At 37.0% G+C, this 144,179-nt stretch overlaps 1 protein-coding gene across 1 annotated transcript; it reads left to right on the top strand.

Annotated features, from left to right (window-relative positions):
• The first annotated feature begins 39,133 nt into the window (after positions 1 to 39,133).
• PCDH17 (protocadherin 17) lies at positions 39,134 to 127,845 on the top strand. The gene is made up of 4 exons (XM_074564587.1): positions 39,134 to 41,893; positions 66,506 to 66,564; positions 66,736 to 66,908; positions 126,318 to 127,845. The coding sequence occupies exons 1-4, from the start codon at positions 39,266 to 39,268 to the stop codon at positions 126,998 to 127,000; spliced, it is 3,543 nt and encodes a 1,180-aa protein (XP_074420688.1). The 5' UTR covers positions 39,134 to 39,265; the 3' UTR covers positions 127,001 to 127,845.
• Positions 127,846 to 144,179: the final 16,334 nt, after the last annotated feature.

The following is a 144,179-nucleotide window of genomic DNA, read 5'->3' as shown; positions in this document are numbered from 1 at the left end:
AAATATTTTATTCTTATAGCTTGTGTTTTGTTAAACAAAATAATGCAAACTATGAAAAGTTTAAACTAATATATTTTCACAACTAACATGATAGAGCTATAAAAATAACCATTTTAAAGGAAAGACCAAATAGTTCTGCCATGTAGCCTTTGAACTGCACAGTACAATAGATATACTTTTTGCACAGAATAAAAGTATTGCAATAGCTTAAAATAATTAGCAATAAAAAATTCAGGAACATAATATATTTATACCACAACATTTACCTAAGTGGTCAGGAGATGTCTCACGTAACTTCAGAGGTCTACAAAACACCTGCATATTTACTAGTCACTTTCAAATTCTTTTATATCCAATGGAGATCAATAGGCAGTAGAGGATGGAATTTATGTGACCAATTGTAGACATCTACTTTAGGTTTATATGAATCACAGACTGACTGCCTGTTCCCACTAATACTAAAAGAAGCCTATGCAAATAGCTCAGTTATAGGTGTCTACTTAATACAGATGTAAAGGTAAATTAAAAGAATCATCCCTATTTACTATTTTCTTTACCTTATATAGCTCAGATGACTGGTTTTCCACTGCGTTAAATTCAGATAGTGGATTATTCACAAGGATTATAATTGAAAGTACATATTCTCTGTTTGTGTGGCAATAGAAATTAAATCGTCCTATACAAACTTTGCCTACAGAGAAAACCTATGCCACACAACACTTAATTACTAAGAAATATAAAGTTCGCAGTAATTGATGTCTTAATATACAGTCATTCTCAACACCAATTTGAACCTATGTTTCATGGGAAAATTCACATGAGCACATTTAGATTATGTTATGACTTGTCAGTAATGCCAAGTGCTTTTGAAAAGTTACTTGTTCTACATTTGCCATAAAAGCTTGATCGTGTTAGGTAATATACAGGACCTCATACATAACATGATATGGTGGTTTAACCACTATTCATGAAAAATTACACTCCTCAATGTATCAGAAAGTTTAGCGAGTTTAGAATGGGAAGTTTAATGAAGATTATCTTCCAGCTGCAGACACAATAAATAGTAACACTTACACACAGACATAAATGCTGACATTACTAAAACTGTAGTCTTGTCTTTTCTGATGAGAGGTGGGAGGAATAAGGCAAATCAGGTGAAAGAGTAAAAGCAAAAAATTAATCAGGAAATATGAAGAGCTGATACAAAATAGAATGGAAAAGGAATAGAAGAAATTAATTCAAACAATGTAATGGTAGATGTGGGAAAGACTTCATTATATAAAAAAAATAGTTCAACACTTAAGAGCAATACATGACAAAAAGCCATATGGAATCATCTATAGAGTCATGCAGTTTCCCTTAGAAAATGGGTTGGTGAAAAGTTCCTATGCAGTGAGATGATGTGTATGGCCAAAGGAAAGGAAAAGCTTCTGCTCATATTTTTCAACTACAGATGATCATCAATAAATTTTGGGGCTTGTAAAGGAAAAAATACTAAAAGGTACAAGAAAAAAGTCCGATGTTTAACACTGATGTGACAAAACTTAACAAAGAAGACTTCAAATCCCAGACAGATTTTTTTAGTAGACTTGTGTTACTTCAAAACTAGTTAGAATTAAAAGATGTTTTAAATTAAGAATTCCTTACAAAAACAGGACAAATGTTTTTATCATCTAGAATTCCTTTTCATAACAGTTCTAATAATAAGTAAGAAAGACTTTTAAGCAAGCTGAAATATTAATAATTTAATGGTAATTTTTTATACTTTGTATCACAGAAGAAAATAATTGAAACACTACTCTTTAACGAGTACTTTGTCATTTGTGTAGTTTCTGTTTAGTGATAGTATTTGTCAGTGCACAGTGTTTATGTGTAGACTTCAAACATATCTCATAAATTCTCATGTTCAACTACCATCTTGCCATTACCTCTAGTTGTAGAAATCCCAATAATTTAAACTCAAGTGTTTGTTGCTAGTTAGTCTAGTAAATTTAGTCTGCCTCTGAAAAGATCAAGCTATTATAATTTTATCTCACTAAAAAGCGCTACTTATTTCCTGTGAAAAGATTAAGGAACCTGACTGAGTGAACCATTAGAATGGCTTATAGCAGCTCCAGAGTTTCAATTTCTCTTTGGTTTATATACTGTCTCAACATGTTCTAGAAAAAGACAGAGCTCCTCTATCTCAGGGTCTGAGTTGGGAAAATGCATAAATAAATGTTTTCTACAGCACTCTTCATCTCAGGAATTTTCTGTAACTCGGAATTAATTAAAAAAAGAAGTGACACAAAACCTGAATATTAGACTAAATACAAGCTCAGAAGCTAGAACAGAGGAAAACAGAACAAAATTTTCTAATACTAAATCTTTAATACACTTTCTGAAAAGACATATTCTTCATTTTTCCCTATATTGTAAAGGACAAAATATTTTTGGACCAGACTATGGCCCTGTATCCAAGTGTCTAGGATGTTCGCCTGTGGATTGAGAGTCCCAGACAGTTCCAGACACAGTGTCTGTATCTCATATTTAGCACTAATTGGAGAATAACTAGAGAATACCAGAATATAAGTGTCAATTTACCCAGGCTGGTACTAGGGTATACTGTCATTTTCTCTCCTCTTCACTGAGACTCTAAAAGGATTTTGCATGAAAAAATTCTTGCTTTTGGATCAAAACCACAGTCAGAAGCAAGTTCAGTCCCAACCTCAGCATCAATATGTTCAGCGCTAGACAGCCAGAGTATACACATCTCCAGCTACTCAAAGAACCCGAGAAGCAGTTTTGCCAGGATTTAAAGTATTGTCAATATGGACCAAGGCACCTACATATCGCTGAATATATCTAAATCTCCTCTTCCTTTTTGCTATCTAGTAGACCATTGTTTGCAACTGGTAATCTGTGAAAGAAAAGATCTAGGCCAGAACTCAATGAGGAAGACTAATAGAAAAATGCATGGCAAAATCAACAGACCATCAGCCCACTTTAATTAGTTATCTTCTTATTGTAATTTAGTCTGATGTGCAAAAAATAACTGTAAAAGCATTACTTCTTTATATAAAAACATAACATAAAAATATCATTAAAAAATCTTTTAGTGGCTTTCTATTATGTCTCATAATTGAAGTAATGGTTGCTCTACAATGCATCTACTGTGCTAGTACACATTAAGCAAACATTAGCAAAACCAGAGGAATTTCAATGGAATGGAACAGTGTTATATGCTGATTATTTTTATTTTTTTTTTTCTGCAGTGTATCTTTCAGCCCAATAACAGCATTGAATATATTTCAAATTCTCACTGTCTCTGAAAGATGTCACAAGAATTTTCCAGCCTGGTGAAAACCTCACACCACCTTATCCCCCAGCACCATACCTCAGCAGCCTTGCCCTCAATTTTGGTGTCCCGTTACTGCACAAGAACTCCAAACACCTTTTCAAAAAAATCTCGCTGCTGACCCTAACTACATGTCTTCAGTACATGCTCATGCATTTCTCCTACCACAGGCAACTTTTCCCTGATGGAGCTTCTTTCCCAGCATGCTGTTGTCTCCACTTGACTCTCATAAGAACTTCTCTCAGTACTGTAATCTTCCCACTGCCTGGGTATACATCAGTGTTGCCAAAATGTTTTGGATGCACTGGCCGCTTCCATGTGTGACATTAGCTCCATCTCACTCCTGCTGGTACTCCTTCTGTCTTCTCTGTTGATTATCCTGTAATGATCATTTGCTAGAATCATAGAATCATAGAATAGTTTGGGTTGGAAGGGACATTTAAAGGTCATTTAGTATAAACCCCCCTGCAATGATCAGGGACATCTCTCACCAGATCAGGTTGCTCAGAGCCCCGTCTAACCTGACCTTAAATGTTTCCAGGGATGAGGTATCTACCACCTCTCTGAGCAACCTGTTCCAGTGTTTCACCACTCTCATCGTAAAAAAATTCTCCCTTGTATCTAGTCTAAATCTTCCCTCTTTTAGTTTAAAACCATTACCCCTTGTCGTATTGCTACAAGCCCTACTAAAAAGTCTGTCCCCATCTTTCCTGTAGGCCCCCTTTAGGTACTGAAACGCCATAATAAGGTCTCCCTGCAGCCTTCTCTTCTCCAGTCTAAACAACCCCAGCTATCTCAGCCTGTCCTCATAGGAGAGGTGCTCCAGCCCTCCAATCATTTTCATGGCCCTCCTCTGGGCCTGCTCCAACAGGTCCATGTCTTTCCTGTGCTGAGAGCTCCAGAGTTGAATGCAGTATACTCCAGGTGAGGTCTCACCAGAGTGAAGGGCAAAATTACTTCCCTTGACCTGCTGGCCACATTTGCTCCCTTCCTCCTTCCCATTTTTCCTCGACCTGATAACAATAAGTGCCCATTAGTGGTGGTGAAATTACCTTTGGATAAAGAAGAGATGTCTTTGTTTATTAAATAAGCTTCAGTTGGAGCAGAGACCTAAGCATGTGTCTAGCTACATTCACACTTGTTAGTTTCATGGGGTTATTTATGTGTGCAAATTGTATTCATTATTACTTAAGAATGGCTTGTCAGGTTGTACCTGAAAAGCATCAAACATACCAATGTGAATTGCATTAGTAAAACAATATAACCAGTTTGGTAGGGTTCCTGTAGTTTCTCCTTCCACATCCCCTTTCTGACTTACAAATACTGCTCTACTAATCTTAGAATTTTACTTACAGAAATATGTCAGAAACTTAGCTTTAGCAGCTCTTATTGTTACTTTTTTCATCTCCCTTGAGAAAAACTACGCAGAGAAGAGCATTTGGTAACGAAGTAGTTTCCAATATATTTCCAGGATGTTTTACAGTAAGGAGAGTCAGACTGCCGAAATAATAGCTGCTGTTTTATCTCTGAAGACAGAGAGCAAAGGGAAAAGGTATTTTCTTTAATTTTCAGACTTTGAAGTGGCGTCTAGGAAGACCATTGGAATTAGAAGACTGGAGATGTGATTCTCTGCCCTCTACCTTGAAGGAAGTCTGAAACCAGAGTTAAGCCCCCCAAGTGCAGGTGCATGGGTAAGTGCATAACAAGCTGCTTAGAGAACACTGAAGAAAAAACATTCAGAAAAAAAGAGGCTGATTTAGCTTTTACCTTTTATGACAACATTTAAAGAAAAGATTTTCTCTACGTAGAGACCAAAACTCAGGTTTGATTAGCAGTCATGAAAATTTCTCCAGAAAACTTCACAGTAAAAAGTCCCCAAATATTTTTTTAGACAAAGCTTCGTTGTGGTGGGTTGACCTTGGCTGGCTGCCATGTGCCCACCCAGCCACTTGCTCAGTCCCTCTCCTCAGTGGGCTGGGCGAGAAAAGAAGATGAAAAAGCTCATGGGTCGAGATGAGAACAGGGAGATCACTCACCTGTTACTGCCACAAACAAAAGAGACTAAGCTTGGGGAAGATTAATTTAATGTATGGCCAATTAAAAATAGAGGAGGATAGTCAGAAACAAAAACTAAACGAAAAACCCCTTCCCTCGGACCCCCCTTTCTTCTGAGGCTCAACTTCTCTTCTTCGTTCCCGACTCCTCTACCTCCTCCCCATGCAGAGCAGTGCGGGAGGTTGGGAAATGGGGGGTTGGGGTCAGTCCATAATAGCTCCTCTCCGCTGCTCCTTCCTTCTCGTCCTTTTCCCCTGCTCTAGTGCAGGCTCTCCACCAGCTGCAGCTTCCTCACAGGGCACATCCATTTGCTCTGGAGTGGGGTCCTCCACAGGTTGTAGTGTGAATATCTGCTCCACTGTGGTCCTCCATGGGCTGCAGGGGAATAATCTGCTTCACCATGGTCTTCTCCACAGGCTCCAGGGTAACCTCTGCTCTAGTGCCTGGGGCATCTCCTCCCCCTCCTTCTTCACTGACATTGGAGTCTGCAGGGCTGTTTCTCTCACATTTTTCTCACTCCTCTCTCAGAAAGCTGCTGTGCAGCATTTTTTACCCTTTCTTAAATATATTTTCCCCAAGGCACCACCACCTTGGCTGCGGGGCTCAGCCGTGCCCTGCAGTGGGTCCAATGAAACCAGCTGGAACCGGCTGTGTCTGGCATGGGGCAGCCCTGGCCTCTCCACCCCTGCAGTCCTCTGCTACCAACACCTTGCCATGGACACCCAATAAATAAATTCATGTCAAAACCAATTTTGTTTTAATTTGGTTTAGTTATAAAACAAAGCAAATAAAGCTGGAGACTAGCTTTCTCCTGCTGTATGCTGTGATCATGGGTTCCAATCAATTTAATTAAAATAGGCATTTTCTCACAAATTCTATTGATTTGGATGAACTCCCATTTCTCCATGAAATACTTTTCTCGTTAAAAAATATCAACCAGGCAATTATTGTGAATGTTTTAAGCCAACATCAGCAGGCTAACTACACTTCTTTAATAACAGAAAAAGTTTAGAAAACATTCTGCCATGGAAATTTTAAAATTCAAATCAACCCCAAAAATTTCACATGAATTTTAATGTTTAAATGCAATTGAGAAAGACACTTAGCAGCTTTATACTGTAGTCTCTCCCATAGCATATTCAGTCATTATACCCTACCTAACACATACAATTACACATGAAAATGGATAAGACCAATTTCTCCAAAGTCCAGAGAGACACAAGTCCTAGGATGTCCATTTTGATGATATTGCTAGAGGAAGGCAAAAATGAGAAAAGCCATGGATTTGCGGTTCTGAAGGTAACAATAACTGGGCTTTTGGTGCAACAGTATTTCCCAATGTGTCCCCTGTCTCAGCAAATGACATCCTTACGAGCACCTCTTGAAGAGGCAGATGAAGAACTGGCTCCTGTGCCTCTGCGTAAGTGGACTCCTTTAAGGAAGAGGACAATCAGTTCTTTGCCTTTTGAAAAATAGTGATGAAATAACAATAGTACATATTATAATTAAGAATGATCACTTTCAGAATACCTTACAGCTTCAAAGCACCATGAAACCATCAAGTAATTAATGTTTATTTAATGAAATTAACATAATTCAATATGCAACGATGATGAAAGAACAGAAGGGTTTTAAAACACACAAGCCAAATCCTGGAGCCCACCTGAGAAGCTGCTCAACTTTGTAGTCAGGTTCTATGCAATCCTTGATGTGCCATGTATGCACAGTGTCCAACAACAGCAGAACAGATCAGCAGAATAAATCACTTGGAAAACAATAATTCTCAAAGGAGATTCAGGCTTTTAGATGGCTCTCCAGAGGGTCAAAATCACATACCTCAATGTTCAAACTATTCATGCTACTAATAGACAGGAAAGAATTGACCAAATAAAGGTGGTTTGGGTTTTGGGTTTTTTTTTTTGTTAGTTTTCAAAGAGTATAAGAATTTATTGCCAATTGATTCTTACAGCTTACGGTATGATTCTGCGTTTTTATGTACTTAGAAGTCCCATTGACTTAAATAAGGGTAGTGAGTGCATAAGGAATGGAGAATAAGGCCTTTGAAGTTCAGTATCATTATTTAGATTTCAGGCATGCCTGGAGACAGCACTCTAGATTAATAAAATGCTTTGCTTCAATTAGCTCTGTGTCTCCTGCATCCCTCCCCAATTCCCTCTACCCTTGTTTAACATACTCCCTTATCCCTTCGCATTATCCAGACAGGTGCTCTCTGCTACCACAGACTGCTGGAAGTTTCACGGAGATTCAGCGTGGGGAGGAGGAGGGTGTATATTGTTTTCTTGGCTCTGATGCAGGAAAGGAGAATGTGCGAGTCTGTATATGAGTCTGATTTGTTCTCCCTGAGTATTGTTTCAAAGATCTTTTAAAAATAGCTCTGAAAAAAAATATATCTTAAGAGATCTCTTAAACAGATACGCTCATGTCTATGCAAGCACATTTTCACAATCTAGCACAGAAAATGTAAATCAAAGGAGTATTACTTCTAGCTGATTAATTTTGAGGGAGACAGAAGCCAATATAATATATATATATATATATATATGTTCTTTTGTATATATGAAAGAAATCTTTATTGTAGTGGAACTCAGATTTCTGCCATGATGTTCTCTGGTTTTCCACTGTAATAAGCCCCCTCCTTTCAGATTTCCTTGAAAGAAGCTTAGGAGCAACGACCACTGAAAATTGACGCATCCTGCAAAGTGGGGGCAGGAAATTATAAGTTTCACATTGAGTTCAATGGGAAAGCCATAAGGCCCTGCTCCTTCTCCCTTGGGGTATTTTCCTATTTTATTGTCAGTACTATAATGGGCAATCAGTTCCTGAAATGGTGCCCTGCTGTCTAGATGAAGCATTTATAGGTTTTTTAAGCAGTCCATTTGAACACTGCAGAATAAAAGAGTCAGCCCTTGTAAGTTCAGATTTTAGGGCCCTGATCCTGCACTGAACTATGTGTCGGCAAACCTCCTGCCCACTTGGAATTCAGTGCAGGATCAGGGTCTCGATTTCTACATTTTCCGCTGCAATTCAGACCTTTATTTATCACAGCTGGAAACAACATTACAAATAAAAATGCTTCTAAAAACCAAAGTGTCTGTCCCTTTTAAAAGTTAACTTTCCTAGATTTATGCACATATATTTACATAGTAATCTTCTGAATGGAAATACTGCTTCTAATGAATTAGGGGATTACTACAAAAATATATAAATATCACAGATGTTTTCCATGCAGAAAGACTTTCTTTGGAGAAAAAAGAAATCTGTTCAAAACTCAAAGGAAAAAAGTCTTTCTGAGGGCCTAACATCACAAACCAGATCCAAGAAAGACCTTATGGACCAGATCCAATATAAGATTTCAGCCTAAAATGAAACTAGGAGAATTTAGGGATCACTTAAGGTTAGTCTAAATTGGGATTTAGAAGCCCAAACTTGACTAGAGCTCAGACCATTATCTAGGTCATCTCTTTTCAGCACTGCCTAATCCTTACAATACCAAAATCTATAAAATGCCCTCCTGTGTGGCTTAAAGTTTGCTGCTGCTAAAAGTGGACATACTTGTCCAGACCTGGCCACTGAAGATATATGCCCATTGCCCAGATAAATTCCATGTTTAACCAGAGGATAGTAAGTCAGCAAGCTATCTGCTTCTCTGGAAAAGTCTGAAAATATTGCTATGTATTTTTTTCACATCTACTTAATGCTCAGAACTCTTCACTGAAGCTGGAGTTCCATTACCAGCACTGAGCCAGTATTGGCCATAACCTTAACAACAGCCACAGGAAAGGACATGTTCCACGTGACTACTGGGGTGGGACCTCAGTGAAACACGAGTCACGATATTTGAAGAGATAGCAAGTTTACGAGTGAGACTCTCTCCTAGTTGTTATGGCATTTAGTAGAAAAGAGGTAAATCTGATATTTTTTTCAGGTCTTTAGTCCCAGGACTATTGTCCTTGTAACCAAATGGCGTAGGAAGTACACATCTATTCTGACATAAAGCAAGAATATAATTTCTATCCCACTAAAAGGACAGTCAGAGAACCCTTTCTATGGTCACTTGACTTTTCTGGATACAGTGGCTTAATTGCAAGAGCAAAGGCAAACATTTATCAGCAGTTTTCCTCACCAAATTGCTGCTCCTGTCTCAGGAGATCACAGAGCTTGGTGATTAAGGCCACTGCTGTATGGAGGAGCAGGAGGCATCAATTGCTTCAAGATTTGAAAATCTGCTTACTGGATGAATGGTTTAACTGCCAGCCTACAGTTCAAAAGACAGGGAGTGCAATTTATCACCACTTTTCAAACTCATTCCCTTTGGTGCCTATTCCCCCAAGGTGTGTAGGCTCTCAAAATCAGCATCTCACTCTTTTCATCTGAATTCTTTCACATCAGAGAAAGAATTTATTCATGGAAACTAGCTACTTACTCTCAGCTGAGTGGCATATATCTGAGTTCACCATACCATTTTCATTCTTGGGCTCAATTAACCTTGTCTCATGTAAAATAAAAAAGAAGGATGATAGCATGAGTAGGACTGAATTTTCCGTGAAGACTTTTTTTATTTTTTTTAAACACATTGAAAGACTGAGGACATGGCTCCATAGACAGATGTAAAGATTCATATAGCAACATATCCCAGATTTCAGCTGGCCATCTTTAAGCTGACTCCAGTTCCAAAGCTGGGTGGTAGTGTTAACGTGGCACTAAGCCTGAGTTAACGAAGCATCAGGAGACTCCTGAGAAAATGAGAGCATTGGCAACTTTGCAATTTTGAAAGGCTTGAGACTGTGTTTTAGTCACTCCCTCAGCCTCAATGAATAGTTCTATTCAGTAGCAGGTGATTATCCTTAAGAGCAGGACCTATATGCACTATGATAGAGAGCTAGTAGAGACACCCTACTGTGACTGTTTTTTTGGCAAGCCTCACCAGAGACTTTGGCAGCTTCTCTTCCTCTAAAGTGCTACTGTGCTTTTGCATGGTTGCATTCTTCATGCAAACAATTATCAATGCCAACCCTAAGAACATGAAGAACTGATAATAATTATTGTTTTCACTGCTGGATAGCAGAGAACAACTGCAACATCGAGAAATATCATGCTTTCTGAGCATTTTTTTAGAAAATGTATCTATTTCCCTTAGCTTAAGTAATAAAATCCAGTTATCTGACAACATATTTGAATTGTGTTTTCATTATACACATGTACATTTTGCAATGGATTACAATTTTTAATTAAGGCCCCATGTGGTTAGTAGAATGGAGTAATTAGTAACTTCCAATAACAATTTTATGTTAATGTTTGTGAAATGATGTATTAGAGAATTTTAGAACAAAATAAAATAAATTAAAATGTGTAATGTCTTAAAGATCACACTGTTTGAGCCCAAACAAAATGTTTCTTTTATTCTCTTTTTTTTTTACTTCACTCCACGTTTGACAATGTATTGTTCATATCATTGCAAAGCTGGAAAATGTTTACTTATTGGACTGACAATATCTCTTTACAGTATTTCTAATGCTCACTTAACCTGGCCTCCTCTGGACTACTTTGTGAAGTTTTAATTCTGGGAAGAAGGGCAAAACAGGGTCCACAAAAAATTGTGATAAAGAAAGAAGAAGAAAGGGAAAGAAATGCAAACAGAAAGAGACATAAAAGGGCAAATCCTTTTAGAAATGGAATAGGAGCAATACATCAACTATTCATAATGTTAACAGTGAAAATTATTTCCAGCATTTGTAGCAATGGTCTATCATTTGCATGAAACATAATACTCAGTCTAAAAAATCACTTAGGGCAGGTGTCTGCCTAACTTCTGCTAGTGTTAACAGCTGGTGGGGTGGGAATAAGCAGAGTTTTTATTGCTTGTCCACTTGCCTACAGGCTGCAGGTCTTTGCAACACATTCCCTTCATGGACCTTGTTGGCCAAAAATCAGGGAACGATAAGACTTGTTCACAAGAGGGGAAGTCCCGTATCTCTAAAAAAGATAAAAATGTTCTTGGCAAGATGACTCCAAAGGTTTCTCTGAGACACTGAAAATTTGTGATGGCCTGAAGGCTTTGCTCTGCCAAGCAAGCACAATTTATTCTGTCTTGTGAGGAACACCACAGTGAGTATGCAGGGAGCAGTGAAGTTCCTGCTAGGCAAGATGAGAGCTCCCGTCTCCTAGCGCTCTGGGTTGTGATACAGGAACAATTTAGACTGCCAACAGTATTTGTGTTAATGACTAGTCTTGCTTCCAAGATCTCAGCGGCAAATGCCTCATCTCATGCATCACAGTACCTCCTGACCTTTTGATACTGGCTAGATGCTAGACAGACTAGAGACTTATTGTAGAAAAATGTTACTACACAGGTCTGAATTATGCCGCATTCTAAACGAACCAAGGCTGACAAGGCCATGTAGGTGGAAGATTTCCCTTCTACTATATGCACTTTCATTACTGAAATTCCCACATTAGTTCTTTTGGATTCCAAGTCTTTTGTTTACATATGAAAAATGAGATCTCTAATTTGATAATTAATTCTCACACCAAGTATTTTTGACCGTGTCTTTTGTTTACTTGTAGTTGACACGATTTCTGGTCTAAGGGCCAAGAGACAAGAGATAAGCAAAAAATGACATAAGATCTAACCAATATTTATTTAATTTCTGGTAGCTGTCTCCTATGTGTAACCAGCATATATATGTTTATTTTTTATTACAGTTCATTACAGGGCCAGCAGCTGGAAAGCAAAGGAAAATGCTGATAATTTCTCTTGTCATCCCTTTGACTCTAGCACAAGGTCTGTGTTTTTTATCTATCTTCAACAATCCACTGATCAAATATTTATCCTCCTAGTTCTCTTACCCTGATGGAGGAATGCTAGTAATATTTCCATGGCAAATTCTACTTCTTTAAAAGGAACAGAAAACAAAAGTTTTCATTACCCCAATGACAGGATGTATAATCTTAAAGCTTCCCATTTGTTAACACCTTCTCCCCCACAATCTCTCCAAATACCTTTTCTCTCAGATGGTGTAAATGAATAATGTCACCAAATTAAACTCAGTGCTGTTGTCTTCAAACTAATTTCAATTTGAATCTTGATATTTTGATTTCAGCACTGTAGAAGGTTTACATATGCCTTTAAGTTTACTGGTTATGAGGTAATCTATTGTAAGGCATCATCTCTTTCATATATAGTTTTACTTAGCAAAAATTCCTGTCTTTTTTGCAGAAGCTTTGGGGGAGACATCATCTAATACTGGCAAAAACTTAGAATTAAGAGGATAGAAATGAACCAGACCCAAAAAGTTTTGTCTGACAAGTCTCCTAAGACTCCGTGTCATCTGCTTCTCAGAAAAAGGAATCCTATAAAATGTGCACATCTTAGAATAGAGGAATATTTTCAGCAGTTTGGAAGATTTCAGTATAAATTAAAATTTCAAGCTCAGAATTCCTTGTATGGAGACATTATTATTTCTTTGTTTCTACTGTTTCTGCTGAATTAATTTTACCTGATACATACTAGGGTTGTAATTGCCTTTTAAGGGAGCTGCTTCACAAGGGAGTGTTGTTCCCTGACAGACTATTACAGCTAGTTCTTACTTCTTTTTTTCACTCCCATCTGATTTAGCTCCCAGTTTATTGCTCTCTAAGATAATGATACTGCACTCGACACAAGTATGTTTCATTCTCCTTCTGCACTACAGTCACCCATGTCATCATTTTTTTTCTCATATCATGATTTTCTGTTGAGCTAGTGATTCCTTCCAGTGCGGTGTAGTTCATGACATTTATGCCAAGGTCATCAATGGAATGGCACTAAATTCCCATCAATGATGTTTCTGGATCTTAATATTTTTCCTTTTAACACAAAACTTTTTATCTAAGGAATAAATCCTTGTTGTCTTTATTCAAATAAATATTTTTAGATGTTATCAGACAATGATCCAAATTGTAGTAGAGTTTGTCTTGAGGAAAAAAAAACACAAAACCCTTCAGATGTACAAACAAGTGGCAGGTCTGATATGTCTCTGCCTGGATGTCACTGAGATATCCTGTTTATTCAGTTGTACCTGGCACCAATTTAGCAGTTTAAGAAAGGAAGAAAATGTAACCCTTTTTTTTTTTTTTTAAAGAAAAGATACAAAACCAACAGCAGCCCACGAACAACACCTGAAAATCTAATGACTTTAGAACAGTTTGATGAAAGACTTAGAGATTAGAAAGTATGTTTACATTAGGAAGCAGTATAGTGTAATAGGGGTGAATCTGTGGAGTGAAACCATTCATTCAAGCAATCTATCCTCTGCAGTATAAGCATTTCAGATGGGGTACTTTAGAAAAACTGCAGTCTTTTCTTATGTTGAAGTGCGGGGGATGTGCTTCTATAGCACAATTCTTTGCCTATCTTTCATGTAGACCATACAAGGCATTAAAAGGCATTCTTCAGCCATCCCTTCAATAATTACAAAGACTGGCAAAAATATAGGGTGAAAATTCTCCCTAGAGATAAAGTGACTTAGTGTGTGCTGACTTCGACGTGTAACGAGAAACATCAAAGTAAATCTACATCTAAGAACTCTCCATTTTTACCAAAGATATACCAGTTACACCCACAACTCTTATGACATCCTGAAAAAGAATTGTCTTTGGATTTGTGTTAGCTACTTATATAAGTTAGGAGACCTAACATATCTCCTTCTTTTCACAGAGTCTTATACAAATTTGAATTTTGAATGTTTTTTATTTGACATCTTTCATATAATTACTATCTTGTTTAAATATCACTGTGCTATTGCCTGAGGTAAATGCAGTAGAAAATCACTATGTTCAATGTTACTGTCTTATAGTTTCATCCCCTCTGTCAAACTAAGAACTTTTTTTAATTCTGCAGGGGAATTTTTATTTCATTTGCTTGTTCATTCCTAAAGTGGATGAATAAGTTGCTGGCTAACTACTCACTGATATAGAATATTTCCTGTGTCAGTTAGCCAAGCTTAAAATGGATCTGTGCACTTTTGTCATTGTCACAGATAGTTTTTTTTCCCACTGCACAATAATGAAATGTAGAAAAAATACACATTAACTTTTTTAAAAGTTGATTTAAATGATTGATAGTCAAATCAACCGCTGTTCGTTCTAAGTCAGATTCTCAAACTTAATACAGATTAACTTTAGGAAAGAACTGTGCACATACTTACATCAAACTTTTGCTTCAGAAGAGCTTGGAGTGAATTCAAAAGGTGGGTGCCAAGCAGAAATTCTACCTTCACACACAACAGTTGTGGAACAATACAGCACAGCGCTTGAAGTACTCAATAGCAGGGGGGACTGGGCACTGGGTTCCCTACCCAGCTCACATTAAACAGCCATTGGATAAAAAAAAGTGTGGTGACAGCAAGAGTATGGACCAGAATGCAAATCTGGCTCTTCTCTACTCAGTGCAGTACCTTATGAGATCGGAGAAGCAGATTTTATTCCAAATCTCCAGATTCTATGGCAATTGTTCTAACCACTAGGCTACTGTGTGAAAGGTGGACTCCTAAATGAGGCCCAGCCTCATCCAGACAGCTAATTGCGTTCCAGAGTTAGGTTCTCATATTGGAAGGGAAAGGGTGTTTAGGCACCTATTTTTATAATTTCTAGTGGAAACCACCTTGCTCAGTACTCCAGCATTTGTATATTCTGTTCTTAGGTGCCTAATTCAGCAAAATTCAGTTCCTGACATACAGCAAAGAACCTACACTAACACACAAGCTTTCCTTTGGAGATGGTCCTTAGGCTACAAATACCGCTTTAGGTAACAACATCTGAAGGTTTTGTACCAGTGACATTTGCAAATCTCTGATATCACTTAGGAGGTGACTAACATTTCCACTGGTAATATCCCCACTATAACTAACCTATTGCTAGAGGCCATGCATATTAACACCGAACTTCTGACAGCATTAAATTGCTAGGTGTCTAGATCATTAGATTCAAAATTCATAAAATAGACATTACTCAGTGTACTCCATAGCAAAGCCTGAAACACATTCCAAGTATTTCAGCTATGCTGGAGTATCCACAAGAGCTTTGTCAGGACCCCAAATCAGCCAAATCTTTGAGGTGGACCAGTCTAGACCTTTTCCCTAGGGTGACCTCCCTAAAGAAGACTGAAAACACAGAAAATCAAGGCTTTAACAGGCTTTCAACTAGGATAGCTAATTTTTTTTAGACAGAAAAACTGAAAGTGACTAGGACAGAGAAACAAACAAATAAATAAATAAATAGTTTATAAACCATTTCCCCCCATCCCAGTGCCTCCATGATCTTAAAGGTAGGTCCTTGCTTCTACACTTTATTTTAGTCAACCTGGTCGCTTCCCAGCTGGAACAAATAGCACAGTACTCTGCAGTTAGTAGGGACCTTGGTTCTGTCATCCCTGAAGGAGGCTTTCATTTTGCCCAAGACCTGTAGGATCCCAATTCACTGCTGTACCTTTCACTGCCTCCTGCTCTTCTTCTCTCACTCTTGGCAATCCCCAGACCTTCCTATCTCTATGCTTGCTCAGATGTTCTCCAGAAAAGGTCCAAATTTCCCAACAGAGGGAATCCACATGGCCCACTCATTTTGAAGGAATGAATTAAAAGAAATTGAGAAAAAAAAAAAAGAAATTAAAAGAAAATTCTCTGAAGTGTTTACAGTTGTGAACCTTACCCTTAAAAAGTGATCTTTACAGCAGGCAAGTAAACACTTGTTTCTTTGTGGCACTCTTATTCACCATCTCCTTGTTCAGTGTCATGGCAATTTTGTACCCCAGGCCTATCAGCCCAACACACCCTTACACTGCAAAGCAAGGATAGCATCTAACTGCAGCACTGCAGCAGCAGTCAAGGGCTGTAATATTAATGTGTAACACTGCTGCTCTCTTAAGAATGATGCTCAGAAGCCTAGAGTACCTAAAGAAAAATTGACTTCGTGGCTACAGAAATTGTTTAAGATACAAATAAGGCAAAGCTCAAATCTCAACATATATTCAGACTGGTTTGGGTGGTTTTTTTGTTTGTTTGTTTTTCCAAATTTAGTACTGCCAACAACATTTACAGGATTGGTTTCATAAAGGGAGTTTGAAGTCATTGATTTCATATGGGCATTATTGGATCTCATAGGAGCAATGAAAAAAAAAAAGATTCTACGCAGAAATATTTATCCATTGGTATTCATCTCTTAAAGCTTTCTGTACTCGGTGATAACGTGACCTTTGTATTTTCTATTGACCACCAGACTTCTATTCAATATAATCCTGTGTTTAAATATTAATGTATTAAAGCATATAACTGTATCATAAGTTACCTTTTTGTTTCATTTCTATCTTAACTTATACTAAAGGGCTTAGATTTGAAAAAAAAAGTGAAATAAGTCCTTGAAAACTTGTAACTAGATCTTTATAAATATTACAAAAACAATAATTTTGCATCAGTATGGTGAACAAGTAGCAAAGTGCCTGAAGAATATAAATTGAATGTTCTCTAGAAGAATCAGTAAAGGTTAAAATTCATCATTGTAACTGATAGGCTTTCTTTGGGAAATAACTGATGCAGTGAATACTAAATGCTATGATAATTTTGTGTTTCTCCTGTGTTGTTTTGTTTTGTTTTTTTTTTTTCCTTGAAAAACAGTATCTCTTCAATAATAAAGCATACCTTTTCCCATTCATTCTAGAACTAAAGTTTCCTACAATGCTTGGCTTTATACACAATTGACAGGTTTTTTTCACTTTAAATGGAAACTTTTTATCTGAATGGAGTGAATGTTTCTGTCCATTTCAGGAGACGCTTCAATCCTACAGGAAATACACTGTGACTTAGATTTTTTAGGAAAAGATTTAACCTAGACATGGTGTGAAGACTGGTTGCTAAATACCACATTTACTACTACAGTTTCCATAGTGATTTCCAGACTGTAGCAGCCTGAAGGTTAAACTAGAAAAATAGGTATAAATACAATTTATGCTAGAAATAACAGCAGTATTTAGAAGCACCTGTTTGTCCCAGGCACTGCACCAATACCGGCAAGAGATATCTTTCCTTTTCAAAGTCTTACCGTCTAGTAAGTAAAGTAGAAAGGTACTGCCATCTTTCTCGTTAGAAAATTGAATTACAGAGAAATTGAATGACATTTTTTTCCCAGTCATATAGGAAGACTGTCACAGAAATGAACCCAGGTCTGCTGAGTTTCAGTCCAGGTTATAAACTGGACTTCAGTTTTCCTTCAAGTAACTTTATTGTCTTTAACTGTTATTCGAACTGCAAATTAACCTCCTGTGCTGACGGCCTAAAGCAGCTGACTTGCATGTAAATCAGGTATCAAATCGTGGGGATTAGCTAATTCCAAGTAATATTATTTCATTCTACCATGTCAGTACTTCTGCCGAAAAAAGACTCTCAGTACAATGCATTTTGTTAATTTGGGGTGCAAAACAGTTTTTTTCATTGCCAATTTAAAACTTACTAGTATGATTAGACTGTGGTAACACAAGGGCATACAGGGTCCAGATTTGTACTTAGCATTCCAGGCAGTCTGGTTATCACTAGTTCAATCATTTCCAAACTTTCTCCACCGTTGCCCACGCTGAGTGTTGGACATCCCATGATCCCCAAGAGCAAGCTCTGTGGCAGAGAAATCCAGTCGCTTGGCATGGAGCATCATTTCAGTAGGCTAAGAAAGGAGCTGTAGGTACATGAACCCAAGACCCATGTGCAGAAACTGCACTATAGCGCTGCAGGTTAGGGACAGATTTTCTTTCTTAATTCACCTTCAGACAGACATATGCCCCCTGCTCAAATCTCTCTAAAAGTTCACCACAGAAGGCACAATGACTCCAAGTGTGTGTTTGTGTAAAGTTCACCCCTAATCTTTACATGAGCTAAGAATTATTCCTGCTTCCTCTATATCTTTCTGAGTTTTTTTTTTCCTTTTCTTTCTGCAGGCTATTCAGATAAGGATCGTCATTGTCACTGTTCCCACTTTAGTCTGAATAAGTGGAGTGTATGAAAAAGCGAAACTCACAAAAGAATGACTCGCAAACACTGATGCCACCGTTGGACTTGAATTTAAAGCTATCACACAAGGACACTGTTAACATTTATCCTTCTCTCTGTAGGCTGACAAATTAAAATATTACTTGAAGTCTCGGATCAGTTTCTGCTACAACGTTTCATTTTGATTGATGTCCTCTATTAATATCGGTGATGCTAGTTAGCTTTAAGACACCCCAAAGGGTAGTCAACTAGTTAAAACTCCAAATGAACCTCATGCCAGCTGTTTAGCCTCTTGAAAGTTTTGCTGAGCATTGACAGAAGACCTTATCAATCATTACAATTAAGTGCTTTCAGACTGTCCCTTCTAAGGAGAGTCAGTTGAAGTACCATCTGCTATTTTGCTTTTAAAACTCACTGGTTTCCTTCTCGGAGGCAGCCGTTTCACTTTTGAAATTATGTTTCTTTTGCAGGAGAGTGATGGGCTGATGAAGAAAACTTTTTGTTTTAATAATCAGCAGTTTCTATAATGTGACATAATTTTTGCAGTGCTCAGGGCCTTTTACAAATCAAAAGGAATCCAACTAAAACAGTAATTAATGTCAAATGACTAGTCACATACAGCCCTATTTAATTAAAAAGTTCTAATCTTTGATTAAACCTTCTCACACGTTCTTGTGACTGCAAACTGTTGTCTGAAAAGAGAAAGTAATTGGATACATAATCTATTGTGTCTTCTAACTGACACCTGCTAATTGTCTCAGGAGCAAATGGCAACAATCTAATTTATAAACTTAAAAAGTGTATCTTAAATATTCAACAGATTTTTTTTCTGTATTATGTATTCCTTCACTACGCTAGGACGTTCTTTTCCTGAATTTATCCCTGTAAGAATTTTCTGCTCTCTAAGAAAATTACTCCATTGTTTTTTTAACAACATGCTTTCCTATAGTAAACACAAAACATATGATTTACTGATCTATTCTTTGAATGCACAGTTAACATTTTAAATGCTATTATTCATTTCTAATTTTCTTTTTTTTTTTTTTTTCCTAAATATTGACTAATCTTCAGGGCAGCCATTGCAAACAGGTTCCTGTACCCATAGCTTACAGGAAGAAAACCAGGAGGAATGAGCCACAGAAATCACCTCCTCAGGAATTCTGACTAATTCAGAATTTCATATGGGGAAAAACTGGCAACTATAAGCAGCACTATGGTGAAGGACCTCCCCCATCCTTCACATCCTCTTGGGATCTTAGCTTCAGCACTAGCAGTACAAAGATGACTGTTAAGAAAAGAATATTCTTTACCAGCTTCCACCCTTTTTTTTTTTTCTTAATTTATGAGTGCAGAGTCCAACTCTGTGATTTAGCAAATAGTCACTATTATGTCTGTGTTTACTGCTGAGGTGCTCTTGATTCCTGGGAATATACTGGCTAGATTATTTTTTTCTGTCTTCTATGGCGTGATCATTTGGTTTCTTGCAGTTTTTCTGAACTAGAATCATGACAGTCCAAATATATTGGTAATCCCAGATGATATTCTCAACAAGTATTTTGGCTGCTTTATGTCTTCTTTTACCAGTATTTTGGTAAAGTCCTTTGGCATGTTAAACGAAGTGTTCCCAAGGAAGAATACCACCGCTGTCTTCTGATAGCACATGTTTCAAAGCCATGCACAATCCCCCAAGCCAACTGGTAGGTGAAGTGTGTCTGCAAATATTTTTTGGTTGTGGTGGCTTCAGACACAGCTGAGCTCTCACATCTCCAGTCAAAACTACCTACTTGGGCACAGTCATTTTTAACTTTCTTGCAACCCTAAACACATCTGGACCCACCCCAGTATCTGGAACAGATATGCTGCAACTATAAAGGGACCATCACATCCCAGTGGTGGTTGGGAAGGTGTCCATGTGGGATGGCCCGGGGGCATCTGCTAACCGAGTTCTACAGAGAATTCAGTCTACTGAACAGTATCTATCTTTTTTCATCTATAAATGTACAAAGAAAGGAAAAAACCTGCTTTTGCTGTTTTACAGATGGAGAAACTGTAGCCCAGCAAACAGAAATAACCTGTCCAAGATCACAGGGCCAATCAGTGATAGAGTCAGCAAAATAAACCTGTGTCACCTGATTTCCATATTGCACTCTACAGTCAAAATAGAAAAATAGCTATCAATAGATGTGAATGTGTAGAGACAGATAAAGATATAGATGTTCTAGATACCTTTGTGACTTTTACTACAGCAAGTTGGCTGCAGCATGCCAACAGAATAGTAAATAAACACAGCAGAAGCCTTGAATACATTTTTTTTTACATAATCATTGACTTTCAAATGTTAAAATGTGGGCTTCTTGGCCAAATCATATCTTTTCTGCATCTACAGTATCTTCTGTATTCATCTTTTTTCCTCCCTGCTTCATGCCTTCATTATCTCTCACCTGCTGTGACCTCTTAGACACCGTAACCTTCTTCCCTCTAATCTCCCTCCTCCAGTCCACTCCAAGTACTGCGGCCAAGGTTATCTTTCTTGTTCACCACTCTGATCATGTCAAGTCATGTCTCAGTCCCTCAGGTGGTTTTCTGTCTCATTATATTACAAGGTCAAATTTCTCCTCTGCAATTTCAAGGCTTTGGAAGAGTCTGCCTTAGCCTACCACTAGACTGAGTCCTTACTCTTTCCTGGCTCAGATGCAGTCCTGCCTACTGTGTGTATCCATATCTCATGCATGACTTCTTATTTCTATTCCCAAAACTGTTTTCAGTGCCTAAAATATCCTCTCTGCTCTATTGTGCCAATCAACCTCACTTTCCTCTTTCAGGGCTCTTTACACATTCTGTGTAAATTTGGTTATGAGTGCTTTGGGGCAAGAGTCTTGTTTTTGAAAATATGAGGCATTTGTGAAGTTGCAGGTGTAACAATGGTGATGAAGAAATAATAATTATGAAATTTACTTTGTTATCTTGCGCCACACTGTAAATAAACATACAAAGAAGCATTTAAATATATTCAGACTAAGTAAACAATAGAAATGATGTCTCCAATTCTCTTTTCCTCCAGCTTTATACTCAAGCAAAGGAAAAGGCACAGTGGTTACTATGTGTGAGTCACATACATACACTTTACAAATTTGATTTTCTCACCAGATTGACTTTCCTTTGAAGGTTGACCACAACCAGATGACACATATTTAAACCATAGCTTGGGTTTTATCATGGACTAAAGCATATTTTTGGTTCTCATTAAAGCAAGACCCCTGACAGCATGCTATGAGCACTGTGACTTTCTCAAAAGAGGCTTGTGATATAGTTAATTCTGAAATAAATATGCTGCCTTTCAATGAAACAGCTCCTACTGCAAAAAGGCAGATACACCTACATCTGTAAAACAAAAAAGGGGAAAGTGGACCATTGAAAGAAATCATAGGCAAGACTTATATCAATTTAAAATGTTGGGAAAAAAATTATGCCAGGAGTTTAATCTCTTTTGTCTCAAAAGAAAAAGAAAAGCTGAGGGGTAAAAACAAAGCCACAGACACAGCAGAACCTTTTATTCCCAGGAGTTCCCTCAAGCAAGGGGCATTTCAGCTTGTTTATCATACAAATCTTTCCCATAATTCAGCTATTAGGCAGCAAGATTCTATAATCTATTGTCAGATAAATTAATGTCTGTAAATCTTTAACTCTGATGGTATTACACTATCAGAAGCATCTAAGGGCAACTGTTTTCAGCTTTATTGACAGAAGCAGTGGGAAATAGAAGCAAAAAATTGCAGCAGCAAATCAGTGACTCTTTCTAACGCAAATATGGTGTATGTGATCCATTTTTTTAAATTAGCTGTGAAAAGAACTAACAGAAGAAATTAAAAAAAAAAAAAAAAGGCCTGGCCACACAAGGTTTGCATATTGATATGTAATTAACTTGATTAATTACCAGTATGCTTCTTAAACTGTAACATGTAGATGAGTTGAGTGAGAAAAAAAAAAAATCACTATGAATTTCTCTATCTGATGCTACTGTGGGAAAACAATCCCCCTCCCCAATTTATCAAAGTAATTGAAATAGCAAAAGAGATAAAAATGTGTCATCATAAAGTGATATAGAAATTAATCTGCTTGAGAGCTCAACACGTTACACTGATCACTAGCTGCCCAAATTCAAACATGCATTCACATTATTTGTGGCATATACTCCACACATCTGGAGACATAGACCATAATGCATGCGAACTCTTCAGCTGTCTGCTCTAACAGTGTTGATAGAAGATTGCGTATTACTCATTCTTTGAAATACAGCAACAATGCTAGAAACATTGACATCTACAATTAAAACACATCTTGTTAAATTCAATCACATCGGTTAATGTCAGGTGTGATTGCACTGGTCCGAGCAAAAATTTACCAGAGACTCTCCTCTCCACTTTGTGGTGCTAGTGAGTCAGTGTTGATAATGAGTAAGCCGAAATATTTTTATTGAAAGTATCTTATTTGGAAAAAAAAATAAATCAAAATCCACTGGAACAGACTACTTTTTCTTTTTCAACATACCTCTGAACCAAATTAGAGCAGTATTTCAGTGTGACAGCCTAGTATATTTACATATTTAATTTTAAATAATTTACATTACCTTTTACTGGGATAGTTCTACTCTGGCTGCTATGGTAGAAATCTAATAAATTATTGATTGCAAACTAAATCATTGTTGTACTCACCTATATTAAGATTAAAAAAACTATTTTCAGTATTACAGTGTGTACTTTTGCTGCCATGGTAATCAATGGCAAAATTCTATCTGATTTCAGAAGGACGAAGATAATTCTCCATGTTTAAATCTGGCTATCTGTCTCCTAGACTTTCCTTTCTAATGAATTGAATGAATTAATTATTCAATGCAAATTACTCAAATCTGTGTATTTGATTGCAAATAAACAACATAATTGGAAGTGAATTCTCATTTGTGTTTTTTGCAAAAAGTGTTGTGTGGACAGAAACAATGACACAGAGATTCTGATATTTTTACTTAAAAAAAAGAATGAAAGAAAAAAGGTATATGCCTTTGTTTAGGAGCTGCCAATAGTCATCACTGGCTTTTAGCTCATAGATCTCAGTTTCCTTGTTGTTGTGGAACACAGCATCTTTCCATTTAACATTCCAATTTTGTCCCTGTGTGATTTTCAGTGCTGTGGCATTTAGAAAGCATGACAAAACCTCAATACTTTCTTTACTCTGCAGGTCAATGTTCCAAATAATTGTCCTGGTACATTTGAAATATTAGCTGCATTACTGTTAATCTTGACATGAGCTATTTATCCCACAAAAAGGGAAAAAGCACATGTTTTTATCATTTTTACTTCCTAATTAATTACAGAAATATACTGAATACCAGAAAGGCCTGTTAAACCCAACGAGAATTTGTTCTTCTATTCAGTAGGGTAAGAGTTAGGTGTAGGTTATACTATAGCTGACTATTAAATGATTTAATCATTTTAAATTCATGCCACTCATACACAACAGGAAGTCTCCCAAAGTATTAGTATTTGCCTAACTCTGTTTATTAACCATCTTTGTTCTCTTTATGTGATCAGGTGTGAACACTAACTATTGTAATTTTTCTTTTTGGTCCACTGACTGGAAAGAGAACGTGTGTATTAGAATCTGCCAGAGAGCGTCCACAAATTCAACTATAAATGAGCATACTGACAAAGAATACTTTCACCAAATAGAATAAAGAGATTAAATATTAATCTGCAAATGAACTTTACTTTCTTAGTAGAGGCTATACACTGTGTGCATGTGCACATTTAGTGGTGTATTTCTTAGGTCTGCCAGCTGTAACTTTGTATTAGTTCTTATTTTAAACTCTTTGAGCTAGACAGCATAGACAACAATTTGGTCTCTTTGAGGTTTTTCAAAATCCTCCTGTGAATCTACTCTGTATTTTTTACAATTTTTCTTTTATGCACTTACTGTATGATAAGTGGCTTTTCAGAGGTTTGGGCCCAATTCCCAGGGTACTGTGTCCAGTTGTTTGAGACAGTTGCAGTTTAACACAATACAATAAACAATGTCCCCAGTACAAAAAAGCTTACTGTATGAAATGCTTAAGAACAGTCACCAAAAAACAAACAAAAAAAGCTGAAATACGTTGTGATTTAAGGTTCATTAATTAATTAAATGTGTTTCTCTATAAATTCAGTTGTTTGGGGACTTTGATTTTTGCATCACATGGGCCAAATGATAACAAGATGATCGTGTAGATGAAGGATTAAAATCTGGCTGTGCTTTGATAAGCCTTTAGTAGGAAAACTCAACAAGTAGCTATTTGGTAAAGTTCTGCAAGAGAGCAGAATCAGGATTACAGCCATAATACTGTAGAGGTAATTTACGTCTGCTGAAGAAGTGAATACTATACTAACATGACCACAGCCTTTAAAGATCAGAGACAATGATCAGGAACGTTTCTTTCTCTTAGAGAAGAAAATAGCGAAGTAGTTTAAAATGCACTTCTTCAGCAGTTTTCTATATGATTATGTCTTGTAATAAGAGCTCAGTAATGTCTGAATTCAGACAATTTGGTGACCTAATATATTTTATACAGCTTACGTCCCTGACATCATGTTGTGGTTTAACCCCAGCCAGCAACTAAGCACCACGCCACCACTCACTCACACCCCTGGTGGGATGGGGGAAAGAATCGGAAGGGTAAAAGTGAGAAAACTCATAGGTTGAGATAAAGACAGTTTAATCGGTAAATCAAAAGCCACGCATGCACAAACAAAGCAAAGCAAGGAATTCATTCACTACTTCCCATCGGCAGGCAGGTGTTCAGCCATCTCCAGGAAACCATCATATGCAATGGTTACTTGGGAAGACAAACAGCATCGCTCCAAACGTCCCCCCCTTCCTTCTTCTTCCCCCAGCTTTATATGCTGAGCATGACATCACAGAGTATGGAATAACCCTGTGGTCAGCTGGGGTCAGCTGTACCAACTGTGTGCCCTCCCACCTTCTTGTGCACCCCCAGCCTACCTGCTGGTGGGGCGATGTGAGGAGCAGAAAAGGCCTTGACTCTGTGTAAGGACTGCTCAGCAGTAACTAAAACATCCCTGTGTTATCAACACTGTTTCCAGCACAAAACCAAAACATAGCCACACACTAGCTACTATGAAGAAAAGTAACTGTATCCCAGACAAAACCAGCACACAGCACATATTAGCACTGATTTTATCTTTCTTTTGGTCTTATGCGGTTTTCTTTTCTCCGATATACAGGGTTTTGATAGACACTCATCACTGTTCTTATGCTACAGTGATGAGTGTCTCTCAAAACCCAGTATTCCACTGTATCGGGTTTGTCCACAAAGGTGTCAGGTCCTTCTCCAGATAAACTATATTTATGGCTGACTGCTCTATTGGGACAAAAAAGCAAAACTGCCAACCGCAGTCTTCACAAAGGACTCGGTCTTTTCGATACCTTGAATCATTAAGCACCTTCAGATAAGGGTGAGACATTGAACTTGACGGATACTCCCTGAGACAGGCTTCGTGCTCTCACACATCAGGTGGCGGCCAGCACTGCAGAGGAGCTGCACTGCAGCACCCTGTCAGCAGGAGTTTCCCATACAACGAGGGTATACGGCCTCGCCATTACAGAAATGAGGATATAACTGATGCCGGGTCATCATTCACCATAACAAAATGGCATGTTCTTGCGCCCCAGAGATGTTTACATACCCTTAATTTGCCATGCAAATTAAGTAGTTAATTAAAAAGTAATTTTTACTTCTTCAGTAAAACTTTAAATAGCAATCCTCCAAAAAGCATTTAATTTAGGTTTAATAGGAATCATTAGACGTTAAACAGGAACTAGCTATTAAGAGACACAGAAGTGAAAAACGGATAAAAATCAATTATATATTCCCTACATCTGAATAAATATATTTAAAATAACTATCCTATTTTAGTAATGTAACTGACTCATTAGATCCAAATTAAACACTTGTAGTGTAAACCAAATCTTAATTTAAAATATTACCCACCTTAATATAGTACACTCCCCTTTACACACTACAGTGGACACATTTAGTGGAACAGGCAAGTTAGCCCTTTAAATACTTAATGACTGTGCACATTAAATAAAAACTGTCTGCAACATATATTTTGTAGTGATTTATTTGCAATACAGATTTTATCTCTAGATGTATGTAAAGCTGTTAAGTGTGATAACAATTTAAGATATTATAATAAAACAGAAAATTGTAGCAATTTATTTATGTTAATTTATTGACTCTATAAATTCCAGCAGCCATGAATACACTTGCCTGTATAAAACTAAAAATTATTTTGGTACCTAACAGATAAAATTTAACTAGAAATACTAACTAGGATTTATATTTGTAAGTTGTTTTTTTTTGTTTCTATTTATCTTTCTTTCTCTATTTTTCCCCTACAGAGTAACAAGTGACGTTATGTGCTCATCAATAAGATGCCTTAAAGGTCCTAATTTTCAGGACATGGACACTTTGCAATTTTAAAAAATCAAGCCTCTTTCATAAAGACAGATATATTCACTAAGCATTGTTAGAGGTCTCAAGGATACAGTATTTCATCTTTTAATTTTAGGATCTGTTTTTCTAGCAGGTTACAGGATTTTTTTTAACGTTAATTTTGCACCTTGGTTATTACATTTGGTTCTGGGTTTTTTATAGCACTGGATTCTGACTAATCACTTATGACAAGACTGTAAGACAACAGTTTGCCTGCAGAAAGGGGGATGCATAGCAGCACCATCCCAGGAGCAAACGGAGAAGGGAATTATGACTTTTAGAAACATAATTTCCTCTCTTGCTTGCCCCTGGCTCTAAGGGGGGCGCAAACTCCTACTGCTCTGAGCTGGCAGCCAACTGTCAGGTCAGCTCATCTCATCTCAGATGGCCAATGTGTTGAGGAGATGAAGCCAAAGCCCTGCATGTCCCTGAGCGCCGGCTGCCAATGCCCCATCAGGAGCGGGAGTGGTGGCCTCGCACAGGCTGCTGTCATCACTCTCCAGCTTTCGCTGTGACCTGCAGTGCCACTAGCCCATGCCAAGAAGCAAGCCCTCAAGTCTTCCTTATTTTCCCGCACGGTGGGGATAAGAGCATTTGACAACCCTATTTGGCAATTACGCCACTGAAACCAGTATTGAGGCCTCAAATTGGTAGGCAAACAAGGCGAAACAATCGTCTGCTACCCCGTTATCCAGTTGTAGCTATGCTGGACACATCAGACAAAGAACCTCATCTTGTAATTCCTGTGAGCACTTTCAAATTCATCAGAGGTGGAGCCCTCCCTGGATCCTCACTCACCACCAGAAAATGAAAGGGAGCTTCACACAAATAAATGGGTTGTGTTGCATCTACAGACGTGTCAAACTTTGAAAACCTCATGCTCTAGACAGCCTTGCCTTGCTGCTAATTGGTATGTTTTTTCTTTAAAAAGTGAAGATTCTAACCTTTTACTTGACAGATATGTGGGTAAAATGCCACATAACATTTTGAAAGCTTATCTATAGTCTGCCGTTTACGAGTCTTGTTTATGTTGGAGCTCACACAGGAGTATACAAATGAAAAGAGTTAGCAGGAACAAAACTGAATGTTTGGTTTCAAATAGATGTGTAAACTAGAGAAGAAAGGTTTTCACCTACAAAAAGTCTAAAGATACTTCTCCTTTTTAAAAGGCAACCATACAAATGTGACACTTGACTCAACAGATTTTTTTATTATCATTATTTATTCCTAGTTGTGTCCCTTGACTTTTTGGGTGGAGACTAGAGGAAGTTTCATTTCCTGTTTTTTTGGGGGGTCTTTGTTGTTTGGTTTTTTTTTTTTTTCCCCTTTCTTTCTAATCTTATGAAATTGTAGCTAGGAGAGAATAAATGGGATTCCATTTCTCTGTGAGATTTAGCAACAGAATTGTTTACAGTGTTGCAATCAGTCATGTTTAAAGTAGAGCTACTAACTGCATAACTGAATAAGGGAATACTTTGGAAACAAAAGCGTTGCATAACAGGCAAATTTAGCTTGTAGAATCTTTACTATGCAATGTGTAAGAAATTTCATAAACCCTAGGGAGACACTGCAATTTTGTCAGAGGGTGCAAAATGCTAACTTAGAAAAACTAAAATGATAAAAGTATGGAAATCACTGACAATCAAAAACCTGGCTTCATTTCTTTTGGTTTTGCTGTTATTTTTGGTTTTGTTTCCAGTAGGAACTTTGTCTCCTGAAGATTTATACACACAGATTGCTTTGCACTTATAGTTCAGGCTTATTCTCTTCAGGAAACTAAGCACTGCCCTTGGAAACCAAAAGTTTCAAAGACCATGATATCTTCATCCCACCTGAGGAGTAACTGTAAGAATACCAGCAGAGGTGAATTGCTGTTGCTCAGAAACATGTGGTATTTCACATCTAAATTATTTTGGAGCCTTCCTCAATCCTCTGCTTCCTGCCACTTCTTGGAGGTGGCAGCACCGGCTCTGAATTTCCACAAAGACATTGGCCTTACCTTCACAAGCAAATTGCTGACCTTCTGACTGATGTTAGAGCTCTCAACCTCTAAGTAGTGCTTTGAGAGGATAAAGTGATGCATTGAACTCTGCCACAATTCCTTGGCTACTGCCAGTAAACATTAGCTCTGAAGCAATTATTATACTGAAATACCAGAAGAGACTGAACAATAAAAAAACTACAGTTCCATAAGAAGCAATACCCTGATGCTTAAATTTGTGAAAATGTGAGTAAGTGACTCAAACCTTCTGCAGCTTGAAGGTGTGAAATGTGGGAAACCTGCAAAGTTCCAGTTAAAAAACTTGCTGTCTCTGCTGTGCTAGCCAAAGATTCAGCTTGACTCAACAACAATATCAGCCTGATCTCGATAATATTGTAACTTAGGAAATGCAGTTATTTTCCTCTTAAAAGAGGTCTAGTGACACACTATATTGAGATTTCAGTGTGTGTCTAATTATTAATTATTAGTATTAATAATATTATTAATATAATGGCTTAATATCATTAAGGAAATTCTTGTATAAGGAACATAAGAAATATCCAGCAGCTTCCTCAGACTCTGTTGGGTTAGTATTTGTTTAGTCTTTTTGTTTGGTTGCTTTTTTAATGAGGAGAAGGGAAAAGATTCATTCCATACCTAACCTCACTGGGCATAACCTTAAAGTCTACTTGGTAGACCATCTTTCTTGCAGTTCCACAAAGCCCATGCCTTTGTCCTTAGACTGCTCTCATGAAACACATTTGTCAAGACTTTCGTCAGGGCTCCCATTTTCTTGGACTTTCCTGACCTTCAATATCACCAGCTATGTTCTTCTTGAAATGTTACTTTAATTTTGGCTTTGTCCTCTTTCAGTACTTTACCAGTACTTCTTTCTGCACAAAGTATGTCCCTTATCTAGATCTTTGAGATGGAGCTGTTTCTACCTTTTCCTTAAAGTGAGTAGCACCAGCGCTCCCAGTAAAAAATTAAACCCCAAAGATCAGATTTTACTCCAAAACAAAGCTTCATAAAACATCCAAAGTGAGACAGAATAGAAAAGGTGTAGATGAACATCCCCTGGCTCACGCTGCTGTGAGACAGCTGGTCCACTTACGTGTGTACGATCTCATTTTAGTAGGTATGCAGGAACGCAGAGGATTACACACAGTCCCCTCCCCAAGACCAAGAGAATATTTTCTTTCCTTCCTCTCTAAGACTTGAATAACAGTTGAGTTCCCTGCTTTCCTCAGCACTTTCTGCTCGCTTTTGTCTTTTTTTTTTTTTTTTCTCCCTCCTCCTCCTTCTTTTTTATCCTGCACTTCTGTAAGTTTCTTCACTTGTGCGCTCTCAGGGAAGGCATAATCTTCTCCCCCCTGCCACTTTCCAGAGTGCAGCCTAACCCAGAGGGGAACAAGAAGACAAACATCTGTCATGTCCTGCCCTGCCACATAATCTTTAAAGGACGTAGGAGATATCAACCTACAATAAGTGAAGACAAACTCAACAACATCTACTAAACCAAGTATTTAATAAATTTTAATTACATTTATAAATTTCTAAACAAATATTTAAATCATTATAACAATAAAGGGTGTATGTGCTCTAATCTCTAACAAACTTGTCACAAATAATTCAGATTTTCATCAGTAAAGTACTTCATTACTCAGTGGAACAAAGCATATTGCTGATCTCGATAGGGTTTAATGCAATTTAACATGAAAACAAAAATTGCCAGGTTTAAGAAAGATCCAGAAAATATTTGCTTCAGAAAAGTTTCTAAATGCTTCAGAGAATATCTTTTATTTGAAAACGCAAATATTTTCTATTCCATGTCAGAAAATCTAATGTCTGTGCTTACGCAGTATAATCCTATCTCACTGGTAACATCAGTGCATGCATTATGACAACATGCCAAGTCATATCGTATGATCGTATTGCTGTGCCATATCATACCCGCAGGATTAGCACCATGTTATAATAAAATGTCTAAAATGCTTTAATTTTTAATATTCTAGGTTTTTTTAGAGGAGGCTATGTAAGTAAACAAACAGCCCACTTGACCATTACCTGAGTGTCTCTCTGTCTCTCTGTCATTCTGCCTACTGGACAATTTCAATCAAAATTGCAAGGGGGACAGACATTTCAAAGAAAATCATAATTTAAATTTCACTCCAGTTGGTGGGTATGTAAGGGAGATAAATTGATACCTTACCTGAGAGAAGGGAAAATAGCCATTGTACCTTTCCAGGCAGCTGCTGCCTGGCCCAGCAGCACATCCCTCTCAGCCAGCCACTCACATCTGCAGAGTAACCATTACTGAAGACATAGGAGGAAGCTGGTAGTAGTGGCAGTGGGGAAATTAAGAGACACACCTGTAGGAATCCGGTTTTCATTAGTTCAGTTGCTCTCAAACAAATTGCTTATTTTTATTAAATCATTAAGAAAACTTCTGCTTCGTCTGTTTGAAACACACTGGGTTTGATCTCAAAGCGTGTCCTGTTTTCACTATAATAAAAAAAAATAAAAAAATGTTTCTGTATTCTGTGCTAAGCAGTCATTACATAACATGTCTGAAAAGAGGCATGGGAATCCAAGTCCTAAGCCACTTATCCGTGCCTAACAAGTCACCCTTTCTGTAAGCCTAATGAATCTTTGTGTGCGTTTCTTTGTTTGTTTCCAAAATGACACAGGTACAACTGTAAAAGTAATACTTCCCAGCTAGACAGAAGAAGCCAGTATTAATTGGTTCAGGGACAATCTCAAGCTTCTCTCTTACTTGCTAATTCCCTTTACCCAAACTCTTTTTCAAATAGCCCTATGCCCCACTACAGCATGCTTTTCCTATTTCTGTCTTTTCTTGGCTCCTTCCCCTCCACTAGTCCGCTAACATAACTTGCAGACACTTACCTTCTCTTGCCTTTACCTACTGTACTGTTATTTCTTGTTCCCTTTCTCAGCAGTTATCCCCTCTTCTACACGTCTTGCTGGTGTGGACTCACATTTAAATGGACATAAAACTACTTACATACAGAGCGACAAAAGTAATTTTATCTATTGTTCTGTCGCTACTTTGAAACACTACTAACAAATGGAAGAAATGTCCTTTTAATCTATGTAAATTGTGATACTTTGCTATTATGGGATGAAACAAATCAGTGGAAAGTTTTCTATTGATTTCATTGAGTTTCTGGACAGTACTTTGTTACATTTCTCTAGATGCCGTATAATTTCTATTTTTAATTGTCATTTTAACTAATTTTCCTAGTACTAAAAGTAAAGGTTGCCACACCATAATTCCTTGATCACCCTTTTAGTCCTTTAAAAAGACAAACAGATTTTGTACCTTTTAATCCTCACACATAGTAACTGATCTTAATGACTGCATATTTTTAACAGTTCATTTACTTCATTTTCAGATTCTGTAAGAACGCTTGATGACTAGCATTTAGTTAGATGCTTTTCACTCTTTAAGAATCTCTCTGTTGACACCTCAGTACACACCCACATCTCACCTTTGTTACTAAAAAAAAGTTGACCTGAGGAAATGTCTTCATTTGCTATGAATAAATACTTAATTTCTCTGCAATACTTCTATAGCTGGCCAACTGATAGGCCCACCAGTTCTGTCATGGCTTCCTCATATCAGTAAAACGTATATTTGGTTTTTAGCAGGTAATTCATTCTCTTATACATGGATTCTTTGTTCCTTAAATTCCCTCCCTGGCCTTTCTAATTTTACTTCTTTCTATTGTTTTCGAGATGATTGGATTTGGGCTTTCCCAATGATACATTTTAGGCTCAAATAACTTAAATATTGAACCTTGACATTTAACTATATTGATCTTTTCCTTGCCTTCCTATTTTCTTTTATTTGTTTAGGGATATTTGTTCTGAGACTTTTGTGCTATGCTTAAGTACCCTCCATGCTGAGACTAAAGATTTTCATTTCAACACTTCTGACTGAGGATATTGCTTATATATTTCCTTTTTTGAAAGTAGATAGAATAATAAACTACTACATTTCATTATGAATGTTTCCCAGAAAAAGTCTGGATACTTCTGTATTATGTTCATGATTAATCAGCATTTTTTAAAAAGTTGGTTTTGAGATGTGCCCTTTTACTATCAGTTATTTTGGTTGATGTCAGACCAAAACTTCCAACAAACAAACTTTTCAAGTATCAAAAAGTAGTTTTCCAGAGCGTAATTTAACCCCTCCACATATAGGTTATTGTTAGGGTTGTTACATTGGACTTTGCTCCTTTGTTGAGCTTTTCCTATACAGTCTATTTTATGTGTTCTTCTTGATTTGTCAGATAGTGTAAGCCTTCTATACGTGTATTTCTATTACTAAGGATTTGGATTTTGTCTTTGTATTGCTCTCCACAATACAGCTTTCTCACCAAGCTGTTCATAAGCATTTTTAAATTTTGTTTTTATTTTGATTCATTCTTTTTTCCCGATAAATATACACCATATATTCAATACACAGTGACGTGGCACAGCACATAGGTATTATTGGCACTCATTGGCATTACCTTCATACATTTTATTTCTGACTTTTCTATGTGAAAACCCCAGCAATTTCCTGATGAATGTATAGAAAATTATGATGCCAAGTCTAAGCTATCAAATATGTAGTATGTGCTACAAATTTGACAGAAAAAGCATTTTAGATATACTGTAAAATCATCGAACAAATAAAATATTCATTACTTGCACAGGTGGATTAAAATCAATAAATGCCATTTTGTTGTTATAAACTGTCTGATGTAACAAACATCATCCTGGCAGAGGCATATATTATTATGCAGGCATAATTTTTTATCTGGCTTTTTCCAGTTAGGCAGCTAAGTCTCTATTGGGTTTAAGAGCCACAATTTTTAAAGATGTCAAGATGATATGATTTCCAATAAATCGTTAGAAATTTCTAGTAATCAACCATATCTGAAAATGAGTATTAAAAAAGTAGCTCTGTTGAAGTTAACACTAAAACCCACAGTGACTTGTAGGGCAAGGGGTAATTGTTTCGTTTGTGATCATCACCTGGTCACCAGCAATAGGTTTGAGGATCTAGTGCTAGTGATTCAGATTTTATTTTTCCTCTAAGTATTCCGTGCATGTCGTTGGTATCAATGGGATGTTGTAAGCTGCAAGACGTTTGATAAAAAAAGGCAGATTTTACAAGCAAAGGCTACAGTTACTTGGATAAAGGGTTATATAGTTTTTCCCTTAATTCAGAGCCTCAAGTACTTGTTTTACAAACTGCAGAGTGCCCTAAAATCTATTGACTTCATTGTGGAGTCAGAGTATTTATTTTGTAATGCTGAGTCATATAAAAAAAAAAAAAGAAAGGCATTCACTAGGCTGGAGGAAAAAAAAAAAGTCATGGAGGCACCAACCTCCTGAAAAAAAAATGTCCAATTCATCTTGGGTTCCGTGGTGTTTTGTTTTTTTTTTAACATAAGTAAAACATGAGAAATATTGTCAGAAATATATTACTTAGTACGTGCCACTGTAATAGTGAAACTATTCTTTTATCCTGCTGGTGCTCTCCTGCTCCCTCAGAAAGGAAGTTAGAGTTACCGTATGTGTATACACTTGGGCACACACGCACCGAGTACATACCCCAAATGCAGCAGTATCTCTAGCACGCTAGAGGGAGCCATTACATAATTGCAATGACCCTTCCCCCCCCGCCCCCCCCCCCCCCAGTTAAGCAGAACTTGCATAGAAAAATCTCTGGATGTCTTAAGACATCCTGCAGGTTTGGCATAGACTAAGGAATAAGGAAAGGAAAGCACAGGACTCAAGTCACAGTGAAACGAGGTCTCTTGATAGCTCAGGGGCTTACTCTGGTGTTTGTTCCATTTTTAAAATTGTGCTGCTCCTACAGGGGACTTCTCCAAGTAAGTGATTTAGCCGAATACGCCGATTTTCCTCAGCCAATCTGAAGCCCTCCTTCAGAAAGCAAAGCCCATTTTGTAAACATAGCCTTTATTTCGTCTGTCTGTCGCTCTCACACAGAAAGTTGGCACGTCTGAGAGTAGTGATTTTACGCTGCCACTAATGTATGTACAGTTTATTTATATACTGCGTTTTAACACAGCATTGGTTTTATAATGGTTACTAGCAGAGTCGTTCTGCATGGCAAAGTATCCGTTTCAAAGCTACAAAGAGGTCTCCAGGACGGGTAGATGGGTCTAGAAAGAACACGTACTTGAACTTATAAATTTGTAAGACTTTCTCCAAGTCAAATGATATTTATGGACATAATAACTTAGAAAAAGCTGAGGGTTAGCCTATTGAGCAAGGCGAAAGAGCACCTTCCTTAACTGAATCTTTTTAAAGAGCCGCTCCTAAAATAATTGTCATGAGCGTCTTATAATCGCTCCAGAGTTGATTTTCCTTTTTTCTTTTTTTTTTTTATTTTTATTTTTTTTTTCTTTTCCCCCTGAACGATTCATGCTACTTACACGCTCTTCACTCACAGCTCACAAATGGCAGCTTCATTTCGGTACGGGCGGGTCGAGACAATCCGAGCACTCACCTTTCCAGCATCAGTCATTCCCCACCCCCGCCAGCCCCGCGCCCGCCGCCCGCGGCCGAGACCCTCCCGCCGCCGCGGGGGCGGAGGCGGCCGCCGCGCCGGGGAGGGGAAGGGAAGGGAAAGGAGGGGAAGGGACGGGAAGGGAAAGAGAAGGGAAAGGAGGGGAGGGCACTGCTGCGGCCCCGAGACCCGCACCGCGGGGCTGCCGCCGCGCCCGTCCCCCGCTCCCCGGCACCGCGGGCGGCGGGGGATGCTCGGGGAGGGCGAGCCCCGCTCGGTGCGGCTCCCGTAGGGCCGGGGCGGAGGTGGTGGGGGGGATTGTCCCCATCCACTCCACCCCCGCGCCATGCATCCCCGGGGCGGCGAGGCGAGGGGGAGTGCGCCGGGGCCCTCGTGGAGGAACGGGGTGCGGGAAAGACGCGACACGGGGCGGGGGAAGGAGGGGGGGAGGGTGGGGGGTGGGAGAGAAACACGACCGCGTCGCAGAGTCAAGTCCTTGCCCCTCCCGGCGCTTTGGACGAGTGCGGGGGTGTCCGCGCCTCCACCACCCCACCTCTCCCCTTTTTTTCCCCCCGTCATCACGGGAGATTTGTTAATATACCTTAATAAATAAATAAGGGGGGGGTGTATCAATAAATAAATAAATAAATAATGGGAGGTCTATCAATCAATCAGTCAATAAATAAATAAAGCGAAGCCGGGAGCAGTTGGGGGGGGGGGGGGGGGGGGGGGGGGGGGGGCGGCTGGGGGCGCGGCGCTGCGGCGCACGGCGACAAGCCCCCGCAACCCGCTCGCTCGCCCGCTGCCTTTCGCGCGTCGCCCGTCTCCCAGCGCACCCATCTAATCAATGACACCCGGCGCCCGCCGCGGCCACGCCCCGCCCCCCCTCACACACGCCCCGCCCCCCTGCGCCTCCTCCCATTGGCCGGCCGGCGGCGGGGGCCGGTCGGCGCCTCCGCCGCCGATTGGCTGGCGGGGAATCCGTATCAATGTTTAAGCCGCGGCGTGAGGTGAATAGCGGCAGTCGGCGAGCGGCGCTGGGAGAGCGCGGCGCGGCGGCTCCGCCAGTGCTGCAGTGAGGGAGGCGCGGAGGAGGAGGGGGGGAAGTGAGAGAGGCAGAGAGCGGCTCCAACTGTTGAATTTTTTTTCTCTGAATTTCGCTGCACTTTCCCTTGGCGGGGCGGCTGGTTGACATGGATCTGGTTTATCGGGCGTCGGCGTGGCTTTCGCGTGCTGCCTGGCTAAGACTTCTGGCGACCGGCTGTTTGAGAGGGGCCACCCATCAATGAGGCAGAGAAGAATATTTGTTATTTTTAATTTTTATTTTTTTCTTCTTTTCCTTTTGAAAGCCTCTCCACCACAGGTTGCAGAATTAACTGTGTACTTTGGGTCTGGACTCAAATAAAGGAGAAAAAAAAACAAACCCAAACAGTGCAGAACTGAGACTCGGAACTAGATCTGTGAGATATGTATTGGGAATCTATGTTTTGTTTGGCTTTTTTTTTCCTCTTAATATGAAAGATCTCTGACTTATTTCACACATAACACTGAGGAAAGGTGGTTAAAAACACTCAGCAAAGCAGGAGACAGACGCGCCTCTGTGCCAGTGAGTGGATAACAGCCTTGTTTTCCTGATCCTCAGTCTCCCGGAGAAAGAGGTATAGTAAAAGTGTAGCTGGATCCGACACCCCACCCCACCCCCATTCTTTTTTTTTTTTTTCCCCTTTCTTCCTTACCCCTCCCACCCCCCAAAAAATATAAATCTGATTAATTTTTTTTTTTTCCTGTCTATAGAGTGAGTCAGAGAAGCGTTAGGAAGAAGCTGCAACTAATGTCTGTGAAGGGAGGAACATGAGGCGATAGTGAATGTGATTTGTTCCGCTGGATCTGACTCATCCAGCAGATTGAAACACCTGCATTTCTGGTTGTGCCATTCATTTATTTCTGGTTGTTAAAAGAACCTGAAATAAAATTTAGTCACCCTTCCCCAATATTTACCTATACACCGTATCGCTGGGAACGGTATATCAGAGAGGGGGGAATGCATCTGGCGTTGCCCCCGCTCTTCTGCCCTATACCAAGATGCCCAGAGAGACTGTTAAATCTTGAAAGGACTGCAAAAAATGCATCACACCAATCGCGGAACTGCATAGGGTTTAATATAAGCGAATTAGTCGATTAAAAGATCTACCACTTTATTTATCGCCAGGATTGTTTTTCCTCTTCTTCTCCCCTCCCCTAAATGAAGAGGACTAGGCGGCAGTGTCATTGGAAGGAGATGCTGAATAGAAAGAAAAGAGAGGCACTTGACAGCGCAGCCCTGTGAATACAGAGACTGTTTCCCTTTTAGCGAGAGACTGAGAGAGAGAGAGAGAGAGTGTGTGTGTGTGGTGGCTTTTCTTTCTTTCTTTCTCCCCCCTCTCGCCCCCCTTCCTTTCTCTCTCTCTCTTGCTCTCTTTTTAAAATCTATGCGTCCAGCCACGGGTTGCCTGTTGATTTCCTCTCGGCTGGAGAGAAAAGCAAACTGGAATTAAACTGCAGCGAGAAAAGTGCAGCTCCTCAGACACGCATACGCACACACGCATAGAGATACACGGAGAGAAAGGATGTGGTGGTGGCGGCGGCTACTGGCCTGTCTTAAAGAAACCCAAGTGTGCATCTGATTGAACACAGCCTGTAATTTCTCTCAAAATATATATTTACTGCTAATGATGACGGTCAGCTGGTGGGTTTCTTAATTTTTTTTCCCTACAAAAGGACGAGTGTGAGGCTGGTAGTAGAGGGAGAGAAAGGAAACTACAAATCCGGACACTAGTTTTTGCTGGGGTTTTTTTTGGTGTGTTTTGTTTTCCCCTCTTGCCCTGCAATCCTCATTCCCTCCCCTTCTGATTCGGGAAGGAAAGAGTGAGGGTGTACGAGACAGAGAGGGGGGAAATACCGATGGCAGCGAGATGCAGCTCTCCGCCGCAAGCAATGCAAGATTAGATCTCTAAATGCAGCAAAACACTCCCTGAAAACCAACAACCCCGCGGTGCAATCAGACATTTCACTGCCTCTCACTGCACACGAAGAGGGCTTCAACAACAAGCTGAGACTTTTTTTTCCCCTTCTGTCTCTCTCCCACCCCTCCACTCCATCAATCGCATCACAAGCGATGAGTAGCAAATAAGCTTTTCTAGCCCTGCTTACAGACCTGTGGCCGCCCCCCTTTCCTATGTAGATATAAATACACATATTTAAAACAGAAATCTTTTTGATCGTTTTTAGAAAGAACAGCCACTGCCACCGATTTTTTATTATTGTTATTATTTTTATTATCCTTTGTACATCTGCGGGGAATCAAGGACCGGGAACTCTTCGCCTGCGCGGAGGAGAAGATCTTTTGCAAATTTTCTGATTTTTGAAATCCTCCCACTGCCGAAGTTGGACACCCGAAGTAACTGCGAGGGGACTGCAAGCACGACCAGCGCTTGCTGAAAGGCTGCCGAAGCTGCTCCCCCCCCACGCCCCCCACGCCTCCGGCCCCCCCGATTGCTCCCTCCCTCTGAGCTACATGGTCCATTTGCTGCCTCTCATCCTGTGTCTCTGCAGATGTTTTAGAGCAACAGGTTCAGGAACTTAAAATATAGGGGTGGGGAGAAAGAAAGCAAAGAAAAAAAGAGACAGCCGACGGACGAAGAGGAAGAACAAACCCAGCGCAGGAGGCAGAGAAGACGGGGACAACCCTGGTCGCCGCTGCAGCTGCTGCCCCCCCCACCCCTGCTCGGGGATGTACCTTTCCATTTGTTGCTTCTTCCTCTGCTGGGCTCCCGCCCTGTCGCTGAAGAACCTGAATTACTCGGTGCCGGAGGAGCAGGGAGCGGGCACGGTCATCGGCAACATCGGCCGCGATGCGCGGCTGGCGGCGGGCGCGGCGGGAGGCGGGATGCTGCCCGCGGAGCGCGGCGGCCCCGGCGGCGGCCCCGGCGGTGGCCGCGGCCCCAAGTCCACCTTCCGGGTGCTGGAGAACTCGGCCCCGCACCTCCTGGACGTGGACGGGGAGAGCGGGCTGCTCTACACCAAGCAGCGCATTGACCGTGAGGCGCTGTGCCGGCGCAGCGCCAAGTGCCAGCTGTCCCTCGAGGTGTTCGCCAACGACCAGGAGATCTGCATGATCAAGGTGGAGATCCAAGACCTGAACGACAACGCACCGGCGTTCCCCTCTGACCAGGTGGACATGGACATCTCAGAAAACGCTGCGCCGGGCACCCGCTTCCCCCTCACCAGCGCCCATGACCCAGACGCTGGGGATAATGGGCTGCGCACGTACCTGCTTACCCGGGATGACTACGGCCTCTTTTCCCTCGATGTGAAGTCCCGTGGTGATGGCACGAAGTTTCCAGAGCTGGTCATCCAGAAGCCATTAGACCGTGAGGAGCAGAGCCACCACACCCTTGTGCTGACGGCACTGGACGGCGGCGACCCACCACGTTCGGGCACAGTGCAGATCAACGTGCGCCTCATTGACTCCAATGACAACAGCCCTGTCTTTGAAGCAGCTTCCTACGTGGTAGAGCTGCCAGAAAATGCACCACTGGGCACTGCTGTCATCGACCTTAATGCCACCGATGCCGATGAGGGTACCAACGGAGAGGTGCTCTACTCTTTCAGTGGCTACGCACCCGAGCGCGTCCGTGACCTGTTCAGCATCGACCCGCAGAGTGGTCTCATCCGTGTCAAGGGCAACCTGGACTATGAGGAGAGTGGCCTCATTGAGATTGATGTCCAGGCTCGGGACCTGGGGCCCAATCCCATCCCTGCTCACTGCAAGGTCACTGTCCGCCTCATCGACCGCAATGACAATGCACCCACCATTGGCTTTGTCTCCGTTCGCCAGGGAGCACTGAGTGAGGCTGCCCCACCAGGTACCGTCATTGCCCTGGTGCGGGTCACCGACCGTGACTCAGGCAAGAACGGGCAGCTCCAGTGTCGGGTGCTGGGCGGTGGCGGCGGGCCCGGAGCCGTCCCTTTCACCCTGGAGGAGAACTATGACAATTTCTACACTGTGGTCACTGACAGGCCCCTGGACCGTGAGGCACAGGATGAGTACAACGTGACCATTGTGGCACGTGACGGGGGCAACCCTCCACTCAACTCCACCAAGTCATTTTCCGTCCGCATCCTCGATGAGAATGACAACCCACCCCGCTTCAGCAAGAACCTCTATGTGTTACAGGTGCCCGAGAACAATATCCCTGGAGAGTACCTGGGCTCAGTCTTGGCCCAGGACCCCGACCTGGGCCAAAATGGGACAGTCTCTTACTCCATTCTGCCTGGGCATGTAGGTGATGTCTCCATCTACACCTATGTCTCCGTCAACCCTACCAATGGTGCTATCTATGCCCTGAGGAGCTTCAACTATGAGCAGACAAAGCACTTTGAGTTTCGTGTGCTGGCCAAAGACTCGGGCTCACCCCACCGTGAAAGTAATGCCACGGTACGTGTCACTGTGCTCGATGTCAATGACAATGCACCCCTCATCGTTCTGCCCGCTCTCATCAATGACACCGCTGAGCTGCAGGTGCCACGCAATGCTGGGGTGGGCTACCCCGTGGGCACCGTCCGTGCCCTGGACAGTGACTTTGGGGAGAGTGGGCGTCTCACATATGAGATTGTGGAAGGCAATGAGGAGCACCTCTTTGAGATGGACCCCACTAGCGGTGAGATACGCACCTTGCACCCCTACTGGGAGGAGCTCAGCCCTGTGGCTGAACTGGTGGTAAAAGTCAGTGACCATGGCAAGCCCAGCCTCTCTGCAGTGGCCAAACTCATTGTCAGGGCCTTGGCGGGGCCCCTGCCCGAGGCTGGCGAGCCACAGGTGAATGGCGAGCAGCATCGGCGACCACACTGGGACTTGTCACTGCCCCTGATCGTGACGCTGAGCACTGTCTCCATCATCCTGCTGGCTGCCATGATCACTATTGCTGTGAAGTGCAAGCGAGAGAACAAGGAGATCCGCACCTATAATTGTCGCATTGCCGAGTATAGCCACCCTCAGCTGGGAGGAGGGGGAGGCAGTGGCGGGGGAGGAGGAGGCAGTGGCAGTGGAGGGGGCAAGGGCAAGAAGAAGAAGATCAGCAAGAATGACATTATGCTGGTGCCCAGTGAGGGCGAGGACAGCCGGGGCCCCCTCAATGTCATGAACGTGGTGAGCAGCCCATCCCTGGCCACCTCACCCATGTACTTTGACTACCAGACCCGCCTGCCCCTCAGCTCTCCCAGGTCTGAGGTGATGTACCTGAAGCCCGCCTCCAACAACCTGACTGTACCCCAGGGACATGTGGGCTGCCACACCAGCTTCACAGGGCAAGGGACTAACGCCAGCGAGGCTCCCCCGAGCCGGATGTCCATAATTCAGGTAGGAGACTTTTAGAATTCCCTGGACCTCACTTTAGACGCTGGTTTAACTTTACCTTTTGTCTGCAGTGAAATCTGCTGTAAGGCACCACTGAAGGGACCAACACAAGTCACTAAAGAGAGGTGGACTTAATGAAAGTGGAACCAGACCGCACCTGGTGGGTCTGGTTCTGCTGTCACATAGGTGTTTCCCGTGTGATTCAAAAGTAAATGCCCACTGAAATAGAGTTATGGCAGTGCAAACGAGGTGCATGTGAGAGTGCAGGCAGGCGTTTAGTACGTTTGGGGCACGCTGGGGTATTTTCCCAGAAGATCGTCAGACAGAGGTGGGCACTTCCATAGGTTTCACTTCGCTTTGTTTTGGGGTGGAGAAGGGGGGAGGGTGTTTCTGAAGCAGTCATATCATCTGCAGTAACTAACAGGATGTGGGAGAAACTCTACACACTGAGGACATCTATTGCAACAGTGTATTATAGCCCTCCAATCCTGTATGTAAATATGAGCTATCTTTCCAAGATGTATGTTTTTAATTTTTTTAATTTCCTTCTTTAGAATATATATACATAAATATTTATTTTTTTGATGCAGAATGGTATCATTGGACCCCATTGCCTCCTCCTCTCTCCATAAACAACCAAACCTTCAGTGTTGAAAATTCTGCTTAGTCAAATAGAAAGAAAATGTATGTGGTGATTCCCTCCTACCCCCAAATGTAAAAAAAACCCTCACATCCTGTCATAAACCAGCAAAACGACTAGTCAGATTTCCAGTAGCCTGAGTCAATATTGATGATTGCTTTATAGAGAAAGACTTACATGCTCTGTCTTCTACGAAAGCTCATTTAGAAATTACAGCTGGGCTGCATTCTTCTGCCAGTTATATCCACACTGTCCTCTACCGACTTTCGTGAGTGTGAGAAATGGCAGAATTTGGACCATTGGATATAGGGTGCTAATCAAAGAATGACTTAATTTTCAGCAGGTAGTTTAAAGTCCAAACTCAGAAGATGTATTCCAGAGCAGTGAACTCATAGAGTGAAGGTGAGGGCAGAATTTGGCTCCAGTTGATTTAATTTAAAGTATTGCTTCATGATTAATGCAGCTTAACATTCAAATACTACAGGTATGTTCCAAAGTGATTTTTAACGTTTGGATTGAAAGCAGGCTCTGGATAATGACTATTAATATATTTGAAATGTCATATCTGTTTTATCCTGTGGTTCTCTAATATGCTGTTCTGAGTCATAGGGGAATGAGCTGAGTGTATCAGAAGTGACACAGACTCATTTTGTATATGCAGCTAGTGGGAAAGAAGTTGCACCATAGACACTTGATGTACCAAAAGAAAATTCATAATACCTTTGAGTTATCACACCCTGCGGGCTGTGAGCACCGAATGTTCTAGTTGCCAGCTGCATCTAATGTTTTAAACTAAATAGAAGTGGCCATCAGTAATCGATAGGTTAAACAACCAAAATTCCAATAACTGATGGCTTGTAAATTGAATATTTATAACTGGGGGAAAAAAAAAGAAAAAAAAAGAAAAAAGGCTGTCTGTACAAGGTCACTGTGAACTAATCCTCAACCTGCTATTGAGTTGTGTCACAGAAACAATTTCATTTTATGCCTATCATGAATTTGTGTTGCTATCAATTAGGTGAGTGGAGCAATACTTAAAATCTGAAAGTGATTTTAACAAAAAGTGACACTTCAGGAAAGAGTTTAGGTTAGGGCGCAACCGGAGATAATTTGATTTATAATTCATGCTTTAAAAAACAAATAACTTTCAATGACACTTGTTTAAGTAATGTCAACTTTTTCACTGTAAAATGGAGTTGTCAGAATGCTAAAAAAAAACCAACACATTTTTTTTCTACTGACAAGTGTAATAGTTACTAAAAGACAGAAAATTATACTTTCCTACAACCATGTAATGTCTATATAAAGCAATTAATTCATGTACTGATGCTACTGAGTAGTAAAGATTCAACTGTAGTGTAAAATCCCTATGGAAAATATGATTCCTTTTTTTACAGTGTTCACTGTATAATATCAATCATGATTTTTTTTTTTTTCCTGAGATCTATATAAAGCTAAAAGAGGAATTTCCTCCCTTAAAAAGGTGTGTTGTGGTTTCTATAACAGTTTTTATTACAACAACTGTGGGAATGTTAACCGTAACTCCTTGTAGCACATACTGGTTTATCTAATAATGTTTTTGCTTTCCCTGAACATCTACACAGAGTGTTTTGGATGTTTAGATGGTCCAGCCAGTAGATTAGGAAACATTCATTTTTCCCTAGTGAACAACCTGTTCAAACATACTTATTGATACTATGTTTTGTAGTTGTATTGACAAAACAAAAACACAGTATGAAACAGAGTGGATGGTTTCTAGTTAGGAAAGGCCCAGACTTAAAGTAGTTAGATGAGAAAATCTGATACTCTTCACTGTATTTTGCATTACGAAAATACATTTTGTATTCTCCATCTCCACATCCCTGGTGTAAATTTTATATAAAATTTGCATTTAGAATGTAGATTCTACTTTGTGTCTGGTCCTGTACTTCTGCCTCATGTAAAATTCAAACTGCAAACCTAGGGAAAAATAGTAAAGGATCGGCCCTCTCTCTGGATCTACTATATCCTTAATCACTTCAGGAAACCTGTGCCTGGAAAAGTAAATTGCACAGTTAGGAATCAAAGGTATAGCCAGTGGAAAAAAAGATACAGAATCCAAACAGCTGCTTTATCATCTCCTTTCATTAGTCAATTCAGAAAAGCAGTTTTCTTCGTTACCTCAGTAAGGGAAAGGTAAATGATTGTGTAAGTGTTCTCTAGTGAATATTCACTTCAGTTTTTCCAGATATATTGCTGAGCCACAATAATCTCACACTGTATAATTCATACAATGGGACTGCTTTTCTTCACTCTCTTTTTGTCAGCAAGTGTTTAATGGCAGAATTCTCTAGGAGGAGCCTATTATTAAAACTTTATGTTTATATATATGTATGTATATACACATGTATGTATGTGTATATCCATGGATATATACACACATACTAAATATTATATTATTACTTAGTACATCCAATTGAGTCTATAAATATTTAAAATCAAATAAATAATTTCTTTCTCAGTAAGATACAAATTTTCTCCCTCTCATTAAGCATGCATAAAAGTTTTTTTTTGCTTTGCAGTAAAAGCTGTAAAGTCAATGGGCTTTATGATTCCCTTACTTCTCATGAACAGTGTTTTATTCTACAGATAACTCAATTTATATCAATGAATACCTGTGGAGTAAAGTGTTAATTAGTGACTATGGGTTTCAGACTGACCCAAAACGACCAGCAGCTGAAGAAAATATTGCCTGAGATGTGTAAGAGCGGTGTACTCTTACCTCTCTTTAAGTGACTTCTGCTAGACATTAGTCACACGGTTTAACAATTTGTTAAAACTCACTACTTTGTAGCATCCAACTATGTGCCATGGTTGCATATGTTACTCATATGAATCAATGAACTTCTTCAGTACCATAAAAATTAAGTAGTTTAAACATGTATACATATTATACATATACATATATATATATGTAAAAAATTTTGGATGGATAGCCAAGGATGCAGTATACCTGTGGCTTTTATTGGCACAAGAGACTAGCAAGTGGTTAGGGCTTATGAAAATAGACCATTTGTGATTTGATGTGCACACGAGGTTGATGTGGATGAAGAACAGTGTTTGGTAAAGGACTGGGAAGTCAGAACAGCTCTACACTTCGTCGTGTTTCATTGCTTTTACCTTCAGCAGTCATATTCTAAACATACTTTAGAAACGGTGCTTTCAAACATGAGTCAGTTAAAAATATTTAAATATACACCAGTGCTATACAATTGTCATTGCCAGATTCAAAATTCCATGCAACTTTTGAATCACTTAAGGTCTGAATAATTCATTTTTACTGGGGAGAAAAAATAGGAAAGCAGGAGAAAATGGATACTCTAAGTACCTGAAGGATTTCTGTTCACTCTGGACCTTAAAGACTGCTGGTCAAATTCTGCTCATCTCATTCTGATGAGTAAGTCAAGCTGATCTACTCACCTGACTAAGAGAAACAGGATTTTGCTTTATTTTGAAGAGCAGATATCAGAAAAAGAAATATCATGTACAAACATACACATGTATGTTCATATCTCTGCTACCAAAAAGTTCTGAGTTAATTAGTTCTCCTTCCCTGGGTGAACAAGAGGCAGTTTCTTCTTGCAGGTTTCCAATAGGTAAAAGATTGGATGGATAAAGGGGAACAAATAGTTTCTTTAAGCAAATAAGTTCTAGAAATACATTCCTCAAAGTGACAGAACAGTAGTGTAGAACAAGGGGTGCTGATCATCCTAGAGGTTATTTATTATTATACTTGTGATGCAACTAGGAGAAGTTTGTAAATATATCAGGAATGAGGTGGGAGTGAATAAAGAAAACAGCCGTCACAGCTTTTGCTACACAACAGCTAAAAAAGAACGACTGTGTTGCAAGTAGCTCTGAAGATGGGAATCACCGAAGCTGCCATACTAGGCAGTCCTGTAGCATTTTAAGATAAAATACAGACCATTCTTAATACTTCAGGCACCTGATGTTTATGATGTGTCAACAGATTACTGTCAAGTCCCAGTGCAGCTTCATTGCCAGGTGTCTAATAGTACCTGAGAAGACAAAGTCTACAGGGCAAATAAAAACCATAAGCCATATTAATGCTTCTCTGTCTTTAGATACACTATTCAAGGCTTTACTTTGAGAAACTTCAGTTCATAAATTTCAAGATTGCAAAAAGCAGTCTGCAGCTGCTGCAGTATAAGGAGAAGCAGATTTCCTTACAGAAGTTGCATTCGTTCTCAGTGGTTTGAATTCCTACCTGAAAACAGAGGTATTAATTTTTTATTTCTATATCTTCTACTGAAAATGAGGAACATTATTCTCTCTCACTAGAGCTAGTAGAAGTTAATATTTTGCACCAAAAGGATACTGGGGCAGTTCTACACATTTGCAAGTTTGCAGGTTTGTGGTCTGTAATTCTCAAAATTTCACAGCTGCATATTCTAGGGCTGTTATCTAAAGACACTGAATTGTCGTCAGATGAAACTTCATAACTACCTGGCTAAGATGCATTATGGTAGTTTTTACAGTCTTTTATAAGGTTATACATCTTCCAAAATAACTCCTGTGAGTGTTTGCATTGTGTAAATACAGTCTGCAGTTAATATGATTTTGTGTTACATCGTTCCGTAGCTTTAGTTTCACTTATTGAATGAAGTCAATACCGGGGTCGTCTGTGTAAGAATTTCAGGATAGGATCTTTTCTACATTTTAAAGAAACATCATTTCATAATTCTTCAAAATACACTGCATAGTACGTAACACGAAGTACATACATTTTAGGACCAGATCTGGCAGCACATTGCTTACTATGGCATCTGCCCTGGCTGCTGAAACAGGCAGAGGGAGCAGAACGGGGCTCCTGTTTTGTGTTACACCTGCTCTGGTCTTGATCGTGAGCTCCTTGCCGGTATTGTTTCTAGCAAGATTATTTCACAAGGATCATTCCTGATATATAGATCCATATGAGATCTAGAGAACTTTCCGAGATGAAATGCTGTAATATAGAACAATAAATGTAATAGAGAAAAAGACATTTTAAGAGTCTGAAGTAGAATACTGATATTATGAGAAAGAAAATGACATTGCCAGAACAGAAATCCTCATTAACCAATAAATTAAGGATAATAATGTCTCTGTAGAACTTGCTGGTTTATAAAGTATAAGAGTTGATGAAAGTTAGTGCAGTTAAAATAAAAGCCATGAAGTAAGTCATACAGGATTTACTGGATCACAGCTCTCAACGGCTCTGAAAGTTGTCCGAGCTTTTCTCATCTTGGTGCTCATTGTCACTGCCTAATCTTAAATGGGAAAATTCACACAAATTTGTGATTACCAGTGCAATTTTGATGGCTGATCCTTTGAAGAGTTATCTTTTAACAATAGATTTGGTCAGGTTTCTGTTATCCTTACCCACATTGATGAAAAGGCCTGTTCTTACTCATATTTCCGTCAATGGCATAATTTTGACTTCATCAATGATTTCAGTGGTTCAAGAGTAAGTTGTGACTAAGAGCCTTACAGAGTGCAGCTAAGAATAGTATGATTGGGCCCTTTATTTTTAGATTTCAGCTTTTTGTGATGTTTTCTTACAGCTTCTTTGCAAACAAGTAAGGGGACTGGAATTTAGAAGACTTTATAACTATGTTGTGACCTGTAACAGTCAAATGCGCAGCTGAAATAAGAAATCAAAGACTCCACTGAACATATTGCTGAACATATATTTTCACATTTTTTCATATATTTTTGACAATGTGCCTAATATAGCATTATTCTTAAAATTCAGCAAATATTGTTACATGGAAAACTATCATTAAGTATGTGTAAAATATTCACAAATATATCTTGGTATTAAGAAAGCATAGATACAACCTGGCTTCTCTAATGAGGGAAAAATGTAATTAAAAAATACTTTCTTCTTGAGTCACAACGTTTGGCTATAAAACAGTTGGAATTTTTTTTTCAGATGAAAAAAAATATTTTTTTTTCTTTTTTCCCCCAGCATTTTTTCTTCCTTTTCACTACCTTCCTCTTCAGGAAACAATAACATACTGGGTAATATTTACCCATATGTCTTTAAAGATCCTGCTTGATCTCTCTTTTTTTTCCATTGTTTCTACAAAAGTTAAAATGCCTAGTTAAATTAGTTTTAGGTTTCTCTATGCAAGACACTCATTCTACATATAATAAGTGTACCTATGTGGGTTATTGTTTTCTTTCTGAAGAAAACATATAAGATGTATGGCAGAGGTTTTGAGGTACCTCTTCAAAACTGAGGAGTGCCTGCACGTATAAAGAAAAGACACTTTGACACTAGGATTAGGATTTCCCAACAGGTAAGAATTTTCTGTGGAAAGAACTTAAACAATGATTTGTTGACCGGAGCAGAAACACAGCTCTGTTTTTATCTTTAAAAGTATAGAAGCAATCCTTTGATGTCAAAAGGTCAGAGTAGAGCAGTTGGGACAAATTTTTGCAACAGATAGCCTGAGAGCTTTATACTTTCAATTGTATCTCTACTTTGGCTGTAAGAAGAGAAGTGGTGAAATTAATGCTAAAGGGTTCAACAATATGGGAAACAAGTGAAACTCTCAGGGGACTGCAGACTCTTACCTAAATAGATAAAAAAAAAAAAAAAGAAAAAGGTACTAGAAAGAGAGTGGCAAAATGTTTTTTGGGAAAAGTTCCTTGAGTTTAAGTGTTTCATTTGTTATGTTTTTAAGGGGGCAACAAGGAGATTAACTAGTTGTTGCTGCTTTTGCTGATATGATGAGATGAAATGGAGTAGCGTACAGCCTGCCATAAATCTTAGCCAGGGAGCGTTCTAAGACTTAGTAATATATTTGTCATGGTCTTTTTCATGCAACCTTTGTTTTTTAGTCTGCTGTAGACATTATGGTGTTGTGTTTTGTTTTTTTTTAAACAGAAGAAGATTCTGGATTAATTACTGTAAATCCTAAGAGAAAGAAAAAAAATAGATAAATTATGAAGCATTTTAGATAAAATACTCAGTATTAAGTACTACATTCAAGAACAAGCAAATTCATATGAATGTCCCTGTTAATTAGGATATTAGGCAGTGCTTTAAATAACCTCCTTGAGCAGTCATATATTTTCTAGCTAAATCCCAAAGGCTGATGGTACAGTTCCTACTTATTAAGGTCACACGAGAAGCGTCTCTTCCTTTTACTGAATTGCTTCCACTAGTTAGTGTTGTTACCTGTACAGAATGGATAGCATGCAATCAGCTCATCTCTCACTTGCATGAGATGAGAAGATAGCTCTTTTTTTGGTGATGTCTCCTCAAAAGTGAGGACTCCCTCTACATATAAAGATATTACTGCATAGTTTCAGCCAGTCATTAGTGTTACTTGTCCAGGTGCATCTCGCTTTCATGCAGTGAGGGGATATTTCCTCTCTCAGCCCTCAAGACAATCAGCCTATTGTTGATCTATTTTCAATTTAGTACACTATAAGCAATCTAGGCAAGTAAAATCTTTCAAGTGAACGGTATTTTATTTTATCCAAGGACCTTTCTACCGGCTTTGTGATGTGTGTATCAGATCAGAGTTCCTCCGGTTCATAAAACAATTTTGCCCATAATAGAAAAGTTTCTAATTGCATCGTGTTCCCTGCTGGGTGGTTGCGTGCTGCAGTCTCCACGGCACGCCAAAGGAGGACTTTAAAAGAGAAAGGAAAAGCCTTGTTACAAGATACAAATGCACAATTTCAGCTGTGTGGGTGGGACCTCTGATTGATGCATTGTAAATTCTTGCAGTGATAGACATGCAAAATTAGTTTCAGGCAGTGTTTCAGACCATCTATTGATATATGTGTGACACGCTTGTATTTGCCTGTACTAGTTCTAGTGACACTATGATTACTGGTATTTGCAGTCCTTGCCCTGGAACACTTCCAGGCAGTTTTATTGTATTGAAATGGCTCTTACAGTTCATTGAGCATCCAGCATAACACTGCTGAATATGATTGGCGCGTTTGCATATATTTATTCAAAAAAAATCAGGCAGTTAAACTGCATAATTATGGGAAAACGAATCATAACAATAAAAGACCATTTAAGTTAACAAGCTTTGTGATCAAAGGATAAATACAGGTTGGATAAATGAGACTCTAGATGTAACTAATCTACATAAATAGGCTTTGGTCTGATTAGAGGAAAGGAATATATTAAAATAATCTAAAGGTATTAAAAAAGCATTTTACTTCAGTACTTTTATAACGTCTAGTTTTATTTCATCATATTTTTAACATTTCTAGTCAATAAAAATAGCTGTCTTCAGTGATAAACTACTTTTATGTGGTTTTATTTCTTGATTAACAATGTTTACAGTGCAAAGAAATTCTAAACTAACACAAGTAAACAAAAGTAACGTCGTAAGTTTTCATTCCAGTTTGAATGCGTCATGTGTCAAAAACCTTAAAAAATCTTTAATGTCTTAATTTTAAATTTTTTAATGTAGCAGTGTTTTTTGATTGATTTTTAATTAAAGAAAAACATTAAAGGGAACATTTAAAGGACAATTTCTTGTTTACTGTCTTTATCAGCAGAGAGCAGCCTTTGTAGTGTTTGAAAGCTGGTGCATTAAAAATCAATTTCAAGTCTTCAAAGCTATAAACTCTTGCTTGCTTTGTAGATATATACTGGTTTTAAAATCATTGGAAGCACACTTGACAATTGAATTAAAAACAAAAGGTAAATAACGGCTTCATCAAAATTTGAAGGATTTTAATGTATTTTTAATAATAGCTAAGGGATTTTTTATAGAGAGCAGACATGTGAATCACAATTTGTAGCTTTTAAATGCATAATTTGTTCCTAAAGACAGTTATATGTATTCTTTTATTAATAGAACTTTGTTTCAAACTTCCGTTGGTGTTGTTCTGTTGTATTTAATGAATGCCATGATTCAAACACGGAACATATCAGTCAGTTTCTTTACTTACTGTATTTCTGTCTCGTTCTTTGCTGATTGCTAAGCAACCGCTTATGGTTAAGATTGTTTAGCTACAACTCGGTTTTTAAAAAAAGGTGAGCTGAAGTGGGCTAAACAAATTTTCATTAATTCTTAATGAAAATGTTTAAATACTATAACATTTTAAAGGTGACAAAAAAAAGGAAGAATATTGTTTTAATAATGCACCTCAGATTCAGCACTTGGGCTTTGTTCCTACCAGTACTGAGGAAAAGACTGCTTTTCCACAAATCTGGAAAGAGCGGGATCATGTCCTTAACCAGTGCATAAGTAATTTCAAGGCCTATGGAAACTAATTTATAGATTGAGTTAGTATTATGTCTTTCAAGGCACAATCCCTAAAACACTTATTCAGTGAGTATTTTAATTTAGGTCAGTAGCACCATTGAATTAAATAGATCACTTACAGGAATGGAGTTCCTGATGTGCACAAGCACGTGCAGAATTCAGCCCAGAATCTGTGAGTCTGTGTTAGCTGAACTCCTCCCTGTTGCTTCTCTCCTTTGCTTTAAAAACACTGCAAAGCTGCAAAAGCTGTTCGTTTCACTTAGCCTCCAACTGCATTCTCTAGTACTTTATTGAGCTAGTCCTGGTGTCTGGATATTTGATATTTTTGCTTTTTCACATAGACTTGCGTAATATGATATGCAGATTTGAAGATCATAAAAACAATCCTGCTTTGATGATCATGATCAAGATTATCCAGCTACAGCTGTAAAGTACCAAGTGTGTTCTTTTCTGATCTCTTCATCATTTCAGTGGATCAAATGACAATAAGAATATAGTGGAATTTAGAGTGCCTGGGAAATAATGAATTTAAAAGCCTTTTAAAAATGGCAGCCGTGAAGCCTTAGAAACTGTTTAGATTTCTAGACTATATGTCAGATGATACAACTGTGTGTATGAATGCCTATGCAGAGATGCATAGATTGGAGAGCAGCGTGGCTTCAAAAGAATTATCTAGCCGGATAAAAGGCATTATTAACAACCAATGTGCATCTTTTTTTTTTTTTTTTTATATTGTGTATGATCTGCACATAGCTGTGTAACAGTGTTTTGGAAGATGCTGTCAATCCGCACTTTTTGCTGCAACCTAGAAAGCATCAAGTTTAGAGACAAATGCTGTTGTCATTTTTTTCCCGAGGCAAGAGTATAGGTAAGGAAGGACCTCATTTTCCACCTCATGGTGGAAGTTATACATCTTGCTTAAAAGTGTGCATCCTGCTATCAGACTTCAGGATCGAATGTAATGATGAAAAGGAGGTATAAGTCATGTGGCACATGAGAATAATGAGCACTCAATTGCTTCCATCAACCGTGTTAGGTATTAAAAGCACATGATAATTTGCATCTCGTAGCTCCGAGGCAAGGAATGTATCAGTCAGCTTTGTAGCCATGGGGTGAAAAAGAGGGGAAACCAAAATGTTTTATGTTATTTCTTTCAATGTGTAGTCTTCATTTTTTCTAAACCTGTAAATGTATTTTTTCTGTTTAAACCCCCTGTAGCTTCTTTTCAGGACTAACAGGATATAGTATTGCAAGGGGCAGAAGTGACTGCATGAGTTTATTTTATTATTTATTCATTGGTCACCACATAAATGATCCTTCCTAACAGTATATGTCTCATTATCACAATAATGTGACAGTAATGAAACAATAATTCCTTCAAGCATGAAATAACTAATTTTAAGTACTTTCCTGTGCTCATTTGTTTCAAACAGCTTCCAGAATTTTGAACAAAACTTGAATTTCAGTTCATTTTAAATATATGTAGACCACACACACTCTTTTCTTCCCCTGATACTCGCAAAGGAACCTTAGGAATGAGTAGTTAGATTTCCAGATTTTGACCTACATGTTAGTCTACTTTACTTGCATGAAAGTAAAGCAAGAGAAAGCTATTTCTATTAAGCAAATGTAAGCTTCAGGTATTTTGGTTAGTATTGGCAAAGATCTTTATCTAAAGATAAATTACTTGCAGTCATATTGGTCTTGCTGATACCAGTAAATGAAGAAATAGGCATACAAGTTGAATAGCCATAGGAGGAAAAGAGTTTACTTAAAGGAAAGGTTTTGTTCTGATTTAAATTTTGAGTCATAAGTTTTCTATAGTATTTTATAATAAAGACAATTACATAGTAATTTGGGTTAGAATGCATGCCCAGTTCCCCATCTCGGAACCCAATTTGTTACTACCTGTGGCTATTTCTATTAAAAAAGAAACATAATTACTATGAGTCTCAGCAGTCTAAGAGTAAATTTTTGCAATTACAATACCTCCCTTGGGCAGATATGTGAAAATGGCAGATTAATTTCTGCCAGTATCTGTCTATTCCTATGCACATTCTTAAGGTTGCTGGTAGCTTGGATTATGATTACATTGGTGCTGTTTGTTATGCTGTGGTTAAGGTTAAAGCGGCAATCCTATTATAAATCTTAAGCAATAGGGCTCTATACCATTACCTTGGAAAGTCTCTATGCTGAGGTTTGATGTACAAGGTCCTAGGAGTAAGATCCTAATTCTGTTTTCATGGAAAGTGAATAGGTTTGTTCTTGATCTTAGCATATTTTAGAAGGGCATTTTGTACTTTATTACTTTATGCCTGTGAAGATTGAAACAAAAACAACCAACAAACACAAGTTTACTGATTCTTAGCAATTCACTGTGAAGTTAATGAGGTTGTATGTGAACTGAAGGCCATATAGTAGTCCCTTAGTATTGTATGGCTTTTGTTTTATTCCCAATGGCACAATGGTGTGTTTATTTAGAAAGAACCACCAGTAAGTTAAGATGTCTTTGAAATTATGTAAATGAGTAACTTTCTATGGAAGTAATCTAATTCACCTCCTAATGAGCTTTTCTACCTGAAAACAAGTTCAGGTGTAGAAGAAACGCACGCAAAGGCATGCTTCCGGAGATTACTTTCTGCAGCTAAGCACCTAACTCCATGTTGAATTCCAGTGAAGTTGGAAGTTGGTGTGGCTTCATGTGGGCTCATGATCCACCTGCAGGGAGCAGCATTAGTCTATGATACACATTATCCGGTTTGAATATTCAGGAAAAGCAGTATGAACAATCTTAAAAAGTTATTTTTTTACCCTTTGCATGAATTTTTGTTTGGGATTTCTTGCATTTTACTCGTCGTATCTTTATTTCTTTTCCATTTTGAAAGAGACTTACCCTGACACATTCTTCTGAATGTTGGTTTGGGAACTTTTGTGATATGAAGGTTCATGACTAAATAAATAAATAAAAAACTTAATATATATATATGCATCCTTCAGTTGCTGTTGCATGCATTCTCTTTGAAAAAGGTGCTCATGTGCTGGGTGAGCATCCTGCTAATTAGATACAGAGGCAAACGCATAATTTAATCACTGTATTCTAACTAGCTCCTCAGTCAAATATTAGTATTCATGTACAGTCTCTCTATCCCTGATGAAACTTGCAACAGTGTCCTAGATGTTGACAAACCAGCAATGGTTTGGAACAGAAAGAAGACTTTTCCTAATCCTGGAATCTTTGCAGACAACATTTCTTATGTAGATCTTCCTTATCTTAACAGCAAAATCTGACTTCAGACTCTCTATATGGCAAACTGTAATGAGAGGGGTAATCCAGAAGTGTTTTTTTTTTTCCCAGGCTGTTACGAATTTACCCGTGAAAATCAGCCCTTAAATACCCAGGAGTTTACAGATTACCTATGGAGATCCCTAAATAAGTGCATGTTGTGCTCAAGATGAGGTGATCCTATTGAGGAAGATAACTATTTTTTTCACTTGTTCTGAATAAACTTAATATAGAGTCCTGCATGAAGACATTGCAGTAGGTTAACACTGAAGTGACAGAGTTGTGGATCGTTATACAAAGCCCCATAGCCAAAAGGCCTTATTTTTTCTGTCCAAGCCTACTTGACCACTGCTACTATATTCACGGTGCATTTGATCAAACTTTCCATTTTATGTGGTACCTCATCACAGGCACATGACTGTTATGGCTTTAAAATATATTTAGGGACAGAACCTCTTGCTAAATTTGTTCAAGCCTGAATTATTTATCTTATGTCACAAATAATAAATCAACCCATCACCATTTTACAGTTGAAAATCTCCTTGCACAGGCATGTGAGGCTGTAAAGTTTGATGATCTACTATTCTGTCATAAATTCAACCATTATTTTGGCAGCATATTTAGTGATGTGTCTTTTTCTAGCGCTAAGAGGAAATAATTATGCCAAGGTATTTGTGTGAAAGTAGGGCTTTGTATCCCATCACAAACTGTTTACAGTATACTTTGTTGGGATTTTTTAACAAAATGTTGAGATAAATAGTTGCATGACCGAAATAAGAAATTAGACAGAAGGTAATAACTTAAGTTTTAACATCTGTGATTTTATTCCTAATTCCTAAGTAATTTAAGTGAATCGTTGTTTTTCTGGAGAAGGATTTTAGGATGAGGAAGGGGATAAGTTTGCAGCTTTAAAAGAAAGGAGGTGATCTAGATTTACCTCTCTTCTTCTGATCATCACTTAAGAAGAAAGCTTCAGAGTTCCTCCTTAGGTGTGTTTTCTGTGCAGGCAGTGTGGCTTCAGAATCAAGTCCTGCTTTATCTTCGTTGCTGATGTTTTTCACTCTGTAGGGAAGAAACACAGCACTGGAGTCTTGTGCCACATACAGTGTTTGCTGCCTAGCTAATCACCTTTCCCTGTCACTGCCATTACAAATCTGTTTAAATGCCGTCCATAGAGAAGACCATATGCTGGGATAAAGGAATATTATGTTTAAGAGTTTCTTCTCATTTTCTATCACTATTGTAATCTTCTTCCTGCTCCTTTGCAGCTTTCTTCAGCATACAACATATGTATCTGTGGGAATGTAGCACGCTATGTAAAGACTCCCTTATCCCCTAATTGAACTAAGCAGACTGATCCAAGGGCTATTGAAACCGATTTGAAAACATCCATTGATTTCAGCGGACCTCAGGTCATGGCTTGTGGGAGTTTTATTGTTGCCTTTAGTGAGATGGACAGAAGAAGGTAAACATAGTGGATAGATGTTAACACAAACTTAACAGATTTAAAATATCCAGTGTCTGTGTTTCCCCTTACTAAATATTATGAGTACAAAACAATTTGTCAGTGTTAAAAGGCCAGAATTTGATCTCCTTCTCCACCATATAGTACTGCAGTGTTTATAAGCTTTTATCTGTTTAGAAAACATTTGTGATATGTTGCTCCTAGAAACGGGAAAACAGCAGTGGTAAGAATAGGACAAATTCTACAACACTTACTGGCTTCACTGGGAATTCCTGCTGAGTAAGAGCTTTCAGATATATCTCAAAATTAAAAATAAAATGCCAGGAGCTCACAATTGCACTGTAGAATCTGTGTGCATGAAAGAAAGAAAGAAAGAAAGAAAGAAAGAAAGAAAGAAAGAAAGAAAGAAAGAAAGAAAGAAAGAAAAGAAAAGGCTTTTTCCACACAGAAACAAAGTGTTCTAAACACAAGGAGAGAATATATTTTTGAAATTATAACAAATACTTTGATCATCTCCTTAAATTTCAAGGCACTATTTTTTTAGGTTTCCCTCTAATTTTAATGTCTTAATTTCCACACTTCATAAGTAACATGTAGATTGGAATGAAAAATTAAAAAAAAACCAACAAAACTAACGTTATCAAAGATACACTCCCAAAGGTATTGTTATTTTGGGTTCATGGTATGATATTCTTAGAATGAGGCAATGTTGTGATAAGTGCAGATTTCATTCTAGTTAGCTAGTTGTAGGTGAGTCTGTTATGGAGTAAACATAATATCTGTTAGGAATACTGAGGTAGGCTCAACATGGTGGGAGCCATAGATAAAAGGTGCATTAAAGCGTTTCAAATTCAATCATTAGGTTTCATTGCACCCATCTGCTACCAGAAAATATAATTGGCAACTTGATTCATTGACCTTTAACTGTCATTTTGGACCATGTTTTTTTTTAAAATCCGTATTTTCAAGTTAGACCTAGAGAGTTAATTTCATAAGAGAATGCCCAGTACATTTTAATGCAATTACTTTTTTCTTTTTTCTTTTTTTTAAGCAAAAGGTTTTTTTAATATAATCAGGTTTAATGGTCTGTTGTATATTCTGCTAATCCAGTCAAAGTAGTTATTTAATATTGAATGTGGTTAAAAGCAACTAATGTTCAACTTCATTAAGGCTTCTATTAAATAGAAGTCTTGCTGAACTTTTACTGTTTTTTTATGTATGAACTACTACCTCTTATTAATTATTTCCAGGGTTTTCGATTACACTAAAGTTATACTTACAAGCTTCAGTTCCACCAAGATTATACAGCACAGTACAAGGTCTAAATAAGCATTGAAATTGTGGAGTGCTTCCTATTTTGTTCCTAAAATGTGTTTTATCTCTTTCCCGTTATTTTCTGGAACAGATATTATGTTGTGCAGGTGGGGTGGAGTGCATACATCTCTTAGGAGTCCTGTATGTGTGGCACACAAGTAGACTTATAAAATAACAGTGTTACTTAGAGCATGCAGGAAATATAATGTGATAAATGAGAATGATTTAGTGTTTTCTCAGCAATGGTAAACAATTACATTGTTCTGTCATCTGAAGTTTACGTAATGGAAAAACATTATTACATGTGTTTCTTTACACAACAGGATACAATTCCTGAAATATTTATATAATATAGAGACAGATGTGTGTAACCTAACCTTATAATCCCATTTCACAGCTTTCCCAAATACTGGGGAGCTCAATAAATAGGAAGCCGATTATATTGGCAGTATAACTCCATTAATAGGATTCAGATCTGCCTTATTGACAAGCCAGTACTGTTAATATGATCCAGTATATTAAATTGACAGAAAAACTGGAGCGATAGAATGTATCTGCAGCCTAATTGACAGGGAAGTTCTTTCAAAAGCTTCTTAATGTGGTTTTTATTGACAGACTAGCTTCAATAAGTACATATCATTGGTGAACAGTGTAAATATATTGGATGCAACTGTACTAGCAGATTCAGGTGAAGTAGTTATTGTTGTGTTTTCCCATACTTCCATCTTTACTTTGATATAAGTCACATCAAGCGCTCTCATATGATCTTCACAAATGCCGCTTAAAGCACCAGTCTAACTGCACTGCTCACAGGCATCTGACAAGTCGTGAATTATTTTAAACGTGTTCATTTTTAAATGAATAGAGGCAATACAGAGCAATGCAATAATGTGTCACGAATTTCATTATGTTTATTTATTGACGTTGTGATAGCAGAAACAGAGCTATTGTACTTTCAGCTCGAGCTCTTTATGTGGTGTGATGTTTGGCACCTCTTCCTGCGTTCTAATCTTGCACCTTCTCCAAAAAGTAGTTCATTTTAAGAGCTCGTATTACAATTACATTTTCCTAGTCTCATTTGACAGCTTTCCACATTCTCTTCCTAGACCATGCTAATTTCATTAGATGCTTACATTTCATGTTTCTCCAGTGCAAAATAAAATGAGGCTCAGAAGCCCGAAACCATCGTGAAATAAACAGCAATTCGAGTGTGGTCTGGAAAATCTTCTTGATTCTTTTTTCAGCAGAAGGAAGTTTTGGGTTCAGCTTCCATACGTTTTTCCTAGTCCTGTCTTTTTTTAGAGAAAGAAGTCTGCATTTAAACATATATCCTGCGTCTGCTCTGTCAGAGGAGTTGAAGGCTTTTGTTAAGCTGACTTCCCCACCGAAGAAGAGGCAAACTTGCTCCTGAAAGTCTTCAATCTTTTGTATCATACTAAAAAAATGTGATCAGTCTGGTCTCACCCCATCTTTTGAGTGTCTTTTAAGTCTACTTTTTTACCAGGATCACTTAAAAATATGTCTCTCTCTATAGTGACCTTTTTAGCTTCTTCAGGCTTCAGTCTTGGTGCAACCATCAATGAGGTGAGAGGAAGCTTGACTGGGCCTCGTGACTTCGAGTCCTTGCACTGTATTAAATCCCTACAACCTAGACTTCTGTCTTCTTTTGTGCCTTGTATATTGCAGAGTAAAGTCCTGTAAAAATTTAAGGAATATTTTTTTTCGGTAAGCCAGTAATACAAATACAACTCAAATACCTGCAATACCTTAATATGAATGCTTAGGCAATATATAAATACTTTTTTTTAACAAATATGGTACTTGCTAAAATAAAATATTGGACCAGGCATTTATATGGGGAGAATCTGCATTCCTTCACTTACAGAAAAGGATGGTAGTCTCCGTCCCCAGAGTTTCACTCTTCAGAAGTCAGTGTGCATTTGACTGAATAGCTCAGGACCTCTTTCCCTCACAGTTTTGCTTTTCTCATTCAAGAAAAAGAGAAAACACGAGCCACCAACACTCTTCAATAAAGAGTACAGCAGCCTGGTGAACGTTATTGCCTTGTGCATATGACTGTTTTTGTTGCCCAGTATTTTTAGTGTGCTTTTGAAGAGTGTTACATATGTCAGAAATTCACATAAACATGCTGCAGGTCCTGTAACACCAAAATACACATTTTGCAGCAAGTGTGAAACTTCCCAAATATGTACATGTCATATAAATTATGTCTCAAACATTTTTTCAAAAGAATGAGAGTGGAGAGCACGTATTAGGACAAGATTTGTTAAAGCAGCCTATTTGATTTTTCTCTTCAAAAAGGTAGAATAACTTATTAGAAGTTTATGCCCAGTTTTGATTTTTTGGGGATTGGTTGGGGTTTTTTTTGCTATTGGGTTAATACATTTTCTTAATGAAGGAAATATGGTGAAAGCAAAAACTACTACTTCAGGCTAAGTTTATACACTCACTGGCAGTCTTGTACTGAGGTGTCTTTGTGAAAAATTGTACTGTGTTGAACACAAACTGTTCCTAACAAAATGAAGGCAATTGTCTGCTCTTTCAAAACTAGATTTGGCAGAATATAATTCTTTTGTCTTGAAATGTGATTGCCTTTATATAAGATCTTTGTTTCATGGGGGAAGGGAGAATACTCAGAATTAAGCTTTTGAAGAAAAGACACAGAAGATGCTTGAATTAGATATTAAGTGGCAGTCTGATAAAGGGGAGAGGTGTTTCATTTCATTTTTGCATTTAATGTTTAATTAAAAAGAAGTTAGAGTCAGCAAAGACATTTTGCTTTATTATAGTTCCAGGTATGAACACCTACATAAAATGGAGTTGCATTGAATCATTTCTGAAAATGTGATACTTGTTCTTGTAATTCTGAGAAAAAAATTATGAATATTCCGGTAGCCTAATATTCATAAATCTGATTAATGTTTCAGACCTTTTTTTTTTATTTTTTCATTTTAGAATACATCTTTCCCTAATATGACAATTATTTCTGGGCATAATTTGTCAAGAATACTTAAATATTGCATTTCTCTTTATATCCCCCCCTCTTTCTCTCACTTTACCCGTCTTTGTAGTCATGTTGATTTTAAGATTTAATTTTTTTTAGGAGAGAGTCCTGTCTAATTAAAAACTTTTCCTTTTATTTTTCTCTAATTTTATTCAAACATTATGGAATACACCAAAGATTACTAGAAATCTTCAGAACTGTGACATAACAAAGATTTTGATTAAAAAGAAAAAAAAAAAGAAAATAGCTAGGAACCTCTAATTTTTAATGGGCAGCATGCTTTTTATAGGAATTCTTAAAAGAAGGAGCCTTGTAAAGTCCTCTACCGTTGCCTTACTGAGCAATAGAAAAATTCTTGAAGTCTGATTGATTAATATAGGGCTGTAATCTTAATCCTGACTTTTTTTGAAAAAACATATATGTATGCAGAGCCAAAGTGGAACTCCTTTTTGTTTATAAAAATATAAAAACTTTTCAACAGAAGTAAACACATATACCTTGTGAACATGAACTTATTGAAAAAAAAAGGAAACAAGATTAATGTAGCCCACTGCTAAAAATATTCCCCATAATTCATTGTGTAATGCTTTGCCCAGGCTGCTTTAGACTGTTTTTAGTGAAGAAGCTTTCACTTTATTTTTTTTCTTATGAGAGTATTTAAGGTTAATGGATCCTATGAGGAATTTGTTTCTGGTCCTCTGTTCTTGGGCATAATTTTTCATTTTCTTTTCTCTAAATTAAACTTCTGGAAATCACAGGCATTCTAGAATTAGTTAGTAGAATCTTAACTGTGAACTTTCAAACTTCTGAATGGTTTTATTTTGAATTTATAAAGTCCAATATTCCAAATTCAACATATGAGAGCAATAATTAGCAACAATAGCAGTTTATATAAGCCCCTGTGTGGTCATACTACACAAGCCCTAACACCTGTAACAGAATTAATGGTTTCACAAGCAGTTGACAATAGCAGTTGAAGGATATTCTACATGTTGTTCATGCAAACGGTGGCCAGTAAATGATTCTTGAAGTCACATTGTTAGACTGTTGCAATTATATTGTCACATCTGAAACCCCATACCAGTAAAAGTGTATTTTGCACAGGTTTCATTTTCTTGTTCTTTTACTTTCCTCCTCCTCAACTCCCTGAGGAAAAAGGTAACATAATCAAACTGTAAGATATTTTTTGAAAGGTGGTAACCCTCTTTTTTTTTAAATTTTGTCAGCTTTTGAAAGCTTTATATGTGTTCTGATCTCTTTCAAAATGGAATTTTTTATGGGCTTCATCCTGAGAAAGCTGCATTAAATGTGTGTACAGGAATCCTCAGGATCTTTTCTGCAACATTGCAGTGATGGCAGTGTTCCTAAAATTTCAAATTTACTCTAGGGTCACATATTAGGACACATAGATGGAAGAAAGTATTTTTAAGGGGACATTGTAATACCTGTGAAAACATCTATCTGTTGCATGGTTTAACAGCATACTGTCATTGGAAACGAACTGATTCCACTAATCTGTGAAAAGGAGCCATAAAACCAGGACCTCTTCTCTAGGGGAGCTATGGACAGTTAGGTTGACATCACAGACTTCTCCAGTATTAACCAGGGCAGTTGACAGTTCTGCTTTTACTCAGTTTTAGAGACCATTTGTCACAGTACGTTTTCTTCCTACTGAAGAACTTGTATCTTAGTAGTTGGTGACCTAATTGATACTCCAGCTCTCAACTGTGAATCACAGAGACAGAAAACATGTCTTTACTATTTAACTCCCGTGACTTGTAGAGATGGATTGTTTCTGGGGGTTTTCTTGAGGGGTGTGGGGAGCGAGGGTGGAGCTTGTTTTATTTTGTTCTTCAGGAGGTTAACAGTGCTGGAATTAGAGTAATTTTTTTTTTCCCCCCAGAGATTGCAATTCCATGTAATACACTTCTGATACAATGCATCTTACTTAGCTTTAGCTATTACACTGAACATCTTGCTGGTCATGTAGATTCCCCTAGAGTTACTGGAGAAAGTAATCTCCAGGAGCAGTAGGTACCTAAAGCTACATCCCCAAAATAGGATGAATTATCTTGTATGTCTCTAGTGCTCATAGAAGGATCTTAGCTGACTAGTTTAGAGTAGCTGACTAGCTTTTAGGTTACCTGCAGGTGGGCTGAAGACTACCTTAAAACTGCAGGCAAATAGAGAGACACGGTGGTTCTGATTTCCTAGAAAGGGCTGTATACCCAGAGAAGAACAAAGAGTTTATTTGCTGTTGATAGATTTCTAAAGTAGCACTCATTTCTTAGTGTTACAGCTATGCAGTGAAAAGAGGTATGATTAATGCATGAGCTGAAATGTCTAATATCACTTCCATAGATGTTAAAGTGTAAAAATTTTAAGTATATGACCTCTCACTTCAACTGGGATTAAAAAAAAAAAAAAAAAAGTGTTTAAGGGAGTTAGACATTCTTATCTCTCTGTAATCCGTTGTGAAGCGGGTGCTTATCTTTCTAAGATTCCACTAAACTGCCTAGCCTTAAAATTAAATGTTTGTTTATTATCCCAATTTTTGTATAGATATTATCATACACGCAGCAATTGTCTCTTTACTGCCTGTATCTCAGGGTGCTCTGTTAAGCTCAACACAAACATCATACTTTCATAGTTCATAGGAGAAGGGCTAATGCTTTTAGAGCATAAAGAAAATAATTCAGCTCTGAGCTCTGTGGTTGTATATGGTTATTGAGTATTTACATTTGTTCTTTTGCAGCAGTGAACTCACTGTAACATGCACCCAACTGTTTGTATTGCTGCAAAATACAATATGAAGGAAATTGGTCAAATTATTATCGAATAAAAGGTCATTAATGATTACCATAAATACAAAATTTCTTAGAAGCAGCTCCCATTTTTAGGACGGCAGCTAAATTGTGGTCATAACTTCTGTTTTAAAATGTATATCTTGGCTAGTCCAAGGTGTGTGAAATGCTTTTTTTTTTGCTATGAAAAGGCAGAAACAAAATATATGACCAGCTCTTACTGTGGTCCAGCTTATAGATAAGTTCTTAGCACCATCTTTAAAGAGGTGCTATAATTAACTCCAGGGCAAAAGTCTGACTTTTCTAATGGCAGAGAATTGATGAAAAGGCAGTTTATAGTGGGCATTTTGCCTGACAATGACATGAAAAATGGAAATGTTGATTCTAGTAGCAGCTGTGTTTAGGAGGAGGCAGATTTCTTACGTAAGTAAAAGCATAAGGTCAGTTTCCCTGGGCATCGGTAGCTGAGACATTAGACCTAGAAAATAGACATGGGTTCTGCCATTGTAAAGGTTTATTTGGATTGAGAAGTATTGGGCTCTGTGAGTGTCATAATGATTATATGTGTATATATATGGGGTGGATTTTCTGCACACAAGAGAGATACTAGCTTACGATTAGTGTCAAGAAAAGAATAAACGTCAGAATTAAGTCTGCTTCCAAAATATGATGTGCTACATTTAAGAGATTACACGTGCGAATGCAGAAATATTTATCTTTGCGCCTCCATTTCTTCCTCTTTTTTTTGTTTTTAATATTTGTTTTTATAACTTGAAACATGTTAAAAGTAAAGACAAGCTTTTATTCTAATCACGTATATTAAAAACAGGATCTTGTCTGGTTTTAAGTGCAAAGCACTAACCTACCCCCTAACTGAAGTGGCCAGATTTGAAAAAGTTTGGATGCCTGTAGCTGAAATCATCAGCTTTTGAAATGCTGACTTGGAAAAGCAGTGCACAACACTGAGTTTGATGTCCCAGATCTTCAGAATTCTCCTTCTGTAATATAGCGTATTGTTTGCATTTCTTAGGCAGAACTTTCATAGGCCCATCTTTTAATATTGCTGCTGAAGAACAAGTCTCTAGTCGTACATAAACATCCAGATTTCCAAATTATGTGCAATTTTGATATGATAAAAAATCATTTAGAATTTTAAGTATAGGCACTTTTTGCTGTATTTTGAAAACAGACTAACAAAACCTGATTCTGTCATACAGTTTATCATAAAAGAAAATTCACTGATAAAACATCAGATTGTTTTTGTAATGACATACATGATGCTATGTATGTAGTCCACAGCTTAAATTAGAAACAACTTCAAAATGTGAATACAATGTGTGTTACAATCCTAATTTTTGAACCAAAGGATTTAACTAGAAGCAAGAAGAGAGTACAGTGTAAATTGACTTCACACATGCCGAACAGAAGATAATTCTTTATCTTCCATCCCTTCCCTAAATCACACGATATCCATGGTGTATAAGCACATGTATTTCACATGCACCTTGAGAGCGGCAGGTGGCTACCTATTTTCTGCTGTAAATAGCAGAGGCTGTTAAATTTCCCATGTAATTTCATACATCTTTTCCAAGCTCCAATATTCCAACCATACAAGCAGTAGCAAATATTTCTAATCACCACCTACCTATAAAAGCAAAACCAAGCTAGAAAAATGGAGTAGGGAGTGGCAGGGAAAAGCAAATATCTAGGAGAGCAGTCACTTGTGTAAACACTTGTTTTGTGACATTAAACCTTACCTTGGGCCTTCTGCTCCATTAATTGAGTGCTCACTGCCTGTGTTACCGATACTGATACATTAGATTCTGTTGCAAAACTCATAGCTGCTGCCAAGCATAGTGGTGTGATATGAAGTGGTGCAGAAAACAGTAGAAGCTCTGTCACTGGGTCAGCTGCAAGAAGAAGTGACGTGTGTGAATGTACAGTATATGGAATTTTGTGAAAGATGCAGTCTCTCTCCCAAAGAACTTCAGCTGATGATACAAGGGGAATTCAGTTCCCTTTGGCAGGACTCCATCTTGGTCTGGATGCTGTAAATACTTCTGCGTCTACAGTTCCTTAGCTCATGCTGCTAAAAATATACTCGTGACAGACTTAATGAAAGTGTCTTCTTTTAAAAACTACTTGCCTACAACAATCATTTAATGTTCTTGTTTGCATGTGTGGTCCTCATTATTCTGACACAGCTATTAATACTGATGACAATTAAAGAGAGAAAATCCAAATATTTTCATACTTGCACTTTTCCAGTAACATTTAAGAAACCCCACAGCTAATCAGCCGTAAATTTTCCTGACTTTTTTGCTTATTTTTTTCAATTCAAGAGTAATATAGCAATATATGAAATTGTATTACAGCAGTAAGGGCTTCACAATCCCAGTAGATGATGTAATTATGATTAAAAATTAGTATTATTGAATAATTCACTTTTGTAATATGCAAAAGTAATTTTTTCTCTCATTTTTAATAACCATCAGTCTTAATATCTAACTAATGAAAAAACATAAACAGTGTCATCTGTCAGGTTACTAACAGAGAATGCCACTTATTGGAGCTTCATTGTTTACTTTAGCAGGTAATTTGTGGACCGGAATCATTTAATTGTTCTGAGCACATAATTACATGCCAGCATTTTCCAATTTAATTAAAATGTACAAATCTGAAGATTAAGGGAATTTTTGAATTATTAATCATTTCTCCTCTAGGAAATCTTGTTGCTCTGCAGGAGATTTGTCCAGTGTACAACTATACGTATTTTTTTCCTTCTCTTTCACAGACAGACAATTTTCCCGCAGAGCCCAATTACATGGGCAGCAGGCAGCAGTTTGTTCAAAGGTAAGGCCTATTAAATAACTTTCTCGGCTTCCCCATTTGCATTCTTGTCAAAATTGCTTTGCCAGAGAGTACAATTCAACTTAGAACAAGTAAATACAACTCTCTCTCTCTCTTTTTTCTCTCTCTCTCTTTTTTTTTTTTTTTTTTTTTTTTTTAAAATATGCATTTCAGTAGCTCCACGTTCAAGGATCCAGAAAGAGCCAGCTTGAGGGACAGCGGGCATGGGGACAGTGATCAGGCTGACAGTGACCAAGACACTAACAAAGGCTCCTGCTGTGACATGTCTGTTAGGGAGGCACTCAAGATGAAAACTACTTCAACTAAAAGCCAGCCACTTGAACAAGGTGAGTGAAGCCTCCAATGCTTACAAAGTGTAAAGTTTAAGCTGTCATTATAAACCTATTAGTATTGCAGTTACGGTTTATCAGGGTGGAATAGCCCACTGATAATACTATCAGAGAAAACAGTGAATCTTGTAGCTAGCCCAGAGCAAAGAACGCTCAGTATCTTTTGGAATGAACATGAAATGAAACCGCAAGTATCCAAAGTAGATTAAAAAAAAAAAAATTAGTACTTTTCTAAAATGATTAGAATATACTTTATCTCCACTAGCATTGCCTGTGATATATTATATACAGTCCCTCTACCAAAGCGTGATTTGGAAATTCAAACTAGACATGACTGCAACAGATAAAAGAATGCCAGTCATTTACATTCCTCACGTAGTTTGGAGACGAGGAAAAGAAAAGAGACTTGGGATATCAGACAAGAGTAAAAATGGATCAGAAGATGTTTTCATTTCATGGATGTATTTTCTTATTTGTAATGTTGATTTCACAATTAATAGTAGTGTGAGAAATGTCAAATAACATAATCTGATTTTCAGTATAATTTCATTCACATCCTGTGGAGGTGCCAAACATGAGTGTCTGTGAAACCGCTAAAATTGCTTATATAAGGACAATGACAGTGCTGTCTGAAAGCATTCATTCTGACAAACAAGCATGTTTATTTCCTCCAACTCTGTGTCCAATTCATTTTTTTTCCAGATGTGTTTTATCTAATTATGAGGTCTGTTATTTCAAGAGACACTTCTTTTTTCTAAAAAGCATCAGACAGACCAAGTACGCCAGCATTGTGTGTGTGTGTGTTTTGCTTCTAGGCTGTAAGCAAAAAAGTTCACCACTTAATTATTTTTAAATGTTTTGTATGTTTGCCATTATTTTAGTTTGTTGTGGGGAAGATGATTCAGTGTTAAAGACAGTTAAAAGATTATTAAATAAGCCAGCCTTAATAAGAAGCTATATTTATAATCAAGCAGAAATATATGATAAGCTTTTTATTAATTGTTGATTCGTTGAACCTAGGCTTTTACCTCTTAGCCTAGTCTCATCTGTAGTACAGTCATCAGGAAATACATGTTCAACTTCATTTTTTTGATTATGTTGAGATTGCAATATAATTTTTGCTGTGTAGAATATTTAGAATGTTGCAGTATAATTTATTCTGTATATATTTCAAGGTTGACCTCATATTTGACCTTATTTTCCAAGTAATAAATGCCAGAAAGATTATTTTTTCCTGACCTTTTGCCACAGCAACTCTCTGCTTATAATTGGACATTGATCTGTATAAAGATGCAGTACTGGACTTTTTTTTTTCTTTTTTTTTCTTTTTTTTTTTTTTCCAAGGAGTGTGTCTAATTTTCTCAGTTTTGTGTAAGAAAAAGACAAAAAATCTCTGGATTTCTATCTATCAAGTATAGCCATGAAAGAGTTCTAAAATTTCAGAAGTTTCATCAGGAAAATGATTTACTACTCAAATTAAAAATTAGTTGTTTTTTAAATAAGAATTGTATGGCAAGAGTTCATAATATTTCAGTTTGTCTAGCTGCATCAAACCCAATTCTGGTCAAAACATAAAAAGTTTGCTAAGGAGATTAAGCCAACCATTCCTGTTGCTTGTTTTCATTACAATGTAAAGAGTTATATGGAGGTTTTCACTTTTCATTATATCTAGATGAGAGGCCCTGTTCATCAAGAAACAATTTAGTCCAGTGGCTCATATGAATTCCTCACGTTTTTATTAAACATATATTGAACTGTGAATGTTAAGTGCTGTAAGCCACTGAACTGAAGCAGCGGGTGTTTATGTGAATTTTCTTATTGGAAAAAGAAAAAAAAGGAATGAGGACAAGAGAGATAAACTACTTTTTTTTTTCTTTTTTTTTCCTTTTTTTCCCCTTTATTTCCCCTAAATATAATTACAAATGGTAATGATACACATTTTTCTACCTGTACAAACTCCTCTGTCTCAAGTGTGCTGTAATAAAATCTTCGGCATATTATGAAAACTGACCCTGCAGCAAGCACCTTATGGGGTTACAGATCATTGCAGTAACAAATGTGATGCAATGTGGTGTTCCCGATGAAATCAATGACCACTTGTTTTTGAGCTTAGTAAGATTAGGGTTCTTAGCCCAAAGTAACTTTTCTCTTTTGAAAGAAGATAAACAAAATTGCTTTCTCTAGTCATAAGCCAAGTTGAAGGAGGGTGAGAAATATGGTATATGTGATTAGGACAGAAAAAGGATTGCATTTTCTTTAGAGAAATATTTTTTTCCAGGAAAAGGAGATGGACAGCTTCCTGGAAACAATTGTCTCCGTCAGTGCCTGAAGCAGTACCGGAAGTTGTGGTTCTGTCATCATTTTGAGTTGTGTGCAGGGATGGGAATTCACTATTTTGTAGCAAAGTTTCAGGCTTTATTATTGCAGTTTAAAGATATTTAAAATACTTTAACTTCTGTTATTAGAACAGTCCTAATTATTAGATCTTCTGACATTTTTGAAAAATGACCAGGACTAACTGTTAATTCAGGATTCCTAATTTAAAAATGAGTTAAGTTTGAGTTTGGCATCCTCCGTATGTAATTCCAAACACTATTGTCACAAGTCCAACACTACCCATGGCAGTAATAAGAATGCTAGTGGTGCCAGTAGTTTAACTATAGTTGCGAGCGACTCTAGCCTAGACAACTTGAGAATTAAATAGTCATACTGAGAAAAAAAAATTGCGTCAGTACACTATAGCAATTGTGCTTCTATCAGTAATAGAAAAGTAGGAAATTTTATGAAAAAAAAAAAATTTGTAGACAAGACATCTGATTTCAGCATGGGATGGAAGGCATTCAAGCTTACTTTATGATTTGTATTAAAATAGTGAAAACAGTGGAATGTAAAGGCTCAGTAACTTTACTATCAAAATATTTGATTTCAAGGAAAATATCTCCAGATAGCAAGTTTTGTCTGGGGATGATTGTAAACATTCACCCAAATGTGAAAAATAATGCAAATTAGATATCATTATGAAATGCCTTTGAAAGCTCATCACTTGGTCTTAATGGAAAGAAAGGGGAAAAAAAATACCCAACCCTATAAAAGTTATCAGGACAGTAAGTCTTGTGTTAAAATAAGCATGTCCCATTTTAGTTATCTCAACCATATATCCTCTTGCTGTGAATTCCAAGCCACTTTCTGCATAAAAATATCTAGCTGTCTCTTAAGCTTACTTATGCTATCTGAATCAGCTGTCTTACTAAGCAGCTTGTTCCATATGTCTGCTGCTCTTTCAATGGAATGGGTTTAGATAGATTTGTTTTGTTCACCTGTCTTTTTTCACTTCTGTTGCTGAAACTTTAAACCCTATCACTAGTTTGGACAGTTTGAGATCACCCTACTTAGAAGTCTTACAAGAACATCTGTCAAGTAACCTGTTTATTTCACCTGAAGCAGCATATATTATTCACATTTTACATTTAAATAAGAGAATAGTGTTTTTTGTTTGGTATGGTTTATGCGTAACAGCAATAATTTGTATCTCTTGAAAAGATATCCAAAGCTGAAAATGATATTGTAAACCATAAATGATATCTACAAGCAAGCAGTGCAACAGCAAGACGTACATATTGTACTTTTCTTAGTGAATCCTGGATATCTTTACCTTCAGTAAAATAATATAGAGGGGTTTTTTTGGGTGGTTTTTCTTTTTTTTTTCCTGCCTGTGTTTTCTTGCTTGTGGTGGGTTGATCCTGGCTGGACACCAGGTGCCCACCAATGCCACTCTATCACTCCCCTCCTCAGCTGGACACGGGGGAGGAAATTTAATGAAAGGCTCATGGGTCAAGGTAAGGACAGGGATATCACTCAGCGATTACTGTCATGGGCAAAACAGACTTGGGGAAATTAGTTTAATTTGTTACCAATCAAATCAACGTCGGGTAATGAGAAATAAAAACTAAATCCTAAAACACCTTCCCCCCACCCCTCCCTTCTTCCCAGGCTCAACTTCACTCCTGAATTCTCTACCTTCTCCCCCTGAGCAGCACAGGGGGACAGGGAACGGGGGTTATGGTCAGTTCATCACACATTGTCTCTGCCCCTCCTTCGTCTTCAGGTAGAGGACTCCTCACACTCTTCCCTTGCTCCAACAGGGGGTCCCTGCTACAGGAGACAGTTCTCCACGAACTTCTCCAATGCAAACCCAACACATTGCTTTAACATAAATGTACATCTTTGTGTCATTGTCAAAAATATCCAACGGCTTAAGTATCTCCAAATTCCGTGGCTTTGCTGCTGAGTTTTTGCTTTATCCCTGTGTGTTGCATCTTTTTTTTCCAAGACGTTTGCTTGCCGTTCTCACCTGCGTCCCATAGAGGGGGCATTTCTGCATGTGCTGTTGCCTCCTTAACTGTAGCAAGGATCCTGAGAATAAGTGGAAACTGGAGGCACCTCCTTGGAGGAAGGGTAAAAGGAAACTCTTCAGCGTTCTACTACCTGTATTGCTCACCAGGCTTCTCTGTTGAACAGCACCATTTTGATCTAGGATATAGATGACTAGGATAGAAGGACTGTAAAGGATCTTTAGGGAAAAAGAGATATTAAATATAACTTAAAAATGTAATACTTCTTTCTTCATTGTCACAACAAAAATACCTTTGCATCACAACTGGTACAGTCCTGCATGCAACAGTTTTAGGAATAAAACGAATTTCAGCATTAAAGGATCTCTAGGAATACTGTTAACTCTTGAGTTTGTCCACTGAACACATTCACAGTATGAGTTTGTAGTAACTTGTACATTTACATTCTCGATTTCTAAACAAGAATGATCCCTGAAATTGAGTATCCTGCATTATCCATCTGCAGCAGAGCAGAAATTATCAGAATTTTGACCAAGATTTTTTGGAACTATCCATTGATTTTCTTGCCATAATCTTGCTTGAGTCTGCAGGATAATTAAAATCCATTCTGTTTAACTGAGTGAGAATCAGTCTAGACTGGTAAGTGCAGAAAGTTCATCAAGCAAATTTCTGCTGTCTGACATCATCACCAATGCTTTCCATGCCATTGGGGATGATGGGTTCTTTTATGAGTACATCAGCTTAATGAGATAATGGAAAAAGAAGATTGTGGAGAAATATTTCTTTTCTAATTTCTCAGAGCTGGTGATGGCATCTGCTGAGAAACTGATGGAAGCTGGGAGTCCCCCCAGAGCTGACACAACCTGTGAAATATTTTGTTCCACATTGCTTCCTCCCATAGTTTTTTTCCCTGTGCAGAACATGTCTTATCACATTCTCTCTGTGCTCAGAATGTGGATAGCTGTCAGATTACACTACTTGTTCTGACGCCACCTAAGAGTCTTTATGTCCAGGACTATCATCCCTTCCAACTCTCTTACCCCTAACATGGTCAGGTAAGATGCGAACTTCCCGTTGTATGTCAGGACTTGCATACAATAACCATTCTTCACTTTCATCTGATTAATTGTTATCCTGGCGAGCTACAAGAGCAACTTAATTCTATTGAGAGTCTCTTTCCTTTTCTTAGTATGACTTAGTAGTAGTATCTGTTTCTAGAACTGTAAATTCTGGAAATGATTAGGTGAAGCCCACAAAAAATGCAATTTATTCCCCCCCTGCTTTCATTTGTTCTTTTCCACATATTTTTCTCTCTCCTTTTTATGGTTTCTCTGCTTTATGCAAGCATGTGTGATCCTAGATGAAGACTAGCATAGGTCAAAGACAACTTATCTATTCTGTAACTGCTTCTGATAGACCAAATTTATTATCAACACCCTGGAGATACTTGATTTTTGCTTCTTTCTAATAGTAGGACTTTTCATTTAAGACTAAATATATACGCAGAATTACAGACTTTTATGAAAATTAAGGCCATATTTATATTTGTTAGATGTCCACTCCAGTGTGTTTAACAAATTCTTATGACATTTAAGCCACTGCCAGTACTTCCTTCCTACTTTTCTTCTGTGAGTACCTTGTTCAGTGAAACAGTACTTCTAAATTTAATAGAATTAGCAGCATTATTATTAGTCTCATCCTTCTTATGAAGTCCTTGTTGAATACTCATATTGAAACTTCTATTGGTAATAAACTTTTAAATTAATATATTTCACTTTTATTCAGAAAGGTACTCATAAAAGTTTCAAATGTTCTAAGTGCCTTGATCTTAAACACTCATTTAAAGTTGATCTAGGTAACATTTTTGCAAGACTTCCTTACCTAGGCTGAGCTAGGCTATGCAAATGTTCTGCAATGCCCTTTTTTTTGAGAGATAAGAATAATATTTTCCCTTTGAACCTAAGTTAATGATCTAGAGAGAACAATACAGGTCAGTTGCCTTTGCTGTACAGATGATTGTCATAATCTTTCTCATGTTAGAACCCAGTAATCTGTGACATATTTGTTGCTGTATTATGTATTGAGCAAATTATATGATGGATTTGGGCAAAAAATGACAAATCTCTTGTATCTACCAACTTTTATTTACTCAGAGTATTAAAGATTTCTTTTCCCCCCTGTTGCAGTTATGTTGGATAACTTTCTGGTTTTAATTTTTATTTTTAGACCGTCTACTACTCTACCAGTGAATTTAAGTTCACTTTTTACATTTCAGTTATTTTAATACGGAGTCTAGATTCACGAGTGACACTCTGTGACGTCAGGTTGAACGGTAATCAGGTGTGCTTCAAAGCAGAGTCCAGTTTGTTTGGTGCTTCCTCATTAGAGATGGGAGCATTCCCAGGCATAGCTTCCCTCTGTAGTGTGCTCTTCTCTTAAGTATACGAGCAGCTTTGGATTTCAAGCAAGGCTACCCAGGTGAGGAAGGAGGAGTTTGAGGAAGCAGGTGTTTGTCCTAAAAAAACTCAGAAAAGGAAGTGAAGTGGCATCCTAATGGAGAAGGGATGGATTAGCTTAATACCTTGACTACTTACTTATCTGCCTTCATTGATACAAAATAGAAAAGCAGTGCAAACATTCTGGCAGCTGAAGTGACAGTGAATACACTTTGCATCAGAGTATCTTAGCCTATTATTGCTGCCTGTTATTGCCTATTATCCTGCTTTTCAACCGGAGCTGAGTTCTGCCAAACCAGGTTTTTAATCAGGTGCGTGTTTCAGCATCTGGCAGATTATTATCACCATGTATCTAGTAGCAGTGAAGTTTTGTGAATAGCATATCCCACATTTAATTAATTTATTTATCCACAAATTGAGGCGGGGGGATTTCTGTAACTGACTTTCAAAACATGCAGAAAGAACCTTCTGCATCTGTACGCACACAAAATATGTCACTGTGACACAAAGAAGGGATTATAGCCACTCAGCACAGCTTCACCTATGCACCATTTGACGCGTTATGCTACATTTTTCAGGTAATTTCCTTTCTCCACCCATTATTCCCATTTATTTTACAATTACAAATTAATTCAGTGGTTGAAAATTATCTTTATTTTTGCCCTATATTTTGTTTTCACTGGAAGCCTCACCACCGAATCAATTTAGATACATCATTACTAACACCTTAAAAGCTTAAGACTGTACCAACAAAAGTATTAATAAATTTTAGAGTTTTCTTTGATTTGCTTGTTTGCAAATTAATGCAAAACACACAATTTAAGGTCATAGGTCTGGCACCATAAGTCTCATGTCTGAAATATGGGTGCAAATTCTAACATTTGGGTGCTGTAGCTGTTGACGCTCTTTCCTTCGTGCTTTACTTCACAGGCAATAACGCAGCATATCCTTCCCCTGCCACTAGTGTAAATCTCATTACTTCTTTTCCATACTCTCTGTTTTGACAACACCTTTCCCAGGGCTGAGCACAGTCATTGTACTGCAGTTTGTTCTTGGAAGGCTTAGAATCCATAAGTTATCTTTTTGTTCTATTCCCACTAGAAGAGTAAGAGAAGGATTTGCCGTTCTCAGTAAGACGGGGCCCTTCTATGTCAAAATAATTATCTTCAGCTAACATTTCTTCTTTTCAGATTCTTTTTATAAATTGAAAGAAAAGTGGGGGCATAGAAAGATCAACAACTTTTGAAACAAGGAAATCAGAAAATAGATAGTTTTCATTGTTTCAGGCTTTATGCATTTCCCTGGGTGGTAAATGGCTGTTCTCTGCCTGTGCTTACTTTTGTTAATGAAAATTTTAGGGCATATATTCATATATTGGATAGATACTTAATATCATGGAAACTATTGTAACAGGACTAGAGAGTCTATTTCTGCCTCTCTGTGTCTGAAAACGTCCTTGTATGGTGTATTTACAGTTTTCTTGTAGTTAATCTTACACAGAATTTTAGATTAAAAATGACATATATATAAGAGTGTGTGTTTATTCAGTTATATGGAGACAATTAAAATAAATACACCTTCTCCTCTTTCTCATTTTAAATGAACATTTTATGATTTTATCTCCTCTTATTGAGTCAGCAGAAAATATAGATATGATAAACAGAGATATTAGTCAAGTTTTGACACAATCTCATTCCAGTCACATTCTTATTACCAAAAGGAAGGAGTCTTCTGCAGATGGAGTTACTGTTAAGCTGATGTGTATTAATTGGAAATCTGAACTTGGACTTTAGTTATGAATAGGGGTTTTTTTGTCCAGTTGGGAAAGACATAACAGAAGTGTCTTAAATAAGAGATGGGAATTAATTACTCCCTTCAGCAATGCTTTCAGTTGGAATAATACTAATTGTATTTTATATATTCTTCTGGAACAAAGCATATCTCCTAATTTCTGTGTACAGGAATCCAGTCTGTCCTTTTCCTGGCTCGTTTTCTGTGCACATACTACTTTTCTCCTATGCCCTTGTTTCCAGAGGGAGAAAAGTGGTATAATTTAATTTGGGCCAGAGTTGTAGCACATTCTAATTAGTGACACGGCCATCGTACTCAGTTTGTAGGGATATTTTTAAGGAAGATCTGGACAAATTCAAAATCCACAAAAAGGTAGAATAACAGCAGAAAATAGAGGCTTATGAAACATGGCCTGTGCGTGAAGTTTAAAAGAAGTGTTTGTTTAGAATTTGTGTTTGTTTAAAAGAACAAAGTCTGTGAGGAAACATAATAGAAGTCTTTGTGTATATAAAAAGTTGTTATAAATAGGATGGTGATTGCTTTTTCTTTCCTTTTCTTTTTGTTTAATTTTCTGGGAGAGCTATTTCGGTTACATATGAGGGAGAACTTTGCTATAAAGACAGCGAGGCACTGTAGCAAGTTACCCACGTAAATTAAAGAATCTCCCTTCCTGGCAGTTTTTAAAACAGGTCAAACACACATTTGTCAGTGGTAACACGGATTTATTTTTGCCCAGGATCAGAGGATCCACTCTAGCCCTGCTTTTTATGATGTCATAATTAAATGTGAGGATGCGATATACTGTCTAGTCCTGAGTAAAACATAGTGAAAGGGAACAGTTGCACTTACCTGTTCTTCAGTGTTTTGTCTGCAAACATCTTTTATGGGAAGAGCTCACCATGTTAGAGAATCACAGGGAACGTGGATTATGTAGTGCTTCACAACAAGAATCCCTGATACAATATAGTAGTATTTAGCATTTAACATGGATTTTGCTCAGAGGCAGAGCTGCAGCATGATTAACTAATTACTGCTCAGTGAAACTTTGTCTACTTTCTATACGCTCTCTGTACACCAGTGATATACGCACGCCGTGTATCAGCTTCTGTGCGCCTACTGCCCATCCTGATCTCCAGAATGGCAGAACAGCTGGTTTCCATTCCCTGCTGCTGCTTTCTCCTATTCCAGCTGTCGCACTCAAATAACCTCCCTTCCCCAAGTGGGCTTCATATGGTTTGAAAGGGACTTAATGTACCTCAGTGCATAGGGAACTTTTGATGCATATTTCATCGTGTTTCAGTTCTTTCTACAGGGAACACTGCATGTATAACAGATGTTCCATGACTACTACCCTTTCCTGAAGGTGACATGCCCTTTTTTGTGTTTCATCTCTAATGTATATGGAGCTGGTAGCGCCTGCGTGGTACTAAAAAACACTGCTCCATGGCTGCCCCTGTGCTGCATGCCAAGCTATATTTAATTCCATCTGCTCCCCTCTGCAGCATGAAATGGAGAGGAGCATATGCCCAGTATAACCAAGTCATACTGTGGCACAGAAAAAAAACGCCCTTTATTTAAGACAAGTAAATGTATTTTTCTAAATTTAGGACCATATTCTTCCAGCTTTTTATACAAAAACTGTCTCATATAAATCAGTTGGGATGTTCATGTGAATACATGTAAAAAATCCTTCATCTCTTAATATTTCTTTTAATATTAATAGTGTATATGTATATGTAGCATTTGTGTGTTTATATATATACACACACTCATGCACAAACACAGAAATAAGACATTCTTAACTGCTGTCCCTGAACATTTGATTTTTCAGTCTATATGACTCTGTACCTTAACAGTATGGAAAATTGAAAGCTTTAAAACATTGTATGCTTGTTCTAAAACTGCAAATATGAGAACAATTCACAAATTTGTTTACATAAAACACTATTTTCATCATAAAGCTTGTTTTGGAAAATTATAATAATACTGAGGCAAAAGCTGTTTAAAAAATAGTATACAGTTGAAAAACAGTATTTAAAAATGAAGGGGTTTATATATAGTTAATAATGTAGAGTACTGTACATATAATGTACATATATAAGATTATATATATAACAATATAATTGCAGTGCCTGCTTAACTATTATAGGATGTGCACCTTGGATTTTTAGAGGGTAATCTATCAATTTAACAGTTTCTCAGAGTTTTGAATTAAATTCTTCATACATAATTTTATTATTTGACACAATTTTTGCTTGAACAAATGAATGTAGCTCTTACAAAAAAAGTGCAATTTAGGTTGCACATTGGACATGATCTCTAGGCAGTTACAGCATCCAAACACCCTTTCAAGCTCAGAGTCAAACATACAGACTAAGGACAACAGAAATACAAGTGGAATTGTGTCTGTTCTGATACTGTGAAGAGACTTTTGCAGCATATCTGTAATCCGCACAGCCTAGGGAAGTGTATATTGGATCTGTGTGCACTGCTGAATATGAATAGCCCTACACTTCATGTGTGAGATTATCTTTAACATGTGGTATTTCTTTTCTACTTTAACAGTTTGATCTGAGGTGAGAATTCTGTCCCTTATCCCTATGGTATTTTGCTGTTGTAAGCAAAGTTCACAAAAAGACAATGCAGGTCTATATGTTTATCCAAATCACTTCTAATTTAAAAAAGAAATAACTTTTTTTTTTCTTTTTGTTTTCCTTTTTTCCCCTGGGAGATGTAAAATTCATATTGCACATTTATAATAATTCATAAAGTACCAGCGTCACATCTCTTTTGTAGGAATATATTACTTACAGGAGAAATTTTGCACATGCAATGTGGGAAATCATATTATGTGGCCCTAACAAAATGTCATTTTTGGGCGGCCACTCCTAAAACAGACCAATATTTTTCTCTATGAAAAAAACAAGAAATAGTCTATGAAATCAATTTCTGTTAAATTCTCAGCCTGATTTCTTTTATAGACACTGTATTTGCCCATAGGGAAATAATTTCAAAAAAGCCAAATTAAAACAGCTTGACTAAAATATGTGTAAGATTTGTGTCTAAGTTATAAAACATAGAAAGTTGAATGTGACCCTAAGTTATGTCAGGTACCACTTTCTTTTTTCTCTATTCTCAATTCAGTCTTACGACCCAACAATAGCTGGCTGGTACCCAGGTAGGAGTACCTGTGTGCATAGGAAAGACAGACGTTTTTGAGGGGAAATGCATTGAGTAGAGAGGGATGGAGAAAGAAAACTACACTCAACACTACAACTACTGCTGTGAGGAAAGTTTTAAGTCCAGGTTAATTTGCCAGTGTGATGTAGCTACTTTTTTCTTTTCAAGTACTGCAGAGTAACCAGAGCACACTACTGAATTGTACCATAAAAATTAAAATAAAAAAGGTCGTGTAAAATTGATAGTGCAAAACCTTAAATCACTGGAAATACCACGGAATAGCATAAAGGATTTTTTTCTTTGGCATGCAGGCTTATAGTAAACAAATAAGGACATTCTCAAAACATATATTTGGACGGGAGAACGCTGGAAAGTTCACATAGTAATATATGGTAAAATATACTACAGATTGCAACTCTCCCCAAAGCAAGCACTATTATATTAACTTAGTACACTTACATTTAACATTTATTAAAATTTTCAAACAATAAGAAAACAATAATAAAAAGGCAAATTTCAAACTTCTTGAACTTCAAAAACTTTGAAGCATGTAGTAAAAACTCAGTTCTCATTGCATGGTTATTTCAAAATAAGAACAGAATTTAAATAGTTTGGACTTCCAAAGCAATTCTTACCTCAAAAATTTCTGGCTTTATGATATTTATTGTGAAAATAAAATCCCACAAGATGTTTAAGCCTAGTTATTGATATATAATTATAAAATTTGTGAATTTTGCTTATGGATACCTTTTCTTCATACAAAACTATTGATAATATCCATATTTTTTTTACATTCAGAATCCATTTATTCATTCTTTATTATTAATGTTTAATTTTATTACTTTATTTTTAATTTTATGTATTTTATTTTGTGTACATTCACTTTTTTTCTTAGTATATGTAGAATAGCAGAAATATGTATGTTGCTAGAATTTTGGCATGAGAAAAGAGTCTCTCAAAGACAGGTTAGAGGATCACTGACAACTGGGAACCCACCTTACTCTTGTTTTTAAGGAATCTTACCACATTGCTAATTCACTATTATTTTACAGTGATCTCAGGAGACGTGTAACCTCTTTAAGTAAGGCAAAATAAAGCTTAAAAATTTCTTTGCTATTTAAAATGTAAAGATTTCTTTAAATTCTTTAAAGACATAGCTTCAGATGCCAGTAGAATTACACATTATTGTAATTTTTTTTTAATTTCTGCAGCTTTTCACAGGTATACATGACAACTGTAGGTGGCTCATCGTTTATTAAAAAGAAGACTCTCATATTTAAACTTTTCACATGCACATTTGAAAGATAAGTACCATACAGCTGCTTTCCTTATTGTAAATTTAATCCTTTTTTTTGATATACAGAAGTATGGGAAGACAAAGAGAGAAAGAGTTACAGGGAAAAGAAAGAGGAAAAAAATATTAGAAGTTTAAGGTATGGAAAGATAATATGCAACACACAGAAGAAAAAAGCAAGTAATCAAAACACACTCAGATTTCTTATGAAACAAGAAACTGCCCTACTGTTAGAGGTAGTGTGCTGTTGCTGAATTTAACTGTCTGCCAAAAGCGATCAGAATTTGTATTTTTCCTATACAGTAGCTGCGATTTAATAATCCTAAACTGGAATACACTCCATATCAGACAGGTGCTGGTGGTTTTGCACTGGCCGTTCATCAGTCAGTAAAGTTGTCCACCTTTCCCGTTTTGAACCAACACAGTATGATTTTTATTTATTAAGTCACAAAACATAACTTTTTATTTTCAACTCAATGTCAGGTAACATCATTCATTAGTATAAATTTTTATAGCTGAACAAACATAAAATCCTGTTTCAAAACATAAATTATGATATTTTTACTTAGGGTTTTGGTGCCTTTGTTCAGTTTACTGTCAAGAATTGGAAACAGAGTACTCTGGAAAATATAACAGCAGTAAAAAAACTTGGTAAATTCAAGGTGGCTAAAAATACTCTGCACACTCTTGATGAAATCCAGGAAATACAAGTTTGTTGCCTCTTCATTTAGAGTGAATTTTACCTTTCCAAAATATATTCAAAACTAAGGCTTAAGTTTTCTCCTACATATTTAGTCCTTTATAAGTACAAGAAACCTGGAAAACCTAGACCTTAAGGTTTTGATAATTTCTCGGGAACCTTGTACCTACCATTTCACCTACCATCTTACTTACCTCTGGGCTAGTTACCCTGATACTTTATAAGCATTTTAGAATTAACAAGGAGGCAATAGGTACTCCTGGAGCACGATTCATTTGACCTGTTTTAGATTAATCACACCCGCAAATGCTCATTCCTCTCTACTGCCAGTAAGAGATGACTAACTCAGATGTAGTTCAATAATAGTGGATATCTGAAGTTATGAAAGATGAATTGCAGTTCGGCGTTTTTGCAGGAGCCAGCTTTTTGCACACTGGCTATTGTTTCTCCCAGCTTTTTGGCTTCTGTGTCTCTTACGTTATAGATACTGATGGTTCCAGACAAAGTTTACTCTGAAGTCACCATCATTAATTTATTCAGCAAACCTTTCCCATTTCATCAGAATCATGATGTGGAGGTGGTGATTCTCCCTTCCATGTGAGAAATATGATTTCTCTTTGCACAGAAGTTGTTCCCTCTTCCATGTATTTCCAGTTGGGAACTATATCTTCACTCACAAAATTGGGTGCCTGTGTAAGGTTTATAGTTTTCAATGCTTTGCTTAAATATTCATCTATTTGGCTTTTCTTTTGAATTCTTATGGCCAAATTGCTGGCGCCAGAAGCAATAAAGAATAATGTGTTGGAGGTTTAAAATTAGAATCTGAGCTCAACCTGTACTTTGGCTTTTAAAAAGTCCTACGTGCTGAAATGCTTTACTGAACTGACTCACAGAAAAGGAAAGGGATGGTCTTAGATTACACGAACTTCTACTTAAAATCAAAATAAATGAACATATTTTTCTGACCATGGCAAGTATTATAATTTTAGTTAATTAAATACCAAGGGATGAATAAAAATATATTAATTTAAGGATTAACCTCTATACAAGATATCTGTACCTTACATAGTGTTAATCTTCAGTAAATTTTCATCATTTGGTTAGTTGAAGTAATTCATGATCTTATTAAACCTAACTCCTTATTACATCTAAGACAGTTCTTGTATGTTCATTAAATAGCAATGGATTCTGGAACAGCTGTTAATCCCTGGCAAATACATTTAAGAATCAACTGGCATTTCATAAACATACAGTAACAATCCCATTAAATCTAAGTAAATATTTATTTTAGATACTTAGGGTCTATCCTGTTGTATCACACCCACTGTAGTATGTGCCGTTATTGGTGGTAAGGTGAGGTTTATCTGCAGGAGTACACCTGCCGCTCTCATCTCATCTCCATCATGAGAGCCAGCTGCTGGAGACGTTGCACATGCTGGCACAAAGAGGTCTCCTTCTAACCTTTCTGCACTGTGTCCCTGCAAGAGATAAACTAAACTAAATATATATTCATACAGCTATGTGAATGTCAGAGCTTTCTGCCAAATAGCTGTGTGAACTGAGATTGTCATTTTTTTCACACTTGTAGATGACCTGGCTTTGCCAGCAATACTTCACAACGTAGATCTGGTCTCACAGGTTGTTATTCAGCATCAGTGTTATTAATAGTGAACACACACTGCCTTCTTACAAGGCTCACACAGATAAAGATTGAGCTGTACTTTTGGCAAATTGAACAGGATTGTCAAGAATGTGTTACATACCTTCTCGTGTGCAGAGTAACCCTAATAACAGCTATTTACCTCTGTAAGTGCCCCTGAGAACTATATCGGAGATTAAATTGTATGTGTCTTACATCAGTCAAATACTTTGGACTGTGTTTTGCTTTGGTGTTTGCTCTTTCAAGCAAGTGGTGAAGTAAACATTCCATCTAGATTTTTTTCTCCCTCAAGGTGGTCAGTTTACTTTGGGAAATTTGACTGCTTTCTTCTGATGGTTTAGTTTCCGTTTTTCTTATCCACAATGCAACCTTTCCTTTAGAAAAAAAATAGAATTATTTAATTACTTTTACAGAGGAAGAGGAAATGGAGAATACATTTTGAACAAAAACAAACAAAACCCACCCTTTTTATAACTGTTTTCTTTTGTGAAACCCTTAAGTAGACAGTTTTTAATGACTATAAATTTCTATTTCAGAAATGATGGGAAATGTAATTCAGATTAAGATCCTATTATACTAATTTATGTTTTGCTATTCATAGTTAAATTTACAGTTCACAAAATATTCCAAGTTTATCTAGTATGCCTTACTGGAAGTAGCATCAAATTTCCTTTAATTTGCAGCTTTACACGGCTTTTCATATCTCTCTATGTTATCTTATGCCAGTATACATCAATAGAGTCAACACTGACCAATTTAACCCCTTAACATGGTTTCTGATTTGGGCTTTAGACGCCTCAGTTTTTTGAAAGTTAACTAAGTCTTTTATTTCCTTTCACAGAAAATAGTAAGAAAATTTCATCCTAATAAATGTAAGAATTAAAAATCCCAATGTTGAAAACAATAGAACAGATCAGATTTTGAAAAGGAAGTTCATCCTAAAACAATACTTTAGTAATAATAGTGATCACAATAAAAAAATAATGAAAACGTAGCCAAAATTTCTATTGTACCTTTGAAAATTTTAACTATACTTTCTGTGACTCTTCATAATCCTGGTCCCATCTGTCTTTTTGTATATTACTATTCTAGGGTAGACAGTAAAATATTTCTTCTGTAGAATGTATCTTGTCTGCAGCAGTCATGCAGTTAGCTACATAAACATTTGATTTTATAAAACTAAATTCTTAATAAGGAATTCTTTTAATTTTTCTGGTGCAGATATTTCAATATATTTTATTAAACTGAACTAAGCTAGTATTTAAAAATATCTCCTTGACATTCAGAATAATGGATATGAAAGCCAGAGTAATAAAAATTGCTGGGAAGGTGCAGTGCAAGCACTGAATCAGCGACTACCACACTGATTTAAACATTTTCTTTAGTATGTAAGATATTAATCTGTAGGAATTTAAAAACATACGAAAACAACCCTGTCTAGTAAGACTGTTGAAGACTTACTGTTGAAGACTCTGGGTTGAGACAGTGAAGTAACAAAGTACAACTCATCATGCAGTCTATGGAAACTGTACTATACGTATGTCCTTCACTTATACTAGCTGAAGGTAATTCAATCATCCACCTAGATGTAACATCTGAGTCACCTTGTGGAATTTCCTGTCACTCTCAAGCAATTGCACAAAGACTTTAGGACAATTACACCCCTGTGCATTTAAGGGTCTAAAGAAAATAATGCAAGAAAATCAAAAAGACACTTTTCCATCAAACCTAGGTGGATTTTTGTTCCGTGAATTTGTCTAATTGTGTGACGGTCCCTTTGCATCCATAATGTCCTGTGCAATGATCTCCACAACTTAGGTGTGTGCACAAACATACCTCCATTGATTGAAACCTGCCACCTGATAATTTCATTGGCAGTGCCTAGTTCTTCCTTTAGGAATAACAGTAAATAAGTAAATAGTGTCCTATTAGTCTCCTCAGTGACAATCATGATTCAAAAATCTTTTCATATTTTCCCTTTGTTGTGTTTTCTCCAAGCTAAAAAATCATAGTCTATTTAATCTCTTCTCTTACGAAAGGCTTTTCATAACTTTGATCATCTTTGCTGCCCTTTTTTATCTTTTCAGCTCTATTATATTCTTTTGAACATGGCACGAACAGAATGCACACAGAAGTCTAGACACAGCAGCTGTGGATTTAAACAGAGTAATGTTTTGCTTTATAATCTAAATTCCTTTTCCAAGATTTCTTCTAATTCGAACTGATCTCTTGATGAGCTATGAGCTGTCGTCTTCGTTTAACTGTTCAGAATAATACGAAGATCTGTTTTAGGGTCTGTAGTTTGTGTATTGAGAGTTGTTACTGTTTTCCATCATGTACATTACCTGCATTTGTTGACACCAAATCTCAAGTGTCATTTTATTGTAGTCATTCAATAGCATGACATCTATGCAGCTCTTCACAATCATTCTCAGATTTTACTACTCACATTTGTCTGGTACCAAAGTTAATTTAAGTGATAGCGTTCCAATGCTCCAATTTCAGATTTGGGTTCCATATGGTCTGCTGGTTTGTTAGGAGTCATTTTACCTATTTTCTTTAAAATTTAGTCTATTAATCTTTCAGTTGCAGGCAGGTTTTATGGACTCTTCTCTATGCCCAAAATATCTGCATTGTGGGAATCTCCCTAAGCTCCTTCTTTTCAAACCTATTTTCTTTTTCTTTTTCTTTTTCTTTTTCTTTTTCTTTTTCTTTTTCTTTTTCTTTTTCTTTTTCTTTTTCTTTTTCTTTTTCTTTTTCTTTTTCTTTTTCTTTTTCTTTTTCTTCTTTTTCTTTTTCTTTTTCTTTTTCTTTTTCAGGGATGGATACTTGTGATCTTATCTTCTTTCAGTGTTATTTGCTGATTTTCTGTCAGCCCTACTGATCCACTGATTCTCTAGTAGGCTTTTATTTTTTTTCTGATTCTTTTTTGGTAAAAATTCTCCTCATTGTTTGCTATGTCATGAACAAATTATCTTCAAAAACTTTTCCATCCTTCCCTACAAAATTGTAACAATTTATTTGTTTGACTGTATGCATTTTTCTCTTCCAAATTTGCACACAGTTCCCTCTTTTTTAAGAGTATCTTTTTACTTCTAATGGCCTCCTTTACTCTGCTGTTTTACCTTGCTGGCTATTTTTCTGTCCTTTAAAAGTGTTTTTGATAAGTGGTATACAGTTACTCTGAATTCCTAATACGGTGTCTTTAAGCAGTCTGTCATGCTATTTGCAAGCATTTCGTCTTTTAGTTGTCCTTTTCGACTTCCTTTTAAAAAGCTTTGTCATGTTCAGGTAGTTCCCATTTTTTAAGTTAAATGGTACTGTAGTCATATTTTTTTTTCCTTTTTCTTTTCTACAAGAGACATTGAATTTCAGTGCTTTATGGCCAGCATTACAGTGTAGCATGTAGATAATTACATTTTCAATGTGGCCTGTTGAATGCTAAAACGTAAATCAAGTAAGCGAAGTTTATCCTCTTGTGAACTCTTTGACTAGTTTTTTTTAAGTGCAATGTACTTCATCATTCCTATATAATTTGTATCTTGGCATTATAATTACACTGGGTTCCACTGGGTATTTTCTTTCTACTGCCTCTGTGAGGTATCTGTTAGATCACATTCCTCACTTAGAACCAGCTGCCGCAATTCTTATTTTTTAGACTTAAAAAACATATAGAATCATGTAAATATTTGGTTTTGGTTTGGTTACCAATTTTTATGTGCCCTGTTCAATGGGGATTTTATTTGCTGAAGTTTTTCTTTGCTATTCCCTCTCCAAATATGGGGGTTTTATTCGAGCCTTTTTTTTTTCCTGTTTGAGTGCACAGTTTGTGACTTCACTCTAGCTGACAAGTTATCTGAGATAACATGTTTTTCTATGCCTGTCACTTGTCTTTAATTTAAAAACACTCTCTTATAACCAATTCAAATGTCACCAGCCTTTTTTCTATGCTGGCTTGCATGCTACCTACCCTTCTTGGATGTGTTCCATTCATTACAATCATTTCCTTAGTTACTAATTAAAATATACTCTCCTCGCATCTAAGTCAATTTTCAACCCAAAAAAGTATATGAGAGTTAGCATCTAAAATCAGAAAATAGAAACAGAATCTTTGCAGAAATGTGGAAATAGTGCAGAGATATGATGTCATTTTCAATTATTTCTTAGGCCACAACAGAAAGACAGAAAAACCCAAACCACCACATTTATTCCAAATCAATTATAGAGAGATCCATAGCTGTCTCATTTTCATCTTGAATTTTATCTTTTACTTGTGATTCTATTGACTCAAGTCTGTCTCTTCATAATGAATTTTTATGAAAGAGAGACTTGATAGTTATACCTGTTACTAGCATTCAAGAAAAATGATACATTTTACTTACTTTTTCTGGAAAAAAGCCCACATTATATTTGTAGCCTGCAATGACCAATTTTTTGTTTTCAGCTCCTTCTGATTTTTATTCTTTCACTTCTTGGGAGTTTTGGCAAATAGGAATAACATTTTTAAGTACATGTAGTGTCAATTTCCATTTTTGCCTGGTATATTAGTAATAATGCATATCAAAGATAATATTTTAATGATATTTTTACTGTTCCCTTGTTACATAATTTGCCAAATGCCTATTTTAGGCTTGTTCCTCACCCTGTTGCCATTTTGACTTTCCTCACCCTTGGAGAAATACTTGTAGAGATCTTTCACAAGTCATTGTTGCAGAATTCCACTTAGGAATGCAAACATCCTTTATTACTAGTATTTTTCTCATTCTAGCACAAGTATTACTGGTTTTGTCTTTTTCTACACTGAAGCAGCTGTGAAAATTGTCCAAATTAACACTACAGGTGGATTAGTCAAATCACTTTAAATCTCTGTATAGATATCTTTTTGGGGGGCTTAAAATACACTTACGTCGTCTGAGCTTAAATCAGTTCCAAAGTGAATGAGAGTAAAGTAAATCAGGAGCATTTTAGTTCTGAATGGGAATAATAATAAAAATGAGGAAAATTATAAGAGTATAACAATAAGAATACAAGAATATCCACATAGCAGTTTAATGTGATTGAACAAATCTTCTTTAAGTTTGCCTGTTTAATTGATAAGGATTAATTTTCCAGAGTGTTTCAGGGTAGCCTCAGATAGAAGTACATGTGATCTTATGTACTCTGGTGTTCACTGATGCACTGTCGAGGTCTTTCATCAAAACAATACCTTAGGCTTCTTGTCCACCCAATATCCATTCCTGCTTTAGGGACTGTGGTGGGATTTGGGTTGCTGTGGCTCCTAACTAGGCTTCCATAGACTCATGGGGTTTGCTGCAGCTTTGTGGCTGGGTCTGGTAAAGCAAGAGTCAGAAGACACCAAAGAAGCATATTGGTAATCCATCTTTACTCACCGTTGCTCAGATCCTGTCAGGTAACACCCTCATGGCCTTACTTTGTGCATATTAACCATGGGTACTCTGACCCCGATATCAGGCTCCCTTATCTGGTCACAGACGTACTTGTAGTCTCTTTTACCCTGCAGCACAGAAAAGTCACCTGCTTTTGTAACTACTGAGGCTCTTTTTGTGAAGGTCCAAGGTAAAATCCAGGAAAAGCATTACACTAAGCAGGAAGATCACACAGCCATGATTCCTGGCTATGCTGACCTCTGAATCACGTCTCAAACAACGTGGCGGAAAGATAGCTGGCCCCGGCCAAAGGTGTGCCCAGTATCATTCCAGCTGTATGGACATTACAGGTAGAGTAGTTGTATGGTATAGGCAGTTTTCTGCTGTGGCATTTTTACATTTACCCAGATCCAGACAACGAATCCACAGAGAAGGAATCAGCATTTTGAGTTCCATAGAGTGTCTCATATCTTATTAGACAAGGGTAGGAGTCTCTCAGTTTATCTGAGGGTTTTTACATTTTTTTCTTAGATTTTCATTCAATTACAATATATATTCATGTGGAACCTTAGGAGAGGCAAATATATTTCCATTTCTGCTTTAAAAGGAGGTTACAATAGAACTGGAAACTTGTGGAATATTTGACCCAATCGTGTCCTGTTAATAGCTTGCTTGCTGATTCAAACGAGCAATGCCATCAATCCTGTATTCAGGATTTCCTTACTGAAAAGAACAAAACAGGTCTGAATGTAAAGCTATGGTACGCTGCACTGTCAGGTTGAACAGCTCAAAGGTATACAAGGATACCTGCAACTCTGTTCAGCTGAGCTTGAATTCCACCCTGATGCATGCTGAGAATTAGCATTGTATGCTTTTTTCTCAGTGGTGACTGCCAGCTGCGTAACTCTTCAAGCATATCCTGCCATTTGTTCTATCCAGCAGAAATGGTTTTGATTTCAAAGTAGTTCTTCCAGCTATTTTGTAGGAATAGTGTGCAAGGAGAGTGTGTCTGGGCAAACAATAAATAAAAATTGACAGTAGTGTTATATGAAAGGAAACAAAATTACTCCCATTTCCTTGTAAAACTTGTGAGGATGTAAAAAATGTTAAAGTCATATTTCCAGTGAAAAGATAAAGAAAGACCTGGTCTAGCGGAAGGTGTCCCTAGCCATGACAGGCTGGTTGGAACTAGGTGATCCTTAAGGTCCCTTCCAACTCTAACCATTCTGTGATTCTATGATACAGCACATTCATTTTGTTAAGTACATTATGGTAAAGTCCATAGGATTTAGATCTTGCCTACCACTTAATCACATTTACAGGTGCCTTTTTTCGCAGCCTCAATCATTTAGATACCAACGTGACCAAACTGTGAGACCTGCTTGCGCTCAACTGCTTACTGGGACAAAATCCAGGATGGGACCCCATGCCTCTGTTGAATTCATTTTTATCTCATTGCACCTTGGTTTCCATTAGAAGAATGGGAATTAGGATGTGGATGGGGAGCTGGAGGCAATGTGTACATCCTGATAGATGTACACCATGCAAGTTTGATGTAGCCATAGAGGTGTTAACGACAGGCTCGGCTTTCCAGCTTACAGACGTGGTATGTTTTATTTACTGCTGTTTAGCTCCAGTTTTTGTTTACTTTCATTATTATTCTTGCTTTGATTACTTCCTCAGTGCAGGACAATCTGACTGGAGCCCCTGTTTATTTCTTGCGATGTGTCTTTTCCATCAAATGACAGCCATCAACTGAGAACATTTAATTTCTAGTCTTGAGAACTTCACACTTGTGAGAGTGGCCTAGAGGGACACAGCTGTCTCATTGTGCAGTGAACAGAGAATTATTTTCAAATGCATCCTGCACAGCAAAGCCTTAAATATTGTGGCCAGGTTCTTGAACTGGCATTGAAAGTAAATTGAGAACCAGTGGAAAATATAAACTGTTGGTATGATAGGTTGTGGTAGCTTGTCCTTTTAAACAACTAGTTTTCTTGTTCTCTGCATATTATGCTTGTGTTTGCAACTCTGTTTTCTACATAATGCTAACTACAACAGTATGAGCAGGAAGAGATTATCACACTGATGATTGCTATCAAATCCAACTTAAAAAAAAAAAAAAAGAAGACAATATTTATTGAGGTAAAAAAGAGGAATTCCTGTTCCCTTCTCTCTATGTCTAATAAGATCTTGAGACTTTGTACTACTTGAATAAGCATATGGTATGTAATTTAAAGAAACAGAAGATATTCCTAACATATAGATATTCAGAATGTCCTTTTTGATTCCATCATCACATCCTTCTGCAGCTGGCTGACCTTGAACCAGTTATTTTTTGCCCTTTAGATTTTGTGACACTTTTGCAATGACATTACTTCAGAAGCAGATGTAAAGCTAGGGTCCATCAGTTTGTGGCTTATAGCAGTTGTGGCTATACTGTCTTCGTGAGGCATGTGGAAAGCATGTAACTTGCAGTCCCAGGTTGCGTGGGGAGACTCGCGTCCCCACTGTGAAGAATTCACATCTTAGAAGTCTCTTCTGTGACCAACTTTCTTTGGCAGTGCAGGCAGCTGTTGCCTAGGAAGGATGATTTCTCGGAAGGCATTAATGTGTTTAAAACAAGAAGGAAACTTTTAACATTAAAGGGGGAGATAAAAACGTGTGTGACTGTCCATGATAAGTGTTAGCTGCTGATGACCACATGGTCCATCACAGTCGCTCCAATGTTAGAAAGTTACTTTCACAATTTTAACTGGTCTAAATCAGTTAAACAGTCCTGGTTCCATCAACATGGTATGTTCCCCTTTCTCCAGCTGGGTATTTTAAAAGTGAAAGGGCTCATCTGGTCCTGTAGAAAACTAGTTCAGGAAGGTGAACTGAGAGAAAACTATTATTTGGTTTGTTTGTTTGTTTGTTTGTTTGTTTGTTTTCTCTTCTTTTAGCCACTTGAACCTACTCACCATAACATTAAAGGAAGGTAGAAATACATTCAGGGTGGGTGCCAGGCATAGCTTTACGTATCGTGGAACCACAGCCTAAAGAAAGGAGAAGTTTGCTTCTGTCAGAACTAGGTCTTTTCTGATGATGTTTGCTAGACCGAAAGGTCAGAAATTCACACTGCAAAGCTGCTTAAAGCAAAACAAAAAGATGGCAGCTGCCATGGTTTTTTTACACCTCTGGGTAAAAATCTTATTTTTGAACAAATGAAGAAGTGGACAGTTACTTTAGCCTGATGCAGTTTATACAGTTTTCTGGAATTAGACACATGCTGGCATAGAATTTTTATGTGTATTTTCACAGATGCTGCAACAACAAAAAAAAAGGCATTCATTCATCTTCTAAAAAAATCACCTCCTTTGAATAAAATTTCCTGCTAGATATAAGCAAGATATTGCAAGATAGTCTCAAATTATTTCACAATATCTGCTCCTGCAATTTTGTCCTATTTTATTTTATCTTTCTAATGTAAGTTACTTGTTTTGCATTCAGTGTGAATGAATGCCCTTCTGAGCATGCAAAAACCATATGTCTTAAAGTTTAAGTAGTAGGTTAGATTTTCAAATTACCAAACCAAAATTACAGCAAGGTGGAAACCATCATTGTATAAAGTATGAGACACCAGACTCTTAAACTGGATGCATTCATATTATGTCATATATTAAAGGACACGTCTTACTTATAAATCTGATTTACAGATAAGAGCTTAAAAGTTCCACAATTATTCATTATTTGTTGCTTTATGTTTGTATTACAGGCCTAATCAGATTACAAGTCCCCTTTTGCTAGTAAATACCCAAGCAAATGTGTACTTTCATCATTCTGGACTGAGCAAATGGTGCAAATTTCTGTTCAGTTTTTAATTCTGTTTAGAGTGATGACTTTATGTTATCCCATCTTAAATTGGACAATTATAAGAAGGATATCAAAGAATAACGTCTTTTTCTAGCAAACCATGAATGGCTACTGTGGAATTATTTGTTTCCCAAAAGAAAATTCAGACTCGTATTACAGACAAACAAATTTAAAAGAATTTTAAAGATTTCAACATCTATAGCAGTCAGATTTTGCAAATGAAATGTAAGTGCAGATACAATGAACACAGTCAAATGTGTTAAAAATACCAAGGTGCTAATAGCAAACTTTAAAATTATTTTTATTTAAGTAGTCTAGATAGAGAAGGTAGACATTCCACTTTTAGAGCATGAAGTTTTTGAACATCTCTAATATTAAGATATATTACGAAAGAATTATAAATGGAAATCTACTTTGGGAGGCATTTCTAGTTCCAACAGGGGTGCAAGACCGAAATTTTCCCCTTAATAGAACAAGAAGAAAAAAATAAAGCATGAGGACTGTCAGTTATTTGCATGTTTGAATTCTTCCCACATCTCCAGTTGATTGACATCTTCAATAAGCCGTTAATGACCCACTCCATTTGCTTTAAATGAGCCTTAAATTTTTAGATCTGGTGTAGTTTTGTAGGAAATTGGAATTAAGTAGATTTAATTGCCTTTTTTCAGTTTTTGTTTTTTGTTTTTGTAATTCATCATTCAAAGGAACAGTACGCCTTGCCATCATAATAAACTTTCTCAGTAATCTTTTCTTTGATTTGAATTCTAGATGCAAAACTGTGTACTAGCTGTAATGAATCAGTATTCTTACCCAAACTAGGCTGTGTGTGTTAGGTACCAGTTATTCATAAAAGAAGAGCTTTTCTCATGCTGGCTTTCAGTGTTTTAAAGTAGTAATTTAGCAGCTGTCGTGGATAGGGCTGTGAGCACGTTGGAAATCAAAGGTGACTCTGGTTTTGTTCATGAGATGGGTTGGTACTGCATTTTTATTAGTGTATTTGCTTTTCTCGTACTTTGATAGGTTTAGTCCCTGGGGCACAGAGCTGAGAAATATAGATTGTAACTATCATGCCAGATAAGGAAAACAACGTAAGTGATGATGCAAAATGTATTGTCTCTGACAGTGAACAAGCAGAGACTGGCTTGTGTAAAACAAATTTTTGCAGTCTGACTGTGATGGGCTATTCTCACCACAGTGATACCTGCTGAGGAGCTGTGTTATATTTAGTTGCATTGTAATAGCATTTCTTTCAAGAAATGAATTGCATATCTGTAGAGAAGTGATGGTACAGGCAGCCATGGCTGTTAGTATGCAGTCAACATCTTACACTCAGGCATGAACATCTATACCCGTGCCAGACAGCAGCTAATCTGTGATTGTGATAGAAGAAAAATATTGGCAAGAGGGCTGGGATGTGGGGAGCTGGACATCAACGTGTAAGATTTTATTGCTACAAAATGAATAGCAAGCGATCTTTCCCCAGTAGGAATGAATGAAAACTTAGAAGACATGATAAGTAGTGAGCTATTCTACTTCCATGCATGTTGGACATTCACACGGGCAGTACTTTACAATATGAAATCTGGACTCAGTCCTCTGATGCAGGCTTATTAATATTATAGTCCCTAAGTCTGTATGGATTTGACTTTCCATAAATATTTATGATAGGTCATATTTGCATAAGGTGGAGTGTATACAACTGCAGATTTTACATATGTGATATGGAGAATGGCAGTCCATATGATCTTGAGCAGAGAACTGATCCCCTGTGCCTCTCTGCATAACCTCTGCAGTCTGTACCTCCCGTCAGAAGGAGGATAGCCATGGATTGCACTTATCTGGTAGACCACACTTCAGCCACTGCACTTTGGAGGGAAGGGAGTAAGCCATTAGCTGAGTTAAAATGAAATACAATATCTGGTATAAAGTAGTCACTGTGCTCTCTGTGACCTCATCCCTGCAAGGCAGCAGCTAATCAGCGTTATCTGGTGGGGTCTTTCTATTATGTCCCCTCTCTTACAATTTCTATCTGCTCAACAAATGACATATGATCTTTCATCCGCCTTTGTGCCTCCAATAAGCATAAAGTCTGATGGGGGGGGAGGGGGGCAGGAGAAGAAGGAGACTAACCTTTTCAGCTCGATTACAGAGAGAACAATTTGTTTTTGTAATTAGAGCTCAGCAGTGATCTCTGTTTATTTCACTGATAGTCAGCTCGGTGTAAACAGAACTCAATTTTGACAACTGTTTAGCTCACGGCACAGTTTTAAAGTATTAAAGGATAATGGAAGACTTATTAGATTAGCTTTTGCCATGATCTTTTAGTGTCCCAGATAATTATTATTTGGGATACAGCTGAATGGTTTAGGCTTGTATTATTATTATGCATGCATTTCTGTGTAATACTCTATGTACTGTTGATGGGCACTAAAATATGCATTAGGAAGTATACATTTAGTCAGATTGCACAGATATTAGTGGTATTTTCAAGTGGCTCAAATTGTTCTTTTTGTGAATTTTATTTCATTTTATTTCATTTCCATCATAACAGTTCTTAGTTCCTGACTTTTCTTTTTAAAACAAATCAGTTCAATCATCTTCATCATCATTATTATCACTCTTAATCATTCCTAGTAACACTTGTGTGACTTCTACCACACTCCTTTGATCAAAGCATTACATTACATTTCTCCCCCAGCATTTTACTTTTAACATTCCCTCTGTTTCATGTGTCTTGGTATCCTTGCGTATTTTTTCTTGCACTATCACCTTTTCTATCTTTCTTATTACTAAATATACTAAATAAATAAATAATATAATGTACTTATATAATATATTAATAATATAATATACTAAATAAATATACTAAATATTTCAGATCATTCTGGCTGGTCACATACTGTTTTTCACCTTGGTATTTGATTTTCCCTCTTATTACCTCTTAATTATGGAATGTTGCTTCTATCTCTGATCTTATAATTAATTTTTACCTTTTGATCACCTTTTTTCCTATTTTGTATAAGGGCTGTCTTTTTAATCTTTTCACTACTTTTCCCTACATGGTTTTCCTTTTCTTATTTTTTTTCCTGGCTAACTTAATTCTATTAGTTTGACTCCCTCTGATTGCTTCTAATCTTATTTTTTATTTCTAGTAAGAATTTTGTATACCGTTTTGTCCTTGTTTATAGCTATGTGACTTTCTTTTTTTAGAAATCTAAGTTTGCAGCTTCTTGGCAGTTATCTATAGGTAAGGGCAATACATTTGAAGGTGATTACATGATCATCCTGGACATAGCCTAAATTACTGTAATACATGAGCAAGAAAAAAAAAAATTATATGGAGTTTTCAGATTTGAATAATTGCACTTTCTCTTAAGGTGCATCGGGAAAGAAAGTCTATGTCAGTGACTAAGTGGGTACATTTAACAAAACATGAGTGAAATACAGTTGTATTTTCAACTCAGTCTCCAAATGAACATTGCTGGCTCATATTATGAAAGCACAAAGATTGCTTAGGGCAAAGAGATCTCTGTGAAGGTTAATGGCCCCAAATCCTTCCTGCCCTAAACATCTTTAAATGCAGTTTTTGGGTTGGTGGGGTTTTTTTTGTTCGGTTTGTTTTGGTTTTTTCTTCCAGATTATTTTTTAAATTTGCTTTTCAAAACAAGAATCCAACAGGAAAAAAGTATAATAGCAACTGTACTCTGTGATCCACCTCACTGTTTGTCTTTTATTTATTAATTTTTATACTGCACTCATTGCAGTGTGCTACCATCCAGCAGAATGGTTTGTAGCTAGTTTTGTTCATGTTAGTTATTTCGTGCTTATGATTAGTATTCTTGTTCGTTCTGGCAAAATGTAGCAACTTAAAAGCATCCAGGCCTTTCAGCCATATTTTCAATTTGAAGTGAAAGGCATGTATCTGTTTCTAAAGAAATCAAGCTTATCAAATGGGCACAGTGCAAAAGAGGAGATTGCTATCATCACTGTATAGTAGGAAAAAAAGGATTGTAAATATATATGCACTCCTTGCACATATGCTGCCAAGTTATCATAAAAAGAGCAGGTAGCTGTCTGAAAGTCAACCTTTTCCCACATTGCTTTTATTGTTTATTAGATATTCCTATTCATTCTGTTGATACTCATCACAGCAGTATCTGAGTACCTCCCAGTGGTGTATTAAGCTCTTGACTTAAGATCTCTCATTTTCTCTCCAGAAGGAGAAAACAGCCGAGTGCCTCAACTTTAAATTAATGCATTTTTGGTAGCCTATGTCCCAAAGGACTCTAATTCTATCTAAAATTTGCAATTATGGTTGAACTATGAAATGTTATATCGAGATATATAACATTTCATCTGAGAAGTAAAGACCTGAGCAAGGGCAGATCACTTTCCGCTACACTGAGACAGTTTTGTAGCCAACCAGCAAAAAGGGAAAATATTATCTATAAGTTGTCTTTTATGAACACTTCATGTTAACAATGAACACAAAAGTTAAGATACATGATTTATATAATCAGAGAATCATAGAGCGGTTTTGGTTGGAAGGGACCTTTAAAGATCATCAAGTCCAACCCCCTACCACGGGCAGGGCCTCACCATCCTCATAGTAAAAAATGCCTTCCTTATATCTGTTCTAAACCTACCCTCTTTTAGTTTAACACTGTTACCCCTTGTTCTGTCACTACAGGCCCCATTAGAGTGTCTGTCTCCATCTTTCTTATAAACCCCTTATAATACATTGATAGGCTGCAATGAGGTCCTCCCGGGAGCCTTCTCTTCTCCAGGCTGAACAATGCCAACACCTTTCTTCAAAGAACAGGTGTCTCAGCCCTCTGACGATTTCTGTGGCCCTCCTCTAGATCGTCACTAACAGATCCACGTCTTTCCTGTGCTGGGGACACCAAAGCTGGATGCAGCACTCCAGGTGGGATCTCACCAGAGGGGAGTAGAAGGGGAGAATCCTCTCCCTTGACCTGCTGGTGATGCTTCTTTTGATGTAGCCCAGGGTATGGTTGGCTTTCTGGGCTGCAAGTGTACATTGCGAGCTCATATCCAGTTTTTCATCCACTCGTATCCCCATGTCCTTCTCTGCAAAGTTGCTCTCATTACGTTCATCTCCCAGTCTGTATTGAAATTGGGGATTGCCCTGACCCAGGTGCAGGATATTGCTCTTGTCTGTGTTGAACTTCATGAGGTTGATGATTCTTCTTCCATATTTTTGGTAGCCAAACTAGAGAGAGAGCTTACTCCAAAAGTATTTTAGTCTCTATACTAAGAATTTAACCTGAATTTCCCTCTAAAAGAGACTCTTTTTTTCCATTGAGTAGGTAGGGAACATAAAAATGCTAACTTCTTAATTTATGTATCTAAGCAATGTAGCCTTCCCAGAACACAGATTATTTTTAGTCTCTATAGTGGTACAATTTCAGCCCAACTACAGTATAGTTGTGAGAACTTCACAATACTTCTGTGAACCATTTACTCTGCTGAACTAGTAAATATTCCTTCATGTGTTGATCTTGTCCAAGTATCTCCCTGGTTAAGGTAGCATAATTTTCCTGACATAAAGGGAGGTAAAGCTGTCTGCTACATGCAAGCTGGTGGCTTTTCAGTCCATATCATGTGCATTATATCACCTAATTTATATGTTATATCATCTTATCATGACATATAGATAGGACCTGAAAGTACACTGATAATTATGCTGTTCACCACAAATGTGGGTCTTAGTCATGGAAGATAAGTTCTATTATTGCTCATTTCTGACAAAAAGGTGTAGCACGTTCTCCCTAGATCAAACAAGCTAGATAGATGTCATGGTTGACAGTATTAAATAATGCAGAGATACAGGAGTATAAGAATAATGAATGTCTCATCTGTCTCTCATCTCTCCAACCACCAAGTGTACTGTCAAGTCTATGCCATAATCCTAGTCCAGACTGAATTTTCAAGAATATTAAACTTGCTTAGATTTTTTTGGTTAATTAACATCTTACTGATCTTGCTCAGGATCTAGATGGTTGGATAGTGAATGTCAGTTTGTTATAGCTGGTGAATCTCTTAACATTTTTTAGAATACTGTTTTTGCAAAGAAAGGAAAGATTGCTTATTTGACTGTCTGTTCTAGTTAAGGATCAGTACCAGCCACCTTCCAGTTGTCATTGTCTTCCTAAGATGCAAAGGGCATAATTCAGATTCTTTGGATCACCATTTTCTTAGGGTATGATCCTCTTTTTTTTGGTGAATAGCTATATTGAATTTTGGGACTTTTGGTAGACACATAGCTTGTGCTTATTGCTGAAGTATATCCAACAGTCTAGGAAGCCTTCTGAATATGAAGCATGTTTTTAACAAAAATTCTTCGCATGGTCAATCTGAGGCATTTGTAGGTTAGTATCTTCTATCTTGACATACAAGGCCAAAGGTCAGGGCAAGACAGCTCCAATAATCCCCAAGTCAGTCTTTCAGAAAGCAGCTGAATGTTTTCTCAAGCAGTTTCATAAATTAGATTAAATGAATATGATATCAGGTCAGAAACCCTATAAGCTCTTTCCATGGAAAGTTGTTGATAGCTTATATAATTAGCTGTTTTTTTCATGCTTTGCAAATATCCAAATAATCCATACAACATACATTTTTCACAATCTCTAATGAAATGGATCATGCAAGAAGGCAAGGATAATGCTCGAGTCTGACCGTATATATGTCAAAATGTCTCATACCCAGGATTTTTCCATTCCATTATAAACAAGATGTTCAATTCTTTAATAAAAGGTCCATAAATGGACACTAGTATTTTAAATTAAGTTATCATACCTGAAGAGTTTGTTCTGTGTATAAATATATATCTTATAACATTAACATTATAGATGCAGAGTTGCACAGAATTGTATATTTACAAGACTACAGATTCAAGCAGCAGATACCAGATAAAAATGGTTTCCTATGAACTTTGACAGCAATGTCAGAAAACTCATGTGATAAAGTCTGGAGATAAGAATACAAATCAGATCTCATGAGGAGGAAGACAATTATCACAATATGTAAAACTGCATAAATATTGAAAATAGAAAAAAATTGAAATGAAATATCAGAAAATAAAGGAAAAAAAAAAAGAGTTAAAGATAACTCAGGAGGAATTTCACCATGTGAAATATCAGTCTGCCAGTGCCCATCATGTGGGTATCCAAGAAAACAAGACGGAAATCTTAAAGCCAGGAAAATTTCCCTCTGCAAAGATATGAGGACATTACTTTCTTCCGACAGCTATTGTCTTGGTAGAACCCTCAAGTGATGTTGTGTATATATAGTAATCATATCTTTACCACTGCACATGAAACATTACTTAACAGCAATTACAATATCTCTGGTTTTGGTGGATAGTAGGAAAAAATATTGAATAGGAAGGATTTATTTCTTCTAACAAGTAATAATTGTTCTTTGCTTTTGTACTTGAAATTTCAGAAGAATTGGTATTGCATAAAATTAGTTCCCCAGAATTACCCTAACATACACGCATTATTACCCTAACATGCATTATTACCCTAACATACATTATTACCCTAACATACGTTTTACATCTAAGTAAAATTTAACAAGTGGATATACACTGGCAGTAGCAGTATTGTGCATTGCTCCTCCTAATGTCATGAAGTCATGTCCTTGTGATGTCTTGAAATTGAGATTCTGGCGATATTAGTTATTTTAAGGGCATATAATTGTGCATCTTTTTCATATCAGCACGGTGAGCAGCGGGCCCAATATCATAAAATAGCAAATTAAATCCTTGTAGTAACTTGCTATAATAATGGCTATTTTGTAGAATTCCTATCAGTGAATGCTGAAACTGAAGGAAGTTGTATGGTTCCATAACCTTGGAAGAGGTTATGTGAAGCTAGGAGGATCTATTTTGCTGTGCAACAATACTTCTTTGTCCATACAAACTATGATGGTGTGCAGAAAAACTCTACCATAAACCATAGCACAGTTATATCAATGTCATATAAAAGAGATGTTTGTGTTTGTATTGAAGATGCTGCTCTATATCTTATGTTTTTCTCTTTTTATTTCCTTTTTTTCCCCGCTTTCTCTCCCGCCCTCTTTCTCCACACACACACACCCCACCCCCCACCCCTTCACCTCCCCTCCCAATAATCTAATAAACATCACTCTAAATTGCAATCTGGCAAGAATCCAAATTTTCTGGGCACACATGAGTGCACGGTAATAGCAACACACTACATGGCAGGTAGTTCTAAGCAGACTTTCAAGGTAATTTCAGCATATACCAGATGCAGAGTGTCTTTCAGTTGCTTCTCACATTCTTGAGCATTTCCTGCCGGCTTCCAAACTGCCTTTTCTGCTTTGATTCCTTTACTGGGTGCAGGTGAGGACGGTGTGGAACAAAAAGAGTTTTCTGCAACTTCCATAATTTAAAAGTGAAACTATATAGCCAGTCCTTTCAAGCATATGCTGAAGAACTCCTGCATGGAAATATTACTTTTTTTGCAAAGTAAAATTTTGCATTACAAAAGAATTTTTCTGTTACCTATGCACATATTTATGGCTAACTTGACTGGGGACATTGCAAAAGCTATCCATGTAATCTTTCATTATTAAAGCAGTTTCTAACATTAGATACTGTTTAAAAAATAAAATGCTTTTTCTTACCTTATTACAAAGGGGGAATTGAGGTGGAGATTGGGTTTGGTTAGGGTTTTTGGTGTTGTGGGGTTTTTTTGGGTTTGGTTTTTGTTTTTTTATTATTTGAAAATGATTTTTAACATTCTGCCTGGGACAGAAACCAGACATCTTTCAGAAGAACAAAGGAAAATTAAATAATCTTATAATCTGTAACTATCCTACATGTAATTTTGCCTAAAGAAAAGATATTAATCTTTCAGATTTTTTTTTAAATTCATATTTAGTTCTGTTAAACCTACTTTTCTACTGCAATGGCATCTTTTCTCTGTTCCTTTAAACGCTGCAGGTTAGAAGCTGCAGTTTTGTGACCCTTTTAAAGAACAAATGTTTCAAAGATAAAGTAGGCATTTACATGTGTCTTCTGTGCTAATTTTTAACTATTTGTCACCTCTTGTGAGACAAATGAAAGCAGAAAATATTTTTCCTCCACCAGGAGCCATCAGATTACATGGTGTCTCATTAATAGAGCGTAGTATCTCGTCTAACTATAATATAATAAATATGTGAGTGAAACTCCATATAAATGTAAAAATTTCTTGCAGCAGGCAGGCAGGAAAAATATTAAAATCAAAATTTTTTACACAAGTCTGACAGAAAATATTGAAAATATAAAATAGTTGCCTCAAATACCAAGAATATAAAAATAAACCAGTGATAATGCGGAAAAAAAACCCCCAGGTTATTCAGTCCTCAGAATGCAAACATGAAGAGTTATACATTCCTAAACCTATGGGGAAAATGTTCACCCATATCAGGCTTGTTTGGCTTTCATCTTTTATAAATCTATTCAACATTCATGGAGTAATTTCAGTTAAGGTATTTGTGTAAACCTTAAGATAGAACCCTCCAATTACAACAGGTTGTACATTCAGTCACACTTGTGTTTTATTTGTTTACATATATCACAAAAAATGAAACCCATTCTATTTCTACATAGTATTGCCTTTCGTAATTTTATCTTCCTTTTTTTTTCTGGTGTGAACTAAAGTAAAGATTTATTAGACTTTTAGTACTTTTTTCTCAATTAACCCCAACTTCTTTAAACATTTTTTTTCCAAATGAATTAGGATCCTTTATTTATTTTAATCAGTGAACTCTTTGGAAATTCAGGGGAAAACAGCATTTTGTACCTGTTTCTGCATGAAGGAACTCTTATATTTTGGTGGACCTTTTGAACATCTGTCAGTATAATATTTTTCTATATCTTTTAGGCTAAATGTCAAGTGCTGATTACCGAAATGAAGTATTGCAAAATGAGAAGTATTTATCATGGAGCCATGATTACTTTTGAGACGCGTAGTGAGTTTATGTCAAATATAGAAAAGTGAACCTATTTTGGCGAAAAGAAAGCATATACATAGACATATACTGAAAGACTATCAGCCTCTATGCAGAATGTCTTTAAAAGGTCTGAAAGTCTTTTTCTGGGGTGAGTGTGATGAGAGATTATCTATCTCAATCAAATTCTTCTGCTTTAACTCGACAAACTCTGAATTTCACTCTCTCCCTTTAAATGTGATACCTGTCACAATAAGGGCCTTATGAAAATGTGCATTTCCCAGACTTGTTTTCAGGTGCTTCCATATGTTGTGCGAGCATACTTCAAGATCAGGAAAGATACGTATACAAATTAAATGAGAAGCCAAAGGAAAAAAAGAAAAAGAAAGAAACATCTGCAGGGCATCAGTGTGAAAAAAATGTTTAAGCTGTCTGTTATTAACTACTCAACCTGTTTTATGCTGGATTTCTGCATAATTATGTTACAGAGGAGGGGGAAAAGAACAGATGTTGAATAAAGATTGAAAATAAGAAAATGAGACAGTTAAAAAAAAAAGTAGTTGAGGTTGCTCTCAGCTAGATATTTTTTGGCAAGACTTTTAGACAGCAATCTATTTCTCAAATTCATTGCCCATTTCTGCAAGATTAATGTAAAACAAAATGTTTCTTTTTAAGTCTGATCAGTTGAACAATTATACAGCTCCAATAATCCCCAAGTCAGTCTTTCAGAAAGCAGCTGAATGTTTCCTCAAGCAGTTTCATAAATTAGATTAAATGAATATGATATCAGGTCAGAAACCCTATAAGCTCTTTCCATGGGAAGTTGTTGATAGCTTATATAATTAGCTGTTTTTTTCATGCTTTGCAAATATCCAAATAATCCATACAAGATACATTTTTCACAAGCTTTATGGAATAAATGCCACTAAACTAAACTTGTGTTAGTTTGTCCCCTTTCCTCACACTTGTGTCACGCTTCACAGCAAACTGAACTATCATTTTTTAAGAATGTCTAAATTTTTTTCTCTACTTAGTTGATATTTTCTGGCACTGGGTTAGAATGCATTATGAAATTGCTGTTAGGATAGAGCTATATAAAAAATGGGGCTGAAACAACATGCAGAGTTACTACTCTCATTTGCATCACCACTACACTGTACACTCCCTTTTAACCTGAGCAAATTATTTAGCTCCATGGGAGTTATTCCTGAATACACTCTGCAGTGGCCCTTAGCTAAAAGAATCCTGTGCTTTAATGCAACTACTACCTCACTTTTTCAGAGATGGTTATTGACAGGGTTAAGGTAAACTCAGAAACCATTTTGGGAGAAGGAATCAGATGTGAAATGAATCCTTTCCCCAAAGTTTTAATTTTCTTCTTGTTAACTAAAAAAATTTTATTTTTCAAGCATTCCCGACTGTTTTCCTTTGCTATCCTCACCCTACATACCATCACAAGCAGACTTCAGTCTGCTGAACTGCTTCTTTCAGGTGAGCAAATACTTCATCTGCTAGCTTGTGATCCAAAATTTACATGTGAGATTAGAAAACTCTGTAGGGTTTGTATTTTGAAAAGCCACAGCTTGAAAAGTCGCAGCTCAGAACTTGATAGACTGTGTTATTTATTGAAGAGCTTACAAGTAATTTGATGAAGAAACCTCATATTTGTATGCATTTTGTATTCAAACGATTTAGACATAAATTCCGTCTGAAAAAAAAAGCATTCAAAATTATATCAGTGTCTTAGTCTATTTGCTTTGGTCCTTATAGAGCTTCTAAAAGAAAGTATGTCATTTGGAAGAGGTATAGGTGTGAAAAAACTGACCATGTGAACTTGTATTACTTCAGGTGTGGGGTGTGTGCATGCCCATTTTCTAGATACATTCTTGTTACAGAACCTTACTGTAATTGCAAGTGAATAGCAGTAGCTCAGCGTTATAGTGTGTTTAATACTGCAACTGTGCTATTACCACCAATGTCTATAGAAAACCATGGTTCAGGGGTACCAGTACGTTGATGGATCTGTCTGTGGAATCAGAACAAATCTTTCTTATGATTCATTTTTTGCTGCAGATAAGCCATAAAACGAAGACAGCTGATTGATGGAGGTTTAGTTTTTCTCCTCTTGTTTTAAACAGTAGATGTAGAACAGGTTCTTCTATTTTATAGCCTGAAGCTGAACTGTCAACATAAAAGATGTACGGACTTAATACCCAAGAGCTGGGCAGAAGAATTTCTTCCCACTTTTTTTAGAGCAGATTAAACACCACACAATATCGCTCATTAGTACCTACTGTAAATTTATTGAAAAGGCAGTTTTTGCTAAAGCATGAAAGACAATGAACTTTGTCTTATTATTACCTGCTTTACTGCAAGACACAGATTTCAGCTGAGAATGAAAAAGTTTTTCATTTATAATCTGCTTGTCCATGTTGTGAGAAATTCTATACCAGACCAAATATAAAGCTTGAAACATTATTTCCGCTTTTTGCGTGTGTGAGTGCATGTGACTGACTCTGTGTCTTACTTGGTGTCATGTAACTTCAGTCAGTATACAATTATGAGTTTATTAAATCTGTACTTCATGAGGAAAAAAAACTCAAAATGATTACAGTGTGCAAATTAACATAACCAAAGGTGATAACCATTCAGGTTTTGTTCAGCTTTGGAGATTAATTCTGGGGTTTATTTTTAGTTCTGGATATTTTTATTCAATGAAAAAGTAAAATTGTGGACATTTCGGAAAACCGTATGCCAACTATCAAAACAGCATTGTATTACATATTTTGAAGGAGGAATAGAGGAAGAGAAGCATGAACAGACAAACAGAAAAACAAAATGAGAAACAAAAGACTGAGGAATAATAATAATAAAAAAGAAAATAAGAAATATTATTAAATAATATATTTCTTTTCATTTACTTGGCAATAGTTTATATTTCATGAAAGCAAACATGCTTTTCAGAAGGTATTTCTTCTGTTCATCACTACAGATATACCTGTGTATTTCTAAAAGGAGATCCTCTAGATGTGCGTAGGACAAAAAGTCCTGCTGCCTTCATTTCAGCTCAGCTCCTTTTGAGTAAAACACTGGTGCTGAGAAACAACTTAAATTAGGCCTTAGCTAGCATCCAGTTTGTACATCTTTTAAAATTCATCACATTTCTTTTTCCCACAAAGCAAAATTAATTCTTAATTTTAGGTTATGGAAGTGGTTACAGTTATGTAGTTTTGCTATATATTTATGACAGAACAAATACTGGTAAAACAATCTTCAAGTAAAAATGTGTTGAAGTCCATTCTGGTTTAGAGCTTACTGGATAAAAAACTTCTTTTGTGTTACACAACTTTTTTTTTTTTTCCAACTTTGCTTAAAACCAGTGTAAAGGAAAACAAACAAACAAACGAACAAAGCTGCACCTAGTACAGATGAGTGTAATCACAACTGTTGAAATAAGCTGAAAGTTGAGCTTGAAGGGATTTGTGACTTAGTGAGGCAAAGAAACTGTTTTAGAAGGTGGACTGGGAGTTTTTTATAATCACTGATGGTATTTTTATTTTATTTTGGTTTTAATAGGATTTTGCCTTTAAGCGTAGCAGGTATATACCAAACATTCCCTCTTACTGCATGATTTCCAAGATATATTATGTGCATACTTGTAAATTTTTTGTTTGTGCTTTGAATTCTTCAGAATGACCTATTGATAAATGTTCCATTTGAAAAGATTATCTTTTTCTTTTCTATTAATGCTTAAGCTTATTAGGTTTAAAGTTTGTTGACCTGACTAAAAGTTTCTATTCATAAACTTCCCTTCCTTGTGTGAACTGTGTTCAGTTCTGGGCCCCTCTGTACAAGAGGGACATTGAAGTGCTGGAGCGTGTCCAGAGGAGAGCTACCAGGCTGGTGAGGGGTCTGGAGACCAGGTCATATGAGGAGAGGCTGAGGGAGCTGGGCATGTTTAGCTTGGAGAAGAGGAGGCTGAGGGGAGACCTCATTGCCCTCTACAACTACCTGAAAGGAGGTTGGAGAGAGGTGGGTGTTGGCCTCTTCTCCCAGGTGAATAATGACAGGACCAGAGGAAATGGTCTGAAGTTGCGGCAGGGGAGGTTTAGATTAGATATGAGGAAGAATTACTTTCCTGAAAGAGTGGTCAGGCACTGGAACAGCCTGCCCAGGGAGGTGGTTGAGTCACCATCCCTAGAGGTGTTTAAGAAACGTCTAGATGTGGCACTTCAGGGCATGCTCTGAAGGGCAGAGATTGTAGGTTGTTGGTTTTTTGTTTGTTTGGTTGGTTGGTTGGTTTTTTTTGTGTGTGTGTGTGTGTATGGTTGGACTAGATGATCTCAAAGGTCTTTTCCAACCACGAAGATTCTAAATTCTATGATCTTGGATGCTACCTAAAACTGTATCCAAATAAGTGATATTTATTGTGGTCCAGAGGTTTATAATATAGTGCATGCTGGACAATGGTTAAGTCTAAACTTGAAATTCTGATTTATAGAAACAGTTCTCAGCAGAAGTTTTTCCCCATCTTTTGGCTTCCCCCCCCTTTTAATCTTTATATTTTGATATGACAGAAATATGCTGGCCTCATAGTTAATTTTGTCCTGTAATCTCTTGAAACTTCTCCTTGCTTGTCCTTTGCTCCAAGTGTGAGAGTACAGAAGCTGATCTGCTTCGTTTTTAAAGTAGCACTAGGAGATCTTTTTCCTTATGGAAGGGGTAGGAATACAAGCAAGTTAAGTTAAATCAGTTCTTTCTTGACTGCTGTAGGATGATATGGTTTTCATTAATCATGTATGTGGTGTTGTGTGATGTAACACAGCTGGGCACAACAAGCTGGAGCGTGTCTTCTAAGAAATTTCAAAACAGCTTTCTTGAAAACTGCTGTGAAAGAAATAGCACATTTTTGTAGCAAGACTGATTAATCAAAATAGGACTTTCTTAACACAGAAACAAAGAGAATCCAATTAGATGTCAGTTCTGCAGCTCTGCCCATAATCACTGCCAAAATTCTCTACAAACTTTCTCGTTATAGAAGACTGTATTTAGGGCAGAGAAGCAAGTATTTTCCTGTATTTCTGCCTAAAGATGGTAGCCTTCATCTACATTTAGATATTTGGAGTGCAATTTTGGTCCATATTCATACACCTAATTAACAATGGGATTTAGACCGACTGTAAATATATACTTTAGCACGCACATGGGGTTGACTTTCTTAAGTAGGTCTCCATGTACTATAGTGGGAAGTTAGACATCTATCTGACATATGGACACCTTCCTTGGAGGCACAAAGGTGTTGGAAACTGGGGATATGTCCCACTTACCTTCCTGAGCTAGGTGTAAATGTATTTACCTGTCTGTGCGAATAGCACAAAGCAGTATTGCATGCTAAGTGGAAGTGTCTGAGTTAGTTCAGTCTCACAATCAACCCAGCCACATTAGTGAATCTTTTTAATGGATCTACTCTGCTTCTCAAGAAGTCATTTAAACATATTTTACATCAATTTGGCCAGAAAGTGATATTTGAAAAACCTAGCCTATAAGTAGTTTATGGTAACATTCATGATCTCCTAGTGCCTTCCAGATTTTGAAGGAAAAAAATTCATACATAGGGAGATTAGTCTTTCAACAACAGTTATGAAAAAAAAAGAACTTGACTTTTAGATAAATTTTCAGGTTTTGGGTTTTTTTTAAATAACTCCATGGAATTGCAATCTGTGTTTGCCTGTTTCCCTGATTATCCGTAACTTCTGAACCAGTATCTGTCCAGGGACACAGGCCTCAAAAATAAGCTTCCACAAATTTTGTGGATATGGAGAGCCGTGATAGAGTATATAAATGCCCAATATAAGTGAAAAACTGATGTCACAGATAGACATTGAAGACTTTCGACTGAAGAAAGTCATTAACAGTGCCTCAGTTACTGAGAAAGCTTCAAGCAGTCTGTGCTTTCCAAGACACTTTAGTCAATAATACAAAAATTTGCAAAAAACAAGCTTTAATTAGTTCCATTGCTCATGGAACTGTGTTATTTTTAGCATATAGTTTTTGTAGACAGTGCAACAGAAACAGGTCTAGTGAACAGAATTCAGCACAGGGAGACTAACAGCCTAGTGGAGAAGCTCAAGGAGGATGAAACAGTCATGATCATGAATAGTATTGGAACAAAGATGATGGAAGGCCAGCAAATGTGCAAGAGTTTTGAAAAAGTTTAGATTTCCTTTGGTGGCAGATGGAAAGTCAAAATACGTAATTGTCAGTGAAATGACAATCCAAAAATCAGGGACAAGCCGTCTGACTTCTGAGGCTCTTGAGATGCTGGCAAAACATTTGATTTGCAAATACTGAAAGAATATACATACATGTATACTGAAAGAATATACAATGCAGGGGGGAGTTCTCTTGTCCTTTCCCTTCTCATATTCTGTAAGCAAACAATTTCTATTTATTAGAATAAATTAGAGACAATTAATAGGTTCTCAGCTTCTCCTGGTGTGCTCCCAGGTCCACTTCAATGAGCAATGGATTCTGTATGCCTCTGGGAGGTCTCTGTTAGAGAAAGGGAAAATGCAAACACCACCAGCATGTTTTTGAGAATGCTACAGATTTTGCTCTGTACATAAGAGATAAGCAAGTGGTTCCTGGTATAATTATTAATTACTCACGATTATCACCAGTTGTATTCATAGGACAGGATACACTTCTACAATAGAATAAGATTACAGTGTATGTCCTTTACAATGCTTAATGGCATCTTGTTAAATTATCCTCTATTTGTGGTTCTCTACCTGCTTTTACTCAAGTATCTCTAAAGCTGCTTGTTAAGAGAAGGCATTCAACAGACGTCCTTGCGCTCTGAGATTGATGCATTATAGATATAGAATTGTCTTCACGCTTCTTACAATCACCTCTTTTCACCTCTTCATTCAGTGAACACCTCCCGCTTGTTGTCACTGCACTTCATTGCAGCATAGGAGGTTTACAGGGTCAAAGCTAGCCTTGTATCTTTTGTTCTGCCATGCAAGTCTTGTGAGCTTTGCTCTCACTCTCATACTTTCAATTTTAACATGGCTTTTTTTGTACTTTTATAATGACTTTTACAATTGTTAATAGGGTAATTAAGGACTTCTCATACATTTCTGTGACAAATGTATGAAAGTGTATGTACTGTAGACACAGATTTGTGTCTGTGATATAGACTCAACAATATCCTTGTGAACATTTATGTTTATGTATGTGTATGAAGGTGATCTCTGACAAAGTGTCAGTGGCATACAATAAATTGCCTTTGTCCTGTAACTTTGCCAGACTCACCTCCCCTCAATCCACTAGTCTCTTGCCAGGATCTCTTCTAAGGTTCCAAATCTACATGTACAAAAAAAAGTCAGATAATTATGTTGCAAAATTTTGGGCAAGGTTGAATTTTCACAAATGAAATTAAAGTTTGCACTAATAGCAGCTTTTCTGTCATTATTTTATACCATAGTTCAGGAAGATGGTGCATTCACATTTGATTTTAATCATGTGTGATCCCATTGAAAATGAAGGAAATTGTATATTCTTTCTGAAAGCCTATAAAAAGCAGAAGATGAAAATATATACTGTAAACAGTTGAAAAACAAATTTGATAGAATTTACCCTAATGAGAAACCAACGCACCTGAAGACATTGAAAGAGGAAGCAGAATAAATAAGATCTTTTGAAATAATTTTGTCTTTTTCCCATGTTAAACAATTGACATTTCCCATAATTTTGGTGGGTAGAAAGAGGCTTTAGACAGGCAAAAGAAAACTTAAATTTGGGTGTGTTTTTGCACCCAGGCTATAACTACATTTTAAGATAATCACATGGCATGAGTTAAGGATTTTATCTATATTACAGATCTGTTCTCAGAAGGCTTTACATTCCCCATTGAAGCCTTTGATAATTCAATTAGTCTCTCAAAAAGTTGGGAGTAGCTGATAAATTCACTTTAATGTTGAATCAAGTACCCCAGCAGGTTTCTTTTAATACGATTGCTTCTCAGGGAGCTTAGCTCTAGAGGTGATACCTCCCAAATGCAACTTTCTGCAAGGAATATGTGGGCCTTTGGAGCAGATTAAAAGAACTGTCTGTACCAACAGAGCTTCTCACCATTAATAAAGTTACTTCAGATCATGACAGTGATCTCATTCACTTGGATGGCTGTCCATCTAGTTTAATTTATTTTAACTGGCAGCCTCAGATCCCTCCATGGAATAGATTCCATGAATATGATGAATGATCCCAGGAACAGAGAATGTCATAAAACAAGCTAAATTTAACCCTTCCCTTTCAACATTGTCTTTTGGGATTCCCAAATCCTATTGGCAGACAATGATTCCTGAATAATAAGTAGGAGGGGATTAGCTAGATCTGCATTGACTGTGTCTTTGGAGAATGCTAACAATAACACCAGTTCTGTTTGCCTACCTCTAGGAAATGAACAAAGAATATGTTAGACTCGAAAGATGAACAACAGGATTTAGTGTGGTAAATAGAAGCGTGTCCCTGCAGAAATCAGATAGCAAAGCAGAGAGAAAAATCCTAACAAGAAAATGCTGCTTACTACTTACAAACAGTTGGCCTTAATAGGCAGATTGTCATTGACCTTCTGTACAGGCTTCCAGTTTTGCTAGAAGGAAGACTTGAATTTTAGATGTATTCATCCGTGTCATCAAAGATGCATGTTGTCATCATAGTTAGAGCAGGCTAACTGTGACACTGAAAGCTTACAGAAAATGCTGTATTTTCCTCTCCAAAATTAGAAAATAAGAAGTGATGGAAATATACATATCCCTCTCTGTGTGAAATGCTTTATTTTGTATTTTTACTACACTTTGATTTCCTGTTTAAAATTAAATAGGCAATTATATTCAAGGATAACATTTGCTGATTGTTTTATACAACATATTCTTACAGTAAGCAAAATAAATGTATTACTTCAGATACGACTTTTTCAAAGAAAGATTGCAAACAAATTAATTTCTAATGAGTTAATCCTAGGAAACTTTAGGGAAGACATTTTACATAAACATTTAGATTTAATATATGATTTCTTCTCTTTTTTTTTCTTTCTTTTCTTTTTTTCCCTTGAAAATCAGCCTTACATAATAACTTCTTTTTATTCAGAATGGTTAACCTATTAAAGAGTTGTCCTTTATTCTCCCATGCTAGTTTTATTTTTTTTCATATTTTTTTATTACGATTATTTTATTTTTAATAGCCCTTAACTTTTTTCTACTGAAAAAAGCGTGTTCCAAAACTGAAAATATCTACCCCAATATATGTTGTATCCCAATATTTGTTGTGAATATTAGCCTTACTACTCTGTCCAGTATGGCTCTGAAATACTTCCTGAAGTTACGCAGGTGCAATGAACTGCAGATGAAAATGTTGAAGGCAGTTTGTAACATCAAGCTGCAGTTGAATTTATTTGTATATCATGTAAACCAGTGGGCTGTAGTGGCTAAAGTTAGCTGTGGTAATATATCACGGGAACATTTGATAATGCAGATGCACTCTACAGGATTACCATCATTGGTTTTCCACTTGATTATGTTTAAAGAAAAACTAACTGCTAAATAAACGTGTCAGATTTTCAGAGGACTGTGACTGCTGTTTTATGGACAAAGTTGTTGGCAGTTGTTTATCATCCCAGTCTGACTCTGAGAAACCCTGATTCAACATTGTTAAATCAAAAAGCACATGCCAAATTTAAGCTGAGAATTTATTTTAAGAAGGAATATTTGGGTTGATGTTAAAAGCCACAGACTTCATGCATGGAAGAGCTCAGTCCTACTCAACCCTTAAAATAATAATTTTGAGATCAGAATTGTTTCTGAGAATGGAATCACTGACTGGTGGGAATTCCAGGTATGCTGTTCTATGTCAATATTATTATTTTTTTTATCTTTGGAAAGGAGAGAAGTGATATACTATGATTTACTTTTGGGCATCTCAGATAATAAGTCCAGCTCCGAAATCCAAGGCTAGAAATCCTGTACTCTGAGAACAGGCAGATAGGCATGAAAAATCTGCTACATAAATATGTGCTGTGATTCATGAACCTCTCTTCCTTTTATTTTCCTAGTTAAGCAAAAGCTAAATATATGCTTTGGTAATATTTACAGAAGATCTGCAGGTTTGAACTGTAGGTGAAAGGGAAAAGTGGAATTTAGCACCTTTGCAAGGTATCCAGTACTTTACTGTTTTTAGGCTTCTGCTAGATATGTGAGCTGACAGAGCCTGGTCTGCAAAAACAAGGTACGGCTGGACAGAAGAGTTGGCAAGAAGGATGTTGGCTCTCTTCAGCCACTAACTCTAAATTCCATTAGAAGCTAGGATGATGTGCTAGTCATACTTAAGGTGCCAACTTGCTCTGTACACAAAGTATAGTTGATCGGTTGATCTGGATTTCTCTTGCTAAATTTCTGGAAATAAAATTAAAAGAAAAAAAAGAATAAGCCACTTCACACTATGCCAAACATCTTGCTTGTGAAAAGGTGGCAGCACCCATACATCAGCAAAGCCACTCCCTGCTACGGTTCTAACAAGAACCTAGTTGGAGACAGAGCTGCAGCTGCAGGAAGGTAGTGGATCAGCTACAATTTGCCTCAGTGAAGTGCAGCAGATCCCAATGTGTTCCCTCAGGCTTTCAAAATGCAGCACTTTGACACAAATTTACTTTGTAAAAAAAGTAGTAGCTTAGTATAAGCATGGTAGCACAGTATTAGAGGAGAAGGAAAGTTGCTTTACTTTTGCAAGAAAATAGCTCAGTGGAAAAATACCAGGAATCTTGATCTGACTAGATACCAAACGAATATTCTGTGGAAATCCCAGAAGTTATATGTGGAGGTAATCACTAAGTTATTAGTTTGCAAGGGGACAATTTTCTTACCAATGGAAGGACAATGTGCATTAGGAGCACATCTTGGAAAAAAAGGACTCATGATGCTGAGTTACACACCTAAATACCATCTACATTAAATTAGGGACTATTGGGCCCTTAGACTCAAACAAATTTTCTGAGTGCTGAAAAGCTTAAGACAACTAAAAAGACTGATGGGTACATATCTATAACACAGAGGTAGATAACTTCAGGACATCAACTCCATGCACACTTATAGGTAGGCCTGTCTGGGAAGTGTTTAAGCCTGGAGCATATCACCGACATTCTGAATGGCTTGTTGAATTAACCTTTCTCCGTTGCCTTTAGAGGCCGCAAAAGAATTCTAGCCTAATTTTAATTGTCAGAAATTATATTATGTGGCTATCTCTGTTTCTTGAATGAAATTATTCTCTCTTACAGCTGCTGTTAGGCATGTGATGAAACTAATATTCAGCCTCTGGGTCTACTTCCAGTGGTTTTTTTGGTTTGGTTTTGGTTTGTTTGTTGTTCTTGGTTTTTTTTGTTGTGGTTTGGTTTTTTTTCGTTTTTTTTTTTCTCCCCCCCCCCCCCAGTCTTTTGATTGTCAAGAACTCTCCCTTAAATAGCAGATTAGATGGAAGCTCTCTCTGGTTTGTTTCCCTGTTGCATGATTATAAAGCTTAAACAGGAGGAGTGAAAAAACTATGGTCTGTCTTCTTGCTCACCAGGATTTAGTGCACATGGTAGGAAGAAAACAGGCTCTTCAGAAGATGTCAGCTGTAGGAATACCTTTTCCCTGAATCCTAAATAAACTTAGGCAGGTATAGTTGCCTTAGGAAAGGCTATGCTTTGTAGTCTTGCTCAAAGAAATAAATCTTAGCACAAGAAGAACCTTGAGCATATTTCAGTTTTGCTATTACGAATGACGTCAGATATCAATTCACCCACATTTTTTTATCTTACTTTACAGGAAGAACTCATTTCTGTGTGTTTTCCCAATTAGAAGCTTTTTTTTTTTTTTTTTTTTTTTTACTTTGCTGGGGGTTTTTGAGATGAACATTGACACCAAGGTTAAAATAACTTCAAAAGGCCTTCAATTTAGTATTAGCTCTATGAAACTACCTCCATCTTTTACTATTCTGCATGGTCTGCCTAACCAAAGAACAAGATTTGCCATGCTCTTTGATCTTTTAAAAATATATTGAAACCTGAAATCAAGTGCTTTGCCTGAGTCTTGGCTTCACTGGCAACAGTGAGCTGAATAATGTACTAACATGTAGAGTTGCCCTTATATCATCTAAAAAACAAGAGATGACATCTCTTCAGAATTGGTCCAGCTATGCCTGGCAAATGATTAAATGCTCTGAAGTCTGACGGGGAAATAAAAAAAAATAAAAAAATAAAAAAAAAGGAGGGGAATAAATGGAAAAAAAACCCAATTCCAGCTAAAACAACCCCATTTGATTAAGAGGCTGTACAAAGTTCCAAATGTCATGCTAAGAAAAAAGCGTAATCTCTATTTAAAGTTATTCATAAGGCAGAGCTAAAATATTTTGCTGATAGCCATAGTGCAGAGCTCTTTGCATATCTTGCCAATAATGCAAAAATAATTCTACAGAAATCACATACATCCTTTCATTTCTTTCTTTTTGCTCTAACCATCTTAGGTTAGAGGGTTTTTACATAGTAATACTGGGGACAATTAAGTCTGTTTAACACAGAGACAGATGCCAGATGTATGCATGTAACAGTTACAGAGGAAGCATATGCATAGTATCAACTCTACAAATAGTCAGGCTCCCTAGGCACTCGACAGTTTTGAAGCTAAGGGAGGGAATGTTTTTATGTTACAACATTTTCCCTTGGTGGTAGCAAATTAGCTGCCTTGTATCCATCTTCAGCTGGAACTGCAGAGAGTCACTTGAGAGCTTACAAATAAGTTTAGAGCTCTGCTAAACTGTTTCTTAGATACCTGAGAAGTGGGATACATACCATGCCTGCGCTGTAACAGGTAGACTTAAAAAAAAACAACCAACCAACCAAACAAACAAAAAGTTCTATTTTTTTTTTCCATAAAACAATTTTTTCTTACCTTAATTCCTTAAAGAATTTATTCAAGGTCAGACAGAGCCTTGCTTTCAGATATGGTGCTTCACACACAATTTTTGTCTCCTTGGGAATTAAAGGAATTCTTTTTCTTAAAGAAAAACAAAGCAAAGCCATATTTTTATTAGGAAACACAGAGACTGTTTTTGACAAACCATGCAGGAGATATTGGGGCTCAGTTTTCTCTGCTTCCCATTATCTGTGATGTTAAGAATTCAAGCCAATAATAACTGTACAGGTCTCTTGCCTTTTCTTTCCAATAGAACAAAACGTCTGGGAGGAGGGGGACCCGTTAAAGTCCAGTCATGGTGTAAAGCATACATGAAACTCTGAATCAAGTAAATATTATAGTGATAAGTTCCAGTAAATGAAAATGTCTCTAAATACCTCAAGAAAGTTGAACATGATCTAGTTGAATATGGTCTAGAGAAGGCTTTACTGCATTTTAGAGCTTGTCTGCCCCCTTTCTAGGGGTGTACTATCTTCATCACCTTTACAGAGTAAAGACTTTTTTAAAGAAAGCCAATAGATAGACACAGACTGACATATTCTGAATCCTTCAGCAGCTTTAAAGGTAGCAGTTGCATCTTTTACTTGCTTTGCCAGAACAGTGTTTAACTTACGTAATGCCTCACTGCTGGATATCCTTTGTAGGGTGTTCAGTTAAGTAAGCTGAAGGCACAATGAAGAGAAATTACCCTAACTGCCTCTTACTTGGTGGTGATGTTTGTAAATATAATTCTATCTCCAGGACTAAAATTCATTTTTTATAAGAACATGATGAAGGCCCACGTGAGGGGTTGCTAGAGACCAGAAAAATAGCTTCTAACAGTTAGCAGGCTTAAAAAGTGAAGACATTAATGAAAACAATGAACACGTAATGACAACATCTTTGGAAATAGTTCCCAAATTACCAATTTTTCTTAAAGATATGTTTTGTCGCATCACAGTACTCTGACATCAGTACAAAAGTTGAAGCCATAACAAATGCAAAGATGACAAATGAAAAGATGACTCTCAGTTGAGCAGCTCAGCTGCTGCATAAAGTAACTAGCAGGAAAGATTCTCTGTATTAGTGCTAATATCTATAATCTCCTTGATCCTTGAAATATAAGAAAGTGATCTGGAAATTAAGGTTCTTGGTGAAGGATCTGGGGAAAGGAAGATGTGAAGTCATCTTCAGTAAGTGTCTTTCAGAAATTCATTTACAGTTCATGGAGGACCTGAAAATATGGCATTGAATCTGATTACGTGTACAATTCTTTTTACCAAACAAGTTATATTTAGAGAGTCAGATTTGAAGGCGGCATCATTAATTATTCTTTCTGAATGATTTGATTGGCGTACTATCCAGGCGGAAAGCTAAGCAGGATAGCACTAAGAAACTCAAATTCCTAAGAGAATGCAGGTGCTTCATAAACTGGCATAAGGGTAATCCCTTTCTGCAAATCTCTTTGAAGGTAGTAATAAAACACAACACCAGCAACCTACTAAACAATAGTCTAGGGCCCCATCTAATCAAACAATAATGAATATGTTACTTATCGTAGCATAGGGGTGACTCTATATGAAGCTCTTAAATACTTTCTTTTTCCTAAGAAGGTATTTCTGTATCCTTATGTCCAAATGAGAGTTCCTTAAAATGCCTGGACAACTTCAGTGTTTTTCTGAGAGCAGCATCATGAATAGCATTCTTCCTCCTGTTCGGTCAGATATGTTGTACCACCCATGCAGTCCAAAGTATATGACCTGTATATGACATCAACCTTTTGAAGAAGAAAATGGTACCCAGTGGGATTTTCCATCTATCAGTACAAAACAGACATGGTCTCATTATGTCTGGTAAAGGAGATTTTGAATGTAAATCCAGGCATGCTGGCTGGAATGTGGAGGAAACTACTCTCTTTCACCAAAGTGTCCAGATTTTGAATGGTTTAGCATCCATATAGCCGTTAGTCATTTTTTGTGAGACTATGTACAGGAAAACAGATAGCATTTGAAAAGCTTTACTGCATTGATTCTGTTTTGGACGAAATCATGCTCCTACACAGAACCTGACAGACTTCCATTCAGCAGAGTCTACCTACAGTCAGGATGTAAACAGAGCCTTCAAAAGGACATAGAAACAGATTTCTTCAGAAGCCTTTCATGTCTCTCTCCTCAATGGCACCCTCATCAGTCAACGTCTGCGAACAAGTTGTCATACCCAAATTTGAGACAAGCTTACAAAGCAAAAAGCTTGGTGCCTTTTAATTAAAGATTTGTATACTGAGATAATTGGCAACTGGTGAGGAAGGCTCAGTGGTGTAATATATATTAATCATTGGTGGCTTGACGATGTGACAGATGGGGATAACTTCCTTAAATTATGGAGCTTTTATACTGGTATTTTCAGGAAATGTCAACAACATGATTATATTTTCACTAATGGTGTCTTTCCTTCCCATTCATTGCTTTTGTTAGTCATAATCACCTGTTACCTCTTGTCTCTAACTGTAAAATCTATTAATATTCATATAGGATGCCTCACAATGGGCCTGGTTAATGACTGGATTCCTAAACATTGCCACAGTACAATATACAGTGTTAGTATTAAATAAATATTACATATTAGATATGGAAATTATTCTTATAATTGTGACTAGCTCTCAATAAAGTTAGTAAAAAGGAATGGGAATATCATGCAAATTCTGCAAATGATTACACAAATTCAGTTAGGTTTCAGATTTACGAGTTACTGCATTTTTAGTGCCAGCATTGGAACAATCCCACTGTAAGATCTGTGGAACTGTCTTGATCAAGAGTAGGAAAATGTGTTATATTAAAAATGTTCTTTCTAACAGATCCACAAGCCTGTTCTCTTCTGTTAATTACTGCAGTTTTGTTTCTCTTCTTTTCCAGGAAACAGCTTTTGGGCTCTACAACAAAGATTTGCTGTTTAAAACTATGAATCTGTCAGATCACTAAAGTTTCCCTGTAGCTTCTTAGCTAAGTGCAGGGCTGGCATAACTAGCCCATGTATGTTTCCTCCCTGCAGCCCTGGGCTGGGAAGAGTTTTTTATGGTGGGATGAGGAAGAGGCCAAAATACATTTTCATGACTGTCATATGGACTTTTTACTGCAAATTCGAGTAGGTGCCAGCCTGACTTACGGGTGAACATTAGAAACCAAAACTGGGTGTGCGGTCTCAGCCTTTCCTCTTTCTCTTCTGATAATAAGAAATGAGACACCCTTTTTACTAGTCAGACATTTTCAGTTCACTGCGAACTATAGACTTCTGTGTTTGTACCTTTGAGAAGCATAGTGAAAAAATTCAAGGGCCGTGAGCTGTGCCTGGGCCACAGATTGAAATTGTTTTTCTGCTGTGGAAGTTTTGATATTGTTGTGAATTTTGGAAGCAGAGCCTATCCCTGTCTGTGACTCACAGGTCTGATTTGCCTCCAGAACAGCAAGGCAGAGGCCAAAGACCCATTGTTGGGATCTGTGGACCAGCCCGCTGTGAGGATGGAAAATTCTCAGGTAACAGAAATGTTTTCTTGTTCTTATGCTGTCTTTAAAGAAAAATATGTGATTGCCATTAAATCATAAGTATGAATTTAAAGCATACTTCCATAAGAAAAATGTTAAATGTTCTGTAGTGCTCCATATAATCCTAAAATATTCCCCCAATATTTATGGTTTGGGACAAATGTGAGCTAGAATTAAATCCATAGGCACACAATTTTTATTGCTCTCAAAGTGGTTTGTGTCTCGTCAATAGAAAAATATACATTCTCTTTATCCTGTGTGCAGAAAACAAGCAGACAAACAAACAAACAAACAAAAAAACAAACAAAAACCCAACAACAAAAATGGGGAAACTATGTAAGGATTATAGACATCAGAAGCTTGTAGTTATAATATCAGGAAAAGACCATGAGATCCAAGAGGTTTAAAAAAGTGGCAATCCATTCTCATTTTACCACCAGTCATTTTGCCAATCTGAGCTACATAATTGCTTTGCCTAACTGAAAGGAGCCTTTAAACAGACAAGCCAATATAAATACTCAGATCGGAGACAGCTCTGTTTAATAACAGCAAGCATGTGTATAGAAGTATTTGTTTACCTCTGATCATTTATGTCAAAATCAATTGTAATTAAACAGGAATCCAACCACAGTAGTAGTACTTTAGCTGATTGTTCTCGTCAGAAGTGTCATATAGCCCCAGTGTTTAGGACATGTCAAAGCAGCCCATTATTTTTCTCCTGTAATAAATACCCACTTATAGCCTTTTCAGTTCTTATAGTAAAGACAATTGCCTGTCTCAAATAAAAAAGTAAGACACCATTTCACCATAAAACCATTTCACCATAAACCGTGTAAAAAAGTAAGACAGTAATTCTGGGAGGTTTTCCGGTCATATTGCAGAAAATACTGAAGTTCTGAAAAGCAGAGTTATTTATATTCTCTGTTAGACATTAGATGCCATTTATTGTTCATCTGTTTACACATATGTACAGAAAATACAGATCTTTCATATCTATTCAAGGTATTAAATGACATAAAACATATTTTACTAGTCTAAAGCAAGTACTAGTTGGGTTTTTTATGTTACGTGTTTGTGCTTAGACCATAGAAATATAAGCTACAGAAGATTTTACACCTTGTTTCATTATGGAGTGAATTCTAAATGGAAATATTTTCAATAATGAACACAAATTCACAACATCAAGAGTGAAATGAATCTATCTCCTAGAGAAGTCAATGTGAACTCCATGCATGCATTCAAAGGCAGATCTTTTTCTTTGTAATGTGAAACAAGGGTCAGAAACCATGTGCATTACTGTTCACTCTGTAATGCAATGAAGAATAGAGCATTGCAGAGTGAAGGTAGATTGTATCAGCAGAATGAAACTGTGTGCTTCAAAAAGAAGACACACATACATTTTGGAATGGGTCCTCCAGTGTATTTTTCATTTGGAGCTGTTAGTTGATAGCCATTCTGGTCAACTGGGTCAGCAAGGAGCCATCCCTGACAATTAATGATTATTTTTTAGCTTCCAAATTTATAGAAAAGAAGAAAAAAAGTCAACTAGGAAGAGATGTTTATGCAATAGTAAAATCTAGGTGTCACCTGTTGAAAGAGGAAAAAGGAGTAAATAAGATATCTGAAAGATAGACTAGCATTTCCTAGGACAATAAAAAAATACAAAAGCTATTGACGTTTTAAAATATTCAGCGTCATTTATGTACTTACCTAGCCATATCCTTAGTTAGCCTTCATTGGTGAACATATGGTAATACAAAGCTACATTTTTTTATATTTTGTGAGTAAAAGGTTCTTAGAAAATAATGCGCTTGAATGACCATGTACCAGGTTATATCTTATAAATTATAATGATCCGAACTCTGTCTGCTTTGTTTAACTTCAAATACAATTTGATAACATCATTTACAGGTTTTGGGAGGAGTATAATTTAATAGGTGTAGGTCTAGGTCTAGGTCGAGGTCTAGGTCTATGGTCCAGGTTTGTGTATAGGGGAAATCAGATTTTAAATATATGTGTATATACATATATTTACATACATATATACATACATATAAAAGCATATATGTGTATGTGCATATACATATATTTAAAGTCTGATTTTCCCTACACACAAACCTAGACATTTTCTTTTTTACCCGTGGAGTACTTTGACACAGAGAATAGTGTTCTTCATCGTATAAACATACTACATTAAATATTTCTTGAAAATGTTTGTATTCTGATGTTTTATGTACATGGATTGTTTACTTTTCATTTGCTTTTCTGCTTTGTCTCCTTATGTGTAATTTAAATAATTAGGGTCCAATTAAATTAGAAAAAAATACTGTATTTATTAACTCAGTTTGGCTACATTGAGTCACTGTTAAAAAAAAAATAAATAAATTCTTGAGTTTCTTCTTTGTTACCATTATGCAAATTTCATATAATTAGTGAGTCAAACTAAGATATCTCAGTTTTAGCCATTGAAAGGATCCAGCTATCTAAAGCATTAATTAATTAACTTTATAGTGCAATATATTTAGGGTGAAATCAGTACCATATTTAATTCTGTTCACAATATTTATGAGGAAAGCATAGGAAATTAAAGATAGCATAATAAAAGTATCTTTTGCTTTAAGCTTGCTACAGAAGATAGATGTTAAATATAGCTCCTCTGGCAATACAGAATAAAATACGTAAGATACGTCTTATGTCGCACCAAAATACATACCTTGCATTGCATTTTATATGTTGCCAACATAACTTTCATCCTACACCATCTTAAATTTCTATCCAGTATACATTTCCTATCTAGGTGACTGTTGTTTCCAGATAGCTTGTTTCCTTTTCTTTCTACGGCTGATAATTTAGCAGTTCTATTTTCGTGTGTGTTCTCCCCTAAGTGCATAAAGCACTTCTGACTGTTTACCCTTAAAACTCCAGAGAGTTAGGGAAACCTCTAGGCTGCTTCTGTTTATTGTACACACTTGCACTGTTAAGGGTTTATTTTCAACAGGAGGAAGACAAGTATAGAGATAAAGACCGATGGTGCATATCACTCTACCAGCACATCTTGCTGTACAGCACAGTGTATGACCTATTTTACATATATATATGTATTTATATATTTATCTTTAAATTTGTTCTATTTTCTCATATATACTAATTTGGCCTTTGGTGGTGATAGTTCACTGTGTGTTTATAGTTTCTGCTGCAAGTACAAGAGTGCCTGTTCGATTTTCTTCACTGTCTGCTAGCTGTAGCCGTCAAAATTACAGGCTAATGGTGAGACGAGCAGCTTATAATGTATGATAATCAATACTCAAAATCCATTTCCTATGACGTGACATAAAAGAGAGAAGTGAAAAGACACAGATTTTCAACATTACAGCACCAAAGCTCATGCAACGCAGGTAGTTTTCACTTCAAGGTCATTCAGTATTTGTTTCTTCTTCTTTTTGGGCTTCATATTTAATTCAGTCACTGCTAGGATACCCAGGGAACAGAAATGGGAAGTTAGTCAATACTGTGAGTATGAATGCAAGTATAAAAACTGCTCCAGCAAATACAGGAAATGAGAAGGGGAAGGAAGATATGGCACACAATATATATAACATATATATATGCTATATCATATATCTCTCTTTTACTTAGAGATTACAGCAAACTTTGTATTTTTATTGGCAGTAATGAATAATGTAAATACCGTGTAAGAGTTATCCTCATACCCAGTGTATATGTAGGACACGCATAACAGCTATTAATTTAATAACTTAGAACATATAACAACATTAGCCTAATGAGTCTGGAAAACCTCAAAACACAGTTTATGGCATAGTACTGAATACCTAGTGTTGTTGACTTATTTCCAGTGGCTGAGAACTTCTGTGATCTACCTTTCATATAAAGTTTGCTCATTTCAATCTTAGTTCAGGGAACAATTTTATTATTTTTTTAAAAAACAAGTATGATTCAGTCAAGTTTTAGAACAAGAGACAGTGCCAAGACATATTTTCCCAGTTGTATATTTCATACGCATATATATATGTTGTCAATGTAGATAGCAGAGAATTGTATATAAATGTAAGAAAATTTATTTAATGCATTTTAAAATAATATGACACAGAACTAGTACCTGAAAGGCAGGTAGTAGTTTTCCTTCTACGGATGGTCTTTTTGTGGTTTATTGAAGTATTTTGTAATGCACTGAAATCTTCCCAATTGTGTTTACCGATGGTCTCCCAGCACACTACGAGCTCTTGACACATTAAATATAGTTAGAAAGTTTTACAGGAAGTGCTACTTTTTTTTTTTTTTTTTCTGTGAGAAAGAAAGGAGCAGAGAAGACTCCTGCTTTGATGGAATAATTGAAACGAAAGAAAGCAGCAGAAAGGAGTGCTGGTCAATTGATTGTGCAGTTCTAAGCATTTTATGGTAGCTAACATGCACCATGTTTCTATTTTCATCTTTTGTTAAATAGGGACCACAGTTATTTACAAAAATTCATACAAAGGATAGTTAAGTTTACAAAATAAAGCAGTTAGTTGGAAAGCTGATTAATTGTTTAGGGAAACCTTTAAAAGTGCCAGAAAACTTTTACTCAGCATTGTCATGAATTCCACATAATTTTAGATATGGTTAGAGAAAGTCCTAAACAAAACACCTACTATTTCTCCTTACTATATAGGTCCACTTTTAAAGCTGAGGCTGAGCTTGACGGAAATGTACTTTGTAGGATTAGGAGGAAGAGAAGAAGACTAAAATTAATTAATAGCAAGCATTTGTAAGATCTAAAGTTCTAGAATTAATAGTAAAAGTGTTGGGCTCAGGGCATTTTTTTTGTTTGTGTATTTCTGTTGGATATCTGTGATGAAATGTAATCAAACCTGGCTAGTATTAACTACTGTCCAACCCATGATAAAGCTCAGAACCTTCCTCTCCAATGGTTTTGCAACATGTACCTTTTAAAATATATTGATTTTGTTTGGTTCGTGGAGTTTTATGCCTTCCTTTTTTTGAGAGAAGGAGTAGCAATTTCACTTGGCCATTTTAAGTAGCAGCTGTTTGATGCTGTAGTAGCTCTGGAAAACTAGATACAGAGAACTTTAGTGGAGATGAACTAATGGGTGGAATGAAGTGTATAACATGAGGTGTATAACAATGTCCTTTATTTGTATGTCTCCCTTTTCATTAAGCTATTGTCACCATATATGTTGTCTCTATGGTTATGTATAACAATGCCATCTTGTTCAAGTGAAGTAAAATCAAGCACCATAAACTTAAATCTCTTCGTTAAACTCTTCTCACTATGTTACAGTCCCAGTATACGAGTTGTCTTTTACTCTTTCTTTTCATGACAATAATTCTAACTTTTATTGTATACTAAAACCAGTGTGCAGCTTACTTTTTCTTGGAGGTCATAGAATCATAGAATGGTTTGGCTTGAAGGGACCTTAAAGATCATCTAGTCCAGCCCCTCTGCTATGGATGGGAAGGTCTTTCACTAGATCAGGTTGCTCAAAGCCCCGTCCAACCTGACTTTGAAATCTTCCAATTAAGGGTCATCCACAACTTCTATGGAAAACCTGTTCCAGTGTCTCACCACCCTCATATTAAAGAGTTTCTTCCTGATTTACAATCTAAATCTATCCTCTTTCAGTTTATGCAGCCCAGGATACAGTTGTCTTTCTGGGCTGTGAGTGCACATTGCTGGCTTATGTCCAATTTTTCATTCACCAATATCCCCAAGTCCTCCTCCATGGGGCTGCTCGCAACCCATTCGTCCCTCCGTCTGTATTGATACTGGTTATTTCCCTGACTTAGGCACAGGACCTTGCACTTGGCCCTGTTGTACTTTATGAGGTTCACATGGGTTCAATCTTCAAACCTGCCAAGGCCCTTCTCGATGGCATCCCTTCCCTCTACTAAGTCAACTGCACCTCTCAACTTGGTATGATCTGCAAATTTGCTGAGGGAGCATTCAGTCCCACTGTCTATGTCATTGATGCAGATATTAAATAATGTTGGTCCCAGTGTGGACCCTTGAGGGACACTACTCATTCCTGGTTTTCACTTGGACATTGAGCCATTGACTGCAGCTCTGTGCATGCGACCATCCAGCCAATTCCTTATCCATCTAACAGTCCATCCATCAAACCCACTTCTCTCCAATTTAGCAGCAAGAATGTCATGGGGGACTGTATCAAAGACCTTACAAAAATCTAGGTAGATGACATCCATAGTTCTTCCCTTGTCCGCTGTTGCAGTCACTCCATTGTAGAAGGACACTAGATTAGTCAGACACAATCTGCCCTTGGTGAAGCCTGTCTCTAATCACCTCCCTGTCTTCCATATATTTTGATATATCTTCCAGGAAGATCTGTTCCATGATCTTAACAGGTGAGGCTGATTCACCTCTGTGAATTTGATGTTTAAAGACCTTCTTTTCCTCAAGAATTACTCTGTGTTCTCCTCTCCCTGTACCTCATTCTGTCTTGCTTTTGATATTTTTTAGGGCTTACCCCAGTCTTAGATCTTAAACTCTTCAACGAAGAGAACACATATACAGAATGACACTTGTCACAGAATTGTATCGTTAAAAAGTATCACTTCTGAGTAAATTATCTCACCCCGATTTAACTGATCATTTTGACATAACAGAATTTTACTTGAATTTAAGTAGCATTTATTCATCTCTTTTTAGAAATGTGAACAAAGCTGTTTACACTATTGGATTCTCATAGATCACCTTTGGTGTTTCTTCTGTGGCAGGTTCTGCAGTGCAACTGTCCACGAATCTGGTGTCATATTATTAGATTACTAAGAATTTATTTTCTAATTTCAAAAAATGATGATCACTTAAATTGTCTATATCTTTTGGTCAACAAGTTTGTTCTGCTTTTCTGAAGATGTGTTACGCATGTCTCCATGTGTGTGTTTCCCCTTTAAAAGTATACACATAGTTTTTTGTCTAACTGGAATTCCAGGCACTTTGTAAATACTAAGTTTCCCCCCAAAAATAAATATTTTAACCCATCTGCCCATTTTGTGGAAGAAAATGCTTAATAGTTAAAGACCAGTGTATAGCTGGTTGAAACCTAGAGATGATAAAAGGATTTATTCTATCAGTATTGGCTAGAGAGTTCTGAGAAGAAGGAAAATAAAGCGACTTGGATCAGAGTTGTGTTTTTCTAAAAAGCAGATTTCAGGGGTATTTTTGGAATTTTCCTTACCCCTGATGTTGGATTAGAGTGTGCAATTATAAAATGGTAAATGGTGGCCCAAACATATTCTATTAGTGTAAAATGACAGACAAACTAAGGTTTTCAAAGTAGAAAGTTTTCTTTATGTGTTTGACTTGTAGAATCAAAAGTATCAAAATTTATGTTCTAAAAATCTAGTGAATGAAAAGGCATATTTAACTATATTCTTTGAAAGAAATAAGAATATAGAAATCCTATCTGAAAACATTATCAGTTCAAACAGCATGTCACGGTTTGTCATTCTTCCAAATTGTATGTATTGAGCAAATCCATTTTCACTTACTTGCACCAAAATAAAAAAGGGGAAAACTGATTACACGATCCATGCTCATGTCTAATAAAATTGCAATATGCACTTTTTGACAAGCTTATATTTAATGCATACTGATAGAAAATTCTAGTTCTCTGTTCTCAGCAGGAAAAGTACGCTTTTGAAGAAAACCTTTTTATTTTGTGACTGTCACACAACATAACAATTATAAACAAAATGGAGGTGACAAAAATGAAAAGCCAGCTTGCTGATTTTTATGAGTGTTTGTATTTCCAGAAAGACAGTCATTGCTCAGTTATTTGATTTGAAAAATTAATCCTGATAATGCCTTTTGAGTTCCTTAAGTACCGTTCTCTCTTTTCTAGGATGAGTTTTACAGAACAAAGCCTAACAGATTTCTACAGCAGATTAGTTTACAGATGAAGCTCAATTCCACTGAGAATGATTCTCTAATGACCCCTTTATACTTCCATTGGGCTGTGTGAATGCTTTAATATGCAGAGAACAGAGTTAAATAAATCTATTGTCTCAACTAACAGGTTTATCCAAGCCTTCTGAAATATTTTAATTATAGCTTCTTCTTTTTCTCCATAATTAAGAAACCAGATGTCAAGTAAGCCCGTCACGTGTTGATCATAGCCTATCCATTAGTTTAAAGAAATCCACTTATAATTAGAGTTTTTTTCTCTTTCTCCTTTGTTTTACAGAGCAAGAAGAATGTGTTAACTGCACAGATGAATGCAGAGTGCTTGGTCATTCTGACAGGTGTTGGATGCCACAGTTCCCTGCAGCCAGTCAGGCTGAGAATGCAGATTATCGCACAAATCTCTTTGTACCCACAGTTGAAGCTAATGTTGAGACTGAGACATATGAAACTGTGAATCCCACTGGGAAAAAGACTTTTTGTACATTTGGGAAAGACAAGAGAGAGCACACTATTCTCATTGCCAATGTTAAACCTTACTTAAAAGCCAAACGTGCCCTGAGTCCTCTGCTTCAGGAGGTTTCCTCAGCATCGAGCAGCCCAACCAAGACATGCATTGAGCCTTGCACCTCAACAAAAGGACCACTGGATGGTTGTGAAGTGAAATCAGGAGCCTTGGCTGAACCAAGCAGCCAGTACTTGTCAACTGACAGTCAGTATCTATCGCCTAGTAAACAGTCAAAAGACGCTCCCTTCATTGCATCAGATCAGATGGCTAGGGCCTTTGCAGATGTGCATTCCCGAGTGAGTCGAGACTCGAGTGAGATGGACTCTGTTCTGGAGCAGTTAGACCGTTCAGCCCGGGATCTAGGTAGGGAGTCGGTGGATGCCGAGGAAGTTGTGAGAGAAATAGACAAGCTCTTGCAGGACTGTCGGGGAAGTGACCCTGTGGCCGTCAGAAAGTGAGGGGGAAAATAAGGACAGGCTGGCAGTTATGTTCCTCTTCTGCTGATTAAAAGTAAATAAATAAATAAATCCCCTGGTTGTAACAGATTCACAGGAATGAAGGAAGACCAATGCTGCTTTAAGGCTTTTAGTGAACATCTGAAGTGCCCACAAGTATGTTCTTTTCACTGCTCTTTCTTTTTGACAGATAACACTGGTTTCATTTTGACCAAGCTTTCATTAGGACAGAGTCAAGTACACTAAGAACAAAACGAAAGAAGGAAAGACGGTGCCATTTTGACAATCTGATAGAAAGGTGTGAGAAAGGTGGAATGGAAATACGTCTGATACTTTAAGACTGTCCTCAATAGCTGATGCTGACTTTACTGTTTACGTATAAACCCCAAGAAAAACAGGGTTGAATAATTCTGATCTGTGGTGGATTTCCAGCAGTCACCACAGCCTTCTACTGAAAGTCCTAAAAAGAGTTCTTGTAGTAGTCCAAGTGACACCAAACATTAACGTTCATTTGTGGTAAACATTTATGTACAAAGTTATCTGCCACAAATATGGAAAAAAAAAAAAAAAGAAAAAGAAAACAAAAAAACACATTCCAAGTCATTATTCAACAAAACATATCTTGATCATTAGTAAAACACTTCATATCATATTAAGGTTAAATGTAAAATGATATAGTCCATCTTGTCCTGCACACACATAAGCTAATTCACTTGATAAAAAAAAAAAAAAGATTTTAATATCTATTTAGCGTTTTAGTGTCCAACAAACTATAAATAGTTAGCATTAAGTTTTAAAAAAACTGAAGTAAAATAAAGTTTAAAAAAAAATAGTTACCTTTAAGGGTAATACACAAAAGAAATTAACATTATTAACACTTTTTTATTCATTTTTGGACACTAAAATAGCTCAGGAAAGTGAAAATGTCTTAGACATCCACAAAAATCACATGATCATTTAAATGTGCAAATGTAAGAAGATTCAGTGTGTTTACATCAAATGACATATTTTTATTGATTTATTGCAGATTCAGTGCATATGAGCCAAATTGTTGAGTGTATAAGAGCTATATTGTGTATTTTATTAAATTAATATATAGTTGTGTTGCAAAAATATTTGGGCTTATATTGTAAATGGCAAGTGTTGCCTCAGTAGCTGTCGAACTCTATGAGTTTTGTTTTTTCCTGCTTCCTTTCCCCATGGATTGTGGGAAGCAGCGCCTCAGAGCAAAGTCTCTTGTTTAATGTATGGTCTACGAAGTACTGCAGTACATAATCTGTTCAAAATGTGTTTGAGTGAGCTGATGGAGCTAACTGAACAGCCTACAAATACATCCATCAGTCATGGTTATGTGCAAGTCCTTGTAGAAGCTTCTATTGCTAACCCATGTTTTAATAACAAAAATTACACTCGAAACAACATCTGGAACCTCCTTGGTTGTTTTGTTTTTTTTTTTCAAACACATGCAGTCACCCTGTTTAATGTAGAATATTTGATTGACTCCTTAAGAGATGCCACCATTTGCAAAGTTTTCCTATTAAGTTCATAGAGCTGAAAAACATGTCAGTGCCGATATGGCATGGGCAGTATTTTATCTGATTCTTTAGAATGTGCAATTACTTACTGAAATTCTATATAGTTCTGCTTATTTTGGAAGGTGTTTTTAGTTTGGTTTTCATTTGTTCTGAAAAGTATTTAGGAATAACTTGGGATATAGTTTCTACTTTTTTATTATTTTTTAAGGGTGCTTTTATTGCATTTGAAAAATTCAAAATTGCCTTCAGATGAAAGTTAAAAACCAACCCACATTCAAAATGAACTTGCACAGAACAAGAAGCAAAAGAATTAAATATTTAGCTCAGGATTTGTCCCTTATATACTTCAGATCCTCTGTTGGAAATACCACTATGGCACGTTGTTTAAAAATGTTGTATTGGGTTTATTAAAATTAATCTGTACTTTACAGACATATATAAGAGAGGTTGGCAATTTCAAATCCCACAAAGCCATAGTTTTCATCAGTTCAAGAAAGTTGACCAGACATCCTGTTTTGATGTTGGGATTGCTGTTAAATGGTGATTTTAGCTAGTCAGTTCCACAGTGAATTGTGTTTGGGAGACAACCATTCTGACAGTTTGCTTTTAGCTCCTCCTGTTAAAAAAGCCTACAATTCCATGTAAAAAAAGGGATCTTGTACATGTTTTATCAAGCTACTCTCCATGTTTTGGACAAGTTATGTATCTAAAATGTGGTGTTGTCTGTGTTATATAATTTTATATTTTATTTTTTTTTGGCCAGGAGACCCGAGATTGGTTTCGCTTGATAGCTTGATAGCTTGAAATTCCATAGTGGAGAGGATTTCTTATTGTTTGATCAGTCTTTTATACGTATTTCTGTGGTGCCCATCACTCCAGTGTCTGTGCACCAAGTCTTTAGCTCTGCCAGTGAAATCCATTATTCAGCAAAATCTAAGCCAGTATGTAAATGCAGTCAAGTGATGGAGATTTGTGTATTTTATAAATGATTTTAACACTGAGTAACCAATTGTACAATTCATGTATGTTTCTGAAGACATAAAACCACAACATTCTGAGAAAGGGCTGTGCCAATGTAAGAGGAATTTACCTTAAGGCTCTCTGTCACTAGTGATTTACTAGCTTTAGCTGTTTAACACATTATCTGTATTTAGTAGTGATTATTTATTTACCACTCTGAGGTAATTCAGAATTCATGACTCACAGCTTTATAGAGGAGTTTAGGAAATCTTGCTTTTATTTAAGTTGGCTGACAACTGCCTTTTGTTGTAGATCTCCGGCATACTGCTTCCAAGAATATCCCAGGTTAAAAAATCTGTTTCACAATTTAGAATGGATACATAATGAACGAATAACCTTCAGAGCTTCTACAATGTTAGTTTCGCTGGTTCAGCCAAAATTAACATGATTGTGTGTGAAGGAAGTGCAACACACACAAGAATTAAAAAATTATTTTTTCTCTATGGTATCTCTACTATTGCCACTGGAGAAAAAGGCAGCAATGAAAGATAAAGTTTATGAGTTATTTCTCCCATTTCCCATTCCTTACATACATGTTTTATAAGACTGAAAGAAAATATCTGCCACATGATTATAAAAAGAGTGGCAGAGTTAAGGGAGGCAAGCTAAGTAACTAATAAAATTGTACTGTACACTGTGAATAGCAAATAAGGCATTCAATATCTTTTTTTTTTTTTTTTTATTAATGAAAGCCATCAACTGGGAGTTCCTTAAACAATTTCCCAATCAAATCAGGACCTTTTTATTTCTGGATTTTTTTTTTTTTTTTGACATATTTATCAGGAAAGAGATTCTCCTGAACTGTGATTTGCCACTTGAGAATATAGGTTCCCTAGTCCAAGTTACCCCTAAAAGACAAACATTGCCCATAGTGAATCAAAATTCATCATTCAAATAAACTTTCAAGCTGTTTGCTGTCCAATGGAAGGGAAATTGCTGAGGTCAAGAAGGGGTCTGAAGCCTAGCATAATATACACCCACTCATAATTGTTTAATTACTTTATTTTGACATCAGGCAGTGATTATTATTGCATTAATTCAAACGGGAGTTTTGGCTATCAAGATTTGTTGATTTGAAGTGTAATTGAATGAAACCTGATTAAGGTTTTGACTTCTCTGGCCCAATTGTGATACAGGTTGGCATTCGCATTTATCAGCCCCTGTCTCCCCATATGGCTCAAAGTTGCACCAATGACTGGTGAATGACACAAAAAACAAACAAAGCAGCATACATTGTATGGATTATCTCAACCGCTATTGTTTAATGGCTGTGTTTAATGTGACCTATCTGGAAAATGAGGACTACGAATAAAAAGCAATTACTAATAGTGGTGTTGCCTGCTTTTGCATTCATTAACACAGAAGAAATGTGTTAAACACTGCATACCACAGGGAGCCTGATGGTAATTACTTTGGAAAAGCAACTTGTGGCAATGCGGCTGTTACAGCTAGTTATCAGTTTGCCAAAAAAATGACAGTTCCTGCTTCATTTATTAGAAATGTGTAACTGTTTTCTCTCAACAGGAAGGTGGTGAAGAGTTTTCATCAAGCTGGGTAGGTTTATCTTTTAAGCAGCTGATGTGCTGAATCCCTACAGGCTGTTATTTGCTCATAGAAACATGGAGCTGAATAAAGGATAGTTTGGTTTAGTACACTGGTACGAGTTCACCAAAAGCATTATAAATGAGGGTATAAGTTCTGAAAGACTGTCAACCCAACATGAAAGATCAAAACACTGCTTGAGTATACAAGCAGAGAAAAAATTCTGAAGAATGTAAAGGGCTGGGTTTTTTTGTTTTGCTTTGGGTTTTTTTGTCGTTTTGTTGGTTTTGTTTTTTTTTTTTTTTTAAAAGTGTCTTTTTTAAGACCCTGAGTAATAGAGGTAAATAATTTTATTCATGTTGCTGCCAACAACATGACAAAATGGTGGGAAAAAATATGACCAAGTTCTATATCTGGTTCTTTGAGTTTGTTGTTAAAATTTAACACTTTCATTAACGTCTTTTTTGGGTTTTTTTTTGTTTTGTTTTTGTTTGTTTGGTTTTTTGTTGTTGTTGTTGTTCTGTTTGGGCATCGTGATCAGTCCTGCAGAGTATGTGTCCCTTTCTGTCTCCTCCTATGTGATCGTAGAAATGACATACCAAATAGTGCAAATCCTCCATATCGGATTTTTGGGGGGGTTGGGGGGATTTGGTTTGGGGTTCTTGTGTTTGTTTGTTTGGGGTTTTTTTACCAATAATTAACTAAATACGCATTGCTTTTGACAGCTAAATAGAATTTTTGTTTGTTCAGAATTCTACAGCTATTATGAGGATATGTACTCGTCCTGCAGGCAGAATTACCTTTTATCTGTTGCAGGTTTTCTGCAAGTCTCTTTGCCAGAAACAAAACCAGCCTGCGTCTATTTAGCTGGCTACCCTGGGCACAGAAACGCCCCATTGTTTTCTTCCCTTTTTCCTGCTACATATATTTGTCTTTCTACAGGCTGAATTCCAAAATCTAGCATGCCACTGTCTGTGCAGAGTCCTGCCAGAATGTACCTTATGCTGCTGAAGGCCTCATTGGACATGGGTTGTTGCTGTCTTGCTGTCTTCAACTGTGTGTAATTCAGAGCTTGGCTGGATCCACAGTATATGTAGAACAAGTCATAAACCATCCTGGCTTTTCTTTACCCAGAATACAGAGTCATTGATTTCTCATTTGGAAAATGGCCAGTCTGTCAAACAGAGATTCTTAGATCTCCTTTAAGCCAACCACGTATAACTGCTTCAGGGTGTTCACTCATGGGATAAATACCCTATCCTTATCCTTTATTGAGTCTAAGACATGAAAGCAGCTGAAAGCTTATTTCTTCAGTTAGTAATGTTTCCCTAAAAATAAAATTTCTTCAGTAGAAAGAAAGGATGGCTCTCTGCTGTATGTATAGCTTGATTTGTGAAAGGTCACCTTAGTATCAGTAGTGCATGCAGAAATGGAACAGGGAATTAATGAGCCATCTAAGAATTTTCTGAGATGTATATTCCATAATGCATATGTTATGATTCAGGGAAGAGAGCACAGTATCTTGGTTTATTTATTGCTGATGGTTCCCGATAATGCCTGACTCACAAAAATGTCTAGTTCACGTTTTGGAGAAACATTTTTCTCTGATTGGGAGAACAATTCCTTTTTAATATGTATTTTCAAAGTTTTTAATTTTACTTTTTTTACTAAATAGATTCTGGTCAAATTGCAGGCCCGCTGTTTTAAAAACGAAAATAGTGTTCTGACATGGTTCCCTCCTTTAGGTTCTTTAGGGCTCTTCTAATCCTCTATGGCTAGAGATAGTACCTTTTACTTGGACAAGACTCCAAAACATCCATAAACATTCTGCAATTCACCTTGGTAACAAGCAAGACTATAGACATTGCTTGAAACATAGATTATTGGATAACAGATTTAGATTTTGACCTACTGAGAAATGGAATAATTAAAATTCCATTTCTGAAAACATACTGTATTTAGTGCCTTGAACACTAACTGTATGGAATTGTAATTAAAGTGTATCTACAGAACTGCTGCCAGAGAACCAGGGGATCAGTCATCCTCAACTTTTTCCAAGTCAAAACCAACATTGAAGTTGCATCTGGAAATCAGTTGATTGCTAGTGCAGTACAGAAAACATATTTGTAATATGTTTGTGAGAAGAAATACTCCTTAAAAAAATTGCAATTACATTTTGTAGTAACTGCAAATTTTCCATCATTTTAGGGGCAATCACATGCAGAACTCTTTTCAGTGGTTTGATTTGAAAGTGATAAAAAATGGATTACTGTGCTGACATCAGCATTAAAATGGAAACACCATATCTGTCTGACCACCAGAAAATGATATTTATCTATTTCTGCTATTACTGTCTTTAGGAAAATGTTTCATGCATCTATTTTTTTAACCCTTTTACAACTGACATCTTTTATGATGCTACATGCTATAATGATTTCTGCGAGTGCCTCTTTTAGTAGTTACCACTCCCGCCCTTTCATATGTCTATTTAAAATACTTTACATTGAAAATTTATCTCATGTAGAGAATTTAGAGCAAATTTCTTACCAGTCTTCAAAGAAGTTTCACACTTCATAACACAGAACTAAAAAATATTAATTATAATATCTGTAGATAAGATGTTCATTTATTTCTTAAAATTCTTTGTTTAAAATTTCATCATATTAAAGTTGCTAAAATATATTAAGCCAATATTTTTATTTTCCAAATAAAACATCTTTTTATGAACAAATACTTAATTTGCTATCGTGAGTTCAGTGGGATGTCCTGTTGAGAGGAGTATCACAGTAAACTAGTCAGCTCTAAATCAGGATGTTTCCTTGATAACTAAACATATAGCTACTTCATCTTTAGTGAAAATGATTTCTTTTTAGATTTTTTTTAATGAAATAATGAGAAAAAAAATCACCTGATATATATATTCTGGATAACTAACTAATGCATTTTATTATGAGTACATGTTTAGGGACTGTCTGAGACCACATGAGAAATTGTATTTACCCTGAACACCCTTTAAGTTTCTATGCTTAAAGCTGTATTGGCTATAAGGACGATTTCCTATTCCCTTGTGTAAATTGAGAACAAAATGAATATAAGCCACTGCTATACCATTTAATAAGGATTTGTATAATGCCAAGTGAATATAGTAAATACAGCAGAAAAGAATACATGTGAAGCTATTTTAATAACATTACAGTACCATTGTGCTAAAAGAGATTTGGAATAGAGATTAGCTACTGTTAATAAGCCTTTATCATTGACCACAAGATAAGCTTCTTAAAAACATTGAAGCTTTACCTCAGTTCAAAGTCTGTAGTAGCGGAAAGCTCCAGAATAACAGCACTGTCCATACCCTGGGCTTCTTTCATGCTATCTTCTTCTGTAAGAGACTCCAGAGGTTGGTTATTATACTTCCATAATAACTTTTGCACTTCCACGCACCAGTATAAGTAGGTGAACCAAGCTCCCTGTCACTCAGTGCTCCAATGCTACCTTCGCAAAATCTGTTCAGTTGACTCATTTAAAGATGCAATGTGGATGGAAAGTGGTTTTGTTTAGTTGACTTAATCTTCTTGTACATGTCAAGGTAAGACGCAGCAATCCTTTAAAAGGAAAAGAACAATTTCTTATTGAAAAAGTAACAGGCTTTAAAAAGTAATCTCCAAAACCCAAAAGAAAAAAACAAAAAACACAACACAAACCAAACCAAGACAAAACAGGAAAAATGGCAAATAAAACCTTGTCATGGACATTTTTTTCCTCCACAACTCAATTGAGTAATGCTGTTGATGACTATAAATACACCACCATTCTTTTTTAAATACACCTGTTCCAGTGGACTAAAATAGGAGAGAGGAATGGAAGATCTAGAAACCCAGGTAAAGCCTGCAGAATGCTAGTAAATACATTCAGTGCTCTAATTTCCAAAGAAATTACCTTTTTAAAATGATTCATTCTCCAGTACTTATTAATAAACTTCTCTGGACTGTCAAGATTTAGAACCACAGCAACTGCAAAAGTTATTGTGGTTGGAGGCAGAAATCAAGCTTGAGGAGGAACAAGAATATGGTTCTTTGGGCGGACTCCCAGTCCCTACTACTTCTTATCCCTTAAGCAGAGGTGAAATATCAGGGAATCACCATATTACGGCAAAAATAGGAGAAGCGGGAACAATTGGAGGACATCTGAATCAAGTGCTCTTGTTCAGAAAGCTTTCATGGAGATTTGCCAAGCTTACTGTGAGATCAAGAATGTAAACCTGAGACAGCTCTGCTGATAACCAGTAATTCCTCTAGTCTAAGGTGCTGTTCACATCACCTCCTGCCTGGAAGAAATTCAAGCTTCTATGGGCAATGACAACACTCAACTGTGAGGAGCCACCAGGTTCTGCTGCCAAATCTTGAATCCTATAGCTTCTTGTAAGTGGATGCCAGCTCTCATCATTCACTTTCTTTATTTCCTTCATCCTGAGTGTTTGTAAGGCATACTAGAAAATGCTAGTCCACATTTCCAAGCCTTGGAGGGTGGTCTGGAGAAAGACCAATCCTTGTTCAATGCATGTGTTGGACAGCATAGAATGCATTTTTGTAGTCAGATAAAATTCGGTTAGAATTGTATTTGGAGAACCACCCATTTGCTCAGTTTGGGGATTTCTTTAATTATTGTATTTGTTTCATTTTATAAATAATCCAGAAAATCTTCAGGATTGATGAAGGTAGAAACATGCTCATTTTTAACAGCAGCATAAATATTAATCACAATCACCAGTCCAGACAGAGAATTTTATTTGGCATAACATGCACAACTATGCAACAATTATGTGAAAATGGAAGTTATTATGAGCTGTAATTAATATACTGTGCTACCAGCCAACTCAAAGCACTTTGCTCAGCATCCTTAGCTTTAAAGACTGCATCAAAGCAGTGGCAAAATGTACACTAGATTTAGTAAAGCACATCAGCAGCCCTAGGATTTCTCTTCTAGTGGTGACTAGCGTTACCATCTACAATATGTGTTGCAGACTTGTTGGATTTCATTTGTGCTAGAATCTTGCTCTTTAAAAAGGAAAAAAAAAACAAAACAAAACGAAAACAGAAGCGGTATAATTGCTGATTTACCACCACTGCTTAATCTAATTCAGTTCTTAATGGTCCATTTGCATAGCAGAATTTGCATTTTATTTCACAGAAAATGTTACGACTCCACCTGCCGTAGTTTAGATAACGTATCAGAAAGGGGAAACAACGGTACAAGCAAAGGAGTGATAAATCACTTACCTTTGCTAAGACAACTTAAATATTGAAGGGGAAGGGAATACAGGTGTACCATCTTTCCAGGTGGACCAGAAGTGCACCCATCTCCCCTCCTCAGTTCCATCCCTCAGTTTCCATTTTATTGGGTTTCCACAGCTCAGAAGAAGTAATTTTCAAGTGTTCTGCTATCACATGCCACTATCCTTGTAAAATTTTATTCATTGTGAAGACTGTGACAGAGAACACGCAAAGATATATGCAGGCATATAGTGCCTTATCAAACTGTAACGTCACTAAACATAACTATCTTCCCACTGACTTGGACTTAATCCAGACACTAGAGATCGCAGACAAATTACAAGGTATTATGCCCTGCCCACAGTGAGGTGATCAAAATAATAACAAATTAAGGATATTTTTTGATCGACGGTTTATATGTATTTCATTATACTTTTGCACTTCCTTCAAGGCTCAAATCCTATGGGTGACAGCTGTCATTTTAAAGGTGACTCATTACATTCATTTACAGAGTCCCCTAACAGATGGAAAGGTCTTTGTTTCCCAGGGAACACTGACAGGTTGTGATTTGCAGAGCTTTTAATCATTTTAACAAAACTTATACACATCTGTCAATTATTCTATTCAGTGATGTTAATAATACAGCAATCTGAGAGTGACAAAGAACACTTTCTTTTTTCTTGAAACCACAACTTTTCCATCAAGACTGGAAGAGTGGAACAAAAATACTTTTGAAGAGTTGTTTTCTTCCAGAGAAAGGAATATAAGTACCAGTATTTATAAAAAGAGTAAAATTTTATTTTCATGGTACCTGTCCATAGAGCTTTTTTCCTCTCCTCACAAGCTACAGTGAAGCTCTAAATCATTAAAACATACAACAGATAAAACATGACAAGCTGGTATCACATGAACAATTAAAACCAAAGTCACTCTGAAGAACTGATAATTTTGGTCAGGTACAGAATAAGGGCCTTCACTGTGGTGCATTTTCTGGTCCTGATAGCAAGCACTTCAAGCTCCCAAGGCTTCAGAGTTGAGACAGCAGATGTATGTGTACCAGTAGATGTGGTGGCTCTGCCTCATGACTAAAACACAGCTCATTCATTCATTATAGACCTGAGGCCACAGTCACCTTACGTAAACCAGATATTTATTTGCAATGATATTACAGGAAATCCACACAGCAGTTACATGGTCTTTACAGAGCAATGACACTGGGTTTCTTTTGGAGATCTATAATGTTCAATATCAGCAGAAACCTGAGCATGTAAATGAAAATGTTTAGCAAATAATTAGAAAAGTTTGTAGTAAAATTATCTTCACAACATCTTATACTATTATTCCTTTTATAATTGGAGGTTGATGGTTTTTTTATTATTATTCTGGTCACTACTTCAAAACCTTTTTTAAGCCATAATCCTTTGGATTAACTGCACCTTAGTAACAGAACCCTTCCAGCTTTCAAAGAAGCTACATTTTTAAGAACCCTCAATGGAAGATTTTTGTGTCATCATGCGGTTCTTAGTACTATTTAATATCATTAAAATGGAATTTGAAGACCCCAGAGAAGGAGTCACAGCTTCTTTTGAAGCACTGCTGATAAACAGTGAAAAATTTTGTATTGCATAGGCAATACAGAAGCAAAGCAAAGCGAAGCAAAGCAAACCAAAGCAAAGCAAAACAAAACAAAACAATCCAATGTTTTGGATAGAAAAAATCTTATTATCTCCAGGCCAGTCACAGCTGCAGTAATAAGACTGAGAATGTTCAGGTTGCAGTCTGCACAGGCAATATGTAGTCGAACCAAGAATTTAACTTGGATTTCCCTAGAAGTCTAATCCAGACCTTGAACTACTACAACCACCTTTTCGTCTTCTTCTGGAAGCCCAGATAGGTGATGGATCAGAAATGCAGTTGCTAGAATTTAACCATATTCCACAACAGTTTAACTCCAGCCTTAACCTCTCTCTGTATATTCTGTATAATTTCTCTGCCATGCTTTCAGGGGCAAAATAGTCAGGACGGGTGTTTCCCAACATTTTCTTAGGGGCTTTAGACTTCAAAGGTCCTTGACATCTCTGTATATATTCTCTTTGATAGAGTATGGACTACATACAAATGCTCTTCTGTAAAATAAAATAAGTGGCAGCTGGCACCATACAGTTTTGTTATAATGAAAACATGAGGTGGTTGCCATTACACAGTCCTGCACTAATGAGAACAGTAGGAGTCTAGCATTACAATGGTCTAATGAAAACAGGAAATGGCTGGCATTAGATTGGTAAAATGAAAACAGGAGGTGGCTGGCACTACACTTATACAATAAATAAATTAAGATTTCTGGCTCTACCAATCTCATCTACATTATATATGATTCCAGTGTGCATGAGAGAGGCTTATGCAGTCAGGGCCAGTGACAGCAAAGAGCATTCTTTGTTACAACACTTCAGAAGCAGACGGGTGTCATTTTCTTGCAATTTTTAATTTATTTTTGGTGGTCATGCATCAGTGAAATAGGGATAAGGTTTTAAAAATTGATGCATAATCTATACAGATTCTTCCTCGTATTTAAAAAAAAAATAATCAAAAGCAGCATATCTTCTGGTACCTGTGTGTGAAGGGCTAAAAGTAGTTAATTGAAAGTGAAATTCAATATGACAGGACTTTCTGATTAGCTTTCCACTTTTCCCTCCCCAGTTTGGGCTAAGTATCCAATGGCTAAAAATTCTTTGGGGTGATCCATGTAATGTAGAGAAGAAGACCAAGAGGAAAAATACATGCTGAGGAAAAAAGGAAAAAAGAAAAAAAGTTAAGCACAAAATCAATCATTCAGCTAATGGGCTTTCTTCTAGGAACAAAAAGGTCAGGTGTTTTTGCTCCATGTTTTTCAAGCTAACCTCTCTAGTTGAGCCTTTTTAATTATTATTGCACAAAAAGGTCTTCTGTGTAGCTCTTAGACAAAAAATACACAGCCATCTTCCCTTTTATTGTGACTTTTAGAGCCATCAGAAACTGATTGATTCTCACTCTCCTTCATCTGGCTGAATTCACCATCAAGTTTGTACAGTTCAAGGCCAGTACATTAAGACACTGCATCAATCCATTCGTACGGTACCTTTCAGCCCCTCAATCTCCCATTTCTCATCTTCAAGCTCAACCACATCATTTCTGGACACTTTCCATAGACACCAAGAGACAAAATGAAGCAAGAAAATGTTTGGGGTATGATTTTCAAAGCAGCAATTAGTGTGCCGGAATGTTCCAGCGTGAAACGTTGTGCTTCCTGCAGCCTGGTATTCTGCTGGTAGCTTCGGTTTCCACGCTCAGATTGCAGTGAAAATATTCCAGTCAGGTACCTCTGAGTGAAACAGCAGTGTGATGCAAATAAGGAACAGATAATCAAATCAAACTTTCTAATCGAGTTTTGCTATGCTGACTCTCTTATTTCTCTCTAGCTTGCAGTTTGCATGTTGTTTTACAACACTGCAGAATTAGCTTAAAGAGTAAATACTTGTGAGTTTATAGAATCCTGTCATGTCTCACATATACTGAAGAACGAATGAAGGAAAATAATCTTCCCATGCTGCTTCTATTATTACTTTAATTTCTTTGCATCTTTGGTGTGGCACAGATTGAATCCTTTGGAAGGAGGGAAATAGGAGAGGAAGAAGAAGCCAGAGGGGTAAACCAGGGTGAGTGGTGTTAACAAATTTTTACTTTCCTTCTCTGTTGTTTTTATTTCTTCATCAAACTGAAGAAAAAAGAAAAGAAATAGTCATACCTTTTGGACGAGATTTTAAACTAAGATGTATGGCACTGGAAGCAGCATATGCCTTAGAAAATCTGCTGTTACGCGTTGTGTATGCAAGCCACAGACGTCGCTTAATCGAGATAAGAGGCGACACGTGCCGTGCATCTGAGATTAGTGTCTGGCCCTCAGCCATTAATGCTGGCATCCCAGGAACTGACTCAGTCCTCTGCCAAACTTCTGCTGGGATTTGGATTCACTGAATCCGACTCACAGTCTTTAATCCCCCCAAGCAGTATCTCTTTGAATTGTGGAGCTTGCAAAACATCCAGGTGGTGGTCCAGCCATGACAGTGCCTGCATAAGCTCCAGAAGCAGCATGCTCTGTTTAAGAGTTTTTACTACACAGAAAGCTTCTAGCCCTCTACCGTGCAAGTCTGAATGTCAGAGCTCACCCCTCTTCTTTTTCTTCTGTTCATTATACCGCAGAGACAATAGTCACATGGCCTATTGCATAAGACTTCCAATCTTTTTGAAATATTTGAGATCATACAAACTCTGTACGCTATAAATCTACTTGATGGGTCTCATCATTCCGTAAGCAATATTTTTCATTAGCTTTGCAATAAAATGGCATTTTGCCCTATTTTCAAACTAACAAATTTTGTCAGGGTTGGCATCTTTATTACATTACAAAAAATATCAGTCAACACCACCTGGTGCAAGTGAGTCTTGTTATATGATTCTGATAGTTGCTTAAACTATGGATTTTTCAAAGTCAAATTTTCTGGCAGAAAGAATATTGTTTTAATAGAATTCTAGATAAATAGGTAGTGTATCACTGTAACTAGTAGTCTTGATTTAAGATAATGAATTGACCTCTCCATGTATAATATTCAAGATCATTTATAATTGTGTTGCACTGAAAAAGCTGTATAAAAGCCATTTGATTATGCTTGATTTTTATTTCATGCTGCATAACAAAGCTAGCATCTGACACTCACAGTAGAACATGAATGAGTGTGACCGGAAACTCCCTATAGGACCCAAGGTTTTTAAGTTGTTTTAAATAATAATAGGGAATATGCTCCCTTCTGGGTTTCTAAGCAAGTAAGGAAAATGGCATCATGAAATAGGTGCCTATCTTTTAACGGAATGTGGAAATTAAAATTTAAAAAGTCTAGCAACACACACACACATGAGCGGAGAATAATCACAGGAAAGTAAAAGATTTAAAACTGAGATACACAGATTCAGCTAAACTGAATTATAAGCCCATCCTTTTTCCTAGATGTATTCACTTATAACAAAGGACTTATTCTATATTACTACACAGTTTGCTAATTAAAAGTTTACCATTTTCATGTGCATCTGTAATCTCATTTTGGACAGCCCATTAAATTATAAATATCAAAATGGTATCTAGACGTTATTTATTCCTCTGTGATTGTTTTCTGCTTATATTTGCAGATTAAAAAAGTACTTGTAAAATCTAGATAAGTATTTAGAATGCCCTCATCTTAACCAGATAAAGACTGGATTTTAATCAGCACTTCCACATAACAGAACACTTTCTGTCTTTTTCTACGTCACTAATTCAATTTAATTTGTAAATTATTCTCTCACATTACATTCTCACTTCCTGCCATTCCCAAGGCAAATAAAACACAGATTTACTTACTTTAAGGCACTGTAATTTCTTTGATGGTAGACACTGAAAATTTGTAAACTATACCACAAGAGTTTCACAGTATAGATATAGCTTGAATTTTCAGTGTACACAAAAACTAATTTACTACAGTATGTAGTAGTGCTAGATCCAATCAACTAAGTGGAGCTCACCCTAGTCAATTCTTGGTACATCTCCAAGGAAAACATAGTGAGATCTACTAAGTAAACCAGACTGTTTACCAGGTGATACTGTCCTTTTCTTCTAAGCCAACATTAAACCAATCAATATTAATCTAAATTATTTTACCTGGTAAGTTCCCTGCCTTTTCAGAGTTAATGGAAGGAGCTCTGCTCTCATTCTCCCCTTTCTTATCTTATGATAAATTGAATTTTTTTTTCTAAGTTTATATGGACCATTCCCAATTGTTCTGTCACCTGTGGTATTCCATGGCTCTGAACAGCAATTGCTTGGCTGCCAGAAGTAGCAGAAACTGAAACTGGTGTTTCAAGTGGTATCATCCAAAGCCACATTTCTACTGCCATCCTGGGTTTGGGAAGAATGGAGAGCTTGTCTTGCCTTGAGCTTCTTTTTGGATTGGAGGTAAAAAATATGGCATTGATTATTAACAGCTCAATGGCAGTTCTTGCAGACAAACTATATCTACTCATGGGTATTTTTGGACTAGACTTCAGTTTGGATTATTATATTATCCAAGGAAAGACTTCATATCCTCAGGGAAAACTTGAAGCTCTCCAGGAATGGCGTAATTGTACTTCTACTATTGTTGTGTTTATTTTTATTTTTTTAAAAAATTCAAATAGTTGAATACAGAATTATATGCTAATAGGAAAAATTACTGATTCTGTCCATGCAGGTAGTTCCATTATAACTAATATTTGTGCAGTTACTACATGAATGACAATTATTTACAGCATATTACAAAGCAGGCACAGATTTTTCTAGAGTTGCTGCAATGCACACGCTGGCTTGTGTCGGACATAATTGGTACATAAAAAATTTCCTTGTATTTGGGCATGAAATGTATTTCTAGGAACTCTGGTAATGGATGGAGAATAACAGTAGTTTATAACAATGTAAAATTTTGTCTCCCATTAACCATGTGTTCTTATAATGTGCAATCATGTAGCCAAACACTTGGGATCAGGTGATTTTAATCTCAGAAATAGTTTTAGGGCAAGTCCATAAGTCTTAGCTTTTGGCTGCCAAGCACACTATCTGTCACTAAAACAGTTTTACTGGTACTATAAAGCAAAAACCCACTTTTGACCTTGCGTGCTTTCACCCATGTATGTCCAAAGCATGTATGTAAATCATGCATACTCTTAGAAAAAGAGTTGACAGTATCTTTTTTTTTTCGTAATATATTTCGCAATAAAGGAGTAAAATAACAAGTTTTACAAAAAAAAAACCAACCAACCAACCAATCAACCAAATCCACAGTTCTGCACTTTAAATAACTCCAAGTCAATCTAAAGAGAAGTCAAATTCATTGAATGTTCTCCCTATTGATGTGCACTAAACTGATATGGAATAATCTCTCCTCTTTATTGCTCATAATTAAAAATAAGAATCCTACCATGGCATAAAACCATCTGAAATCCAGAACCTTGAGTTTGGCTATGCTGTGGTAAAGATCACAGAGGTTTGATAGGACAGCAGCTATCAGTTGGAACACACCTACAGGTGGATGCAGGTTACTTGGGAAGAACAGGGGGAAGGGAGAGTGATACTCTGTGTTAAAGATCTCCTTTATGAAGAATTCAAGCATGAATCTAGAGTCCTGTCTGTTGAGAGCATCTCTTTCAAGATCAGAGGGGGAAGGAGCACTGGGGATGTGGAGATAAGACCCAAAAGGGTGTAGTGAATGAAACTTTCTCGCTCATCTCACCTAGCAAAGGTGTCACACTCAGAGATGCTTGTCCTTATGTGGGATTTCAATGAGCTAAACAGCATTAGGTAAGAAGTCCAGGAGGTTCTTAGGCTACTCTGGTAACAATCTCCTAATGCAAGTGCTAGCAGGGATGACCAAGGGTAGTGCTCTACTTATAAATAGGGAAGACCTGGTGGTGGTCTTAGAGGGCAGCTTGGGTTGCAGTGTCTCTGTGATGATTAAGTTAAGGACCTGGAGGTGAAATGAAAAGGTAAGCAGTAAATTTTGGATTCTGGACTTTACAACTGGATGTTTCACCTTATTCAGGATGTTCCTTGGGAACTCTTTGGGAAGCTGCCATGAAGGAGAAGGGAATCAAGGAGACCTAGGTGATTTTTGAAGAGAGCTTAAAGACAGTTCAGGAATCACAGAATAGTTTTGGTTGGAAGGGACCTTTAAAGGTCATCTAGTCCAATCCCCCTGAAATAAGCAGGGACATCTTCAA

Source organism: Larus michahellis, chromosome 1 (genome assembly GCF_964199755.1).
Source record: "Larus michahellis chromosome 1, bLarMic1.1, whole genome shotgun sequence".
NCBI classification, from domain to species: Eukaryota; Metazoa; Chordata; class Aves; order Charadriiformes; family Laridae; genus Larus; species Larus michahellis.
Note: the sequence above shows the minus strand (reverse complement) of the source record. Positions and strands in the feature narration are given on the sequence as shown.

Excerpts from the sequence above, each read along its gene's own strand:
- PCDH17 (XM_074564587.1), top strand. The coding sequence starts at position 39,266 with ATGTACCTTTCCATTTGTTGCTTCTTCCTCTGCTGGGCTCCCGCCCTG. Across the intron at positions 41,894-66,505 it reads GCCGGATGTCCATAATTCAG|ACAGACAATTTTCCCGCAGA; the intron begins GTAGGAGACTTT and ends TCTCTTTCACAG. Across the intron at positions 66,565-66,735 it reads AGGCAGCAGTTTGTTCAAAG|TAGCTCCACGTTCAAGGATC; the intron begins GTAAGGCCTATT and ends TATGCATTTCAG.